The sequence below is a fragment of the Rousettus aegyptiacus genome, unplaced genomic scaffold (assembly GCF_014176215.1).
Source record: "Rousettus aegyptiacus isolate mRouAeg1 unplaced genomic scaffold, mRouAeg1.p scaffold_m13_p_4, whole genome shotgun sequence".
NCBI lineage: Eukaryota > Metazoa > Chordata > Mammalia > Chiroptera > Pteropodidae > Rousettus > Rousettus aegyptiacus.
This window is the reverse complement of record NW_023416307.1, coordinates 135733848-135878026: the sequence shown is the minus strand read 5'-3', so window position 1 is coordinate 135878026 and position 144179 is coordinate 135733848. Positions and strand designations below refer to the sequence as shown.

General features: G+C 37.4%; 2 protein-coding genes across 3 annotated transcripts; one reads left to right on the top strand and one right to left on the bottom strand.

Moving 5' to 3' along the window:
* The first annotated feature begins 30637 nt into the window (after positions 1–30637).
* On the top strand, positions 30638–43128 carry SGO1 (shugoshin 1). 2 transcript variants are annotated; one of them, XM_016120112.2, is made up of 9 exons: positions 30638–30942; positions 31270–31504; positions 32411–32559; positions 32642–32838; positions 36471–36547; positions 38171–38229; positions 39203–40018; positions 41923–42112; positions 42224–43128. In XM_016120112.2, exons 3-9 carry the CDS (start codon positions 32418–32420, stop codon positions 42339–42341), a joined length of 1599 nt encoding a protein of 532 aa, XP_015975598.1. In that variant the 5' UTR covers positions 30638–30942; positions 31270–31504; positions 32411–32417; the 3' UTR covers positions 42342–43128. The 2 variants fall into 2 exon arrangements, with proteins under 2 accessions (XP_015975598.1, XP_015975597.1); XM_016120111.2 differs by lacking the exon at positions 31270–31504 and having other exon boundaries at positions 30639–30942.
* Positions 43129–56446: 13318 nt separating this feature from the next.
* KAT2B (lysine acetyltransferase 2B) lies at positions 56447–143542 on the bottom strand. The gene is made up of 18 exons (XM_016120107.2): positions 142680–143542; positions 116412–116538; positions 103154–103299; positions 99333–99425; positions 97783–97964; positions 91059–91250; positions 86395–86501; positions 82267–82392; positions 79798–79934; positions 77281–77489; positions 76126–76252; positions 70671–70781; positions 68151–68294; positions 64098–64212; positions 62504–62540; positions 62203–62266; positions 62021–62105; positions 56447–58510 (listed from the first exon to the last, which is right to left on the bottom strand). Exons 1-18 carry the CDS (start codon positions 142980–142982, stop codon positions 58317–58319), a joined length of 2499 nt encoding a protein of 832 aa, XP_015975593.2. The 5' UTR covers positions 142983–143542; the 3' UTR covers positions 56447–58316.
* Positions 143543–144179: the final 637 nt, after the last annotated feature.

Here is a 144179-nt window from a genome sequence, read left to right as displayed (position 1 = left end):
AGTTATAGAAACTTCTGATCTTTGTCCCAAAGACTACTTTTTCAAATCCCAGGTAGAAAGTATTTAGATATACCAACCATGCACTGTGAACTTATAACCACACTACTGAGAAGTAGTCTTTGTTTTTTTATTTATGTTCCCATAAAGACTCAAGTTTATAAAATTTTCTAGGAGTCCAAGAATTGTTCACATTATTTTAAGTGCAAAGTGCCACTGCTAATTAAGCTTAATCCACACGTTATTTTTCAAAAGCATCTCTATTCTTATGCAAATTTTTTATTGAATTTTTACATTTTTGCCATTGGACAAAAATAAAATATTGGTGGAATTGTTAACCTCAAGGTTAACAATTTCAACCCTCAGGATTTATAATTACTCCAATTTCATTTTAGTGTGTCACACCAGGTTTCAAATTTATTCCATATATCTCTTAGTACACTCTAAGTGTATGTCAAACTTTTCTTTACAATCACTCTGCAAATAAATAGAACTGGTTTCAGTAATTCTTCAAATCCTTTTTAAAATTATTTAAAATACCAGGGAACTATCGAGCTTTCTTTTCTTTCCTAAATAATGCATATGCCTTTGGTGTTGTTTTCCAATAGTTTGTCAGTTCTTTACCTTCCTCCTAGGTACTGCTCATTGAGTGCTTATTGAGGGAATTAATCAAAATCAAATTCCTCCCATTGTACTTCTTAGAATGGATCTGGACTGGCAAAGTTGCACAATTTGTAACAGTAATGGCAACCTCCACTTACTGAGCACTTGCCAGCTGCCTGGTGCTGCTATAAACATGTAGACTATTTTCTATAAACGTGCAACGACCCCATGGTGTAAATAATATTATTTTTACCAGTTGTGGCTAAGGAAATTAAAGTTTGGAAAAGCAAAGTATTTTCCCAATGGTATATCGCTCATATAAAGCAGAACTGGGATTCAAGCCCAGGGCTGTCAGGCCAAACCTGTAAATGCCATGCTTATTCACTGCCATGCTAATTAAGTTGGGTCTTGTGTTTGATTTATATTTGGTCACAGAGGAGGTGAGAAAAAAAAAACTTTATTCCAAGCTCACATGTTACAAAATTAATATTAAATCAATCAGTAAACTGCAGGTAGATATTATCGATTTAAAAAGAGATAATTGCCTTTTATAAACAATTTACCCCTTAATACTGGAAATAACTAAAAAATATCTTACTAACAGCTGGCCAGTACCTTCTGCTTTTATCCTGTTATTTTATTCTTCATTTAATTCCATTGCCTGCTGATTCATTTTCAACTTTGTGCTTCACTGCGACCTCTATATTCTTTTCTTTTTGCAATCTTAAGTCAACATCAGGCATTCATAGTAGAGTAATGCAGAATTTCATCACAAAGGAGATAGATTTTCATGTTTTATGACTATATGTCTGGCTTTCTCTATGTACACACATCCATATTAGCTATATATAAAATTCCGTTCATGAAACAAAAAAATTTAGTTTATCCAGAACCATATCCTCTACAATTTAAAGATTTTTAGATACCATTTTATATGAGTATCTTAATTGTTTTGAATGGCTTTTCAAAGCAAGATATTACAGCACTGGGTAATTTTTTTTTCTCTTTTTTGCCGAGGGACACCTGGAGCTAGAGGCAGAATTAGCACTGAAGCTATGCTATTAAGTCGCAATTTCCTCATCTGTTCTTTAATCCACCCAATAGCATAGAGACCTAAAGATTTAAATAAACAGGGGAACTAGATATTCATCAATGGAATAAATTTCTAATCTTTCCTCTTTGAATATGGCACATTATCACTAATGTATTGTACTTAGTAGTATAAAGCCATATAGAGCTAAAATATAGCTGCATTAATTTTAGAAAATACCTGGAAGAAAAATACATAGTAGATTATTATGCTAGAACAATATGTGTGGGTGTGAATAGTTTTTATTCAAATACATTTCAGCATTTGGTCTACAGTGTTTAAAAGGAGTATAATAAATAAAGATTGAGAGATTATTTTTCAAATTCTTCATAGAGATGTCATAAATGTAGTAGGCGTTGACATAATTGCATAATTGGCTTGTTAAGTTTTCTTTTAATTAGTTGCTAATATTTAACTATCAAAGAGTTTACATAAAAACCCAGATTTCCAGAATCTTTCCAATCATAAGTTCCCCTTATAATGGGCACCACACCCCACATGGCTAAGTACCTGTTATCCGACCAGACAGAACATGTTCCTCCAGTTCATGGTCTCCCCTCACCTGCTCCACTGATTTATGTCACCTGAATGATTTACATCAAAGTTAAAATTTTGGGCTTGGAAAAAACTTAATGGGCTCTAAAAGTTATTATAGACATTTGACTCTCAACACAGTGAAATATGGTGAGTCAAATGGACTCATTACAAAATCTCAATAAAATCCGTTATTCCCAGACTACTAAATGGATCTTAAAACCTCATAATCCATGAAAGTCCTAGAAGAACAAGATTTGCCCAACCCAAGATATTTTTTCCCCTTCAAAAGTATCAAAACAAGATAAATTAAGAAATCATAGAGAACTTAGTTATTTGGCATGTCAATAAATATTACCTGTTTTTCCAATAAGCCCTGAAAATCTTTGACTAAACTTATTAACCTACAAAAAAATTTTTTAATTAATGTCACCACATATTTGACCCCTTTTACCTCATCTACCTACCTCCCTCCTTCCCCTTCCTCCCCTCTCCTCCCCACTCTCTGGTATAGCTTACAAAATTAAGTCATTTTAATACCTAAGGAAACTGTAAAATGTATCTATTCTTAACAGAGTTCCCTGGACCAAGGGTGACTGAAGAAATAAATAGACTGCAACACCGTGTACAAGAAATAGAAGAAAACTCTATATCTAATCCCAAACTAGATTATGTCTAGAGTTTCTCCACAAAAAAAAAAAAAAAAAAAAAATGAGAGGAACAATATAAACTTTTAAAAAAGAAAAATATTCTCATTTATTTTTTTACCATTTGTAAAATAAATATTAATAAGAAATAACCTTCTGGAGTCTTCCCTAGATACAATCTTGTCTTAAACCTTCACATAATGTAAAACTGCCAAGAGCAAATAGAATTTGACCTAATTGTAAAAATGGCCCTTTATCATGTTGGCACTGATTAAGGGTTTAGTTTACATTTAGAGACTGCCCTACCTTTAAATGGCATTTCCATTAATCCATCCTAGTTGCTGACAGAAAAGCCCAGTCATAATGCATGTCAGGCATTTTTATCTCATGCAAGAGCTTGCTCTCATGTGCAATTATAATCTAATTAAAGTCATTAATGTTTACTCCTCTGGGAACTATAGTTATTCATAGATATCAGAATCTTTTCTATTTTCCCATCTACTCTACAATTTATATTTTGTTTCTCACTTCTGAGACTCTTCAGGAGTTATTTTCCTGTCACCCTAAAATGGAAACGTACCCTGTGGCAATGTTTTCAATATAGCTATTTGCAGTTAAATTGAATAAAAAATGAATAATGTGTTTATTAAGAATATCAGGAGCAGAGATGCAACTTTTCTCATTATGTTATATTACTGTTTCTGCTGAGCTACAAGATATTAATAATTTTATAACATAAATAGTAGATTAAGCTTTGAAAATTCATAACATCTATTTGAACGTACCTGGACTAGAAATTCTCCCACATAGTGACAATATCCTTTAAATCAAAGTAAAATATAAATGGTACAAATTTTTTAAATCTGATTTTCCTGGGAAATGTTTTCATTTTTTAAAACTAGAAAGCATTTTTATATTGATATTATAATATTGCTATGAACATATTCTCCAATATACCTAGAGGGTCCTTAAACAAACAGTGTACATATTAGAAAAGTAAGACAAAACAAAGAAGTTGTTTTATACTGTTTACTTAGCATTCCACATGCTATATACTCTATTTTAAAAAGACAAATAAGCTTAAACATTAGGGGAAATAATGGCTTATACCTTTTTCAGGGTTTACTATGCTAGGCACTAGCTTAAATGCTTTCTATTACCTTGTTAAATCTTTATGTCTTATTCATATTATCCACTTTTAACAGAAGGAGAATTGAGGTGCAAAAAGTCAACCCACTAATAAACTATAAAGCCAGGATACGAACCCACACAGTTTGACTCTAGTGCTGGGCTTCCATTGTCTTTTCCTGTGCTATACTCTCTTCAACTTAGGGCTTCTCCCTTTTCATTTAAACTCTCTAAGCCTCAGTTTCTTCATCTATAAAGTATTATCTACTTCATAGAACTATTTTGAAAATTAACAAGAAATGTATTTAAAGCACCTAGTTAAGTGCCTGGCTCAGAGTAAACAATTGATATATGTTAACTATTACTATGGCTTTAATGTTCAACAAAGGAAGGGCATGCATAGGGTGCTCTATTAAAGAGTCAAGAGATTTTTCTACATCGTCAAACCAAATACAATTTCATATTTGATACCAAACTGTATTGTTGGGGAAAAAAAACTGTGCTGGTTTTGTTTTGGGTTTTTTTTGTTGCTGTTGTTTTTTGGAACATTAAAAGAAGTCTATCAATAATGGGGCTATGCTCCGTGAAATAACCAGTAATTTGACTGCTGAAGTTGTAAATCTTTCTGACATATTAAGAATGTAAATTAAATAATAAGAAAGTACCTTATGCTTTTAAACATATGGAATATAGAATGAATGATAATGAATTAGAAAAATACGTAAGAATTAAAGTCCTAATGCCTTTATTTCTTTAAGCACTCTTTACTAAAGCCAAGAAACAACTCTTAGGAAATAACATCTTAGAGTAACATCCACTATGCGTATGTCCTCCTTGTTCATACAAGAAATATTTTTTTAATATTTTTATCCAAACTTATCATCCCTTCATTTGTATTGTTAGTGTTCGTGATTTCCAAATTTTTACTTACCCTAAAGATAACGCAATTTTAACCAAGTGAGGTACCTTATGATAGAATGTTTTTTTAAAAAGGTGAAGTTTTTTGTGGAGCTAATGAAGTTTACATTTCAGCGTTCTTCATTTGCATGGGGCCCTTCCAGAGCTCTGGGATGTTCAGCTGGAAATATTACTGGCATTCTTGACATACAAATGAGTTCCAAAATATTTCTACTGCACAGTGTAGTAAATTATCCAGCATTATTTTACTAAGCTGATAGACAGAAAGTGGCAGACAGAAGTCATATAATGATAAAATCAAGCAGATTACTGCATACAATATATAAATGTTTAATCACTATATTGTACAGCTGAAACTAAAATAATATTGTATGTGAAAAAATTATACAGATGTGTTGGCAGTTAATTTATAAAAATATTATCTGGATCTTGTGATATTTTAGCATTTTTATTCAGCTTTTCTCAATTTTTAATTTGTTACTTTTTTCCTATTTTAAATAAATGTGGATTTTTGACTTAAATTTGCATTTTTAATATTGTGTCCCTTTACATAAAAAAGACCTAAACTGCATAGGACTTCAAAGTCAAGTCCCACAAAACCTGGTTCTACCCTGATAATAAAGTGTCACAGAAGGCTAATTATCCTATTTCCACACTTCTCCCGGATAGAGTAACCTACACGGTCAAATGAAATTTTTCTCACTACCAGAAAAAAGTATTTTAGGAAAAAAGAAAAAACAGGTATGAGAGTATCAGAATCAAGCTAATTTAAAAGAACTCTTTAAAAACTCTTAATTATTCTTTCTCAGATATCATTGTAATGGCCATACCTACATTAATTTTATCATTCCATTTGTATAGTCAAGGTATACAATGATTTCATCTTAGCTAAGACCTCTTAAGTATGAAAGATATTAATCTTATTTTAGAACCAATCCTTTTAGTATATATTACTACTACCTAAAAGAAAAAGTTAACAAAATGTAACCTTGATAAAGGGATAAAACTCTACCTACCCACACATAAATATAAATATAAAAGTCTGTCTTTGATTTTCCAATTTTAGGAAGAGAAAAATAAGAAAGGCTCTGATCCAGAATTTTCCGAAGGAGTTCAATTCATTCCTGGGAAGGCTTTTCCAACGGCCACCTTCAAATTTCATCTTTAAGATTTTAGTCAATATTTGTAGCAGCCCTAACACCTCCAGCCTGCCCAGAAAACTCCAAAGGCTGATATCCATCATAAGAACTTGAGTAACATCTTTTGGGCATTTCATTCTAACCATCATAAGCTACCTAAAAGGCAGCCTTGATTTTACAGTAATTGACACAACAAGTGAGATGACTGTAGGTTTTTAGGTACCATATAAAATATGCTAAGATGTCATTGAATCAGTTTTACTGACTCCTGGGGGGGAAGAGGTGACAGTGTTAAATTTAGCTTGATAAAAAGACTATAATTTATAGATTGCAATAAGCAAAAGATCTTATGTTCAATAAGTTCGTCATTTACTTAAACTCTGACACAATAATAAAGAAAACCATAAAACAGGCTATGTGTCCTAAGATTTGGCAACTGGGGTTATTAGTCTTCAATTTTGCCATTAAACCATTTCTCCAAAGAAATCCTTTGAAAGAGTATATTGGAATTGTACAGTATTCTAGCTCCACCAAGTGACAGTTTTACACTGTTGCTATGTTGCTACTACTCATCTGCTAACCTCTGAGAGGGAAACTAACAAAATAATGCATTCTACATACAACCAGCTAGTGTAGCTGGTCAAATTTGAGGGAATTTCTCTCCATTCATTCATGGCTAAAAAAAAAAAAAAAAAATCTTTGCATTTTAAATTCTAAAATTCTGTCTTCTACTATACCTTCCTAAAAAGCATCAATTTGAAATAGAAAATCATGTAATAATAGGATATTTTGAAATTCATTATTTCACATTTCATTCTGCGTTTATGATTACTTTTGTTGAGGAAAAAGTAGATGCAAATTTCTTATTCTCCCCAGATATCTGTGTTTCAGAAATTAAGTTCATATAACTCAGAGAAGTCATGTTGCTCTTTAAAAAATCTACCTAGCACATAAGAAACCATCTGGAGATTTTTAAAATATAATTTTGAAGAACAAGAGTTTCTCTAGCTCAAAATTCCCATTTATAAAATACAGAATAATGAGAGAAGCCTTTTTGTCAAGCTATATTATATTTCTAACTATAACACACACTCATTATTCAAAATAAATAATTAACTCATGACACAGAAATATATTTTTTGAAGATAACAAAAAATTAGAAACCCTTCATAATTCCTCTACCCAAAAGTAACTAATATTTATATTTTGTTGGACTTTATCAGACTATTTGCTATATATATTCACATATGTATCTAGAGGATACAAAAATAATTTCACTGCAAGTTATTTTCTAGTTTTCTTTTTTCTTAATGGTGATTACAAGATATAACAGTATTTTATATAGATGGATAGTGTTCCAAAATATAAATATATTATCCTTCATATATCCGATGGTCTACTGTTAAAAATTTTTGTTGCTGTCAATTTTTCTCTATAACAAACAACTATAAATATAAAATTCTACATTGTGTAGTTATATTAGTATCTAATATAATAATCTTTAAAGTAAAAAGCATTATTAGAAAAAAATAAAACTTCGTGATTAAAAAAGCCATTTAACCAAAATGATATACAGATTTTAAACTTGTACACATCTAAAGCATAACTTTAAACTTAACAGCAAGCATTGACAGAAGGAAAGTATGTTGGCATTATATAAAAATTTATATAAGGTATTTTAGATTATATGTAAATGTATTATATAAGGAATTTTTACACATTTCTGGTTATTGCTATATTAAATTCTTAAATATATTAAAAAAGGTAATAGAGAAAATTCGAACAATGTAATCAGCATGTTTAAAAAGCATAAAGAATATTGAACCCAGCAATGAAAAAATACCTACCCTTTTTTAAATTTTAATTAGTTTCAACTATACAGTACATTGGTTAGACATCTATCTAGTTCATAAAACGATTCCTCCAATTGCTCCCTTCCTCCCCTGACCCTCCACCTAGCCAACATATTAATGCTAACTGCATTCCCTATGCCATGCTCCCCATCCCTGTATCTATCCGTCAGCTACTAATTTGTACTTCTTTAACCTTTCACCCCATTCTCCTAGTCCACCAAACCTCCCTCCCCTCTGGCTATCACCAAATTGTCCACTATATTTGTGAGTCTGTTTTTAATTAGTTTGTTTTTATTCCTTAGATTCCACATATAAGCGAAATCATATAGTGTTTATCTTTCTCTGTCTGACTTAAAATACCTTCTAGGTCCATCAAAGCAATATCTTGTTCCATCTCCTTCCTTTTCATATGTAGGGGTCTTGTTTTCTTCTCCTTTCAGCCACTCTATCTTTTGGTTGAAGCACTTAATTCTTTTCCATGTGAGGTACTTATTGATAGGAATGTAGCTGTTACCATTCTTTATTCCTGTTTTCGATACATGTTTTTTCTTCTTAAAGATAGTCCCTCCAACATTTCCTGTAATACTGGCTTGGTGGCGATAAACTCCTTTAACTTATTTTTGTCTGGAAAGCTCTTTATCTGTCCTTCAACTCTAAATGATAGCTTTGCTGGATAAATTATTCTTGGTTATAGATCCTGGGTCTTCATCCTGTTGAATATTTTTTGCCAAGCCCTCTTGTCTTGCATAGTTTCTTTTGAGAAAGCAGCTGCCAGTCTTATGGGTGTTTCTTAATAGTAACTATTGTTTTTCTCTTGCTGCTTTTTAATATTCTTTCTTTGTATTTAACTTTTGGCATTTTACTTATTATGTGTCTTGGTGTGAGCCTCTTTGGATCCCTGGTTTTGGGAATTCTCTGAGCTTCCTGGGGCTTTATGTCCATTTCCTTCACCAAATTAGGGAAGTTTTCCATCATTACTTCTTCAAAGAACTGTTTAACATCTTGATTTTCTTCAATTAGTCCAATCGGATGGATATTTGGACCCTTAATAGTGTCCCATAGTCTCCTTATTTTTAAAAAGTCTTGGCATCTTATCTCTTACTGTTCTGATTGTGTGTCCTTGGTTTTCCCATTTTCTAGATAGGGCATTTGATTCTTTTCTCTATTCACTTTGTTTATTCCTCTGTTTATTCCATTTAATGTACTTCTTATCTCAGATACTGTGTTCTTCATTTTGGATTGGTTCCCTTTTATAATTTCCATTTCTATTTTTATGTTTTTTATCTCTTTGTTGAAGTTCTCAACACTTCCCAAAAGTTCATTGAGCATCTTTATAACCAGTGTTTTGAACTCTGTATCTGTTAGATTACTTGACTCCATAATTTCTGGATCTCTGTTCTGTTCTCGCATATGGCTTCTGCTTCTTTGTCTTCCCATTTTGGCTGTTTTTCCATGTTTGTATCTATGTACTAAGCAAAACTCCTAAGTCTCCTGGTCTTATTAGTGTGGATTTGTGAAGTAAGAGTCTGGTAGTACAGTCCTAAGAGAGGTTCAGCTGCAGGCCAAATTTAGCCCAAGGCTCTACCCCTCTGGGGCCACCTGTTAAGATTCAGCAAGCAATCCACAGATCCTGTACTTATAGTTGCTTCAAAGGGCCACACCAGAAACCAAAACCAGCTGCCTCCTCCAGTGTGAGTCTCAGCAAGAAGCACCTCACTTGCTGAGGATAAACCTGGATGTGGCCTGGGTGGGGCCATGAGTTAGGGGAAGCAGGGTTTCAGGGAATGCTCTAGGCAGAGCGACCTTGGTTATCCAGTTTGATGACATCAAGGCTATGGTGGCGTTGTGTCAGGTGCACTGGTAGAGGGGAGGGCTCAACAGGGAACAATGGATATTGCTGGCACTTGTGTACAGAGCAAGTCTCGCTTTGGCCCTCACTCCAACAATATCTCCCTGTAAGTCCCTGGTGCCCCCTGCACATGGCCCAATTGGCACTGGTGCTCAGAGCAAGCAGGTCTGTCACTGAAAATTCACTTGCAGACACGACCCCTTTAAGAGGCATCTGCCGCTGCCGCTGCCGCTGCCACAGCCTCTGTCTCACTCAGCCACTCGGGACCGGACAGCCTGGTCCTACCTTCTGCCATTGCAGAGTGATTTCTTGGATTTCTTCCTCATTGTATGGCTTGTTCATCTAGATCCCAGGCGATTTTTCCTTGCTGCTGCTCCTTGTTTCCGTCACAACTTTGATTTGGTTGCTAGAGGGATGAACACAGCCTCTCTCATAAACACCATTTTTTTTTCTCTCAATACCTACCCTTTTTGAGAACAAAAAGAAGTATATGAAAACTGACAATTTACTACTCACAAAGCAAAATTCAAAAATTTTTTAATAATCATTTTCATATGGACAATAATGTCACTTAAAAATAATATAACAAAGATAATTTTTAATGTGTTTGGAAGTTAAGAAATGTTCTAAATAATTCAGACTAAAAGAAAGCACCAAAATAAAAATTAGAGAATACATAAATTGAATTTTAAGGAAAATAATACCTATTAAAATTTTATTATTTAGTATGTTAGAAAAGGAGAAAAGCAGAAAAGCTTAAAATTTATTCATTAAGCTTAAGATGTTTGAAAAATAACAAAATAATAAATATAAAAAAGAGAAATAAAATAAGAATAGAAACTAATTTAATGAAGATAAAAAATCAGAGGAGGACCAATGAACTGAAAGTTGGCTCTTAGAAAATCCTTATAAAATGGAAAAATATCTAGCAAGATTGATCAAGAATAAAAGAAAGAATCTGTAACAAAAAATATTAAAAATAAAAAAGTGAACATTGTTACAGATACACTAGTACTAGTACAGAGACTACTATGAATAACTTTATCCAATAAATGTAAACACTTAGATGAACTGCACGAATTCCATATATAATATACATACTGCACGTACATATATACACACCCACAAAATCACACACATATATAACTTTACCCAGTTGAATCAAGAAGAAATTTTTAAAAACTAATGTAATCTAATTAATTATAGAAGTGGAATCAACGATCCACAATATTTCCACACATACAAAAAAAGCAAGCCCATACTTTTTAATAGGTGAGTTTTAACCAAAAATCTAAGTATTTATTGGTTCAATCTTTCATAAATTCTTACAGAGACTAAAAAAGTAGGATGTACTCTCCACTGATTTTATGAGGCTAGTACAACTGGAACAGTGCCTGGAACAAATCCTTGCCTTCATGAAGTCTGTATTCAATGAACAAATAAAAAGAGATATATAGTACAGCAGATGGTGTTACATGCTATGGAGAAAAATTAAGCAAGGAAGAGCATTGCGGGATGCCCAAAAGTGGTAGAAGTTTGATACTTTACGAAAGATTATCAGGAAAGGCCTCACTGAGAAGGTGACATCTGAGAAGGCCTAAAGGAGGTGAGCAATCATGCGCTAGAGATATATGGAGGTACTAGAATTCCGGCAGAAGGCACAGCCAGTGCAACGGCTCTGGGCAAGAGGATGCCTGTGTTATTTGAAGAGCTCTGTATCTAGAGCAGAGTGAAGAAGAGACATTTACAGGATATTGGTGGTAGAGCATACATCAGAGAGTAAGAAATGAGATCAGATTGCATAGTTTTGTAAGGCCTTTGGCTTTTATTGCCAGGGTGATGGGATGCCACTGAAAAAGTTTAAGCAAAAAAGAAAAAAAAAAAGTGATGAGATGTGACCATGTTTTAACAAGACCACTTTGATAACTCTATCAGAATAGACTGCAGGATGGGGGAGTGAATGTGGGATGACAAGTTAAGATGCTACTGTAATAATTCAGGCAAGAAATGATAGTGGCTTGAATCAGGATGGGAGCAGTGAGGCAATAAAAAGTCAATGAATTCTGAATATATTTTGAACATAGAGACAACATTCTTTGCTGATAGACTGGGTATGGGGTCTCAGAGAAAGAGGAGACGAGTAATTCCAAAACTTTCGCCTGTACAACTGAGAAAATTCAGTACTCTTTATTTAATTATTTAAATTTAAAAAACAAAAACCTTTCACCAAACCACAAAAATTAAATGTCATTGCATTAAAAAAGAAAACTTTAGGACAATCATAGATGGGGAGTGAATAGAAAGCAAACTTCTTCACCCGAGAATTGCATACATTCAACCTCCTAAAAAATGTAGGAGCTATCAAGACACTTAACACTAGAAGACTGAAATCTGCATGCACTAGAAAGCCAGGTAGGACCACATTTTCTGAACTCTCCATTATGGCTGCCCCACATCAATCCTCCAGTCCTCCACTGAGAAATGAGTTACCTTCCGAATGTTTTTAAGTCCATTTTTTGGAACTCAGATTACATTATTCTCATAGAAACAATGTTGAAGACAGTGTAGAACAGCTCACAAACATCTATTTACCCCATACCATCCATGAATTATATTGTTACTAATAGGCCCACAGAACCTAACCATCATTGACAGTATTGTTTCTCAAGGAAAACTGATGCCAACTTCTACCCCAAAAACATAGTACTTGTTTCTCCTTAATGTAGGCTCTAGGAATGAGAAGCTAAATTTTCTCCTACCTGCTACCCAAAGCTACAGAAGTGAGATTCCAGAGGATCTATACGCACCAAGAGGAAAATATGCATTTAAGAAATAAAAAAGCATCCATAGTCCTAGACCTCCTCTACCCAACCAAATCCCAGCTAGATAGTCTCACATATAACCAGAGATAGCAAGAATCCTGAGCATACTCAGAACCCACAGAGACCTGAACTTTCGATCCATTCTTAGCATGCCTTATGAAGAGGACTTAATGCCATCCAGGCCTACAAATGAGTCCTCTGGTCAAGGTTCCTGTCTAAGATAAGTTTTTGAGTTCCATATTCAATCAAGAGCTGTCTGAACAGTAGCACATAAATATTATCAATAGGAGGTTAGGAGATAATAAGATACTCCTTTCCTTGAAGCAGAAAAAAACAAGAACACATTATTGGGCCAGAGAGGCCCACTGGCCTGTCATTCACAACACATCATTATGTGTAAACAAACTTCCTATAGATGCTCTACAACACCCTTGGGAGACAAATGGGTGACAGGCACAGTTCTTCCCATTTTTCATGAAGAGAAAATGAAGCCCAGAAAGTATAAGTGGCAGATTTCCAAAAAGCTTTTCAAAAAATAAGAAGTGAACCTTCCAAAGTCAGCCACTTCTCCCTCTAGGTAAAAAGACCTGCATCAAGTACAAGTATTTCCTGTTAAGACTTGCTGAAAGTCTTTTGAGATTTATTGATAAAGCATTGCTCAAGTCTCATGGGGAGAAAAGCAGCAATTTATAACTGTGATATTGTGCAAATGTTTCAACCTACTGCATAGCTAATTATGCTTCCTAGGGTTTTTCTTAGATTTTTCTTGACTATTTGAATTAGTGATGAACTACCTGACATATTTCCTCTGATTGTAGATGAAATTAAATCTTATTTCTACTGGGTTTCCCCCTCAACATCTTTTCTAATTATCTGTACTATTCAAAAAGAATATATCTATTCTTATTTCTCACAAACGTGTTGTATACATTTTATGTATATACGTCATATTTGTCAAATTCCATCTTGCAACTGTAGAAAAGATAATCTTGTAGTCTACTTTAAGTTCAAATTATTTTTATGAATTACATTTTATTATGTATTATGTAAATTCATCTTTCCATCACAAACAACTGAGAAATCTCTTTGGGGTGAAAGATGTGATGGATTTTGAAATAGTTTTTTTTAATGACAAATATACAATATAGAAAAGATAAAAAGAAAAATGGACAGGCTAGTAACAATAGATGCTTCTTATTCTTCAGTTATGTAAGCCTTAAGAAATTCTTTTTACACAGTCATCGGGCATCTCAATTGAAGTTCTTTAAGGCATTCAGCATACCAGCCTTCTCAGAACATTTCCTCACTGTAATGAAAAGAGTAATGTAGACTTTAAAAGGTTCATTTTTTAAAAAATTCATTTCTGAAAATAGAAGATGTCAGCCTTCTCTAAGTTCATTTGCAGTCAAATGTAAGGCCCTTCCCATTCACTGTTTCCCATGGTAATTAGCAAGAAAGTAAATTAAAACAACAAAAACGCAAAAAATAACTGGACATTTTCCCTGTTTGAGTTATAGTTCCTAATGTCTTTGCTATTGTTTGGAATTTGTGAACTATTCTGGTAAATAGATGAAAAAGCTATAGGTGGTCGCACAATCACAATAGTCAGCTGGCAGAACAATGGGTAAGGGAGAAGGAGCCAGACCAAGGAACAAAGAAAGGGACTAGAAGCAAAATAGACTTCTTTCTTTCCCTTAATCACAAGAGTCTTTGCTTCTTTCTTCTCCATGACACACAATTCCCTCCCAAACCTGTAAATGATATCTAAGAATAAAAAGGGCATTTTAGTCTGGAGTCATCTTGCCATCAACCAGAGGGCCAGTCACCCATAGAAACGGGGCCAGAGACTAGAAGGAACAGAAGCTGCTGTTTTTGTTCTCCCATAGAGGGAAGTACAGCTGCTGTCACAGACATCTCCAAGGCAAGTAACAGTCATTGCAGTAAAAATGGAAAGATTCCAAACAGAGCTGCAGAGAGATGCTACTACATACTAATGACTGGGGATTAAAAAAAAATAAAAATAAGTCACATCTTCTGTCTACAAGGATATTATTTTAATATATAATTCAGATTTTTATTTCCCACCACCATTTTCTACCACCATTTTTTTCACATAATAGAATAATATAATTGACTCCTGAACAACACAGAGGTTAGGGGTACGAAATCACCCCACACAGTTGAAAATCCACATATAACTTTTGGCTCTCCAAAAACTTAACTAGTTATACCCTACTGTTGACCAGAAGCCTTATTGATAACATAAACAGTCAATTAACATGTGCTATATATTATATGTATTATATACTATAGTCTCACAGTAAAGTTAGAGAAAAAAGTTATTAAGAAAATCATAAGAGAAAATACATTTACAGTATTTAATGAAAACATCCACATACAAGTGGACCCGTGCAGTTCAAACCCATGTTGTTGAAGGATCAACTATCTATATACACACATATATATATATATACACACACACATATATGTAATAATGAAAATATGTATATTCTATTATATGAAATATATTTTCATAAATATATTTACATAATAAAATATATATTGATTAATTCAACAAATACATATGAATAAACAAAATGAATGGGGTATAATCAGCTTTTGCCTAGTCTTGCTTCAAATCTTTACAGATGTCTGAGCTTAATAATGCTTACAGAAACTGTCTGAAATGATGAAAACTTTGAGGGATATAGTCATGTCAAAGAATAGTTATTTATGTAACGAGATGGACACAGTATATTGCTAAGTTAAAAACAAAACAGCATGTCACAGTATGTTACTATTTGTTACAATTATATATTCATGCATTCCTTCGACAAATATTTACTGACCATCTACTATATGGCAATCACTGTTATACTCATAAAGATCCTTCGCCCCTGAAGATCTTACATTATAGAAGTTAGGGAAAGGGGAGGACAAGGGAGGCAAGCCCGGCAATAAACAACAGATGTTATAAGCACATTCTATGGTATGATAGAAAACCCTAAATTCTGCTAACAGGCTGAGGGGGACTGGAAGTGGTGGTTTTAAGGAAACAATGAGGTGGGTTTTAGTTTTTAATGGATCGTTAAACTAGGCTATTTTGAGAATGTGAGATTTGAGTAAAGACAATAAGGTCATGGGTATTTAGGGAATGGTCTCACTTGGAAAAGAGACAGAAAAAAACACCTGGATGTAGAGCGTGCCTGGTGTGTGCATAAGTAACAACAATTAAGGGGAATGTGGCTCAAGTAGAAGAAAAGCAAGTCAGAGAAGTATCGAAAAGGACAGATGATCTGAGTCCTTAGAAAACATTGTGTAGTATTATTTTCTCCATATAAATACTAGAAGAGGAGAAGCCAAAAAGACTGATTTTTTTGAGTGACAGGATTACAAATAATTTATATTTTTGTGCTCTTCCTTTTTTTACAGTTTTATTGAGATATAATTGATATACATCACGGTGTAGGTTTAAGGTGTACAGCATAATGGTTTGACATATATTATGAAGTGATTACCACAATAAGTTTAGTTAGCAACTATCACCTCATATACATATATAATAATTCAAAGAAAAAGAAAAAAAAATTTCTGTGTAATGAGAAATCTTAGGATTTACTCTCTTAACAACTTTCCTAAATATCACACAGGACTGTAACTAGAGATGTCATGCTATATATTACATCATTAGTACTTATTTATCTTATAATTGGAAGTTTGTACCTTTTGACTACCTTCCTCCAATTATGCTTTTCTGTGTACTGGTTTCACAATTATGAAAAAAAGTTATCTTAGTAAACAATTTTAATATAGTTTTAGAGTAAACTCGAGCTTTCCTAACCCATAGTTTTCTGCCACTGCAATGAGGAAGTTTACACCTAAAGAATTCAGACTTCCCCTCTGGCTATGAGCACACACCTTGCAAGCCACAGTCACCCTCCCCACAGTGAAGATAAAAGAGAATTAAAAACCTCTTGAAGCCCCAAAATCAGAGCTCACACACATCAGGGCCTGCTGCTTGTTATAGCCAGTCTCCCCAGTGATTTGATCTGACAGATCCAGGGCCCTGCCATCTAGACCTGGAAGTCCCTCCTGACCAAGCTCTGACCAAGCCATTCAATTCAACAGTAAACACCGACTGAGCACCTACTACCAGAGATACACTCTCTGCCACTGACTGTTAGTTCAAAATTTAGGAGACTATTGGTTAAACCAATAATTACACTAAGCTGTAATTAGAGACATAATAAAGGTAAATAGAGGATGTCCCCAGAAGAATAGCCTGAGTATGCAGAAGGAAGGATAAGGATGTTTTCCAGGAGGGGGATGCTTGAGGTCAATCTTAAAAGATAAATAGGAATGAGTCAGCAGGATAGGTAGGCAGATGGCTTCTGCAAAGGCAAAAAAGCAAGAGATAGACATGGTGTTTCTCAGAAATTAATGTGAACAGAAATCACTGGAAGAGCTTGTTAAAATGTAGGTTCCAATTCAGAAGGACAGGGTGGGGCCTGAGATTCTGCATTTCTAGCAAGCTGCTGCTGGTGGAAAGACCACAAGTGCTGGAGAGAGAACCACACTTTCAGCAGTTCCTTTCCAAACTCTGCTGCATAGTGGAACACCTGGAGACTCTTAAAATAAAAGTACTGAGGCCTGGATCCAAGCCAAACATACTAATATAACAAGTATGAGATGCAACCTGACCATCAGGATTTTTAAAATCTCCCCACATTGTTCTAATATGCAACAACATTTGAAGATCACTAGCATTCAAAAGGCCAAAAGAGAGCCCAATAACTGTGGGTAGAGGAAACGTAATTGGAGAGGTCAGCAGATGACAATTATAAAGAACCCCTCCCTCCCAAATTTCCAACTAAGAAGTCTAGACATATGTATATAGATATAGAGATTACATAGATAGATAGGAAGTATAGATGATAGATGATAGGTTAGATAGATAGATAGATAGATAGATAGATAGATAGATAGATAGATAATCAATCCAGCTGCCTGTTAAGATCCATTTCTTTAATCACTAATAGACATCTCAAAACTACTATGTAAAAATCCAAACTCCTGATTTCTATTCCCACTCCCTCCACACACAAAAGCTCTGTTCTTCCTATAGTCTTTCCCATCTCAGTAAGTCTCAGCTCCATACTCCCTAACATTTTAGGAGTCATCCTTGAATCTCACACCCCACATCCAAATTGGCAACAAATCCTGTTGGTCTTACCTTCAAACTAGATCCAGAATTGTCTGGAATTTCTTCAAAATAATATGGTACGGAGAAAACTGAATCAGTTGTAGATGAAAGAAAACGGGTTCTAAGTTAATTTTTTTAAGTTGGAGGGATTAATGTCTTTATATATTCAAAGATTTCCACCATGAAAAGTGTGCATATATATTTTCACCACCTTCATCACCACCTTGATGGTGTAAGCAACCACCAGCTCTTACATGGATTACTATAAATGCTCTTTAATTGCCTCCAAAGCTCTCTCTAATGGGCTTTTTAGTCTTGTCCCATTTCCATCTATTCTCAACAAAGCAGCTGAGGTTTCTAGTTAGGTGAATTAATATTACTCCTCTCTTCAAAACTCTCCAACTGCTTGTCTCACAAGAAAAACCAAAGACTTCACCATGGCCCAAAATCTGTACCACCTCTGACCACATTTCATCTTGCCTCTTTGATCCTATTTCCTACTTATTTTTTCCTTGTAAACACATCAGCCTTCTTATTTTTTCTTCATAACATGAAGCACATCCCCTCCTTACTGCCTTTGTCAAGGTTGTTCCTTCTACTTGCAAATCCCTGTCCTCATCTCCTTCTGGTCCTCACTCCAATGCCATATCCTTTGTGAGATGTCCATGAGTTCTCTACTTTCAATTTAAAGTCCTACCTCCAGCACTTCCTTCCTTGCTTTATTTTTCATATATACTTATTATGAGCTGACATAATATTTGTTTTACATATTAATTCACTTATTTTCTGTCTTCACTGTATCGCCTTCTATCCTGCCCTACCACAGCCAACTAGACTGTAAGCTCTATGAAAATGATTGGTTTTGTTTGTTTTGTTCACTCCCTGAATTCCAAGCCCCTTGGTAGATTGTAGTTGCTCTATATTTATTTGCTGATTGGATGATTCAATAAATCGACTAACATTAGTCCTGGCCATGTTGGATAACAGACTTCTACTCCACATAAAGAAGTTGGTATAGTGTGTCACAATATCAATAAATGGTAGTTGTTTACATATATTTCCCCATAGCAGGAGTTCACCAGCCTTTCCTTGAGAGGTCATATAATCTGTTAAAAGGAGCCATAGACTATATAAAAATGCAAGGGTATGGTTGTATTCTGATAAAACTTTATTTACAGATTTAGCCCACAGGCTGTAGGCTGTAGGGTGCCAGCCCACACCTTGCAATAGAGCTTCCCAGTTTTGTTACTGAGATTTGTGCAAAAGAATTGCCTATCTCATGCCAAGGAATGAAACCAAGAGCAGTAGAAATAACCAGATATCTCAAAATAGATGAAATAATGTCAAAAAAATAAAAGGCTAAAATGAGCAATTCACTCAAGATTCAGTAAGGCATTCTGCAATAGTTTGATAGCACTTTGGATTTCTTTGGAAATAATGGGGCATCTGATAGTTGATAAAGTTTTGATAAAACATAGTAAATTATTTTCCTCTTGAAATACCTAGAATCATTTCTATTTCCCACACCTTGACTAACATAATGCACATTTGTCTAACTTGCCTAGAATAATTTCCAAATTTTCTATTTATAATATTCTATTGATCTTTCATTAAATTAAATAGATAGATAGACAGATAGGATAATATGCTCTTTCAACATAAGGTTACTTCCTAAGAGCTTCTTAATTGTTACAATAATTCTTCATAATATAATTATTTTAAATTAATTTAATTATCTTGTTTAGAATCTTTTCAGGATAGTGAGCGAATTTAGATTATCTATTCCACAGAATATGCTTTATCCATTTTATTTTAAACCAGGACTATTTGCCCATCTCCAGTTTTCTCATTTCCCTCCAAAATAACCAACACTAGCTCAGTGATCTAAATTGAAGTTTCTTTCAATATTATGAAAATTTATCCTTTATCCATATGGAAGCAGATTCATTTCAAATATCACAGTATGCCATATGTAGGATTATCTCTGGCAAAATGGTCCACTCATTGCAACACAGACTGAGAGGGGAAGGAGCCATAAATGTATGATTTGTACACTAAAACAGAGTGAGGGATGGGGAAATAACTCAAAACAGGCTTTCATGTCAAAGAAGCTGCCAGATGGGAAAAATGCAATGTCCAAAGACAAAATGGAAGTAACTGCATCACAGCTTCCAATTAGATCTATCTTCCAGTATATTAATTCTGTCTTCAGCTGTGTCAAATCTACTGTTCAATCTGTCCACCGAGTTTTTAATGTCAGTGACTATATTTTTCATTTTTAAAAATTCTATTTGGTTGTATGAACTTCTTTTTACCAGTCTTCTTGGTCTTCTTTGTGGTGTCTACTAGTTTCACGTGGTTTGATTCCAGTTATATCTTTAACTATTTTAGGCATACTTATTTTATCTTTACTATTCAGGAGTTCTATCTGAAATTCTTAATATTATATTACTGCTGCTTATATATGCTGACCCTCAATGATGGTATATTGTTTTATGTGTTTTATAATGTTGTTTTGTGAACTCTTCAGGATTCTTCAGGACTCTACTGCTGGGAATCTTGTAGTACTTTGATTAAGAGTGTTCCTCCTGAGAAGATTTACTGTTATTTTGCCTAATGCCCAAAGTTTTCACAAGCTCAGACCTCTTTTATGTTAATTTATTGGCTTGGAGTTTCCTGAACCATACAGATAGAAATGTTTGAATCCCACCTCTGGGCGAGAATAGGAATACACTTATGAATTTCCCAGAAAGACTTTTTCTATCTAAAATCTAAACGAAGACATACAAGTGTCCTTCAGACACCATTCTATACCAGTGAGTAGGTAGTTTTTCTACTGTGAAATTTCAAAGGCCCCAGCTTTCTATGGGAGTCTCAAATGCAGTCATTAAACTCATGGAATCCCAGGGCATTATCTCCTGTTCTTGTGTAGGCACTAAGATCTAAACCTCTATGTGACTGAGACAAGGATTTCACGGCCCTCTCCTGATCCCCTTCTTCAGGCTGTCAAAGCACCATCTAGTGTGGTTTGACTCTGGTTTTCAGTTTGTTCTTTATTTTCAGCTGACTGGGAATTTCCTTAAATGCTTTCTAGCTCAGCTACACATTTTAAAATGATACTTTTTATATTTTATCTAGCATGCATTAGTGTTTTATGGCAGGAAGATTTCTGGGTAATCTAGTTTGCCATACTGCCAGAATTAGAAGTAGCCAATGGTAGCATGATGCCATAAATATTAGTAAGCTTTGTTAAAAGTAAGCATCTCAAACCTGAAGAAAAACCATTACGATTTTTCAGAGATTGATAAAGTAATGCAACACTAAATATAGAATTTGCAAAGTGTTATAAAATGTGGTAATAAATATTTAGAAGCTTATTTTGAGGTTTCTCATTTTAAAGCAAAGGTAAAAAGCATAGCCACATCCATTGGGGAAACACTTGTTCTTTCTGTCACAGTTTAAATGGCTGAAATAATATCCAAAAAAAGCATATGATGAAATCTAAAATGTGAATCTTTGTCAGGAAATATTGTTGGATGATGTATGGAAACCATTATAGAAGAGTGAAGAAACAATGCTGGAACAAATTACATAGTGTCGAAGGTTTGCTATATATTTGGAAGAAGCACTAATGTTTCTAACACATTTCAGCTTATGGTATTCTCCAGATTCTGTTTCCAATAATAAAATAAATAAAGAACTATTTTTTGTGAGCCACTAAAAAAAGGACCAAATAATATTTTCCCTCATTAATAAATAACTTCTTTTAGAAAAATTATATGTGGAAAATTGCAGACAACTATTTGAACTGGAAATTTAAAATTCCCAAGCAAGGTACAGATAAAGCCCCTCACATGAAATGCCTTCCCTCTGTCATTTACATGCAAAGATGGTAAAGCCATGAGAGAGCACAGTGCTACAGAATATCATGAGTGAGGTTAGCTTTATAAAAACAAGACATTTAAAAATGTAGGGTACTCCTTGCACTCATTTGCAGAGAGTAACTTTCTTAGATCAGGTTCCCAGGAAAGCAGATTCAGAGAGCTGATAGAAATTTTATTGGAGAGTGCCCTCAGGATCAACTATCTGGGAAGTGAAGGAGGTAGAATTAGGCAGAGGAAAAAACTGAACTGTGACACAGTTACCACAATGTCCTCAATCAATTCCATGGAGAGTTCTGGAGTTAGGATGGCCCTTCAATGTTGTCTCACCTTGTAGCAAGTTGGCCAGGCCTCCTTTATGTCCAGCACTGACCAGTTATTGAATGAGAGCTGCCCTGGGTGGTGGAGGGGTGGGGAGACCTTGAGCGAGGCATCTTTCTTCTGCTGAGTTCAATACCTAGAGAATGACCTATATGCCACCAACACAGTGTAAAGGACCATGAGCAGTGACCAAAGCATCCACTGAAACAATCACACAGAGCATTAGAGGTGAGACTGTGGCAAAGTCCTTAAATGAGTTAACGGACTTAAATAATCCAAATCAGCTGACCTTTGCTATAGTGACAATTAGCAAATATGAGAATATGACACACCACAAAAAAATTAATCTAATAATAAATGAGAAAATAACTATTTCTTGAAAGATGTTTATGCTATAGAGAGAGCTTTTTGAAAACAAAAGTTTTCATAAAGGAACAGGACAAGCAAATAGAGATTCATGGACATGGACAATGGACTAATCATTAGCAGAAGAGAGGGGAGAGGTAGACGGGGGGAAAAATTTTAATTATTTCTTCAATTAAATAAATAAAAGAATAACAAAAAAACATTAGATTTACTAATGTAAAACTAATTTTTTATCGGTTAGCATTTAATATTTGAAAATTAATTAATCATAAGCAATTTCATTAATACATTTTATATCTGTTCATGACTGTTCAAAAGGTTTAAATTATTTTATTTAAGATAATGTTCATATTTTCTCATGAGATAAAATAGAAATGATTTTCTATACGTCACTCAAAATCTTGTTTTAATCATTTTTCACATTCCTGGTTCTCTCTCCCCCCCACCCCCACCCCATTAAAATCAAAATGGAGTCACCTCTTAGAGAATTCAATATCTGAAATATTATGTAGGAGGAAGTGATAATAGTTTTAGCTGCGAAAAAAAAAATTTGTTCTTCCTCAGAATTTCTCCTCTACCCCATCCTCATTCTGATCCCCAAAGAATGGTAAAATGATACAGCAAAGTTACTGTTTAGCAGCCAGTGTCATGTAATAATCCCCTCTAGCTTCCTTTGTCCAGCTCTTCTGACCTTTCCTGACTGGCTGATTCACAAAAGGAAGAGCCTTCTCCTAAAAATTTAGAGCAGTAGGGGATTGTGCACTGACTTAAGAAAAGCCTGAGAGGAATGAATACACAATCATTTTAATTATGCAAACAGACCATAAAATGCATGTAAACAAAGATTATGTTCTCACTTGAGTATTTATATTTCACCAGTATGTAATACAAGTTACAGTGAGGGCTTATGTAAATCTGAAATAAGCCTCTCAAATAACATTACAGCACATCTCCTTACAGCAACAGCTCTCAAACACTGAGAGCCAATTAATGTAGGCACCTCTAAAGAGCATGTCCCCCAAAAGTCTGTCACAAAATTACTATATACACGATATTGCTGAGTACTATGTTCTACAGAGGGAATTAGCTGAAAAGAGAAGCTATGTACAAGAAGTCACTCTTCAGCAGTTTGCCCACGTGCAGGAAATGAACCATAAGCATCGTCTATGAATATTCATCCATGGATATACAAATCAAAGTTCCTTTGGGAATTCTCTCACAGATGTAGACAAACTAAGAATCTTGAACACACCTAAAAAAGCTACTTTTGCTGCAAATAGAAAAACTTTATAACTCCAAACAAGCCCCATGATTTAGCTGATTCGTTACGATTGTTATACTTTTTATATCAATTTGCATACTGTTTTTTCCATACATAAAATGGTAACAACAAAGCCAAAGATTTTTATCAATAATTATGTTTCCCCTCTTTAAGGACTTAGTGATATAAAAAGACAAAGAAGTGGGTTACAATGTTAACAAAGAACCTGGCCAGATGTTGTGATCTTAAAGTTATCAAGACATCACACAGGAAAATATACGATCATTTCTTCTGTCCTCCTCTATGAAGATGGAAGGCAATTGGCCAATATCCTCTTCATAACAACACTTTAAACCTAAAACCTTGCCTTCTCTTCTCTAGAAAAAGCAGTCTCTATTCCCAGGGGTCTATTATACCTACCTCAAACTGGTCTGCATCTCTCCCTCTGTGGCCACCACCTTAGTGTATATCCCTATCATGTCTTACCTGGAGCACTCTGGTAGCTTCCTAAATGATCTCCCCCATTTATTCTGCCAGCGCTCTCCACCTCCTTCCACACTGCTGCCAGAGTGATCTTTGACTTCATTTTACTAATGTGCACTGGCCTCCCCAATTATTTCAAAGCAAAATCCATTAATATCATCCAGAAGGCCTTGCCTTACTGGTCTTTGTCCACAACACAACCACATTCTGCAACACTGATTCTTCTCTGCACACTAAAATATCTTTTAGTTCTGGGAGACCCATGCTCCTTCAATCTCAGGGCCTTAGCACATGCTCTTCCTTCCTAAAATACTCTTTTTATCCCCATCTTTACTCAATGAACTTCTATTCATCTTCCGAATCTCATTATAAACACCCTGACAACCATCCCTAGATTAGATCGTGTTCTTCTGGTAGATATGTTCTTAGGATCCTGTAGTTCATCTAGCATACATTACGACTGCAATTAACAAACTAGACATGAGTTGATTTATTTCTAGAAAAGTAGAGACAGACCCTGTCTTATTCATCACCATCTCCTTAGAGCGCAGTGTCTTCATGGGTAGGCATTCAATAAATATTTGTTAAATAAATGATGAAATACATTTAATAATTTATGGGCTGGGTCCTCTTTAATTTCTACACATTATTTTAAAAACTAGAAAAAAAAACATGGAAAAGCAGCCTAACATCCTAAATACAAGAGTGAGGTTACATCCAGAACCTCATAAATTCTATTTACATCAGCAAAAATACTGTCCTTTCATGGTATTGGATGATTGGTAAACTGATTTATACCACAAGCTCATCCCACCAATTATTTAAGATAATACAGTAGCTTTTACTTTTACTGACTATAATTCAAGTTATTGTGCCCAAGGTGTGAGTTCTGGTAAAGCCATTACGTGGTCTCTCATTAGTCTCTCTGTTAGGATTCTTCACTTTCTTTTAACTACATTAATAATTATCATTATTTATACTCTTCATATTTATATTATGTCCTATTCACATGTAATTAATTAATAACTAGTAAGAAGTATTATCACCATTTTATAGATGATAAATTGGGGCCACATAGCTAGATGAAGGTAGGATTCAAATCCAGGTCTATTTCATTAAAAATAAGCCTCTAAGAACCAGATGTCTCCCTCAGTAATGATGGGAGATCCCAATTCCCTCCTGTCTGGTTGCCCTCCTTCCTGAGGCCTTCCTATAACTCAGCAGGTAAGTGACGGTCTAATGGAATATATGCAGATTCCCTTGCTTTGACAATTGTCCCTGTTAGACTGCCAATGGACAGCTATCTGGAAGTGCTTGCTGTCATGTTCTGATCACTAGGCTTGACCCCCTTGTCCTGACAGCTACCTCAGCTGGTTCTGTGATTGTTGTAACCTTTGCACATTGTGCCTGAAATTGTCTGGCTCTCCTAGCCCACACCAGCCATTGCAGCAATTTAGGTCTTACCTTGCTAGACACTACCCTAGGTCTAGCTTTTCACCTTCACACAGACCTCAACACTGCCTAAGGTTCCAGCAGGCCCCATACCAAATATACTTCACTTCCAAAGAGAGGTGTGTGTGTGTATGTGAGAGAGAGAGCGAGGAGAGGTGAGGGAGGAGGGTAGAAGCTGATTGAAATTTTTGTTGAAAAGAGAAAACACGCAAATGATATGGTATATAAACAAGTGACAATATAGCCCACATTCAAACTGCAGAATTCAGAGAAGACATGTTATGGGCAGTCAGAGAAGGAATAAATACTGGTAAGAGGGATTCTCGAGGAAGCTTAAGAAAGAAAGTGTGACTTCAGTCAGATAAGGAGCTAGATTATAAAGGGGCTGAAATACCATAAGTACGTGTTCCTTAAACTTAAATTATTTGTGGAAGCTTACCACATCTATAAACTATCTGTAGTGCTTTTAAAATTGTTTTTAAATTGATTCACCTATTCTACTGAAATAAATTTATTTCAAAAGGAAACTATACTGTTACTTTTAAATCACTATAAATGCTAGTTGTAGTTTTCAAATACACATTAGACTCAAAATGTGACAAATAAAATTATAAAAGTATGCATTCAAGTTCATTTAAAACCATCTCATATACGAACAGCAGTATGCTGGACACACTTTGGGAAACACCAACCCAAATATTCGTAGTTAGTCAACAAATGCATGACTCTCTTAGGCAATAGTGTCATACCTTTCCCTTTCTCCTCCTCCCCAGCAACATTTCCTCCATCTCCCTCCTCTTGCATCCTTCTTAAAAGAGATTTATGTATTCACTTTCTCCAATTTCTCTCCTCCCTTCTTCTCTTAACCCATTCCAGTCAGGCTTTCACAACTACCATTCTGTTACCTGACATCTAAAAACACCACTGCTTCTCAGTTTTCCCTGCATTACTGGGCACTCTTGAGCTTTCTCCTCTGATTTCTCCTTTCTCCTCCAGCTCTTAATTTTGGTGAGTTCTTGGGTTCGGTCTTGTAATCTTTTTTTTTTTTCTATGTCCATACTCGCTACTTTGGTAATCTCATTCAGCAATATGACCTTAAATACATTTAAAACACTCTATGTACTAATGATTACCAAATATTTATTTCCAGCTCAGATGTCTCCCCTGAGCCCCATGTGTGTATACTGTCTATCAGACATCTCTACTTGGATATATGGAAAATCTCTCACTTTTAACATGTTCAAATCCTAACTCCCAATCTTTGCTCCCAAACCTGTTCTACCCACAAGTCTTTCTAACTCAGTTGATGGCAACTCCACCCAAAAACCTATCATTTCCTACTGAAATCTCTGCTCCCAGCCATTATTATCATGTGAGCCATCATCATCTCTGTCCTCAAAACTGCAATTAGCTTCTAACCTGATTCATTCTATTATATAATTTCAACTTTTCAGATCTACTTTCTTAGCAACTTTTAAATATACATGACAGTATTATTAACTATAGTCACCATGCTGTACACCCCTAGGACTTTTTATTTTATAACTGGAAATGTGTACCTTTTGACCACCTTAACCCATTTTGCCCACCCCACACCCATATAACCCCTTCCACCTCTACCCCCACTTCTGACAACGACCAATTTGCATTCTGTATATACAAGTTTGTGTTTATTCTGTCATTTTTTTAAGATTACACATATAAGTAAGGTCGTGCAGTATTTTTCTTTCTCTGCCCCCAAGATGTACCCTTTTTGTCATAAATAGCAGGATTTCCTTCTTTTTTATGGCCCCTGTCCTCATAGACCTTACACATTTTAGAAATGACAGACATTAAACAAGTAATTACAATATAATGAAATGTGGCATGAAAAATGAAACCTTTTTTTTTGCTATAGCTGGTTTAGGATTTAGACTCTTCTTAAACTATAAGCTTAAGAAAATATGTCTCAAAATTTACATAGGTCCCAGTACAAGGCCTTCCACTCACATTAGCCATTCCTGTGAAAGGGAAGTTTAAAATGTTCATTATAGCTGAGCACATTATTATTCCAACAACACAGAGGTTCTATTACTGAGATAGAAGAGAAGAAGGAATATCAGATAGGCAATGGCAATCTCTGTCTTAGTGTTTAAAAATACATTTGTTCTGTGAATGAATAAAATCATCATTAAAGTCACTCCATCACTTTGATTTCCTCAATTAATAACATTCATTTCCTAACTCTCACTTGACAATACTCATTTCCTTATTATCTTAGGTCATTAGTTTTCCTAGTGTCTCAATTTGTTTTGAGTGTGTTTCTACTATAGATTTTTTTAAGTACAGTAGTTCCCCTTATCTGAGGGGATACATTCCAAGATCCCCAATGGTACCTGAAACCACGAACTATACCAAACCCATATTTACTATTTTTTTCCTATACATACTTACCTTCAAGAGGCGGTATTGCAGATGAGCTTCCATCTAAGTAGAACTCTATATGGTATGAGTAATCAGGTATTTAATAAGAGGCATTTCCATGGAAACAAAAGAAAAATGAAGGTTAATGAGTGGAGCAAATTAAAAACTTAGTTTCTGAGCCTAAAAGAGTCATCAGTTGAGATATTTTCTAGATTTAAGCTCGAAGCATCTTTAGATGGCAGAATGAGGGTGACACTTTCAATCTGATGCATTTTCCTGGTTTGCAATTTGAATGTCTGATGATGTCGTAATTTTCTGGTCAACTCTCTGAGTGGCCTACACAGTGGCAGGCATGAAGATGATACATATATTATCTGTTATGGTGAAGTTTATACCAAGTTGTCTCTCTTTAGCTAGTCAGGGTGTAGGGAAAAGACAGTTTAGTTTTTAGTGATTCCAAGTCAGAAGGGTAAGAGAAAACTGGAAATGTTAGTTTGGAGAGTTGTAACAGATATTAGAAACTAAAATTCATGATCCAGTCATTTGCAAGTAGATAGCAAAACCTCAAAGACAATAAACAGGACTAGAATCTGATAATGGGTACACAATAGTTTTCTATTGAAATACAATTTTTCTCTCTATAGTCACCCCATTTTTATCAAATATATTCATAGTAACACTAATTTGTTTGTATAATAAGTGTAATCTCATTAAATTTGGCCTTGTTACTTAAATAAATATGGCAAGCATAGTGATATTATGCACATTTTTAGATTCAATACTTCAGTTAAAGTTCTGCTAATATCCAAAGCACTTTATTGGCTCAATAAAGTCAACTTTAGAGTCTTAAAATTGGTAATAAAGAATCTCAGATTAGATTTTTAATAGTCTCTTTAGGCTAAGCATGAAAGTTCAATGAGATTCAAAGTGAGTACACATTTCAAAGACAAAATTGTTAAAAATTTCAAGAGGCTGCAGAACATTAAAGCAACTGAGACGCCCTTCTAAACAGAGGGCCCCAAGTACAAAGTAAGCATGTCATGCAAGCCATTTACTGAGCATCCTGAACACTGTATGGTAATGAGGTGGAATGAGATATGGATGGACCTATATATTACATATATTTCATACATTCATATACATGCTGTTGTCTCATCAGACTTTACTTACAAGTCGTGAGCTCAAAGACAATTAAGCATTTCAAGATGGCAAGAACAGAGCAAAAACCTCTCTGCTCCTTCCTGCTCCTTGATGCTTCTGCACATATAGCTACATCACCCAGTAGTAATAAACTGAGGACTAATGGACATAATCTGGTGGATGACACTTGCAGAACAAATGTGGGCTAGAGAAGGATGTTTAATATCTTCCACAGAAATCAGGAAGGCTTGAGGTGGGGCTTAGACTAGAGTGAAGATGTAAATGTTAGTTATCTTTAAAAGAACAACAACTTTATAATAAATTGAAAACCTAAATTCGAAGCACTTGTTTAGGTTTCATTTATCTATTGTTTTATTGTCCCAGTGAATATTTACTGACTTACTTCAAATTGCTAAACAGATGAAGATTTAACTATGATTAACTACCCTATGCAACTTGAATAAACAGGCAATAAATGACAAGTCGGTGCCACAAGGAGTAGTACCAAGGGAAATCTGCATGGCAATAAGTACAAAGGAGGGTACTTAAGGGGGCTTTGGGGAAAGATAAGGCTTCTGGAATTCACCTCCAGGATGACACCTGCAGCATGGATGAGATGAGTAAGTGGAGCCCAGGGGGAGAAAAGACGCTTCTTGACAAAAGAACAGCATAGGCAAAAGCAGCGAGAATTATACGGAAATGAAAAATAAGAAATATTCAGAACAGGTGGAACCCTGGGGTTCCATCCGGCTCTTTAAAAATCAAACACCTTAAGGAGTTCTTAAATTTAAGAATTTCATAATAACACTATGAAGAACATAAGGGAGTAGAGTCCGTCATCAAAGTAGATAATTGTGCATCGCATACGGATTAGGTAGTTGGCTGGATTACGGGATAGAAAATAGTGAGCTGAATATAAGAAACACTTAGAAAGTAGAACTGACAGGATTGAGTGACAGACTGGACGTGGAAAGACTGCGAGAGAATAATCAATTAGAAAGATTCCCCAGACTTCTGGGACGGTAACCCCCATTTCCTGAGGGTTAAAGAGCCCAAGGTAATCAAGCAGAGAAAGTCCCTGAAGCTGAATATTTCAGGCATCTGCAACTTCCTCAATAATACACTAATCCAAAATTTGCTCCCTGTTTTGGTTTTAATATCACTAAAATTTGCCTCCGTGCAGCAGGTTGGCTACTTGAGTGGGTAACCAACCTAGGAGATTCTTTTCACAAGAGGGAATCCTCGAGCACAATCTAGAAGATGGGAAACTGTAAAACGAAAGAAGCAGGAAGCTTTTCGGCGCCTTAAAATACCCACCCCTGCAAGGGTTGGGAGGTGCTCCACCTCTAAAAGCCGACTACTCAGAGAAGGATAGGGCCAGCAGGTCAAGCGAACTAGAATACAGGCTCCGCCCCACCGCGACGGGGACTACGAATGCCCGGATGTGGATTCTCCGCGAGAGTGAGTCACGTGACGACGCCCAGCGGGGCGGAACTCTGCCTACGCCAGTAGTTGCGGCGTCATCTCACGTGACCGCCTCTCAGTCAGCCAATGTGTGAGCACGGCGGCGAATTTTGAATGTGGTCGTCTTAGTCGGAGGGTGACGAGATGGTGCCTTAGCCCTGGAGGGCTCGGATCACGGAGCACACACAGCTGACAGTTTCGCGCAGACTTGGAATGTGAGGAGGAGGGCGACAGCTGCGGCAGAACTGGTAGCCAAAGTATTGTTGTGGACGTACCTGTGGGAGGCGGGTCTCCTGGCCCTCTTCCGGCAAGGCATCGCCGCCCCCCACTCCCGCCCCCTGGCTTTCCTGGGGCCTCTCGGCGGAAGAGGAGGCCGCCGAATTTTCAGGTATGGATCAGGAGCGTCGTTATCCCAGTTCCTTTTCCCTCAGGGGGTCTCTGTCGTTCAAAGTTCGGTGGTCAAATGCTCAGGCTGCGGCGTGGGACTGACTGGGTGTCTTTACCTGCGCTTTGTGGTGACCCAGTTTCTTCTGTCAAATAAGTGGGGACCCACACCTCCTCTCCTGCCTTACAGAATTGTGTAAATTAAGTGATGTGTAAATAAAGCATTTACAGTAGTTAAAAACCAGGCTTATCCTAAGGGCACACAAACTGGCAGCAATATTTTGTGCCGCGCTATACTGTTGACGCCCTCCCCTTTTGCATCATACTTTAGCGACCCTGAAGAGGCCCGCACCGACCAATCACCCCCACCTGGCTGCCTCAGCGGCAGGAGTACCAAAGAATTATGACAGAGATAAAATATTCTAAGTACTTTTGAATCCATACCCCTTACCGAAATGCTATACAAGTCGAGACCGCCCGCACTGTGACCTGTTTTCATTCCTTCTCTCCACCACACCCCCCCGTTATCACCATCGGACTAAACAGGAAACAAAACTTCCGATACGGTAAATTTCTTTTGTGATTTTAAGTTGATTAAATGTAATAACAGTTTTTAAGGAAAAGCTTTGCTTTTGAAATACCGTAACTAAACTAACTGGATTAGTTCATCTATATGGCTCTCAAACATCTCCAGTTCAAACTTCAAAAACACCGCTGTGGTATGCTGTTTTATACAACTCAGTATTAGTGCTTTCAAAATAGCTATGCTTGCTCTACTGGAAACATCCCAGTATATATTGTATCTATATTGGCAGAAAGCTAATAATTAAGTGGGATCTAGAATATCTATATTTAGGACCCCAGACACTGCATGCAGGAAAATAAGGGCTGGAGAAATCCTCAAGAAAATGTAAGGCTCAGGAAAATATTTGACTAAAACGAAATGAAGCTAACCTTTGTAGTGAAAATTGTCTATGTAGATTGTCATAGGAAACAATTATTTTTTTGCAATTTTAAGGTCTACAAAGTGCAATCTAGGGTAAGAGATGTTCATGAAAAGTAGTTTGACATGCTTAGTAGCAGAACGCTGAAGCATATTTGCAGCATCGAAAGATTTAAGTAGACTTATATATTGATATACTCAATAGCATATTATACTTGTCCATGTATGTTTTGCTACTTTTAACTGTATATAAAACAGTCATTACTTAATGTCTGGTTTGCTGTATTCATGATGTACTGGTAGTAAGCAGACCCGAGTTTTAGTATGAGAAAGTTGACACATTCCTGTGCCCCAGTTCCTGCTGGTTCTAGCTCTATCATTATTATAAAGCTATGTACTTTGAGCGAGTTCTTCATTTACTAAGTTCTATTTAACATTCTTTATGAACAGCCTGTATTTTCAAACTTGTTTTATATTTGATAATATTATATTTTAGAAAATGTAAATATTCTTTATTTTAAATTTCTAGGTAGAAGATGGCCAAAGAAAGGATCCTCAAAAAGTCCTTTCAGGATAGCCTTGAAGACATAAAGAAACGAATGAAAGAGAAAAGGAATAAAAATTTGGCAGAGATTGGCAAACGAAAGTCTTTAATAGCTGCACCATGCCAAATAATCAGTAAGATTTTCATGTTATCCTTTTGCATCACTTTTTAAGTTTAGATTTAATAACTAATAAGACATTTTTTATCCTCTTTTAGCCAGTACTTCTACACTGCTAAAAAACTACCAAGACAACAACAAAATGTTAGTTTTAGCTTTGGAAAATGAAAAATCCAAAGTGAGAGAAGCCCATGACATCATCCTACAGCTGAGAAAGGAATGTTACTACCTGACATGTCAGTTATATGCACTGAAAGAAAAACTTACTTCACAGCAAACAGAAGAACTTGCTCAGGTATTTTAACTACAAAGGCTAAATTTCTAAGAAAAAAATGTTAAAGCTATAACTTAGTAGAGCAGTTGTAAATCTATGAATTAAATCAATTATATTCTTTAAATTAATTACTGGTAATTGTGTTATAAGTGAATTGATCAAAACATCTTTTTTCAGTGCTCCAGCACAGCTATTGTATGTGGCCAGTTAAGAACACTTCAAGCATAAAGGTGATTGAGGCTTACGTTTGTATAACTTGCTTCCGAAAGCATATAGCAAGACAAGGTATAGAAGAAATATTTAGCCTTTTGCACTGCCAGTCCCTTTAAATGTTCAGCTAAGTCAGTCAAAAATAGAGCAACTAAGTTAAAAGTCTAAAAGTGGTAGTTGCAGCAGACTAGTCCAAATCAGTACTATGATTCTTAGCTCTTCTATGTAGTTCTGCTATATCCAGTGAGGTTTGATGAGAACTACTTTAATTTGTGGGTGGAATGTATTTAAGTGCTTTTTGGAGAATCATTTTTACCTACTAGGTAGCTAAATAAAGAAGACTTGACGTTAAGAAATATCCTGAACATTTTACTGTCCATATTTTAATCTGATTGTGTCCAATGTTGTATAGAAGGGCCAGCCAAAATATAACAGACATGGAGAAAGCTTGATTTAGGATATTCTTTATGTCTCTTTGCACCTTAATCCCAAGAAGAGTAAAAATGAGCCAGTTTCTTCTTTCCTCTTCCCAGAAACCACTGCCAGGGAAACTCACGGGCAGAAAAAGAGAAAAGCAGTACTGAGTGTCAGGTGTTAACAGAAGAGTTTGCTTTCTTCCCAGGTGGCCATTGGTTTGCTTTGCCAGTGAAGACAGTCCTGTTGGCAGGAAACCAGAGAAGAAAGCCAGACCATAGTGATTAGGTTAGGGATATAGACTTGAGAAAGGAATTAAAGTCACCTCTTTGTTGACAGGAGGAATCAGTGAAAGAGTTCTTGCTTCCCTGCAACTAAGGTGATTCCATATTTTTTCTGTGCATGGTATACAGAATGCGTGTGTATATATACACATGTACATAAATATATGCAATATATACATATACAGTGTCATAGAGAAATGTCTCTATAAAGATTAGATATGATTTCTTTACCTTCATATGAGGGTTAGATAATTTATTTTTTTTTTCCATTCAAAATATAATCTTTCCTAATATTTTTCTTCTCGTTTGGTCAACTAGTAAGGGAAAGTATTCCTCCAAATACATTTGAATCTTCCTCTTCCCTTTCCAAAGCTTTTGCCGAAATCTCACATAGAATAATATAAAATAGTACCCACCAAGATAATCACAAAAACATTGGGTGGTAATTCTGTTATTGCAGGCCTTTTGACATTTATCAATGATTTTTCAGTTTTTATTAAAACATACTGTTAATTGCTTGGTGAATGTCTTCTTAGCATTTAAAATATCAAAGTTTGTTTTCTGCCACATACTTGTTGCATATGTCACTCTACACTCATGCTTCCTTGTTTATCAAGTCAATTTTACAGTGATGGAGAAGCTTAAGATGCTTTAATAAGAATGTTTTTCTTGCCTACCAAGTTATCTTAGAAAGATTAATCAAAAATTAATTTCTAATAGCCTTTTGTTCCCTAAACTTTATAATGGATCTTTTTAATAATTTGTTTTTAAATTATATCACACTCCAATTAAACAGTCTCCTTTATTTACCTTCGGCAATAATACTAGTTTTAGAACATTAGCTATGTTGAGAATAAATTTAAAACTTTTAACAAGATTAAATTTCTGGTTGTTTTGTTTCTGGCAAATAGTTTTAACCTATTCATTATTATATTACCATATTATATATGCATCAAATTTCAAAAAAAACTGAATTAGAATGACTTCTTAGGAATTGGACTGGAACTCTCGTCTTCCTAATACAAGTCTACAAATCTCCTTATATCTATACTTGTGTTCTTTATCTTCCCTCTTGTTGCAGTGGCAGAAGTGTCCCTGCCCCTATCAAAGGCCAGGCCCTTCCCTTGTGTATCAGTTCCCTTCTCATCTACCTTAGGACTTTGCTCCTGAAAGTTGTGCTCTCTTCCAAAATGTATCTCCCTCTCTGCTGAATCATTTTAGCTATCATACAAATGTGCTTTAGAATCTCTCACCTTAAGAAGGAAAGAAAATAAAACCTCTCCTCATCTCATATCTCTTTATGCTTATTTCTCTGCTTTTTTTCACAGCAGAACTTTACCAAAGAGAACAAAGCACTTACTATCTTCACTTCTTCAGCTTCCATTCACTTTTGAACTCACTGGACTTTACCCATACCTTTCTATTGTCACTGTGTGTCAAAGTCACAAAAAAACTCCATGTTGCTAAATCCAGTGTCACTTCTCTTCTTGATCCTGAAGTCATAACAACACAGGTTATTTGCTGGAAATACTCTGATCTCTTACTATTATATTCTAGTTTTCATTCTACCTTTCTGACTGTTCCATGTCAATCTCTTTTCCTGACTTCCTCACTTTTAAATATCAGTGGTCCTAGGCCCATCTTATCTTATCCATTCTCATAGCCTTAAATACTGTCTATTTGCTGATAACTTCCAAATTTATAGCGCAAGACCTACACACACACACACACACACACACACACACACACACACCCCTACCACTCGATATAGCCACTTAAATATTTATAAAGTTTCTCAAACATATTTTGTACAAAGCTCAATTCTTTATTTTCCCCTTCCCAAATATATCATATACTTCTATCTTCCTCTGTAAGTCTTAGTCATCTCAATAAAACAGCTTACCCATTTGCTGAAGTCAAAACCATAAAAAGCTACCCTCTCCCTCATTGTTCCCACCTCCACCCCTGTTCAATCTGAATATACTTGGTTATCTCAAGACTTCTCACTCACCTTCATAGCCATAGGATTCCAGTCCTATGCAATATCATGCCTTTTTAAATTTACTGCGATAACTTCGTAACTCTTCTGCCCTTGACCCCTTTCAATCCATGTTTCCACACAGTATCCAGACTGATCGTTTTAAAACTTAGATCATTTTATTTCCCTGCTTAATATTTAAGTGACTTCCCATCACACTTAGACTAAAATTCAAACTCATGGCTCTTAAGACCCTGTATTATCTGGCCTCTGCACACACATCTTCTACTATTCTTCTGTTCCTGCACTGGTCTTCTTAGTGACTATGTTCTAACCACAATGGCCTTTCTTTTCTTTTCACAACAAGGTTTTTCCTACATCACGACTATTGTATATGCTATTTCCATGGCTTTATCTTCTCCCTGCTCTTTTGGTGGCTGGGTTCTTTGCATTCTTCAGATTTCAGATGAAAGCCACCCTATCAAAGAGTCCTCTGTCACTTCACTCTGAGTTATTTCTTTCATAGCACTTAACATTATATGAAATTACATATATATATATATATATATATATTTTTTTTTTTTTTAATTTGGATCTCCCTGCACTAGAATGTAAGCTTTAAGAGGATAGGACTTAACCTCTTTTAGAACAGTGCCTGGCACCATGGTAGCCTGTCAATAAATAGTTATTAAATAAATGAATGCTTTGTTATGAATATTTCAATTTTACCAGTGTCTTTTTGTTTGTTTGTTTTAATACATTAACAGAACTATGAAGTATGTCCCTCTGGAATGGACTCCAATAGTGACAAGAACTCTGGGGATTTATTTGTGAAGGATTTACCGTTAGTATCAAATTCATTATTATAATTATTAATACCAAGAAAGTATTAATTCTGTGATCCATTCATGAAAGGAAATTTGCATCCTATTGACTCTAGTATTTGGAGTCTGATGTTCTCTCTACTGAGAATGCATTTAAGGAAATTTAATATGTTGAAATTCTGTTATAGATAGACAAGCCAAAGCTTTCTTATATTTAGTTCCTTTTTTGATATCTAAGAATAAGAAGCCTTTCTAGAATTTTTAAATTATTCCTTTCAGTTATATTTTTCTTGTATCAGGATTTTATTCTAAGGATTGGTTATTCAAATGATGGCATTTTGCTAATACTGTAAATAATCTGGTTTAGAAAAGAAATATAATAACATATTTAACACCACTGTCACCCTGTCTTGCTAAACTAATATATTTCTAAATACAATCATATTTCATATACCATCTTGCCATTTTCTTGGATTAAGTATACTTTATTTGTTTGCTATTAAATTATTGAGCTATAATTACATACAGTAAAATGCACAGATGTTAATTATAGAGTTCAGTGAGTTTTACTAATGTATATACCTATGAAACCAAAACCTCAAGATACAGAGTATTGCCATCACACTAGCCTGGAGTTTTTTAATATTAACATTATTGACGTTTTGAGCTAGATCATTCTTTGTTGTAGAGAGTTGTCCTAAGCATTGTGGGATATTTAGCAGCATCCTTGAACTCTACCCACTAAATACCGGTAGCACTCCTTTATCCCCAGTTATGAGAAACAAAAAGGTCTCCAGACATTGCCAAATGTTTCCCGCGGGCATATAATTGTCCTCAAGTAGGATCTATTGCCTTATGCTTTTCCCTGATATTCTTTTCAAGTCTATATCCCCCTCCTTGCAGAAATAATCACAAATATGATTTCTTTTCCCATGTTAATTTTAATTTTGAATAGTTTTAAAATCATTGAACTTTAAGATCATAAAAAATATGTAATGGGCAAAAAGTAAAATATGCTAATTGAGTTTTTATAAGATTTCTAAAATTGTTATTAGTTGGTTACCTGAACCTATATTTAAATTTTGGTGTCTAGAGGTAAAAATATTCTACAGAAAATAAAGAATAAAATTATAATTAAAATGAAACAGCCAGTAAATAGTAAATACTTTTTCCATAAACCAAAGGCAGACAAGATTTTTGAAGAAAATAAACAGTATTAACTTCAGAGGAGTCAGTAGTTAAGCACCATAAAACTATGTAGTGCCGAAAGAAATCACAACTGAGCAGGCTCCAAAAGAGTAGAGTAATCAAACTGCATTTTTAAATATATTTTATAAGTCAGTTCTGATTGGCTGTTTCTCCAGTTACATGAAATTATGAGTTATGGCATGTTTTAAGGGAAGAACAGTCTAAGTTGATGTTAGTTATTCCAGTAGGAGTTGGGTGTTAGTCATAACAAATCAGCCTCCATGTAATCAGTATAAATATTTTTTTGGTTTCCTTTGATATAGAACCAGATATACTGAGTTAGGATGGAATTATGAAACAATGCTGAAAAAAAGTTAATATCAAGAAAGTCTTAAATTTATTTTTATTGCATAATTGTTTAAATAAAATTCTGTTTTTCAATGGTATTTTCCAAGGCAAATTCCTCTGCAGGAAGGTCACTTTCCAGGACAAGGAGAATCATTCCAAACAGAAGGTAATTTAAGTGAAAATTTGAAAAATATGACTAAGGGTCAGATGAGATCTTTGAGAACAAGGAACATAATTAAATTTCTCCAATTTTTCTTTTTAACTTAAATCTGCTCACCTAGTATTCTTCTCACAGTAAATATGTTTATTTTACACAGAATAGTAAGAGTTTTAAAATAAATCCTTTTATTTTTCCAAATCTATAATCAGAAACTTTGGCTATAACTATGCCTGTAATTTACTGAGCCCAACTAAGTGTCAAGCTCTATGTCAGGCATTGTACATATATTACCTCACTTAACCATCACAACAACCTTGGAATATAGGTACAATCAGGCCCATTTATACTCAAAGAAGTAAAGTATCTCACAAGAAATAGCCCAGATGGTAAGAGTTCGGGTTTAAACTCAAAGTCAACCTCCAAAGCCATGCCCTTCTTTCTACTTTTAAATGATGTATTAATACTAGTCCTCTCTACTTGAACTAAGCTTTGAAGAAAGGATAGCATTTGAATAAGCAAAACCAAATATTCTCACTTTTCTTAAAAATACTTAATATTTCTTACCGAAAAGGCTTTCCAATTATCCTAATTTTACTTGTTTTTCAAAGAACAGTTCAGCTCCTATTTTTTTGGTGTATTTGTCCTACTTTAGAATATGAGAGTCTTTTCCTCTGAATCCTATACACATAGATACATATAGATTACTACTAGTTATTCTTTAAACCAAGGGCACATAAAACCCCAAGTTAGAATATTTTAGAAAGTTATATAAGCTTTCACAGGTCAGATTTAAGTCAAGTCGTAAATTGATCATTGCCAATAGATAGTAATATTAAGTTCCCCAGATTTTTATTATAGTAAATGTGGGGAAGCAGAATTATTTTATTTATTCCATTTTTAACTTTGCATTTTAAGATTCTTGAAATTAAAATTTCCATAAAGTAAAACTATTTTTCTCATTTATTTTTTAAATTCTTAGAGCAAACATCTACTGTTCCTCAAGACAGACTTGGGTTTGATTTGAATTCAGGTGAAGATAAGTCTGCTGATAATGTCTTACCTAGAACTGTATCTCTTCGTCGCAATTTAAAGAAACGGTATAACAATCTATGCCAATTCAATACTTTGGATAATTTTGAAATCAGTCATGTGTCAGAGCAGTCTTTTGAATTGGAAACCATTGGAGTTGTAGACCCAGTAGTAAATATGCATCTATCTGAAAATGCAGAACAAAACTTTTGTCAGTGGAACAAGTATCAGATTAACTTATCACCAAAACTGATTCACCCAGGAATATCTACTAAAACAAAAGAAGACATTTTAGACTATAAATCTGAACAAACTAAACATAAGCACAGAGATGCACAAGGAAGAAAAAGAGAACAAAAAAGAAAAACTAACAGAAGGGGAAAATCAAAATCTGTATCTAAGTATAAATGGAGCAAAAGTAAAAATACAAAAACCATTTCGGAAAAAAAGTTGGATGATTTTGTCACTTCCAGTGATGCTTACAATTTTAATTCAGAAGAGCGTGTTCACCTCACTCCTTTTCGACAAAAAATTAGCAATGGTTCTAAAATAGAAGAAAACAGCAATGAATCCGAAGCAAGCATCTGTGAATCAAGTGGCTCAGGAGATGATTCTGATGACCTCTATTTGCCTACTTGCAAGTTCAGTCAGGATCTCATCAGCAAATCAGATAGGAGCCCAGTTACCAGGCCTCGATCTAAAAGAGCACTAAAATGTAGAGATGAAAAAGAGATGGAGAGTTCTCAGCCAACAAAAACTCCTACCAGTAAGTGATCTGCTTGTTTGCCTAAACTTTTAATGTTTATGATAAATGATCACTCCTAATGCTTATATACTACACTTACCATCTGTTTCTCCAGGGGAAATTAGAGACTTACCATCTGTTTCTTTGAGGGAGGTAACAGTCTGATTAAATAGTGGGGTGCTGAGGGTGTAAATCACAGTTGTGTTGCTCTGACCTGCTTTAAGCTAATTTAAATTCTCTTTAAGAACAAATACTACTTGTTATAAGGAATGCATTTCTACTTTCAGTAAATGAAGGTAAGGCAAGGAAAAAACTCATTTGTGGAATTAGGCTGAATTAAAATATCTTTTAGACATGTACCTGAAACATCCTCTTGAAAATGAAATCAAACTTGAATCCAGTGACCTGTCATTTTAATGCTTTGGTTTCTATTCAGTTTGACAGGAACCATGATTTTAAATAATTTTCTAGTTAGTGAAGTTGGCCTAATAAGACTAAAAAACTTCTCAATTGACAGACTTAGTATTTCTTTTTTAAGACGTTTGTAAGACATCTAAAAACTGTGGCTTTGTTAGATCAAAAGTCAGCATGGTTCAAAAGTTGATGATACATCCTGCACCTGCCCACAAAGATGCTCACCTGGGAATTTTAGTTCGTACAGTAAAACCATATACAGTCAGGTTGTAACATTCTCAGAATGTTGCTATGTTATTCCATCCTAAGAAGAACAATATGAAATGTGTCATCATGCTTGTTTTGTTTATAAAGAAACTAAAGCCTAAAAGAGTAAATGACTTTCGAATAACAGGTGGTGGAAGCACACAAGGATCTTGTTTTAAAATACGCTATAAGGTTGCTAGAGTAAATCAAACAAGATTGGCAAAATGTTGCTAATTATTGAAGGTAGGTAACTGGATTCATTATACTGTTGTTTCCATCTTTGTATATATTTGAAAATTTCCATAAGTTTTTAAAATAAAAAAGTACATTCTGAAATAGTGTTACTCAGCTGTGGTCCCTGGACCATCAGCATCAGCATTACTTGGAAATGTCATAAAATTGTAGAATATCAGACTATACCCCACACCCCTGAATCAGAATCTCTTTAAAAAGTTCCCCTGGGGATTTGTATACACATTAAAGTTTGAGAAGCATTGTTCCAGAATATGGCAACTGATGTTATAGCTTAACCATATATTCCAAACTTAAAGTTGGAATGATTAGTATAGTACAATATATTTATGTGAGGGCAAAAAAAAAATTTGAAACCCATATAACCCAGGAGAATATGGCTGTTAAATATAAAATTATCTTACACTTGCAGTTAAGTTTCTTAGGGAAAGATTTGCTTTTTAGAGCTATTTGAAGAGACTGTCTTGCAGTGTCCTTACTGTGTGTGTACTGGGTACCCATCTCCCAATATCGGTGTAGCTCCGAAGTAGAATAATTTGGATGCTAGTAGGAAAAACATTGGGTAACTTTTTAACCTACTAGCTTTACCAGAGGAAACCCGTTTTCTCCTGGTTTATAGAGAGGCTATTTTTAGACTTATCGTTTATTAGACTGTAGGAAGCTACTTGATGATAAACTTTGATGTTAAAAGAAAGGCTTTGAAGATTCTAGAGAGTAACATGTGACTAAAATGAAATTCCATAATTTAATTGATTATACCTAAGTTATCCTAGAATTTTGATTTTTTTTAATTTTTAAGAATTTTAAGTTTTAGTAATGTTGTGTCAACTTTATATCTATAATAAATATTCCAGCGTGATCGTGAAAAATGAACCGATTTAAAAAATCTATTAAAAAATGCTAGATTTTGTATATATTTAGGATACGTAATTGCATACAATTTTATTTCCTGTGGGGGTTTTCTTTTCTTTTTTTTTCTTTTGAACTGTATTCACTGAAAGTTGTTTTTATAGGTGCACTACCTGAAATTCACCGGTCACCTCATTTTAGCCTGAAGGATATCACCAATGTCCCCTTGGATCCTGAAGTGAAAATCAGAAAACTTTCTCTTTCTCCAAAAAAGAATAAAGAAATCCCGGTAGTGTCTCTGCCTAAGCGTAGGTGCACAACCAGTGTGAACTATAAGGAACCCACACTGGCTTCGTAAGTATTTATTTTATAGGAACTCACTTTTCACTGGTATATTTTACAATAATTTTATACTAAAGACTAAGTTAATACTGGAATGTTAAAGAGCTTTGTTTACCTTTATAGGAAACTGAGAAGAGGGGACCCTTTTACAGATTTGTGTTTCTTGAATTCGCCTGTTTTCAAGCAGAAAAAGGATTCCAGGCGCAGTTCTAAAAAAAAAAGTATGAAGCAAATACAATGAAGCATTTGTTGGATGCTGTTTAAATTCATCACCCCTTATACTGCTCGGACAGAATCTATTAGATAGTATACAAGTGTGTTGAACTACTGCCATAGAATATTCTCTTGACAGGACTCTAGATTGTGGACATTTTTTCAAAACTACTTCAAATGTGATTTTTTTCCTTAAACCTTTATTAGATTTTTTTAAATATAAATAATTGCACTTAAGCACTATTATAGTTAAAGTCCTCATACTGCCTGAAACACTTAATTTTAGTCGAAATGTATCTTATACCAAAATATTGAGAATTAATGATTATTCAAATTAACGTGTTTTAATTGTAAGCTTCTGGGTTTGAAACTCCTAAATTTTGAATAAAATAAGTTCTTGACATTCACCCACAGTAGAGTATACCCTATTGATGGTGGATCCCCTATACCATTATCGTATTTAATTTTTCAGATAAAATGTGTATGAGATCATGATTAGAGAACTAATGGTTACTTAGGCTGAGGGACTTATTAAGTAACTAACTCTGAACCCCAAGTGCTAAGTGTATATTTTTTCAATTGATACTTCAGCAGAATCACAAATTATGTCATGGATTTTCAAGATAGTTCTTTAGTCAAAAACTTCCAGTGTTAAATATGTGAATGCCAAGAGTTTTTTGTATTTTTGATCAAACAATGAGATGAAATTAGTTCATTTCTAAAAATTCAAAGCCAATGCTTGTATATACCTCTTTAAACTTTAAAGCACTGTAGGTTATCCAGTTTTAAGGAAAAATAAAGTTTGTATAAAGATAGTGCTTGTGTTTTCTTCTCTTCTTTAAATATCAAAGAAAATATATCTGGCCATCTTACCTTCTAGCCTGCACTGTTCTCATCCTTAGACATTTCTTACACTACACCTTAGTTTTCTCTGTAGTCATTGCCATAATACTCTTAGCTCCCCTACCATACTCTCAACCTAACACTTTTCTCTCAGTTTTTCATAGTGAAATATCCAGGTCCATGATCAACAAGTTCTGTTTTACTAGGGGACTCTTCCAATCCTGACATCAAATTTTCTTGACTACATGTCTGTATCTTTCTGCATTCTGTATTAGTTACACCCAAAATCCTTTACATCGGCCAAATTTTTTTGTTCCTGATGGAATCACTTATTGTGTCTTATCTCCCACCACAGTCTCATTTTTTCCAACCACTCTCTCTCTCTCTATATATATATATATATATATAAATACACACATACATACATATAAAATATAAAATATATGTACATATATTTTATATTTTATATGTGCTTGTGTGTGTGTGCGTATATGTATTATATATATATATATATATACACGCACGCGTACACACACACACACACACACATAAACTAGAATGGCTACTTTTACATAAAATTAAACACAATTTAAAATTTAATTTCTCAGTCATAGTAGCCACATTTCAAATGCTCGATAGCCACAAATGGCTAGCAGTTACTATATTGGGATCAATGCAAATACAGAATATTTCTATTACCACAGAAAGTTCTATTGGACAGCACTGTTCTAGCCCAGCATTGGGCAAACTACAGCCTATGGGCCAAATACAGCCCTCTGCTTCTGTATTGTCTACAAGCTACAAATGGGTTTTTTTGTTCTTAAGTAGTTAAATACTTGCTATCAATTTTGATGATATAGAACAGTAAATTTGAACCCCCCTATTTAGCACTTACATTACACCTGATTTTACCTCTTTGGCCTGCAAAGCCTATAATACTTACACTCCAGCTCTTTACCAAAAAAGTTTGCCAACTCCTGCTCTAGATCGTTTACTGCCATTACTTTTACTTTATAAATCTTTTCTTCTGACATTTTCTGGTCTAGTTTTGTTCCTTACCTTCCTTTCATCTTTAAAATCATTACTCTAAATTTGGTATTTTTGTACTTTTTGTATTTTGTATTCTTGCTGTAGCATTTATTAGATTATTAAGAACTGTTTTGTATTTTCACATTTTACATGTACATCTTTTTGCAACTGACTTGACAGCATTGTTTTTGAGATTTATCTATGTTGGTAGATGTAGATTATTTTCATTGTTGTACAGTATTTAGTGATATAAATAAATCAGACTTCTTTCTTTGAGAGATAATTCGCTTTCACTTTTTCATTATTAAAAAACCAGTACTACAGTGGATATTCTACATCCTTGTACACATGGGAACAAGTTTCATGAAGTCGATACCTAGAAGTAGAGTGGTTTTCTAAAGTACCAGTTCTCCTGATGCAAGGAATATATCACTCTCCTAACTAATTTCTTTCAGTGTTCCCCACACACTATCACTTGGTGTTATTGAACACTAAAATTAGCCAAGCCAATGAGTGTAAAATGGTTTCTCTTTCAATTACTTATACGATTTTATCTTATCGAGTTAATTACTTGTGAGAATTAGTGTTTATTTGGTCATTTTCATTTCTTCTATGAATTGCTTACATCTTTTGCCCATTTTCCTTTCAGAATGTCTTTCTATTAATAACATGGGTTCTTTACATATTCTAGATACTATTCCTTATCTTTACATGGGTTATAACTCCTCAGTTTCTACTTTGTTTTGTTTTTTTATTTGTTTTTATACCTTGTTTATAATGTTGATGTTCAGGAGTTTTAAATATTTAGTATCCTCTATCTTCTTCTCCCTTAAGGTTGTTGTCTAAAATTTGTAGTTTTGCTTTTCATTTAGGTCTTTAAACCATATGGCATTTTGAGGAGTAGGGACCTAATTTTATTATTTTTTTCTGTGAAAATAGACAGTTGTCCCTGCACTATCCATTGACTTTCATCACTGGTGAATATTGCTCTTTGTCACACTGAGCTTCTTTCCATTGATTTTTTTGTCTAACTTTGGGCTGGGTACTGTATAGTGACGTGTGTGTGTGTGTGTGTGTGTGTGTGTGTGTGTGTGTATGCGTGTGTGGTGGTGGTAATGGTAGTGATAAAATATAATTAAAATTGATCATTTCGATCGTTTTTTTAAGAATACAGTTTGGTGGCATTAAGTACATTCACATTGTTGTGCAATCATCACCATTATCTACCTCCAGAACTTTTTCATAATCCCATACTGAAACTCTGTACCCATTAAACAATAACTCCCCATTCACCACATCCCACCATCCCTTAGTAACCACTCTTCTATTTTCTGGCTATGAATGTTACTATTCTAGGTATCTCATATAAATGGAATCATATATTATTTGTACTTTTGTGTGTCTGGCTTATTTTACTTAGTATGTCTTAAAGGTTCATCCATTTTATTCCTTTTCTAAAGCTGAATAATATTCCATTCTATATACCATATTTTGTTCATGCATCTAACAATGGATATTTGGGTTGTTTCCACCTTTTGGCTATCGGGAATAATGCCTCAATGAACATACATGTACATATATCTGTGTGAGTCCCTGCTTTCAATTCTTTTGGGTATATACCCAGAAGAGGAATTGCTGGATCCTATGGTAATTCTATGTTTAATATTTTAATGAACTATACTACTACCTTGCAGAGCAGCTGTACCATTTTACATTCCCACCAACAGTGTACAAGGATTTCATTCTGTCCATGTGCTTGCTAACACTCATTTTCTGTTTTTAAGATAATAGCTATCCTAATGGGTGTGAAGTGGTATCTTGTTGTAGTATTGACTTGCACTTCCCTGATTAGTGATTTCGACATCCTTTCATGTGCTTATTGGCTATTGTATACCTTTTTTTGAGAAATGTCTATTCAACTTCTTGGCCTATTTTTAACTTGAGTTGTTCTTGTTGAGTCTTATGAGTTTCTTGTATATTCTGGACATTTATTCCTTATCAGATATGTGACTTGTAAATGTTTCCCCCATTATGTGGTTTGCCTTTTTATTCTGTTGGAGTGTCCTTTGACACACAAGTTGTTTTTTTAACTTTTACTAGGTCCAATTTATTTTTCCTTTTGTTAATTGTGCCTTTGTCACGTCCAAGAGATCATTGCCAAATCCAACATCATGAAACTTTTCCCCTATTTTCTAGTAAGTCGCAATTTTTTTAAATACAAAGATGAAATTGGTGTGCTGATGTTTTGTTTAGTATTTTTTATACTTATGATCATAAGTAAAATTTGCCTAAATTCTTTCCCAAATATATATTTTTGGTGACAAGGATATCCTAGCCTCAAAAACTAGCTGAGAATATCTTCTCTTTTTGCTCTATTGGACAAATTGTACCTATAGAAAGTTTGGTAGAACTTGCCATTAAAACCATTTATCATCCTGTGCTTTCATGGGGAAATATTTGTCTTAGTTTTTTAATAATTATGAGTCTAATGGGTTCTCTAATTCTTGATTCTGTTTATTTAAATTACTTTTTTCTAAGGAATTGTATATTTCCTCTGTTTAATGACATCTTATAATATTTAATTTTTTTTTCAAATCTATACTACCTAGTTATGTTACTATTTTTATTGCCTATTTGACACAGGACAGGGCAAATTTCCCAAGTGACGAGGAGACCAAGCCCTTTACCAAGAGAAGAAGAGGGTCCTTTGGCGGATAGTAAAGAAAGAATTCAACACATATGCCAAAGTTAGAGTCAAAAAGAAAGTTTATTAGAAGAGGGGTAACGCTCCACAGAGTGTGGTCTCCTCTCAGAGGCAGAGAGGGACAGTGCAAGAGACAGAGAGAAAACGGACAAGGAAGGGAACCTGAGTGTTCAAGGAATTCAGTTTATATGTCATTCTTTACTTCTCATTTCCATTAATACAGATATACAGTGAGGATGGGAAAGGGTATGTAGCGGGAAAAGGCAAGACTATGTAGAGTGAAAGGCCCGCTGGTAGTCCCAGCCTTTAATCCATAGGTTCCCCAGAGTTTTAGCATAGGGAATGACTCTTGGTTTCTGGTTCCCTTTCACAAAAGTGAAGAATGAGCTGTTTAGCAATCCCAGGAGAAGTTTTCCTTTGTTCTGAGGGTGTCCTCCCAGCATGGCTGCAGGGCTGATCAGCACATTGCAGTCTCTGAATGTGGCTTGATTAACATTTTTAATTCTCTTGCCTCCTCCCTGTATTATATTTGTACCTGCTTTCTTTGGGGTTTGATCCATTTTGCTAATTTTTGTTACTCTTTTCAAAGGACTAGCTTTTGTTTGGCCTCAGTTTTTTTTCTACATTTTCCACTTTATTTTTTCTACTATTGTTATTTCTATTATTTCCATTCTTTGGGTTTATGCTGTCATTTTTCTCACTCCTAAACTAGTTCCTTGATATCTAGCTTCTCTACTAATGTTTTTGAAGACACTAGCTCTTCAATATTTTGTCTATTTGTTTCCTTAAGTTTAATTTCAAGTATATTCTTACATTGTGATTTTCTTTACTTTTATTATAAATTACTTTTTCATACCAAATTGGAGCTTTCTGTTATCCTGTTATCGATTTCTACTTCTTTATGTACTACATCAAAAAATGTGATTTGTATGATGTTGATTCTTTGGTATTGTTAAATCTTTTATGGCCTCATAAGTAGTCAAATTTTGCAAATATTTAAGTGTGCAATTGAGAAAAATGAATTCTCTAATTGTTGAATGCAATGTTTTAAACATTTTCAAATATTTATATCTTTACCAATTTTGTCTGATTCTCTTATTTACTAAAAGTATAATTGTATCTTTCACAGTATTTTTAGATTTGTCAATTTTATTTTCCTAGTGAATTGTTTCTTTTATCACTATTGTAGTCACATTGTTTTTCCCTTAGTAATGCTTTTTGTCTTAAAGTCCAATATAGTTAAGGCAACTAACTTATATGTAGTTAATATTTACCTGCATGTGATTAACAGTAGCCTGGCATATCATTTTTCTTTTTCATTTCTTTAAGCTTCCCTATGTTGTTAATGTTTTGGATGTATCTCTTTAAATAACATATTAGTAGTTTTTTTTAGTCTGAATTGAATTTGTCATTTTTTATCCAGAAAATTTAATTCATTTATTTTAATAATTGCCCTAATTTATTTTTATAAAATATTTTGTGCTACTTTGCTTTTTTTTTTATTGTCTACCACTAGATTAATGGCGTTATCTTCACTTGTATACTTGACTTTTCCGAAGTCCAAGTTTCTGAAGTAGATCTTTTACAAGTTATTTTGATGAGTCAAATTCTCAGTTTTTCTTCCAGAAATGAATTTAATTTTGCCCTAATTTGCTCGTATTTTTTAATTTATCCTAAGCATTTTATATTCTTGACTTAATATGAATGCATTTTTAGAATTCACTTTCCCTCTTTTGCTACTAGTTTATACAAATGCAGTTGATTTTTATATGTAGATCTTGCTAAATTCACTCACTAGTTCAAGTACTTTTGTAGATTCCTTAGAATATTTTTATGTGCATGACCTTATAATCTACAAATACAGTTCACTTTTGTCTTGTATATCTTTTCTTGCCTTATTGTGTTGTGACTAGAACCCCCACTATAATGTTGAGTAGAAGCAATTTGAGTAGACATCTTTGCCTTAGTCTCATCCTTGGAAGCATTTGGTCTACGAGCATTACTATGATATTGGCTATAGGTTTTTATTGATAATCTTTATCATACTGAAGTTTCCTTTGATTCTTTGTTTGCTGGAAGTTATCTCTTCCTCTAAATTATAAATGGGTGCTGAATTTTGTCAAATGCTTTATATGCATCTATTGAGATGAACATGTTTTTTCTCCTTTATTCTATCCATATAGTTAACTACATTAATAGATTTCCAGTGTGAAACCAACCTTGAGTCAATGAGATAAATCTCAAGAAAAAAAAAATGGCATAGATGATAGGGGCTCTGTTCATCCTTCTGGCGAGCAAATCAAAGTTGTGACAGAAACAAGGAGCAAACAGCAAGGAAAATCACCTGGGATCGAGATCCATAAGCCATACAGTAGGGAGAGAACTAAGAATTCACCTTTCAATGGCAGAAGGTAGGACAGGGCAAGGACATGAGGCTGCCCGGTCCCAAGGTCAAAGACCATAGCAGTGGCAGCCAGCAGGTAGCTGCAGATACCTTTAAAGGGGCCTTGTCTGTGAGTGGTCTTTTACAGTGACGGACCTCCTCACTTTGAGTACCAGTTTGGCTACGTAGAGGGACACGGAGTTGTCAGAGTGAGGGCCACGGTGAGGCTTTCTCCCCGGCAGAAGTGCTGGTGGTATCCATTGTTCCTCTGTTGAGCCCTCCCCACTCCCAGTGCATGGACTCAATGCCACCATAGTGGAGAGCCACCAGAGGGGAGGAGTCATCAAACTGGATAACAAAGGTCACTCTGCCATGAAACTCCACTTCCCCCAACTCACAGTCCCACCCAAGCCACATCAGGTGTGTTCTCACTTAGTCAGGTGCCCCTTCTCAAGCAGCAACTAGATCACACTGGTGGCAGGTGGCCTCAGTTTCTGGTGTGGCTTTTTGAGGCAACTATAGGCACAGCATCTGTGGATTACTTGCTAAATCTTAACAGGTGGCCCTGGAGTGGCACAGGCTGGGGCTAAATTTGGCCTGCAACTGAACCCCTCTCAGGGCTGTGCCACTGGACACCTACTACACAAAGCCACAGTAATAAGACCGGGAGACTTAGGAACTTTGCTTAGTACATAGAAATGACACAGAAAGGCAGCCAAAATGGGAAGACAGAGAAGCAGAAACAATTTGAGAGAACAGAATGGAGATCCAGGAATAATGAAGTCATCTATGCCTCTAGTTCTCTTGGAAAAAAAGTTTTTCATTATGAATTTAGTTTCCTTAATTGATATAGGGATGTTTAGTTTTTATATTTCTTCTTTAGTCCATTTTGCTAATTTGTCACACAAAGTATTTGTTCATCTAAGTTATCAAATGAATTGGCGTATTTATAATATTCCCTATCCTTTTAATATCTTCCATGTAAGAGCTCTAGTTATGTCCTCTCTCATTTCTGATATTGGTAATTTGTACTCTTTTTTCATTATCAATCTAGCTAGTAGTTTGTCAGTTTTTTAAGTAACTGATTATTTCACTGACATTTCTTCTTTGTTCATTCTTTTCCTATTGCATTGATTTGTATTCATAGGCTTCCTTCTACTTTGGGTTTAATTTGCTTTTTCTACCTTCCTAAAGTGGGCTGAAATAAGACCTCTCTTATTTTAATGAGTTAACGCTCTAATTTTCCCCTTAGGCACTGTATTAGCTGCATCCTACAAATGTTGTGTTTTCACTTTTATTTAGTTCAAGATATTTTCTAATTTCACTTGTTACTTTTTGTCTTTTTTCCCTCTATGCTTCATTTTGGATAGCTTCTATCGCCATATCTCTTAAACTTATATTTTCTTCTTCTTTGTCAAACCTTCTCTTGATTCCATCCAGTGAATTTTTCACCTCTGGAAACTGTTTGGTTTTTTTATATAAATCTTCTATTTTCCTCCTCATTATACTGGTTTTCTTTATATCTTTGAGCATACTTATGTTTATAAAAACTTTTAATATTCTTGTCTGCTAATTCCATTATCTTTCATATATGGATCAGTGTTTATTGGTCAACTTTTCTTTTAGTTATGTATCTCTTTTCCTGTTTTGTATATCTTGTAATTTTTTATTGTTTACCGTACATTGAGAATTTAACATTTTTAAAGCTATATTTTGTTGTATTTTAGAATTTTGAAGTTTGTTTTGTTAGACAATTATTACTTGGAGATCAGCTTGATTCTTTTTAGGCTTTGTTTTAGGTTTTTAGGGGGAAGGTCTAGAGTATCTTTTATTCTGGGGCTCCTTTAGCCCAGTACTAAGATATGATGCATCTAAAATATCCACTGAATGTCCCATTGTATTTAACCATTAGTATTTAACAAGATCTGTCTTTTCTGGCCTCTGGGTGCATATATAATTCCCAGCCCTGTGTAAACTCAGAGTTGTTTGGCTTCCCATTCCCTGTTATTATTCTTTAACCCTCAGCTGTTCTTTCCCGAGCTTCATGAAGTTTCACCCTACCAATATGCAGACTGGTATTCAACTAAGACTCAGGGACCCCTAAGCAGAATTCTGGAGCTCTTTGTCTGTATAGCTCCTTCTCCAATATGCCCTACTAGCAAATTCTAGCTTCAAAACTTAAATCTCTGTCTTCTTAACTCAGTGATAGTACTGGGCTCTGTTTGAATTAATCCCTCCTTTTGCACAATTTCTCAAACTGCCTTAGGAAGAAATATGGGATGAAATATAGGGCTTGATCTTTTTTTCGCCCTTTCTGGGATCATAGCTCTGTAACACCTATTATCTAATTTCTGAAAACAGCAATATACTAAGTCCAATTTTCTCACTTATAGTGGGAGAGCAAGTCCCATAAGTTATCATGCCTCCATCAGCAGAAGTGGAAGTAATTTATTCTGCTTAGGATTCACTGATTATAAATATTCATACCTTTTGTTGCTTGTAAAACAATTCTTAGTTGAATATTGTCCTTTACCATTCTCTCCTTATACAACTTCTAGTAAGTATTGGACTTTGACTTAATATTCAGCACCAACTGTGCCAGGCACTGTTCTAGGCATTTGGAATACCTCAGTGAGCAAAATATGCTGCACTAATAGAATTCACATTGTTTATAGCCTGTCCTCTGTCTCCTAACTCCTTTTTCCTATTTCTTTATCTATGTCGTTTCAATTCTATATTCCAGTTCACTCATTCTAACCTTGGCTGTATCACAGCCTATTTAACCTGTCACTTAATATTTTGCTCTATTTTTTTCTTAGACTCTATTTTTGACAATTATACGCACTTATTTTCAGAGTACTGTTATTTTCTCACATTAGGTGTCTAAATCTGATATTCGTTGTGTCTGCTGAATTTTGAGTATGATTGCTGTTTTCTAATTTTTTATGAGCTCATCTTTCATGATAGACAAAATTTGTTATTGAATTTACAGATTCTTTTATAATTCACATAAAACATCAACTTCTTATCTTGAAGTCAGTGTTCTTGTGTCGTTTAACTCAGCTTTTTACAGCATATCTTTTTTTAGATCTTCTCTAATTTAGTATTTTTATTATGGTAGCATTGGTTAACAAAAGCCAGTGTTTCAGGTGTACAATTCAACAGTAAGGCATATATATATATTGCACTGCGTTCATCACGCATAGATTTCTTTCTGTCACCACATATTTGACCCCTTTTACCCCACCTACCACCTCCCCTCTCCCTCCTTCCCCTCTGGTAACCACTATTGTCCATGTCCATGAGTCTCTGTCTGGTTTGTCACTTTTAGGTTTATATCCCAAATTTAAGTGAGATCATGTGGTTTTTAACTTTTCCTATCTGGCTTATTTCGCTTAGCATGATTATCCCGAGGTCCATCCATGTTATCGCAAATGGCAATATTTATCTCTTCTCATGGCTGAGTAGTATTCCATTGTATGTACATACCACAGTTTCTTTAGCCAAGCATCTATCGTAGGACACTTCAGTTGCTTCCATATCCTGGCCACTGTGAATAGTGCTGCTATGAACATCGGTGTGCAAATATCTTTTTGGATATGGGTTTTCAAGTCTTTGGGGTAAAATACCCAGCAGAGGGATTGCTGGATCATATGGTAGATCAATTCTTAAGTGTTTTGAGGAACCTCCATACTGTTTTCCACAGTACCAATTTGCAGTCCCACCAGCAGTGTATGAGGGTTCCTTTTTCTCCACATCCTCTCCAACATTTGTTATTACTTACCCTGTTGGTAACAGCTCTTCTAACAGGTGTGAGATAGTATCTCACTGGAGACACAAAATTGATCATGCTTACTAGCCATTTCTTCTCTTAAAACCCAGTATTTTCAATATGGCAGTTATGACACTATATCATCTCATACCATTCCTCTTTGCTCTCTACCACTCCTATCCTGCTAGATTCTGTTTCTTGATTCTTTACTTCAGGGATTTCTCAGCCTGTGTTGTTTCTGCCTGCCTTCCTCCAAATTGTGCCTTGGTCAATGCCCATTCATCTTATCACACAACTAAAAGTCATTTACTTTGGGAAGCTTTCCCTCAGCTCCCACTTACTAGATTGTACCTTCCTTTTTAAGTCTCATAAGCACTATAGCAATGGAAACTCCAGAATTTCCCTATAGACAGGACCCTATGTTAGTGATTATTTTGAGATTGAGAAAGAGAACAAGGGAGTGGCTAGGAAACTTCTTAAAGCTCCACGTGCTTGACAAGTCACTTTTTAACTTGTATGTTGATGTAGCCACTCTTGGTGCAACCTCTGTAAGCTCTACCTTCCATTGTAGCATTCTTGACAGTTTTAATTACTTGTTCAATGTCTGACCTCTGAAAATGTATGCAAATCCGATCCTTTTTTACCTACACATACTCTACGTTTTAGTAGCATTTGTGGACCTATTATTAAAACCCAAGCTCCTTAGCAAAGTGTTTAATGAACGTCTCCAACCTGATCCCCAAAACACATCATCAACCCTCACCCAACCTCGTGTTAATCTCTCACCTCTGAATTCATAAATGATACCTTGTCACATGGTTTATTTTACAGTTTGTTTCCAGTAATAGATTTAAGTCTTAAAAGCTGGCAACCTATCTTCGTAAAATATTTTAAAATACATAGGAGGAATGTTGAGTTGTACATAAAGCTACGGCTGTGTGTGTTTGGGTGTGCTGAGGAGAAGCAGTGCTAGCACACTTAAAACAGTCTGGGAAAAAGGTTTGAATTAGAGTTTGATCACAGACTTATTATGAAGCAAGTAAGTACTCTATTCGAGTCTAAAACAGTTGACATCGACCTAATCTAAGGACTTTCTTACAGCCTATTCTATTGTTGGACAGCCTATTGCACAAAAAGGCAGATTCTGTTCCTGGATATTTTAAAGCGTAAATTAGATGTCCATCTATTAACTTTAGCAAATGGAAGGTTAACAAAGAACAGAGACCAGTGAGTTTTAGGAGGGGTCCAGGAACCAAGTGAACCTATATGCACAAAGGGCACATATGTGAACATGTGCATTATTTTGAGAAAGTCCTTAGCTTCCAGCAAGTTCTCCAAGCAATTTCTTTTAAAGAACTTTAAACCTAAAACTACAACCTTCAGTTTGCTCAGAAAAAAATTACACACACACACACACACACACACACACACACACACACACACGTGTTGTTTCTCATCTTTTTTAAACTAACTGCCAATGTTATGTTGGACTTCCTGATAACAAGAGGGAGCAAGAAAGTTGACTTTTTTCCTTGCTTTTTTCTAATTATACTTTTAAATAAACCCAGCTTTGCCATTGTTAGCTTCCTTATTCCACAAAAAAAAGATGTTCCCATAAAGAACCCAAGTCAGAAATATACATAAAATACAGTAGAAGACATTTCATGATGCAGGAGTGTTCTCACCTCCTGAGCATCTTCTCTTTACTCTCTCCAAGTATACCTGGAAACCTTCTTCCACTTGTTTTTTCCCCCCTCTTGAAGTTCATTTTTCATCTCTTTACCTAACTGTGACATTACTAATGCACTTTTTCTTTCTTTCCATTTTAATAGTACTGACACACCTAAAGGAGAAGGTAAATAGCACTACACCACTAAGAGCCTTAAGACTCAAGTACAGGCAATGATTTCAGTCCCTGCCCCAACCACCACCCTCTACATGCACTCACCCTTTTTTCTGCCAGAAAAAAAAAAAAATGTTTGAAAAGTTGAGAAATCTAAACATTATGTTTCAAGATGGAAAATAAAAAGCCAATTTAATTACTACCTCTTGCAGTCATTATAACCTTAATATTCCAAAGTAGCTGCCTTCCTTTCTTTAAAGTTTTTACTTTGCTAAGAGGAGAATGCTAGTTAAGGGCCAGAATAGAACAGCTCAGAATATGGAAAAGGCCAAGGGCTACCACCAGTAACCCTTCCTTGTGCAGCTCTTGGACTCTCTTCTCTCTTAAATAAACACTGAGGGTTGGTCTGAAGAATAACAGCTTAAAGGGGATGACATTAACCTGTCCACAGTGCTTCAGTCTGACCCTATTTCTCTACTTCTTAGGTTCCAAAAGTATAAATTTTACTTTTGGGTAATACGAAAACCTCGAAGTCTTCTCACTATTTTCTTCTAATGAATACAACCAGTTTTTAAATATGTGTTGAATAAAAAAAAAAAAAATGATAGAGATTACGGATATATAGAGGAGGGGAAAAAGAGAAACTCGCCTCCATTCTGGATGTTTACTTTCCTTTAGGACATCTATCACAGCTGGCTTCCCTCTGACCCTCATTCTTGCCTTCCCTGAAAGGGACTTACCTAATTGGTGAGCTGGGGTAAGAAACTAGACTGGGTTGTTCTGTTCCTCCTTCACCTGTGCCTCTTCAGAGTTGGCCTGCCTTCAGTGCATGGCCAAGAGAAATAATAATAATGCACTCAGCTGAAGGTAAAGGCCCTGACCCGGGAGGGAGAAGTTGGCGATGGTGCAGTGATGCTGGTGACTGGTGGCCAATCACATTTTAGGGTTCACTATTAGAAAGCACACCTTCTACAGATATATAAGCCACATTTTCCAACATCTATATTATTATTAATAAAGGTGTTTTGACCATCATACATGCCTTATTGATTTCTCAGTTGGTTCAAAATTCAAGAATTAAGAGGGGTTCTCTTTGGTGGGTTCTCTCACACCCCAATAGAATATAGTATTCTTTCCTACAGTCAGCATTTTGAGGAACACTAAAAGCTCCTATGAGAGATACCTAAATATCAGCTGTATCTTCATCTGTCTGCTCGTTCATCTATTTCACAGATGCAAAGTAGGAAAACTGGAAAAAAAAAACCTTTTAATTCCTAAACCAGTAACACTTTTTTAGCTGGATTTTTTTTTTTTTCCTTTAATGAGTGACAGTGGGCAAGATGCAATGGACAGCTCAAGAGATGCAGATATAGTAAGTGTCTCTTCTTGAAAATCTCTCACTGCTGGGCTGAAGATTTTTATGAAACATCTTGCAATTTTAAACATCTTCAACAAAATGCTTAAGAACTACGAGGTGAGGATAAAATCAATGTTCATCAACCAGATCATACACCTTCCCTTAAAATCAATCTGCTAAAAAAAGAAAACACACTACCAAATTGAGAGCTTTTTAAAATATAATTTAAAACTATTTTGTACCAGTACAATATATTAATTTTACAAATGTAAAATTTCGGCTGTTAAAGCGTTTGCAAAACCACACATCCTACTTCGGCTTTATTGCACAATATCTATAAGAAAATATTAATTTTTAAATTAGAAAACATAAAAATGCTTTCAATATAGAAGAGACAATCTGATTTTAAAGACAATACTCTATAAGAATGTCTACCCAGAAAATAACAAACTTTCACAGGATACCAAGTTGGACAGATGCTTCGGCAGATTTAGTACAAAGCACTGTTCAAAACCAGTCCAAGATACATAATCCAAACTGTATCATCATTCTTCATTAGAAATCTAGATGCCACTCGAGGTGGTTTCGTATACTTAAAAAAGTTGAGGCATTTTTCAGCGTGAGCATTCTGAATATCTCTTACATATTAAAAACAATATTTCCAACTTCATGGCCATTTGCAGATTTTTTTCCTTCATGCAGATTATCTCTGGCAACTGTTTTTAATGACAAATGATCATCTTAATTCATTTATGCCGATAGAAAACATCAAGTTAAATATACTTTTAAAAGCTAGTCCTTTACAAAAAAAATCAGTTTATAAATTTGTATCATAAAAATTAGTGTCAAGACCATCAAGATGGCCTTCATTTATTTCATATTAGCTGGTTCTCCCAGAGTCGGGATGGCAGACGTCCCACTTTTCTATGTAGTGTTAATCAGGAAATAAATCCAAGCACTAAGCTGGAATCCTAAGACAAGTTAATAAGGTTGTATGATGATTTTCAGTGGGATACTACCCTGGGTCTAAAAACCAATGTAGGTGTTAAAATACTGATAGCAAATCTTGGTGGTAATTTAATTCACCTTAGACAATGAATATACATAATCTGGAGATGCAAAAGGAAAAATGTCCATATATACATTATCGGTGGGGTGATTTGTATCACAGAAAAGGAAAAAAAAAATCCTTATTTATTAGAAAAAGGATCCATGATGTCTGATACATATATAGAATATACTTCTTTTAAAGCATATTGATTTAATTTCAAGTGTTTTCAAATTTATGCCTTTGTGGCCAAGGAAATTACCTTTTGGAACTTATGGCCTGCATAAGCAAAGTCAAATATAGTATTACACGTTTGTGTAGAGAAAATAATTATTAAAATAGTGGTTATGCACTCACAAGTTTGTTGTAGGTAGACAGAGTTATCAAAAACCCAGATGCTTATAAAAAAAAAAAGTTTGCATTATTTAGAATTTCTTCCTTAGGAATCAAAGCAGTTGCTTTTCTGGAACTGCATTTTTCAGAACTGCTCAAAGCACCTCATCTAGATGAGTGTTTCTAAAAAATATATATAAAAAGTCTACAATGAGACTTCAAACATCACCTGTTTCACCTTTTACAGGCTTTTTATCATGTATCCCTTCCTTAAAGTCCTTCAGAAAAAAATAAAAATAAACTCTCACATTCCATTAGAAAAAAATGGAAACATTCACGGTCTGAAATTTTCTGGATTTCCTCCAAATCTTGGTACTATGTGCAATTTCCTCACATACAGGTTTTGAGGAAACCCCTGATCATCTATTATTGAGGATTCAGCTAATAGACATGCCATAGAAAATTTACATTAATAGTAGTAAATAGATTAAAATCTATCTCATAAAATAAAAAATGTTCTATGACTTCAATTTAAATACATATTTGAAAAGCTAAGAGGTTTTCTGTTTGTGTTTCAAAAGTGCTAATTATTACATTTACAAGTATCTTTAACACATTATGTCCAATTCTTTGTAAAACTAAACCACCTTGCTTGAGGCACACTGCTTGATGAAGGGGGGAGTGGGGGGGGTCACTTGTCAATTAATCCAGCTTCCTTAATTTTACTGAAGAAGAATTTCTCCAGGATATTGGCACATTTGTAGTATTCACTCTCAGGGGGGTTGTACTCTTTGCAATTGGTAAAGACTCGCTGTAAGTCTGCCATGAATAACTTCTTAGACACGTAGTACCTATTCTTGAGGCGTTCACTCATGGTTTTCAGATCTGCACAGGAAAAAAAAAAAATATTAGCAATCTTTGACTCTTTTTACACACTAGATGACAAAAGTGAGACTGGAGAAGAAATCTATGTTATCTGTTCAATTACATTTTTTACCACCTCGAGGCCTTGGTATTAAGAAATTCATATGATGAAGGAAAACATGATTCTTAAATCTTATGTTCTTTCTTTTGTGAGGATTTCTTACATAACATCGCAGCATTTTAACATTGAGAGGACCAGTATTAGTCACATGGCCCAATCCCCTATTCAGCACAAGAAGCTAAGTGGATTAGCAGCGATAAGTATGATGAACTAAGTACTGTTAGCTATTCATTCAGGATTAACAGAGAAGAGGCTCTATCTACATGGAGCAGAACATGTGGAACATTTCTGAAAATAATCAAACCAAGTTTGTTTCACTAAAGTTACAGCTATTTTGGTGTTGCAGAGAAACTGATCATAAATACATCTAAAACTACACTAAGTGACCTTGCAGGTAAAATGGTTCAAAGAATTTAGTTTTATGCTCTATTAATGACATAAGAATGACATACTTAAGTTAATAATCTATTTCCTGAAGCAAATATGCCTTGCAAGACTATCGTAAAAAGAATATTTTTCCCAATACATCTAGTTGCTTTCAACTGTATTTTTACCAATGAAGACAGTGCTTCATCTACATTTGTAACACAATGGAGCTCCTTTAATCCTCAGGCTCAGGACTGATTTAAAGAATTCCATTCAAATTAGAAGATGCTAACATCTACTTATTAACTTTAACTTTCAGGTCCCTAGTTGTCTCTAAGTCTGATTCTGTAATTAATTATATTAACTGTACATAGAAAACTAAATCAAAATCATTTAAGAAATACTTCTGAATATCAATAATGCAAACTCCCACTACATTATCAAATTTTCCAGAGGGAAATAAATTTATAACTAAATACACTGGAATTATCATTTAATAAGAAAGTAAATTTATGTGCAACATCCCAAAATGGGGAGAACTTCATTTGTATCAAAATCCTAATCTACCACAAACCACCAAAGAAAAAATGGTAAAATATCTCCTTTTGCCTCCTTCCTTTGACTAAAAGTCCATCTCAGTTATAGGTATACCATTACATCTGTGAGTTCACCTTTCAATTTTCTTTCTTCTCTAACTGAAATAGTTTGAAAGTTGTTAAGATACACAAAAGGCTCAGCAAGTACCCCCACTAAATGTCTTGCTCAAGTGTGGCTGAACAGATGAAGATGTCCTCTCATTTTATGAACAAAGAGCAATGACATTGTGCCTCTATAAGTTTAATTAGAAGTTTACGTTCCTTCTACCTAAACTCTTACCACTTACGATATATCATGTTTATAATGTTTTGGAACAAAGAGACGTTATGCCCAAAAAAGAAAAATGAGGGGGTACAAAAATCAAACGACACAAAGAAGTTTACCCAAAAGCTTTTCAAACTATTTTTTGGAAGGAATAGGGTAAGAAGCAATGAAGAGAGCCTAAAATGTAGCAGAAACAAAACAAGAATCATAGAAGTGTTTGGACCTTTCTGATTAATTACAATCAATTCTGCATATTTCTTTTCGAGATTTCCTTTCTAAAATGATAGATAACATCTTGTTTCCTCTAGCCTCCTTTGAGTCTTTGTTGACCAAATGGCAAAGGTTAAAAAAGATGTAAACATCAGTGATACCAAATATGAAGACACCGTTAGATCACTCTATTTTCACCTCTTCCCAACTTGGGAATTCGGGAGCACCTAGCAATCCATGTGTAGGTAAGAAGACATGCATGGGCCAGACTACTCAGACAATATTACCTAAATGACACAGGTTAGATTATCATTCGTATGAAAGAAAAGAGTTTTTTAGGACACAAGGTAAAGAGAAGAAATGTTTTTGGAAAAAGCCAAGAAAGTAATGAGGAAAAGTAAAGTTACTGGTTTGTTAGTCCTGTCCTTAAAAACATGACCATGTTAGGGGCAAGATGGTCATTTCAATATTTCTCCCAGTACACAAAGGCATTCCAACAAAATTATTATTGCTCCACAAAAGAGCACCATTTACTGTTTTAATTAACTGTGTCCAGCACATACCTCAGCCCACCACTGGCCTTACTCAGTGTGGTCAATTTTCCCCTCGTGGGCATTTGGTTATACACACGAGTGGTATCCAGCTGGAGAGGCTCACGCCCTTCTCAGACTAGACCAAGCATAAAACGTCCAGAAGGCAGGCTGTGACAAGATCTGCTAGACTTCCCACTGCAGGTCTTCAGAATGCACACAGACAGGAGCAGAACGACAATCGCTCTCCCCAAACATACACAACTTTCCATGAGGGTTTCACAAAAGCAGCCGAGATGGTCCAGGAGATGAGGATGCAAAGGTCAGTTAGTTTGGAATGGACCTCAGGGTTTTAACATATTTTTTACAACATGGAAAATATTGATTCCCAAATTATCTTTCCATTCAGAACTCTGGACTCTGTCAACCCTCATTTTGGTTTTCATGTACTGAAATATGCAGAAGCAAGGCAGAGAAAAAAGGGAAAGAAAAGCATGTGGATGTACAACCGCTTTAAGGAATATAGACGACTGAAATCATTACCACAACTGTATAAAATATTCATGTGAAAACGAATACCACAGGAAATATCTACAAATAACTCCATTATCAGGGAGCGAATGGATCCTCCTCATCCTTTCTTTTACATTTTAATCCTTTTTTAGCACCAGGAATACATGACAAGTAGAAAAGAGACAGAAAACACAGGCTCTCTTCAAGAAAATGGCCACACAATCCACTGAAAAGGAAACATTTTAGCTAGTCTGTCATCTGTAAATTAGTTTAATTTGGACATTCTCAATTGATTCAATTAATCATTCATTTTAGCACAGTGTAGGCACAGCAGCAAACTCCACAAGTCTACATTTCTAAAGGCATTTTTTTCTTTGTTGGTTTGGTTTTGGATGTGGGACAAAGCTTAAAATAGGAATATAAGCAGCGACACTAATAGTATCCAAGGGCATGAAAAATCAAGAACTGCATTAACTACGATTTCTCCTTCTGAAAGTACAGCAGTCAAGCAACTTCATCTAACTTATTTTCTATTACCGTCAAAAATGATCAGATAAGAAATAAATCAAGAGGATAACCTGACATTTTTCCATTTGCAACCCAACAGGTAGAATATAAGCAAGGTTATGTCCAAACAGCCAGCTTTCATATCTAGCGCTATCTGCAATCTCTGCCTGGGCTTCCTGCAGCTAATGTTGCTGGTGTGTGGGTTCCCAAAGACAAGTTGCAGACTCTCTCTCACGAATATAGCCACCCACTTTTCCTTTGTGATCCTGCTCTGACATCAGTGTCCTCCATGGGTACATGGAATCCCACCACTCATCATACACACCGTATCCTACTACAGAAGAGTATAAACCGACCTCAGCAATCATTTGTCCCCCACACCACCATCCAAAATCTAAACTTAGAAAATATTAATGGCATTACCCATGGGGAACCTTATAACTTCATAATATCCTGGAGCTTCTGTTCTCTTCACAGGTTCCATGAAGGGCCAAGCGCTTTGATGGCTCTTGGGTAAAGAAAAAAAGTAAGGTATCAAATATGGAAATTCCACGTGGTAAATCATTTCAAAATACTGCATCAGGTGAATGAAAAAAAATACCCACCTTCACCTGCTGGAGGATGCTCTTGAGGGTGCTGTAAAGCTGATCAGGGTCTTTGGGCTCTTTACTTGAAGGGAAAAGAGTGAACAACAAGGGGTGACAATTAATTTCTTACCCTTCTGTGAGTTGCTTCTTATTCAACTCAGTTTTATAAAAACTAAAACTAGAATTATCCTAGAATTTTTTAATGAAAATTGAAACCCAACGACTGTTATACTGGTGACTACTGCCCATTTTTTTTTTTCAAGTTGCTGGGAGGGGGATAAATTACTTCCATTAGCATCTTCTCACCCATCATACTTACCTTTTCTCTTTTCCACTCGGTTTCCAGCCTGTCTCTCCTATATGTCAATGAAATTAAACACTAAATGAGAACTGCTTTTGGTCAAGAGAATAACAGTTAATACTTATCAAAAATGCAATAAATTACAGCCATGCCTTGATAAGTCTATTTCTGGGAAGAAACTGAAATTAACTGTAGTCAGTCACCTCCTCATACAAGTAACACTACAAAACATTTCCAAGACCGACAACAGTGCTCTACATGTTAGTGTTTTTTAAAGGAACTCCAACTTTTCAAAGGGAAGCACAAAAAATAAATATGTCCAGTATGGTGGGCACATGTTTTTTTTTAAACTCAAAGCAACATTTTTTTTTTTTTTTTTTTTTTTTGCCAATCACCACTGGAAAGAATTAAGCTGTTATTCTTGGTTAGAACAAACTCTGTCCTGGTCTCTATTTTATTTGGCAAAGACCCTGCTTCTAATGCAAGATAGTTTAGTACAGCAAAAAGAAAACATAGCCTGGAGTCCAACAGAGCTGGATTGATTTCTGGCTCTCTCCTGAAAAGCTAACTTACCCTAGATAAGTTACTGAACCTTTTGTTTCTCAGTTCATCAATCTATAGAACAGAACTCTAAAAGTTAGATGATGATATCTCACTGAAGAATGCCTGGCCCAAACTGGCATCCAGTGATATGGTGGGTATTATGCCATTAACAGGGATAATATGGGAAAGTAAAAGGTCTGGGTCTGGCAGTGAAAAGGAAGCAAGATCTGTTACAGAAGTAGATTTGATTATGAAGAAACATATGTGAAACATATAATGAAGAAACAATGTCTTTTTTTCCTGGAGGATTTTAGTTTGTTTGATTTTGTTTTGCTTTTTAAGTCTTCAATATACCAGAAGATCCTGGACCTGAACCAAATGAAAAGTGGCAATATTCAATAGCTTCTGATCTACACAATGCTGTCTAGTATGTTTTAACTCAATACAACTCGCTGCTAACATGTTTATAGATAAGAGCCCTTGGGAAAACTACTGTGAAATGGGGGAACTTGAAACAAATTATGTGATTTCCAATCATATGTTTTAGAAGTCTGGGAAAACTAATTTAGCCACACACAGATTTATGCAGGTTGAAACCATGATGGCAATGAGACATGGTGTGACGGCAAGATGTTTGGAGACCTGAATTGGGCTGCTTCTATTTCTGACAGTTACTGGCCAAGTAAGTTAAAGGACTGTCCAGGAAGGTTAAAGGACTTAACCATTCTGACACTCAATTTCCGTTTGTAAAAGTAGATTTCCCCTACTTTCAAGGCCACATGTGGGTAGTACCTAGCATTGTGCTATAAATAGTAGGCTCTCATAAAATGATGGCTAATAACAGCTACAAAGGGGGGTCATCTAAGCTCTCTTTCATTTGTTTGCTTTGGGAAGTAGGAAAAAGACATAAAAGAAAAGCATTTTCTGCCTTCTTAAAAGACTAGAAATACCATGAATGGAGATGGGCTAGGCAATGAGCTTTTCAAAGTACTGTACTCTGATAATTATTTCGAACACGTCTGACAGCACTACCAAAAGATTTTTGATTTAAAAGAAGATCTATACATACTAATTCCAGGAATGCTTTCTATTGGAATCTGTCGAACTCCATCTTTAAAACACGAAAGTCCAGGGTAGACTTTTCGAATCTGAGCTTGTTTTCTTTCTATCAGCTTTTTAATGATCTGTAAAACACAGGAAAAACATGTGTTCAGTGACAGAAGTCTGTGGCTACAGCTTACGTCAATGTAAGGAGTTGTTTTCCTAACAAAATAAAACCTTTTGGAAACAAGAAGGGAGAAAAGGGTGAATTCTATTAAACAAGTAAGACATGAAAACATTCTATTACACCATGCCCGTTTAGTGTGACTCACACAACCTTCTTTGATCACCTGGCTGATATTGACAGAAAACACTGCTCCAAGGGCCCATTGTCCTCTTTAGCATAAGAGCCAAGGATTTTGCCCTGCTTCTTTGAGGAGCCTCTGCCAGAGCTACAGTAAAGCAGCTGAGCACCTGCTACCCAGACAAGCATCAGAACCTCTTCACATCCCATGACTAGGAACTGTGTTCCCTTCTGAGTGAAGGAGCAGAAAAGTCGAGAGGATGACCTTGCAGTTCAAACTTTTCAAGGCTTTGGCCTCTACTACCTATGCTGTTTGCACCCAAAAAGCAGCTCTAAGAATTGTTCGTCAAGGCACCACAACCATGATGTGTGGGAATTTTGAGGGGTGTTTGTTTTGTAAAATAATTCCTAATGTACTGAGGTAATTATTTCCAAAACAGTGCAGTTTTCCCTTTAAAAAAGAAAAAAAGACTAAAAAAAAAAATCACCATCCAGAAATTAACCATATCATGACTGAATTTGGAGGGGGGGGGGGAACAGTAGCAGTTGTTCATTGAATTCACAAAAGAAAACAAAAAAATTCTAGTTCCTAACTGCTTGACCTCAAACTTAGCACTGGTAAATGATGCACCATGAATTCATTATCCTACCAATTAAATGAAAAATTTCATAAAATGAATGGGACTAGTCAAAGTACATTCCTATAAACCTAGTTTATAGGTTTATAATGCAAACCACTCATGTAATATAAAATTTTCCAGTAGCCACATTTTTTTAAAAAATAAAAATAAATGAAATTGATTTTAACATTATTTTTATTTAATCTAATATATTCAAAATATTTTCATTACAGCATATAATCGAAAGAAAAAGTTGAGATATAGTTTTTTTTTTTTTATTCATACTAAGTCTTCAAAATCAAAGTGTTTCTCCAATTCAGATTAACCACAGATCAAGTCTTCAGTAGCCACATGTGGCTAGTGGCTGTCCCTCTGGAAAGGACAATCAAGATGAATGCTCTCCCTTCACTTATTTGTAAGTACCAACTGCCTAATGGCAATCTTTTAAATAAATGCCTTTAGAAAATATAATTTCAAATATAATTTGAAACATTTTTTTCCCTTTACCAAAGGACTTTGCAATGTGATGACTTATCAAGTGGCTTCTATACCCCTCACAATAGCACCCTGAAGGTGGGTGGGCTCCTGGTGAGTGACTGCTAACTGCAGTGGGAGGCGTCCTAACCTCCCTGTGCCTCCAAGGACCACTTTGGAAAAAGAAGACATTTCTCTTCCAAGTTCTTCACCTTCTTAGAAAATGCCTTCACTTTCCACCATGTTGTCATCTTTCCCTCCTCAAATCCATCTCTCTTTCCATTGCTGTCAGTTTTAGTTTTTCCAAACAAAAAATTTGGGAAGGCTCTCCCATCTTTAGTATGTTACCAAGTCTTAACACTTCTTTTAAAAAATCTCATTGCTTTGCCTCGCCCTGACTTTGGCTCCTCCAAACCGAGTCCCTTGTAGATTAAGATTTAAGAATTATCCCTCCCTCCCATCCCGCATACATATGCACACGCCTGCACACACACATACACTCAATTCCACCTGCTCATAGTCTATTCACACTTTCTGAAACAGTGGCTTTCATTACCCACCCACCTATGGTCCTAGTTATTCACATGCCCATGAATCTACTTGAACTCTGAGTCTTTGCTCATGCTGATCCCCTTACCAGGCTTCCCATTTCAAAACACATCTCACACAAAGCCATCTCAGATGACACTGGGCCCCTGTGGATCCTGCCTGTCCCTTGGAATCAACACTCGCAAAGTTCTCCACTCAGCTCCCCGCTCTTTGTGCCACCTGTGCCACTGCACTAGGTTTCTCTCTCCATCTCCACTAACCATGACTACAAGTTATTCTGCTCTTTATGCTTTTAGGGGCTAGGAAAATCCTCCATATATTTAGAGCTTGTTTGCTACCACCACTCATCTCTACCCTCCTCAAGGGAGTTTTCAGAGTTGGAATAAATGATATTTGTAAAAATTATTTGACTTCTTTGGAAGAAGATACCATATGGATCCAAATATTTTATTACGGTAACGTCATATCTCTTTTAAAAGATCTAAATTACAGCTCCAAGCCTGTATCATCCATTAAATGTGTTAGAGAAGGCTGGAGGTAAAGAGGAAGGTGAGCAGAGAGGGGAAAGAGATCCAAGAGAAGAGAAGAAAGAGGAAGGGGGAAGGAGATGTGCCTTCTAAAAAGTTGACTGTTTTTGTCAACTCTGTGCTGATGGCTTTACACTTTATGGAGGAAGAGCCAACAGATCAGGACCATGTCGATTTGCAGAGCCTGCCAGGGGTATTCTGCCCTCAGCTTATATTGTGGAGATGAATTGGTGCTGCTGAGGGGAGGAATGAGGAAAGAGCAGCTGACAGCACAGTGATGGCTTTAGTTGGCCAGCAGCCTCTAATGCTGAACAAAGAGCTGCTGAATTCAGACCTGCTCATTAAGCCCCAAAGAGAACAATGAAGAAAGCTAGCTCTTCAGAGAGAGATGGAGAGAGGAGCCTGCTGCGCTTTTATTAACTCTCCAAGTACCCTATTTGGAATTCTCTCTTAGACTGACATTTTGACCAAGAAAACAATAAAGGTTGTTTTTATTTTCTAACTTAAAACAAACAAAAAAATGCCTTTTTCCCACTTCCCTCTGAACCATAAGGACAAATCTGAGCCACTTTAAGTAAAAGGGAAATAATTACAGAGACCTACTATGCACCAGACACTGTGTAAGTTGTGTCTGTTATACCAGTGATGTCTGATAAATAACTGAGAACTGAGATTAAGGGGCATTAGTAGAAACCAGAAAACAAAGATATGATTAAGACAGAACTTCGAGAAGTTACTTCTAAAAACAAAAGTGCACTAGAGTGAATAACAGAAGTACAAAGTAGATGTGGGATGCCACAGCTGCAAACTCCCAGTTTTTGAACTGCAACGAACCAGGGAGGCAAGGATGTGATCGTGGGCTTAACACAAAGTTCATTCATTTGTTAAACAGCCTCTGTGCACTCCCCAATTATGTTCTTTTTATGGGTTTTTTTCCTGTCTTAGAGAAATGTAAAATTGCTATGTAGTCAAATCTATCAACCGTTCCTTTTACTGCTTCTCTTTTAGTTCATATGCATAAAAGACTTCACTCCGATATTAGATAACCAATCGGTTAATACCTTGAAGTGTAAGCCTTCAGAACTTGCAATGTAAAAGGAGAGAATAATACACACTAAGATAAATGTCTATTTAGTATGACGAATAATCGAAATTCCAATGAGTGGATCAAACTAGTGCTAGAGAAGCTCCAAGGAGGAACTAGAACAGAGGCAGAAGTGGTTCAATTTGTGTATATGTTGGGATAAGGAGATGGGTAATGGATGCAAGACACCAAAAATAGGTTAAAGTATTACTAATGGCCTTTGAGGAATAGTTTAGAGAGGAAAGTAAACAGGTAAGTTTGGGAAAGATGCTGGAGGCCAGATGAGCCATTAGATTTTCCAAGGTTTGTATTTAATACCAGTTTAACAACTGTTGACGCTCTTACGAACAGTGACCGATGGGAAGATACAGATCAAGGGTACCGTCAAAGAGGAATCTACACAAACGATAGCAAACTGAGATTATGACATCCAGTAGACCCATACACCAAGCCCAGTGATATGCAGCTCACCCCAACTACGACTGGCCTGTACAGAAGGAACATAAGTCAGTCACATGCTCACCTCCTTCTGTTTCTTAATGATGACAGAAAATTCTGTGTATGGGATCCGTGGGTTTAGCTCACATCCCATTAAAGTGGCTCCTTCATAATCCTTGATGTATCCAACATATTTGGTTCTAGGTATTTTAATTTCTTTGGAGAAACCCTGCAAAGCAAATAAATTCATCCGTATGAGTTTTATATATCCAGTGTCTATTGTGTGATAGCTATGTGCTAGATACTGTGGTAGGCATTAAGATATGCTTCTTTCAAGTTCTCCTATTATTATGGGAAAGATTAGCATGAAACTCTTCTACAAACTTCAAAAACATCAAAAATCAAACTGTACAAATAGGAAGACAGCATAAAAAATAATCCTAGTGAAACAAACATTAAAAATTTTTCAAAGAAAAATGGCTATTAAGTAAAAATAAGGTTCAATTTTGCATTAAATTGCACAATTTTTCCCAAAGTGGGAAAGGGGGCTCCCAGGATTCTCAACAAATCAATAACTAAAGTCTGAAAGAAAAGCTTGTCAAAAATACAGCAATTAGAACCCTAATGTTGAGAAAATGAAACCCCGACTTTATAGGCAAAAAAACTTCCAGACCATCACAATGTGTGGTTGTTTCATTGACATTAATGCTTTGCGATATATTCATTTACATACTTTAAGCTGTAAAAACACAGTGCTACAGGGCGTATATTCATATATTTATAATATAAACATAATTTTCCCTATAGTGCCTATTTCAGTTTTTTTGCAGAAAATTACTACGGCTTCAGAACTATTGCCAGCAGTTTCCTGCCACCTCTTTCAGCAAAAACTTACTTTCTAAGCAATTATTGCCATCACCTTCAAAGAGGCCCACAGATAAGTCATTTAAGACCCATGGCTGAGATTTCATGCTTGGCAATGTGGTCACGGACTAGGAAAGCTGGCTCTCAAGCCCTCAGTGAAAACAATACCACTGTCAGGAGAGTTTGATTATAAAAGCCACAAACATCCCAGAGAATGAGAAAAAATAAATAAGAGATTAATTATCTGACATAGGAAGAGGGAAAGCTTTCTAGTCACATAAGGACATATTTAAAAAAAAAAAAGTTAATAGTTATGTAATAAAATCTCAAAAATTCTATATATTAAAGAAAAGCCATAAGCAATGTTGAAACAAATGACAAATGGGGGTTGGGGGGAGGAGAGAAGAATCATAAAATAAAAGGTTAATATCCTTATATACAAAGAGTTCTCATAAATTAATGCAAAAATACTATTTTAATAGAAAAAGAGGCAAAATACAATGAATCAGAAATTCAAAAAAAAAAAGAAAAGTACAAAGCGTCAGTGAAGGAAGAAAAACAAGTCAAACCTCACAATGATTAAATAAATGCAAACATATACAATCTGCTATCTAGTAAAAGGGTAAAAATGTATTTTTCAATTATCAACTACTTTCCTGAGCCCCCTTATATAGTGCTGAGACAACAGAAGCTGTTACAGTATTTGGGAATGCAAAACCAAACCTTAAACATGCCTGGGAGCGACTCTACTCTTAGACATTTATTCTAAGCAAACTACCATAGATGAGGGTAACACATATGCAAGCACATGCGCAAGCACAAACGCACACTCATACATGTACGCTTACATACGAGAAACACCTAAATGTCCCTCAAAATGTGTCATTGGTTTAATAAATTATTTTATATTTATATGACAAGATTTCAGGGGACCATCAAAAATCATATGAAAAAATAATGAGAATATATTAAGTAAAAAAAGCAAGTAATTATTAGCCAATTTTTATATTTATATATACACATACATGCACAAACACACACATACACACTGAAAAAATATTAGATGAGTATATATCAAAATATTAACAGTAAATTTCTCTGGGTAGTAGAATTTCAAGCCATTTTTCCTTTTATTCTTTGCGCTTTACTACGTTTTCCAAAATTTTTACAATAACTCTATATTACTTTTATAGTCAGATTAGGGGGAAAATGTTTAGTAATTATAAAGCACTATTTAAAAAATATGCAGCCAAAGAATAATCCTTAAAATGCTGAGCTGAAAACTTCAGATAAGAAAGGACTGAGATAGCAGCCAAGCTCCCAGCCTGCTGTGCACTCTAGAACCAGGAGCTCTTCCTAGTCAGCACTTCCTCTCTGCTGTTGTAAAGGCCTTCTACAGACTGAATAGATTTCTCTCATACATGAACTCTACTCACCCAGCACTGGGAACTTCTCCTTAGCCTGAGGATACCATAATTTAGAATGTCAAGAGGCAATATTATACTTCACATATAGATGACATTCATTCATTCACTCAACAAATATTTATTTACTACTTATTATGTGCTAGTAAGACCCTCTAATCCAATCTGAAGCTTACTTACAGCTTAAGACTTATAAAATAAACCTCTTTCCTTCTTATAAGTACAAAATACTGAGGGAGAAAAACTTATTTGGATGAAGGCTACCTGAGTATGTATTTTAAAAATGACAGAACGGTGCTGCACAATGAAAAACCTACCTGTTTCTTGAAATATCCAATTGCATATTCATCTGCATATGTGAGGAAGTTCAAGATGTTATGTTTTATATGATATTCTTTCAAATGATTCATCAGGTGTGTTCCATAGCCCTAAGTGGATGTTAGCATACAGACAACTATATTAGGTTCTGAACGAAATATAAGTCTCACAAATTCACTGGGAAATACTGGCAAATTAAAATCTTTGTACTTTGATATATTTTACCAATACATTACTGATACCTGTTCTAGCATTTCTAAACTTTGAAAATGAGCTACAAAACCAAAAACTTCAAATTCCTTGAACTGAGATATAATTATTACTTAGAAACACAAATTTCTGATTCTTTGAAAATAACACATGAAGACTATAAACTGCTAGTTCAATACTAAAGATTACTTGCTGAATATTAATAAAAAAGTGTTTGGAGTAGGTAAATATGGATTACGAATATCTGCTTAACTTTAAAGTATTTAAGAACTTGAGATGAAAGGAGCAATGCAAATGAAAAGTGCTAATCTTTACTAGAATGTTAACTAATCTAAGTGTTTCCTATATATTGAAAATCACCACTCCTTTAACTGTATCATCTCATATATAGGATTTTCAGCTTGGTCTTATCAAACCTTTCTAAGCAAGGTCTAAGAGGCCTAAAATCTGACTGAACTTCTGATAAGGACTGAGACCACTGTATAAAGTAAGTAAAGATAGTGAACGATGTTGAATAAATAAATGATTAAAAGATAAAAAACAAAATATAATTACCAGGGTTTTCAGTAATGTATAAAGCTTAGAAAAATCTGTAAGTTTAAAGTGACTGTTTTAGAATCTCATAAAAAGAGATGAAAGCGAATCCAAGTAGCCAGACACAAAAATCTTCACATAAATATTATAAACTTTGGTGACACACTTTTCTAAAGAAGTCACACATGCGTACAGGTACGATCTCATGAAACTGTAGTACCTCAAGGGGAGACAGAGATCTTGGGAAGTCATCTGGTCTAACTCTCTATCCCATGTGAGGCTACAGTTCTCCTTGCTCTAGAAATTATTTTCCTATAATTACAGGGGAGAAGGAAGAGGATATAGAAGGTAAAGAAGGTGTTTAAGCTAGGCCTTAAGAGAGTTTGTCAAATGGAAAACAAGCTAAGTAGATGGATTGGAAAAATAAACCTATACAAAAGTATTATTAAAAGATATTAGAAAGTAGGTTTATAACCTAGGCATAACAAAAAGGCCACCCAAAGAAAATAAAAAATGCAAAAGCAAAAAGGAAAGGACTCACTGTTAAGCAGACTAGTTCATATTTTAAAACGTTTGAAAGCTATCATAAGCAATTTAAGATACTCCAAATAAAAGACAAAGGACAAATAGGAAGGGTACAATTGTAACATATGTTATAAAGATTTAATGTCGAGAATATAGTCTATGGCAATGTTACCCTGAACAAGTCCGACCCTGTCTGATCTCGGAAGCTAAGCAGGGTCGGGCCTGAATGGGAGACCACCTAGGAAGACCAGGTGCCATAGGTGTAAAAAATAAAAAAATAAAAAATAAGGGATTGTAAGCTGACAAGGTCCTTGCAACTGTGAAGTCAACCAAGCGTTGCTGTTTGCCTAAAAAAAAATTAAATAAATAAAATAATAAAATAAAATAAAGAATATAAATATATTCTCTAGCATCAATACCAAAAATAGGAGACAGACTAAAAGAAAAATTGTCAAAGGAAAAGAATGAGCAATAAATATTACCAATAAATATAAAAATGATATGTGACCTCAATAGTAGTCAGAGCACTGATCAGGAGATGTAATATTTCTCTCAACAGCATGCAAATACCTTTAAGGTTGATGGTACCCAGTGTCAGCAAGGATAGGGGAACATGGCACTCTCTAACACCATTGTTGAAATGTAAACTGGTAAATTAACTGAAAAGAGCAATCTGGAAATAATTTTTTAAATTTAGAGTGGCCATATTCATTCATGCACCAATTCTACTTCTCAGTGTCTACCAAAACATTTCCAAACAGAGCACTGTTTGCGATAGAAAAAAATATAAATGTTGTCAATAGGAAAATGCTTACATAAATTATGGTACATTCACATTATAAAATACTATCTAAAAAGAATAATATAGCTCTATGTTAGTACTGTTTAATAAAAATCTCTAATGATGGAAATATTCTTTATGCTATCCAATACGGCAGCCATTATTAAGATGTGTAAGTTCCAAGTGGCTAGTGAGTACTTGAGTGACCAAGAAACAGAATTTTAACTTCAATTTTAATTGATCTAAATATAAACTTAAATAACTACATTTATGCACTAAAGTTGAAATATCTCATAAGACATAATGGAAAATATTTTTTTAAGTACATACAGTTTGAATTCTATTTATATAAACAAGAAAAACAAAACTCATAGTCGCCTCTTATATACTGGTACATTTCCAGTATATAAGTCAGAGAGGCAGCTGGGAGGGTGTACACACACACCAAGCTGACAATATGAATGAATGGCAGGGGGAAGGAAGAATGGGATTTTTGTTTTATATGAAAATGTATTTGTGTATCATCGATGTTATTTAAAATTATTTTTCAAGAAAGATGAAAAAAACTGGAGAAAAGAGAAGGGTTGGCCAGTTGGAGGAAACTACATGTGCACAGGAATAGAAAAGTCTAGAAATCGCTGAATGTGTCTTCTGATGAAACTCGCTTTAACATAGGTGTGGGAGATGGAAGAGAGCTAGGCTCGTGTTATATACACCATCTTGTAAGAAATTAATAGAACTATAAATATTTTTCCCTTCACCACAATCCAATGATTTACTCAAGTAATAATGGTTCTTTTGCAAATGGCTTCTCGAAAACCATGTAAGATATTTTTCATAAGTAGCCACTAATTTGTTACCTCCCCAAACAAAGTTTCCATATTCCAAGCTGCTCATGAGTAGAGGCTGCTTCTTTTAATTTGAATCCTTTCTACATCTAGTATTGCGAATGGCAATAGTGGTAGCTTAAATATTTCTTTAGTTAAAGAGGCATTGCCAATATTAAGCTATTAGAAGCAAATGTTTAGATTTTTACCCTAGAACTATTTCCATTGTTTGTATGTCTTTATTTTTAATGGCTGCCAAAAGGATTCTTTCCCAAATCCATCTAGTAATGTTGGTGTTTGTTTAAATATTTATTATGGTAAACAGATATTAGGTATATAACTTTAAAATTGTATATATCATCAAACCCAAATAATTCTTACTGGAGAAGACATTCTAAAACCAGGTGAGGAACTTCAAGTAAATTCTCAAGTGTTTTCTTATATGTACTTTGTATGTAAATTCGCATACAAATCTTAAAGCATTCATGGAAATCTGGTTGTTAAGTGTGATACTCCAAAATGAGTGGGTACAAATTTTAAAGTATCACTTAGCTGAAAACTTTAATATATTAAATAAAAATTTAAAAACTCCACTTATGAACTTGCAGTTTTCACATATAGGTGCTACCAGCACTGGCTTCCACCAGACTCATCCATTCCATTCACTTTTGAAAGAATAATCTTCATTTTCTAAAACTATCGTTTAAAGTCACTTACAAAAAGTGATTTTTTTTTCTTAGTTCTTCCTATTGAGTTTGTAACGTATGGCTATCTTCCTTCAAGTCTTTAGAAAATTACAAGTTTTGAGAAAAAAAAAATTAAGTGCCCTCCTGAAAAGTAATAAAACAAAGCATCCAATTCATATTAAATACCTTTAATTTCCCTCTGGTATCCCTAAATGTGTCCAAGTTAACCTTAATCAACCTTTCTGAACAAGTTGTTTGGTGTAGCTTTCTTTGAAAACAAAAATTATTCAATCTTTTCCTGAAATTATAAACCAAAGACATATTTTCCAGATCTTCTCCTTATAAAAAGCCAAACAAAATTTTTCCTTTTAAAAAGGTTCCTAAACTCTGGACATTTGCAGTTGTTTCTCACTTTGGCAAGAGAGAAATGAAAACAAACAAACAAACAAACAAAAGATAAACACAACAATGGCACCATCCAAAAACACAGTGTCAGAATTCCTTGAAAAAGAGCCAGAGATCAATTGCAAGCAAATCTGGGCCCTCACCTTCCTGGTCAGAATGACAAATGTAAGACTGATGAATTTTGTTTGCCTTTTGATGCTTAAACTTAGTACTAGGAGTCAAAGACACATAGCCCCATTTGTGCTTGGTGAGGACAAATAATCTCAGTGGCTATGATTGGCACTCATTTATGTTTCATTAACATAAAGCTGTTAATGAAAGCAAAAGTACCCAGAGCAGTAGCTGTAGCCCTCAAGCAGAAAATGATTCCTTCCAGTGACTTATTTTTTATTTTCATAAATGGTACTGCTTCTTTGCAGCTTCAGGAGGCAACAATGTCCTTAGCCTTTCACTGTTCAATGCAAGAGCCACTGTCCACACGTGCCCAGTGAGCACTTACAATGTAGCTAGTCCCAATTAATACTGGCTTTTTTTTTTAATGTAGCTGCTAGAAAATGTAAAATCACATATATGGCTCATATTTGCATGGCTCATTATATTTCAATAGACAACGTTGGCTCAGACCTTCCAATGATTTTTCTCAGCAGCCATCTAATCCTTGAGCTGCTTATCTTTCCACCACCAACTATTTTTGCATGATACTCTTTAGGGCTCCCAAAATGCCAAATAAATTATATTCTACAGACATATTTCCTGCTTCCATTTTCCTAAGGGCAGCTGAGTAGAACACAACATAATCTAGATCAGAGCTCTTTCTGCCAATTGGGAACCTAGTTTATTCCAGTCAAACTGCAATACCCACTGTGATATCAATGAAACGGCCATGGTTTCTGGGGAGGAAGGGACCTATACCAAGAATAACTGAGAAGGTAAATTAGCCACATGAACCGTCCTCTAAAAAACACTACATTCCAAACCCTGCATGAATACTTCTGAAACTTAGTTATAAATTTCAAATTTTTCACAACTTCCCTTATAGAATTTCTTTAGTCCCTGCCTTCCCTTTCTCAAAGATAAATTACCTATATCATCTTCCTAATCCACATCGAACCATATCCTTTCTGGTGTTTGTGTTACCGGATATGTGTGTGTGTATTCGCACACACACAGGCATGTGCACATGTAAGTTAGCAATGAGCACTATAATTTGTTTTCAAATATCCCTTCACTTGCCTTAGAATATATCTGAGTTGCATTTGGGGCTATGCTGTATCTCTGTACTATGCCCCAGGGACCAACAAAGTTTTGGTAGAACCTGACTTGTTGGTATGTAGAACCATTTACTCTACACACACACACGAGCGAGCGCACACTCACACAAAGTTCTGAACTCCACTTCAAGCCTTCTCTGGACATGATAAGTCCTTCAACTTTAGTGAAAAGCACCACATTCTGCTTTTCTTCTAAGACCCTCAGTTCCCCTTACCTTGACTTGCTCATTTGAAGTTACAGCACAGAAAACAATCTCTGTGAATCCTTGTGATGGGAACATACGGAAACAGATACCACCAATAACACGGCCGTCTTTAATTAAAGCAAGGGTTTTGTGTTTCCTGAAAGAATAAGATTATATCAAAGTTTCATCTGTCTTGGTTATATAAATATACTTTTTGGGGTGTTTGTTATTAACCAACCAGGAAGGAGGGGGCGGTGTTTTTCTTGAGTGTCTAAAGGAAACCTTTATCTAGCCACTAATCTCACTAGACCATTCTTCAATGCATACTTTTTAGAGCAAGCTTGCCTGCACAAGTCTTCATCAGAGCGTCCACAAGAATGAAATACTAGCCACCGAAGAGGGTTTGAGGTTTACAAATAAAGAACAAAGTACATGTTCCAGACTACTGGAACAGGGGTTCGCCCAATGCTAAAAGACCCAGGTTAGTGGATGGAGTAGTCAGAGAAAGAGCACAAAGTCATGGACAAATGTGGTCTATGTCTCTGAAGATTAGTCTTACTCAGAAACATTACAGAAATATTATGGGAAAAAAAACCACAAAATCCACATGTACAATTTGCGAAAACCTACGTTACAGAATCCTGCCAGACCTTCTGTCTAAAATGTCACTCTGAATTGTCATATGCATGGATCATAGTCCACATAGGCTGTTGGGCCATATAGATTAAAATACACCCAATTAGAGTAGGTATTTTTTTTTTTTTGGAAGGGGTTGAATTTTCAAAATTAACTTGTCTGATATTCCAAAAATTTTCCCAGGGCTTACAGACCTGGTCAACAATGGTACTAGTTAAGAAACTAAAATCAAGAACGTTTTGACTATGAAAAAAGTGGGACATCTTGTTAGTGATTATATTCTTTCACTGCTATAGTGAATGAAGCACAGGATAGCCACCAGCAACTTAAAATATGGAGCTTCGTTATTAACAAAAATTTATATAAACTGTTGACAAAATAATCATAATGCTTTTAGACACAGCAATTATCTCGATGTAACTCTGTATCCACAGTGGGACCAGAGGCAGCAGGATTCAGTGGTGACTATGGCTGACTTTCACTTTCTGAGCAGTTCCTCTTTCATTTAAAAAGGAAATAAAAAAGAAGGAAGCGCAATGCACCACTTACGGGTCAAAGACAAGCCGTGTGATGTACTCCTTTGGCATTCGGGGCAGCTGATGGGAGAATACATTCTGTAGTCCAACGAGCCACATCAGGATCTTCTTGTTGGGTTTCTGATTCAGGGAATTGCCAACCACGTGAAATTCAATCACACCCCTACGCTCTTCCAACCTTGCCGCCTCATCCCTGGCTGAATGTGCTGACAGAAAATTGGTCTGGGATGCAGGAGACATGAAAAAATTACACAGAGCTCTTCTCTGAAGACAGTGGGGATAGGACATCAACACTTCTGTTCTTTGTTCTAATAAGATACACATTTATAGATTTTGGGGGTCCCAAATAACATACACGAGTTATGCAAATAAAACAGAGAAGGTAGGTAAAAAATTCTGAGAGATTAAAGTACTAGACATGTACATGGATATATGGTGCAGATTAAGGGTCACCAAACTTTTCTGTAAAGGGTCAGATGGTAAATATTTTAGACTTCACATGTCATAAGGTCTCTGTGGCAACGAGTCAATAGTGTTATAGTCTGAAAGCAGCCATAGACAATACAGAAATGAATGGTAGTAGTAGTGTCCAATATAAATTTATTTCAAAGGGGGAGGACAGACTGGATTTGGCCTGTGGGCTACAGCTTGCCAACCCCTGGTTTAGAAGAATCCAATCTGAATGAACCCTCAGAATGACAGATCTCAAATTCTCATTACAGGATCAACAGCGGCAACCATGTTTATATTCTTAGCACCTCTTTGGGGAATACAGTTTTTCTTCCAGAAGAGTATCCACTGACCCACTCTCAACCATAGCTGGCAGCACAATCTTGTGCCAGCACTATATGCTTCCCATCTTATTTAATCCACCCAATGATGTACAGGTAAATATTCAACAAATAGGTCATCAGGGAAGAAAAGACTTAATTGATAGCACTTGCTCATTTTACTGGTCTATAGCCGGCTACCCAGGTGACCAGCTGCCACTATGGTCAAATTCAAGCTAGCAACATATCGAACAACCAGCTCACAAAATTCTTGAAAATTTAACAATTGCCTTGTGTGCACCAGTACAAGCAAACTCCAATATACTACTAAATCCACTTAGGAAATTTTGATATGTGTGACTGCATCTACATTTTACAGCTGAAAAAAAAAAACTGAGCTCAGCTATCTGTGAAGTTATTCTCTGAAAGACAAATGTGCAAAAGGTACTCCATGCTGTCTTCAACCCTAGGACTGGGCATCTAGAAGGAAATGGAAAGGACAATTTTATAATGAGATTTTTCTCTTACAACATTCCAGTTCTCTCCATTATTCTCAATGCCATAAAATAAATATCTAAGGAAATATGACAAATTAAAAACTAATAGTTTAGCAGAGCCACACTAAAAAAAATTTAAATGATGTTTTACGAAATAATCTCCAAGGCATTTCTTGATTTCCTAGACACTGTCAGAAACGTCTTAAACTGCCCTGCCACTGGATGCAATGCATAAGATGACAGCAGTACTTCTACTAAAAACACTTTACTTGAATCTAATCTTGAGTAAACAGACAAATCCAAATAGAGAGACATTCTGCAAAACTAGTGATCAAGGCTCTTAAGCAATGGCACTGCTATAAAAGACCAAAAGAAGGGCTGGGGGACTGTTCCAGATTGAAGGAGACTAAAGAGATGCTAAGGGATAAAAACTGAATGCAATGCACTATCCCTGACTGATCCTTCAGTGACAGCAACAAATATTATCAAGGACATAATTTGGAAATATGGGGAATTTGGATTTGGGTGTACATCAGGCCAGGGGTCAACAAACTGTTCTATAAAGGGCCAGATAACAAATGTTTTTAGGCTTTGCGGGTCAGACATCCTGTCTCAATTTTTCAAATCTGCTCTTGTAGGACAAGGCAGACATAGACAATATATTTCAATAAAATGTTATTTACAAAAAAAAAAAAACCCCAGTGGACCAGATTTGGCCTGCAAGCTATACTTTGCCGATCCATGTTAGAAAACATTGTAACCCAGCTAAATTTAATGATGGTGATAACTACATTGTGGTCATGTAAAGAAATAGTCTTAGCAGGTACAGGCAAAAATAGGGGTGAAGTGTTATCACATCTGTATTTAACTCTGAAATGATTCAAAATGGTTCAAGGAGAAAGAGGGAGAGAGACAGAGGAAAAGTGAAATGTAGCATAATGTCAATAATTGGTGAATTTAAATAAAGAGTCTACGGACTTTTTATCATGGAATTTTTCAACATTTATGAGAGTTTAAATTTTTTAAGATAAATTGTTGAAGGAGGAAGAATGCCAGCAACTGTGTGAAGTTATTAGTATGTTTCCGTGATGTGATATTCATCAAGAGAAATCACCTCTCCACTAGCTTTTCCTGTCCTTCCTATCCCGGGCCAGGGTAAATACATGCTAATTCTCAGCGATACCATCCCCATTTCTGACAGCTGGAGTGGGTAGGAGAGCAGAAGAGGTCTACCAGCTGGCTGCCCAGGTTTACCCTGCTAACCTCTGGTCCCAGCATTGCCGCAGGGTCTGTGATGGTAGACATGACCTCATCAATCAATTCCATTGGAATATCCCCCATAACTCGGGGTTTCTTGGCCTCCTCCAATACATGAGTGTCATTCATTTTCCTCTTTTCTCCTGTAATGATAAAAAAAAAAAGGGCAAACCATAGCTTATTTTAAACACAAAGCAGCTAACACATGTCAACTAATCCAACCAATTTTCTAACGACACTAATGGATATGAAAGTCAACTGTCCATTTACCGAGGGAAGGGGTGGCAGTGGAAGGTGGGAAAGAGAAGGGAGAGGAGGTCACAGTAACTGCCAACCACAGACACATTCTGAATATTTACTATTTTCTAAGATAATTTTTGAACTTGATAAATGAGTCATTAAGGCATGCATTTCTTCATTTGCAAATGCAAGGGGTGATTCTAGTTATCATTGGTTATTAATCTCTAATTTAGTCCCTCTGTGTTTAGAAAATATAGTGCGTGTAATACCAAAATGTCAAATTTGTTGAAACTTGCTTTATGACCTAAAACATGACCGATTATTTGTAAATGTATAGCATCTTCTTGAAAAGAATGTATGTTTTCCGAAATTTAGGAGTAACACTCTCTATTCATCCATTAAATTAAGCCTGTTAATCATGTTTTCAGGGCTTCTATATTGTTACTGATAATTTCATCTGCTTAATCTATGAATCACTCAAAAATATTTCTTCAAGTTTTCAACCACTGGTTGATTTATTTCTTCTTGTAGTTCTCTATCAAATGTCTCTTTCATGTTTGTATCTACATATACATACACATACATACACATATACATGTACGTATGTATATGATGAGCATGTCTATACATATATGAAATATACTAGTGGACTGTTTTACTTTGCTGATGAATTTAAGTTTTTCATTATAAAATGACTCTCTCACACAATGCTTTTTTGCCTAAAAATGATGCCTCAGAAAATGAGAGTTACCATTCTCAACATGTCACATGCTGGAAAGGGCCAGGGAAAGCAAAGGAGAACTTTCTCCCACTTTCCTAATTAGATTACATTTGTGGCTTTTTGTTTTTTCCACTATCTAGTTTGGTTTTCCTTTTTTTTCTTTCTGTCATAACATGTATTTATTTTTACAATTACAAACTTTAAAAATTTTTAGATGTTACAATCTATTTATTCTTTGCATGTGAATCCCACTAAGCATGTTTCCATATAGCAATCTCACTATTGTTAGTTAGACAAGAGAAGAGCAATGTACAGTATCTTGTCCATATGAGATGCTTCCAGAAATATTATGCATTACTTACTAAATGGATTTTGATGAGTTCTTGTTTTTATAACTGTCTTTTAGTTGTTATTGGAGGTGACTGAGAATATTTTCAGCCATTTGACCAACAAGCCTTTAAATTCCACGATTCCTTAAGAATAAGGCTGTGAACTATTTATTCTGTAACTGAAGTTTATACCTAATAAGCCTCAAACTTGACAGATTGCTGAGAGTGTTATGATAAGAAAACATCTGAGGGAACGTTTGACATCTTGCTTCCCAGCATGTCATGAGGTTGGTTCAAATAACTCTTTAAAAAAGAAAAGCATCTGAGGTTACAACCATGCTAAATATTTGCTACTTCATATAAAAATCCTCTTCTCTCCCTCTTTTGTACACTTGCTTAATGTCAAACTTTGTCATATCTAAAATATGTTTGATGTCAAGCCTATAGGCAGAAACGCAACCTTCAAAAACATTCTATAACTGTGAAATGCCTTTAGGACTGAGATGATTTTGTCCATGTGGCAGATTACATTAATAGGCAAATTCTCTATCCTCCTGGCATCCACACTCTACCATGTGACTTTGCAGTTCTTCCTGCAAAAGGAGTAGAATATATTTCTCCACCTTGACTCTGAGTTTGACCATGTGATATGCTTTAGAAACAAAATAAGGTAGGAGGATGGTATATCAGTTCTGAGCCTACACTTCAAGAAACTGTACTTCTGCTTGCTCTCTGGTGCTTCTGCCATCGTCATAAAGACATATTCTAAAGAAAAGGAAAAGAGCCAATGATCCCAGGAGGAGGATGAGAAATATGTGGAACAGAGATGCTCCAGCTTAAGTGTTCTGACAAAGTCCAGGACAAAGACCCAGTCAACAGGCAGAACTCAAGAGCAAGCCCAGTCAAGACTGAACGAGGCATCTGAGATTAGTTACCCACCAATCAGACAATACAGAGTGAGTGAGCTATGACTATAAATGATTATGGTTTTGTTTTAAGACTCTGAATTCGGGGTTGGTTTATTACACAGCAATAACTAACCACTATAGTGATTTCCAGCGATTTCCAGCCATTAAAATTCTGGACATGCGCAATCAGTAGTTGGTCTAAGTCAACCTTTGCCGCTCCTCAGATTATAACTTTTAGGGCAAATCACACCCTCTGTTATGCCCCCTAAGAGCTTACCTGGGTTTGCCTCAAGCCCAGAAGAGCCTTTGCAGGAAGGACTGGTGCTTCCTCCATTCGGCTGCTCAAGGGAAGATGAGTTTGAATTGTATGAAATCGTCCCAACCACAGGGGGTGGACTGATGACTGCCCCAATAAAAAAAAAAAAAAAAAAAAAAGGTATTAGATGACTCATTTCTTAGGTAATAAGGAACCAAGTGCATGTGAGACTATTCCATTCCTGCCCAATACCACGAAGTCATCTTTAAAATAAAAGAAACAAGCATTAAAATAAAGACAGTAATGGATTTAACCCACTGAATATCTAAGGCCATATTAATAAAAATCATAAACAAACAAACAAATAAATAAATAGGGAGAAGGTAAAGCTTTTCTTTACGGGAGAATGCCAACAAATAAATACAGAAGGAAGAATGGAAGTTAGAAAAAATTTTTGGCAGCCAGCATACAATAATTGATTCAGGGAAGAATCATCTGTGCAGGCTAAATCTTGTGAGTATAATTTTAATGAAGACAGGATAGTCTCATAGTATCTCCCCACAAAAGTACTTTTTTATTATAAAAGGAAAAATAAAAGTGGTAACATTGCAGTGGAGAAACTTTGTAAACACCACCTTAACCAAGTGATCGAACTTAATACCAGCAATAATGACAGAGGTCGGTATCATGTGCCTCCTGATGCAATGCAAAAATTGCTACAGATCACACAATTAAGAGGCAAAGAAGGAAAATAGCCTAGAGGTTAAATAATAATATTGTATCAAGGTTAAAATTCCTTACTTAATAACTATATTGTTAAATGAGAGAATGTCTTTATTCTTAGGAGATACCCACTGAAATTGGTCAAGGGGCATGATGTTTGCAACACTCAAATAGTTCAGAAAAATAGACAGATTAGATAGATAGATAGATAGATAGATGATAGATAGACAGACAGGCAGGCAGACAGATGATAGATAGACAGACAGATAGATAGACAGACAGACAGATAGATACAAAGAGAGGGAAGGAGAAGAGAGAGGAAAGAGAGGGAGGAGGGAGTTAAAGTAAGTATGGCAAAATGTTAACAACCAGTGAATCTGGATAAAGGATATGCAGTATGTAGGATTTCTTTGTCCTATTCGTATAGCTTTTCTGTTAAGTCTGTATTTCCAAACAAAAATCTCTCCCCTCCTCCAAAGCCATTAGAGGCAATAGGATGTTGCTTTGCTAATGTGCTGCTGACCTGTAGCTGATAAAATGAGAATTGATGAGGGATACAGACATTGTCAGTGACACTGGTCACATATAAATCATAGTATGGCAGTGTAGACAGATGCCCAGAAAGAATGTTTCAATGCAGTCACAGTTCAGTTCACAGAGGACATTCCCAGCAGCCAAGAAAGTGATGGAATAAGAAAATGAAACAACAAAGACACGCCAATCCACAGTACTCCTCCTGAACAGTAATCGGTAGGTAAAGAATCTAAATATGCCAAAGTGGTTGGCTACACAGCTTTCTTTCCAGCATACAGGCCTTCTGAATTTCACTGGAGTGATTCAACACAAAGAGGAAGCTCAGTGATTCCAAAGACATCTGAGTATCTTGCAAAACTTCAGAGCCATCATTATGAATGTCATTTATCACAGTTGCATAGATGCGCAGACATGCCAATTAAGTCGATGATTACACTCTTCTTTCCCGCCGGAGAAGACATTGCAATTACAGTAGAACAAGAGAAGACAGCCTGCTCCAGACAGCTTCAGGTAATACTGAAGAATACACTCAGCTTAACTGGGTTACAACCTTAGCCACAAAAACAAACGTGAAATTCCCGGAGGGTCAGAGAAAACCTCTGCCTTCTCCATCCTGTGCTATGGCAGATAATGTGCTGGAAGTGGAACAGACTAGGAAGCATTTGGGGAAGGAGCAAGTCAGCGCGAGTTTCACACAGAGAGAAATCTTCTCCAGAAGACCCTCCAGAAAAGAACTAAGTTGACCCTGCTGAATAGCTTTGGTGTCCCCTGCCTGAAGGAGAAAATTGTGTTCTTCACTTGTTCCTTCCATAACCATTTTCCTGCACATCTGCAATGCTCAGCAAAGCAGTGCAACATAGTGGTTAGAGCTCTGGCTCATAATGCAGTATAGTAGTGAGGAATTAGACAGACGAGGGTATAAATCCAGTTCCATCACTGAACGAGATCTGATCTTAGGCAACTTGTTCCTCCTCTCTGAGCTTCTACTTCTCATCCATAAGGGGAAATAATAGCAACTTCCCAGGATTTGTGCTAAGGCCTAAAGATATGAAGCAAACTTCATGGACAAGCACTTAATGGAAGTATCAGTTACTACTGTGGCAAAACTGGGTCTCTGACCATCCAGAAGTCATGAGATGATGTACACACACACACAAAAATGGGGCTAGGATGGCAGAAGGTCAAGTGTTGTATGACACCATAGTTCTCAAATATTTGCTGCACATCAGAATCACCTGGGAAACTTTTAAGAGTCTCGACGTCTAGGATATGCCCTAGACAGTTTTATTTTAAATCACTGTGGGTGATGCCATTGCGCAGCCAAGTTTGAGAACCAAGAATAGGATAAATTCATGGTTCTGTGAAAGTCTGGAAGAAAAGAGTTCCAGCCCTTGCTAGAAGGCACGGGATGAATTAGGAAAGAGCTTGTAGGAGAAATGCCATTTCAGAGCCAGCTGAGATAAAGACAAAGGTACAGTAAACAGCATAGGGACAGAGAGGGCAATACAGACGATGTGCCCAGTCACCACCGAGAACACCTCCAGTAAACTCGGGCCTGGAGGGAGCATGTGATACGCACAGATAGGCCCCAAAGCTCTACAGGTTTGGAACCAGACAAACATAAAATTACATTCTATGACCTAAGTAAAAAAAAAAAAAGTTTCTGACATATTTTTGGTAACAAGAATTCAAACAAAAAGAGTTTGATCCAAACCAAAATACCGCAGAGAATAAGTACTTTGCTTTGCAGGAATTTAATTATATTTACATCTAAACTTGGGCTCTAGATTAAAAAAAAAAAGAAAAAAAATTTTAAATCACTTTCTCAAATGCATTATGCTGAGGAAAAGAAGCCAGACTCAAAAATGTATGTACTACATGATTCCATTCGTATGACATTCTAGAAAAGGCAAAAAACTACAGAAAAACAAACAAAAAAACACATTAGTGGTTGCCAGGGCTGGGAGTAGGGCAACGCACGGACTACACAGGGGTACAACAGAATTTTCTAGGGTGATGCAAGTGTTCTACATTTTGATGACAGTGGTGGTCACACAACTATAAGTGTTTGTCAAAATTCACAGAACCATGTACTAAAAAGGATGACTTTTATTGTATGTAAAACACTTATTTTTGGAAAAATAAAAGCAAGAATAAAATTACCTTCACCGGAGGCGACACTCAAAAGTCCCCACATTACACATCGAGTTAGACCTATTAAAAACTCTGACATCAAAATTCTGCATTTTGTCTTTCTCCACGGCCACATATAAATTACCACCTTGGCACCTCCTGCCAAACTTCTCCACATTCAGATTCTATCTCTGGGATTAGTGTGACTCAGAAGTTACATGCCCTCTGTCCTCACAAAATGGTAGGTGATGCCACTGGCTGACTCAAAACAATCGCAAAGGTGTCCTGGCTCCACTGCGAAGTTCTTCATCTCCTGAGATTCAAGGTTGCTCTCTTCCACTCACCATCCTATCATTATCCATGACACGAACTCGATGCATAGAACAGATGTCATGGATTCAGAAACCAGACTGAGACTTGATTCCTAGGCCATTCTGGCCATTGACTGAGACTATCAGCATCTTTTAAAAAAAGAGCCAGCATTTGACTATAGAGCTGAGCTGCCTGGTATTTTACAACTCCCAAAAAACTGTAATGTGCAAGCTAAGCAAACCCAATAGTAGAAGTAATAGTTGTTTTGCCTGTTTGATTTGCACCTGCTCTCCTCATTAATAGAGATGCAGATGCAAAATTTGCCAGTGTTTACTTTTTTGCTGGCTCCAGTCTTCAATTTCTTGATGAAAAACACAAATAAATGCAGAGTGAGCTGTGAGTAACACTTCCTAGTTGTTCTCTGATTTATGTAAAAAAAACTTTTACCTGTTTGGATTCCTAGCTGGCTGGTTCTGGAAGACGCTGAGAGAAAATCCTGATCCCAGATGGGTGAGTTTTGACTGTAAACTTCTTCTTCTAACATGGACAGAAACCTAGACAGGAGAGTAAAAACAATAGAACAATAGCAAGATCAAACACTAATGTACTACCAGAGAGACAAAGGCCCTAACCATCTATGGCAATCACCTGAACATCAGCATCTCACCTTCAACTCATAAATATGCTGGCAGATGATGTAGTTATGCAGCCCTGGTATACTCTAATATAAAAATGCATTTCTACAAATTTATTTTCTTTTGACTCTGCATAGATTGACACCACATAGTCTACAAAAGAGCATTATACCAGAGGAAATGCATTCCACCAAGTCTTCTTCTTTGAGTCTCTCAGAGCAAGATTTCAGCCCTCCAGGTAGCTGTCATTATCACTGGCATTACTATAAAAAACTCTGCCAACATTTATTGAGTTTATGTACCTGCACTGTTCTAAGAACTTACTGAATCCTTACATCAACTCAATGACTTACATATTTTATTTTTATTTATCACACACATATGATAGACATTGTTCTAAGTGGCTGATGTATTTTAACTCGCTTGATCTTCATAACTTTACAGATGGAAAAACTTAAGCACAGAGAAGTTAAATAACTATCTTCCGCTCACCATAGCTAATAAACTCAGAGCCAAAATTGAGCCAGTAATTAATTACTAAATTATACTTCCTGTCATGCTATAAACTAAATGGATCTCAAGTTCTCAGAACCCATAGAAATTACCTGGAGACTTTGTCTAAAATACAGCTACCCAAATCTCACATAGGCTTATCAAAGCAGAGTCTTTGAAAATGAACCTGGGGAAGTAAATGTTGGTAGGTACCTTAGACAGTTCTTACATACATCAAAACTAAAGAACTATAGTTAATATACCAACACAAATCTGCACTTCTGGTACTGGAATATCTTCCTGCAAGCCTCTTTTAAGGCACATTAATTCTAGTGGAGGATCACAAAATAATGGCTAAGATCTTGAGCTCCACAATCTATCTGCAAAGCTCACTACTTATAATTTGTATGATCTTGAAACAAGTTCTTAACTTTCTTCTTCCTCAGCTTCTTCTTTCACGAAATGGAAATATCAACAGTAATTCCTACACAGAACGGTAATGAGGGATAAGCTAATATGCATGCCTGACCCCTAGTAAATGTTCCACTCATTTACTCACTAAATACTGATTGAACACTTACCATGAACCAGGTACTGTGTTAGGTCCTAGAAGGACAGACCGAACAAAACAACCACCTGGACCTCATGAAGTTTATACTGTAATGATGTAATGAAGGTTAACTATTATAAGTTCACTATCCCTTCTCTAAAATGGTAAAATTTCAAAAAAATTCAAAAATTTCAAAACTCTTAAAAAAGATTTTCCATAACACTTTTTGCAACAAAATCTGACTTTAACATACCTAAGACTGTATTTTATGGTCTTTATAACTATAAATAGATTTGATTTGGGGACTCGCCCCACCACTGGAGCTCTTATATTACCTTTATAAAATTTTTTAAACTTTAAATTGTGAAACATATCTGATACCAGGGTTTTGGATAACTAATTAAGAACCTGTATCACCATCATCGCCATTATCTTTGCCATCATCATCATCATCATCATCGTCATCATCAGCATCACTATTACTAAAAAAAGTACCACTATTCCTCCTATTCCTCTATCAATGCCTGTAAGATTTTAGACAGTTTCAGGGGAGGGAGAGGTTGCTTTCTTGTAAGCAAAAGAGGCAGGAAAAGGTCCTGAGGGTCTTCTGACTTGCTGCTCATGGAAGATTTAAGAACAAGGTACCATCTGGGTGAGTACTTCACACTTGACAATGTAATTCATGGCTTATAGAACTTAAGTCACTTCTTGCTAAGCCACCATTAATGCATGTTTTAAAATACTTTAGTATGTTTCTTACCAAACACAGAAAGATGCACAGCAATAAGAGGTAAAATCCTTACTAAAATTACATCCTTATCTTGCTGATAAGAGAGGTTCTTGATGTATTTTCCCCTTTTCCTGAGCAGACCCTGCCTTTCCTATACACAGCCCTCAAGATTTCCCCAACTGCCCTTTATCATGGAAGTACATTTTCTTTCCTTTTCCAGGCTCCTTCTTTATCAGTAATTATATAATCAGAAGACTCTTCACAAAGCTCTGCTGAGACTCACCAAAGAAAAACACCATTAATAATGTAGGCAAATAATTATGTGTATGTAATATAACGTGTGTGTGTGTGTGTGTGTGTACACGTATAGTTATTTCATTATAATAAAGAACAGTCTCCTATAATGACATGTGAAAGTGCTTGTTTTATATGCGCAGGATACAAAATTATACGTAGAATAAAAGAATACATGGAGAAAAAAATAGAAAGCATTAAAGGTAGTGAAGAGTGGTAGGGCTATGGCTGGTGTTCTGCTTCTTAACCAAATTTCCATCAACATGCACATTTATCACTTTTACCATTTGTATCACATTTAACCTCATTGACAACAACTCTGTAAGAAGGTAAATGAGGGAAAGGCACAAGTAAAAGCCAAGTGGAAGAAAGGGCAACATATGAAGAGGAGGCAGATGAGGACGGAAGCCCCGAAAATGCCTCAGAACAACGGCGACCTCACTGGGTGCTGTGAAGGAGCCTACTGCAACCCTCTCTCTCTTTGCCAAGGCTCAACTAACACCTCGGGCTTCCGCATGTGTGATTCGGCTGCCAAACCTGTAGGTATAAATCCTCAGCAGCCTCAAACGTTGCCCTAGGCCATGAAAAGGGATTTAAAAGAAGAAGTGGGTGGTAGTTTTACCCTACCATTAGTAACAGAGAAGAAAAGAAAGCAGCATTGATTTTTTAGCTCAACAGAATAAGCATGCCAGAATTCTGAGTTGAAGGAACAAAATACACTATAATTAGCAAATATCTGCAAGAAGAGAAATATATTTGCTTTGGGGTGGTTGGGGGGGGGTACTGTTACTATGCAAGGTAATTAAAATTTCTCTTTAAGCACCATCAAAGGTGGGGGTGGGGAGGGCCTCTCTGTCCCTTGGCTTAGAGACAGACTGACAACTATAATCTGAAAACATAAAATGCTGCTTATGTAGCAAATGTAATAGAGAAAGAGGTCTTAGACCAGTTAAAAAGAGTTTAGACCAGTTAAGAAGCAGCCATATAAGCATACCCAAAGTTCATAACCCATTTAGGGGAAAATCCAAATTGCAGTTTAACTGTTTTTTGAATCTTCCTTTCTGGAGTAAGCCAAAATATTTGTCATGCCTCGGTCTCGGTTGTTGGATTACTCAAGAAAATATTGAAAATCGGGACAGTAAGAACTGATGTGCGAATATTGGACATTGAGTGAAAGCTCATGAGAATTACCCATGGCCTCCTCTACCTAAGGCTTAGGATTTGTGTTAAACTGTGGAGGAATTTTCAGTAAGTTTCTATCCAAAAACCATTTCTGTTGTTGTTTTAGACCTTATTTTTAAAATTAAAACTACCATTCCCGAGATGCAAATTGGGTATTCCAGTAATACTAACTGTATAACAAAAACCTAGTTTCTCAACTAAAAGAGGGTTTTGTTCATCTCTGGTCAAAGAATATATAACACCTCCTCTCTTAACCTCTATTCTCTACGTCAGCAGTTCTCAGTGGCATGGGGAAGGAAGGCTCTCTCACACACAGAAAGCCTTTCTAAATTATAACGTCTACCTCCCTACCAAGCACTGCTCCAGGCAGACTGACACAAATGAACTGTCTCATTCATGTCTTGCTGTCACTGCTGTCACTGCTCCATGTCTTGCATGTCATTGCTCCAAGTCATCAGCTCACACTCGGCCCTCTCACCAGCAGCCACTCAGCTTAAATATGTGGTTCTTAGATTTAAAAACCATTTCCAAGGCCCATGGTGCAACACTGCAACTTCCTATTCCTTTGACACATGGTCTTCATCTGTAAAATATTTAAATGATTATTTATATGTTGAAGTTCTGACAGGTGCAAGAAGCAAAGTGACCAAGAATATGTATATTCTATAAGAAACTGAGCACAGAGGGATAAAGATCATTCTAAAGGAGGCCTCTCTCTTCCTGTCCAGCCTTGCCCTTGGAGTCTAGTTTACAGTGAGCAGGCAGGCCTACTGCTGCTGAGGCAGGAGTGATTCACCATTCACAGAAAAGGATGGAGTTCTGGGATGGAAAAACACAGCCATTCGAATTCTCTTGCACTTCTGAGTAGATGGAAACGGTTTCTGCACACTCCGCCCCATCCCCCCTTTAGCTTCCTGGCAGCTGACTACACAAAACAAAGCACCGCCCTATTCTACAAGACTCAGACAAAGACACCCAGGTGGGATGAGGCGGGGCCGAACGAGCTGTGATAACGGTCAACATGAATTCAAGCTATTGATAGACGGACTGTCCGATACCCAAGGGGACTCCAAAAGGAAGCTGAGCAGAGGGTCCTTGCTCTCTCCTCCTTCATCCTGAGATGTTTTTCCTTATCATTCCTGATCTTGTTACTGATGCAGGCTTTGGCATGTGCGTATTCATCTCGAGCCCCCGCATGAAACGAAGACCCACAAGAGCACTCCCTTACTTTGGGAAATGAGTGAGGATTAGAGTTCGTTTCTCAAGTGGCAGTTTGTCTTTTTCCTGTCTCGCTTGTTCCAGGAGTTGTCGTCTCATTACGGTGAAGACTGAGCGAAGCAGTGTTCTCCCGAACACCTGGGTGGTTTCATACCGAGGCAGACTGTCACAGAACTGTGGCACGTTGCAGTAACACAGCCACCTGCGATGAGAGGAAACAAGCACCGTCAGTACCTCTTAAACCCCCAGAGCATCTGAAATATCCAATTATGGTTACTCTCATACCATTAACCACAGCAGAAGAAACTAGGGCTGCAATGACAAACAGTACTATCACCAATGGCTAGTGAAACTTGGGAGCTAGATCAGCTCGCTCTTATACAACCACTTGGGTCCAATTCTATGAAAATTGTTCCACTTTGTAGGACTGTGCAGTGTCCTGCAGTCAGACAACCCTGGGATCAAATCCCTGCTTGGCTGCTTAAATGGCTGCATGACTTTGGGAATGTAAGAGTGTTCTTAAGTCTCCATTCCCTTACCCAGAAAATGAGAAGAGCAATAATAACTTACTTCGCTGGGTTGTTACAAGCGTTATATGAGATACTGTATGGAAAGTGCTTAGTGCAATTAGGTTTTCTGGCACATCAACTGGTAGTTTAAAGAAATTAAAGGGGAAATGAGGGCAATACCCTTTTGTGAAAGAATCAGAATTTAACCATCTAGTACTAGACTTATTGAGGGGATCATTTTGTAAATTATATAAATGTCTAACCATTATGCTGTACACCCAAAACTAATATAAAATACTGAATGTCAGCTGTAAGTTAAAAAATTAAAATAAACAAAAATTAACTTAAAAAAAAAGAATTGCACCATCTAATACTCTGAGTAAAATTTAACGTTTCTTTAAAATGCCTACATGGCACTCAACATACCCCTGAAGCTTTGGTGGGAAGATAAAGATCTTCAAGACTGTTCAAAACTCAGTCAAAACGCAGGAAGTAATAAGCTCCCACCATCTGTCACTTAGGTACATTTTTCAATGACTCAGACTCAAAGTCAAATATGCACTCCGGCGGTGCGCGAGGCTGGAGGAATGCCCAGACCCAGAGGGAAACCAGGGGCTTCCTTAAGGTCTGACCACAGTTCTGGGGTACATTAGCTATGTAGGGCACAGCTCATTCGGCCCAGAGAAGCTATTCAAAATCGACTCTCTTTCTTTTTGGTCTCGCAGAGCTAGAAGATCTCAAATTTCCAGGACCCCGCAACAGGAATTGACAGGGAGAGTCACCGAGCGTGGCACCAGACCAGGGAAGGGTCAGAAGCTTCGCTGTACAGATCCTTATTCCTTGGCAGGAGATGCAAACATAGTCTCCCAGTCAGGTCTGTTTTCTAAAAATTAAAACCTCTCCTCCCTATGTGTCTTCCTGATCTCCTTTTAAGCAGAGAGAAGGTTTCTAATGTGCTCAAACAGCCACAGGAAGCTCCCCCAGGACTTTTCAACCCCTTAATAAAGAGTGGAATAATATTATTTTACTCATGCTTATTGGCTTTTTTTCCCCTCTTCTGTATTATTTCATATTTCCCATGTGTGTGGTGGTGGTGGTGGGGTTCCATCTTTGGGAAAGAAAACTTTCATTAGTGTTAGTCCACTTGCCTTGATAGAAAATTAACCATAAAACTCTGTTATTATTTCTATTCTCTCAACTTTTCTGTTTTAATAATTTACACTCAAATACTGTTTTATGATTACATTATCAAAATGGGCATCTTATATGATGTGTTCTATCTTGTCAAGTCAGAAACAGCAATTTTGGTAGCAGAAAAAGCTAGGAAGTGCATTTATTTTGTAATTCATGGGACACTTCATATAGAAATTCATCACCTTCAAGGCTAATCTTTGCTAGATGTTAGTCTATGGCCACTTAAAGAAGTTAAAAACATACATGAAACTCAAAGGAAGCCAGCTCCCCAAAAAACTACAAATGTAAGAGTTATAGTTCCAAACCTAATAATCAAAAGTTCTGTTTCATGGGACTTAGGTTACCACAACGCTATTGTAAGACTTAATATTAAAATGCGTCCAACCTTCTTCAACGAAAGACTTAAAGTTTTAATGATTCAGACCCATACTGTCCAAAAAAGTTATCTATGATGATAGAAATGTTCTATACCTTTGTTAATACAGTAGCCACCAGCCACATGTAACCACTGAGCACGAAATGTGGCTAGTACAACCAACAAGCTTAATTTTTTAATGTTATTTAATTTCGATCAATTTAAAATTTAATCTTAAATGGACACAGTGTGAAATATTTTTCCATTAAACACAACTTTATTGTTTTGTTAGGACTCCAGTTAGCTTCAACCATGTAAAATTTAGGTAATGAAATATATGTGCAGTAAGTATAAAATATACACTAGATTTGAAAGACAGTGCAAAAAAAAGGAAGTATAAATAGTATAAATACATTAATAATTTTTCATATTGATTACATGGTGAGATGATTATATTTATATATTGGGTAAAATACATTATTAAAATTAATGTCTTATTTCCTTTTTAAAACATAGCTACCAGAAAATTTTAAGTTACATATGTGGTTCACATTATATATCTATTAGGCAGAGGTGACTGAGTCTAAAGAAAATTTCCATCTGTGGAGAGGTCACAGATGTCTTAGACTCTACTTAAGACTGATGTTATTTCTGCTATAGCAATGGTAGTTATGATTATCATAAAATCATAAAATGTTATCCAAAAGATGCTTACTAGGTCATTTACTCTTCCCAGGATAGAAGCATCAATTGTTATTATCTAGTAAAATTTTTCAAATAGTAAGTTTCCATTCATTTCCTCAAGAATTTTTTATAGACCTCAGTTTATTTTTTAAAGTTTTTTTTTTATTTCCAAGATTAATCTTATTTTTTTAAATCTGTAAAGTGCACAGTTTGATAACACTGACTGAGTCAAAGTGTAGTGTCTTAGTGCTGTGTAGTGTCACTGTATATAGTGAGATGGAAAGAAGAAAATGAGAATTTGTGTCCTTGTCTCTGCAAACACATTCCTCCAAAGACTTAACTGTAGAAAAAGATTTCACCTAAATGACTGGTTTCAGGTCTTCTAAAAAGAAGTGAAAGACTAGTTCATTCATTTTTGAATGCCTAATAGTGATGGCATATGCATGCAATTTACTGATTGTTCAAATAACTCTCTTAGATATTTTACAGCATCATGATGATTTGCAACCACCTTGCTTTCTTTAAAACATGAGTAGAATTGGGGTTTGAAGGCAGAAGACAATACCATCCTGCTTACTTGCTGGACTGAAAGTCTAAAAAATTTCAGGAATTAAGTGACCTCTCCTAGTTCCCCTGAACGAAAGGCTAGTTATTTATTACTAGAGTCCAAACTCGAAACTACGTCTCCTATCCCCTAGTCTACTGTTCTTTCCCTGCTTCCTGATAAATACTGTCCTAGACTTACAAGCTTAATTATAAATACTCAGTAAGCAATGTGATAGGCTATACTTCACAGAACAATGGTTACCTAAAACTGTTTCACCAAAATCAACTTAGTTACATCTAACCTGTTCTATATTTTTACAAAACCTCTCCCCAGTAGAGGGTAACATTAACTTCCAAGTGTTCTGCACAATTCAGAATCTAAGACTAATTATTTGACACTTTCCTTTAGCAGATTCTGTTGGTCAGATGTACTTTAAGAAGTCATATTCCTCTGACACTTTATTTTCAGGTTATTCTTCATAGGATTATATCAGTGCATCACCATGAAATCCAAGGAACTTCAAAATATTTCTTTCTCCAGTTTTTTTTTCTAAAACTAAGTGATTTCTGGGGGATATATAGAATGTATATTTAATATATACTTATATTATATTATTAATATTAAGTATATGTTAACGTTAATGTCAAATATTTTAAATTTATAAAATATTTATATTTTCCTTATTCAGAACAGAGTATAAGTAATTTAAGCAGTTCTACTGTTCAATCGGTGTTTAATTTTTACTGGATAAATCTTCAAAGGTTAGCTCTATAATGAACACAATCATTTTCTGAGTCCAGTCTTTCCACAGAGAATCTTATTTCACCCCATTTTCATGCTGTGTGTTCCAGAAGTTTTTGCCCCCTTTGTTCTAACAGCTACAACTGCTGTAAATTATATGCTTAACCGGCATTACAGGGCCTGAGGCTCACTTACACATCAAGATAACGTCTAGTGGTGCCTGCAGCCTGTAATATTACCCATTTTTGAGAAGATTCATATCAGTGAGACACCATGTTGCAGTGGTGTGTGGTTTTTTAAACTCCCAAGTGGTCATGACAGTGAGGTTTTACTCTGAAAAGATTATTGTTGCTCATAATTTTCAAAAGTCGTTTTTACTTCCCTTTCTTTGTCATGGCGTTATGGTAGAGAAGTGGGGGAGATGTTGTTAACTTCATTTCCTTACGTCTTATTAACAGAGGTTCCTGGTCTACATTCCACCTAGAAATCAGCAGGTTTCAGAACACATCAGAGCATATTCATCTCAGTCTCTTAGTGGGTTTCCCTTCACCACTGGCGGACTCCACTCCTCGAACTTCACTGTCGGCTCAGGATGCTGGGCTGAAAAGGACTCTGCTGCTGTCTTTCTACTCCTTGTTATCTCAGTTTCTAAAGTGATAGTCAAAGTATTACACTCTCAGTCAATTGTGCGCGCTCTAGTTTATGAGTCCCACACTGGCAGTGACTGAGTTTTAGAGAATGACATGTGTGGGAGGAAAACAATGACTAGCATCTTCCCAGCACCTGTTCTGTGTAGCCAAACATTACGCACAAACCACCTCTTGGAACACTCAAAACACGCATGAGACTTAGACAGAGAAAGAAACTGAAGGGCAAGGAGGTAAAGTAACTAGTCTACACAGAACAGAACTAGAAAGGGATGAAGCCATGATTCAAACCCATGGCTCATTCTAAAGCCTGATTTCTACTTTTACCACTCCTTAAGTATTTATAAGTTCCACCCATTTCTTTGTAAATCTCAAGTGCTATATAGTATTTTTATTCTGCTTTCTAAAATACAGTAATATCTCCCATGCTACTTCCCATTTAATTCTCCTTCTTGATGAAATCATTTTTCCTCTGTTAAGAGTGGCAAATATTTTCAGTGGTCTGGGTTTGACAAACATTCAGCTTTGTCAATCGTTCACAGATGAGGTTAAAAGATATTTATTTTTGAGAGATTTATTATCTTAACTACTATAACAACGGTTACAATATAGAAGATATTGTTAGTGTAAAACTCCCAATTTGTAGAAATGAAGATATAATTTAAAATATTGATTTTGAAGAAACTTGTAATTCCTCTAATGTCAATCATTAAGAGAAAATACTTTATAACTCAAATTATATACACTGTAAAGGGGGGAAGGAGAGGGAAAGGAAGTATACCTCATGAAATCAGGTCAGAGATCTGAGAGGAAAGCTTATTTTAAACTATACCCATTCCTACATGTCATCTGTTGTTACAGAAAATAACCTGGGAACAAGTGGTCTTTACAGGCTATAAAAAATTGCCAACTTTAAATCATAAATAAATATATATATATATATATATATATATATATATATATATGCTCCATAATACCTCCTGGAGCAAGCTTGCCCACGAAATATATGGGGAAAACTATAAGTATGATGAATAGAATTAAATCGCTTTCTTACTTAAATGAAAATAAATGTAGGTCATTATATTTCATATGGCCAATGTTCAAAATTTTTAGTCAATTTACTTACTCTGCAGTTCATAAGCAATAAAAATAAATTCCCACTTTAGAAAAAAATACATGTGCAATCCAAGAATATTTGCAGTCTGATGTCCACGAAGAGGGAAATGGTTAGGTAAATTAAGGTATATCATCAACTCAATGGACTGAATGTAACCAGTAAAATGTTTGATATGACAAGTGGGAGGACAAAAAGAATGCAAATTCTGTATTTTCTTTCATTCTAACTAATGTAAAATATTTACTTAAAGGGGAAAAGACTAGAAGACAATATGTATAATAATATTAGTTTTATCATGATGTTGGGAGAATAATGATGTTTCCTTCTTTAAAAAAATTCTTTAACATTATTATATTAGTGGTCATTGCTTTTTTTTAGTGAGTGAAATCTTTACATAATAATTGCGAGGTCACATTATTGTTATCTGGATCAGTGATGTTCAATAGAAATACAACATAAGCCACATATGTAATTTAAAATGTTCTAATAGTCGCACTAAAAAAGTAAAAAGAAACAGGTGAAATTAACATTTAGTCCACTATATCCAAAATATTATCATTTCGACATGTAATTATTCAATAGGAAGAACCATAAATGAAGTATTTTACATTCTTGCTTTTGTACAATCTTCGAAATCTCAACTAATACTGGCCATATTTCAAGTGCTGAGCAACCAGCCACATGTGGCTAGCAACTATCCTATTGGATAGTACAGGTCAAGATAATTTGGATCCCTTACTCTGTTCCCTCAAAAAACATAATGATGTTAATGAAAAGTAGGAGTCTGGAGAGTTAAATTATAGAGACCTTTTCTCTGAATTGATGGAGGCACTGTGATAACTGGGCAACCCTCTGCTTATAGAGACAAGTAGCACAATGTTATGTCTGCAACATGCATTCTACAAAGCCAAAGGAGAAAAAAAACTATTCATTTGGTTACCTTGTGTAGTTCTCTTTGTATCCAGAAATATCATCATTGGGAGATCGCAGTCTTCGTTGAGATGGTGCCTCCAAATGCCAATAGTTGATGCGGTTTAGGAACATTTTTGCCAATTCAACTATTGTTTGCCTTTCTTTGGATGGAAGGTGACTAAATTTGTACTGTACAAAGTTATTCACACCCTTAAAAGGAGGGAAGGCAATTTATTCATGTAGCTCTGCAATCATATTAATTCTGAACACCCACACAGTCAGCACAACTGGTGGTTTATTAGCAAAAGAACAGACATTTCTCTAGTCACAAAGATCTCTTCCTTTTCCCTATTAGAAAACAGAAATGCCCAGAGGGCACTGTGCCTTAGATCACAGTGGATGAAAAGTGACAAAACAGAGAGGCTGTGAGTTGAGATTCTATGCCTGCTGCAATCCTGGAGCATTGAAGAGAAAATCAAAATCACAGCCTGAAAAGCTCAAAACCTCTTAAACAATAAAATATGACTATTTTCCAGAATAATTCTGGTTGTACAATCAACAGAGTAGCTAACATACAATCAGGCTCTCGGATAAACATCATGTTTTTACATTAGCAAATTTTTAATCAAAAAGCTACTGGCATGCCTTCCACTGAACTCAAACTCCACTAGAACTTAAACACCACTAGAATTTAAACTCTTTACTAACATTCTTGCAGTTTCAGCAAGCTTATCCCCTCCAAAAAAAAAATCTCTTATTCAAAATTATGAGCTCTTCAAAGAATCTGTGAATTAATTTTTCTGCAGAACACGCCCACTTAATCTAAGTTCAAACACAAGAACAATGAATTCTTATTGAATAGGGTTTGAAGAAAAAATAAAATTTCTGAATATTGATAAAAATACATTTATTTGTAAGGACTCTGGTATCATGTCTTCTGTAATCAATCTCATCAAGAAATTCAGTCAAGAATATCTAAGATTTATTCAGCCAAACAGTGAAAGGCTAAAAAGTGATGCTGATGAGAGATACTGACAACAACTAATAGAAAAAGTCCAAACATGTCAACAGAGTCCCTAAGTAAATCGGCTTCTTTCCAGGAATCATAATTAGCAGGAAGTCAATTTTCAGGTACTAAATCTCATTCCTTATTTGCGTTTTTTGCTGGACTTACGATGTTTTTCAATTGCTAGTGAATTCCCTCACCTCACTAGGCTTTATCGGACAGTGCCAAAGAAAAGGACAAAGACTTAATTTTAAAACATCAATGTAAAGAAAAAGCACATTTCATGTGTTCTTACAAACTTCATGTTCTATTTAATTTTTTCCTTTCTCAAATATACAGTGAATTCTGAGTATACGGCAACCCTAAAAGACAAGAGCTACATCATTTATTAAATTAAGTATTCACTTCTGAGCCAAAGGGTCCAAGGCTTGGTGAACATCTCTAAGCCAGGCATGGAGGATGGAAGAAAGATGGGTATGGAGATGTCAAAGGAGGATTAGAAGGTTTGCTCAGCCTTAAAGCAATAAAAAAAAAGCGGGGGTGGGGGGAGAGCTTCTCTTTTTTCTTTTTACCTGTTCGATACTAGGTTTTTCAAATGGGGGTTTCTTCTCCAAAGAGCCTTCAACCACAGGTTTTCCTCTTTGTAAAATAGACTTTCTCAAGAGCTGCAAAGAAATCATTTAAAAAACAATCAATCGATCAATCAATCGATCTCTCTCTCTCTCTCTCTCTCTCACACACACACACACACACACACACACACACACACACAGAGCCTTTGAAGGGAAGTCACCACATTCTATTTATCTCAACTACATGTAAATAAATCCTTTAATCAATAAAACAGATGACTACAAGTTTTCCCTCATGCCCATGGCCAAAGCTATGAGAAACTAGACACCTTTCACATTCTGGGCAGCCTAGAGCACCCAGAGGTAGCCACTGGACACCTTATCCTACTCACTTTTCCCTCTCTCCGCTCCCTTTCTGGCTTTCCACTGACACAGAGGCCTGGTATACATCGTGCATACTTCGCACATGCCCATCTAGACCAGCACAGGTGTGCTGATGGTCTGAAGGGTCTTCTTTAGGCCCCTGAAAAGCCAAGGTCCATTCTGTACAAATGAGGTGGGGGAGGGGAGGGCTGTCTGTAGCAGCTGCGTGTCATATGCATAACCGAGGGCCCAGGCTCTTTGGGAAGGATTTTTGCAGGACTCTCAATTGGCAACTTTCACTGTTGCGGTCTTTTTTCATTTCCTCTCCATCCACAGAATGCAGGCCAAGTGTTCTGGCATCTCAATACCCACAAAACAAAACACTGCTCTTAATCCCTGCCACTGGAATTTAAAGCCCTCAGAGTAAATATCAAAGCAAAAAGGGAACACAGAGCCACTAATCAAGACCTAATTTGAAAATAAATTTAATATTGAAATTCTTTACCTTTAACCTTTGCTTGAATCTTTACATGTGGGCCGGTTATGATATACAATCTTGCATTTATTTAAGTCACTTATTTCCCTTCTTTCTCCACTTACTGCCTTTTCAGTAGAACAAAACATGGCAACCATTTTCCCAGGAGTTAAAGAAAATAGGTGATCCCCCAACCAAGGCTGACAATAACCATGTGTCCCCATAGGGTGTGGCTTACAAGGGCCTCGATTCCCTGTAGAGGTGCCATGTAAATTATTAGCATAGAGCATTTGTTGCTGCTATCAATATATTATGCCTATCATTACAAAAACAAATAAGTCAACTGTATGTGAATCAAAGGATATATAAAAATTGATAATAAAACTGGAATATAAATAATTCTGATGGCCTACTTTTTTTGCTCAGTTAAAATAAAACCATTTGGGAACTTGGACCATTGGGAGTTTCAATTTGGAGATAAACTGATAGATTAGGGAGATGTTGAATTTCTGTTTTTTTAATCTCTACAAACATGGAGCTTGGATAAGTAGGCGTATAAAAAAATTTAATAGCAGCAAGCATTTGCATCCTTACTTCCGCTAGGCTCTCTTTGTACTTCTTTATATGTATTGTCTCATTTAATACTCATAACAACCTTTTAAGGTAAGCACTATTATTGTCTGTATTTTATAGATAAGAAAACTAGGGAGAACGACTAGCCCAAAGTCACATTTAGTAAGTGATGAAGCCAGATTTAAACTCAGATAGCTGGGCTCCAGAGCCACATTTATGAGCACTAGAATATAACTGAAGTTTAGAAAGCAAATTTTCATTGAGTTTATTTTCAAGATCTAAGACTGAAAATTTTTTAAATGCTACTAAAACGCATAATGCATTTTAACTAAATTATTGAGACATATCAGACACAGGAACTGTCTTTTAAAAGCTAAGCGATAGACGACTTAGAACTTATTTGCCCAAACAACAATTTTTGCAGGGCTGAGGGAGTAGGATGCTTACTATTTTGGATTTTGTTCTCTGAGCAAATATATTTGCATTGTTAAAGGTAAGGAAGGGAAGAAAGAGAGAGAGAAAACGTACTTCAAAGCAGAGCAGTGCTTTCTGGCTTATTTGGTTGGTGATAAACAGAATCAAGAGGAGGCTGACAGGATGGAAACCTTGACACCACCTTCACTTCCAGCAGGGCAGCAGGGGACTGCCAGGGAGCTGAGTTCCAAGACAAATAATAGCTGCAGTCATGCAGATGTTGTTTTTCTTCTACTAAGGTCTTTTTCCAAAGAAGCTCTAAACAGTGTGAACCTGCCAGGGTTCAATCTGGATGACTCGGGCCTCACAGCCATGTCAACAAACTGTCACCTGGAGTAGCCTAGTGCCTGCTAATGGCTGTGGGGAATTCGGTTGTTCATTTTCTCCCTCTCTCCCTCCCTTTCTCTCCTCTCTCTCTCTCTCTCTCTCCTTCTTCTTCTTCTTCTTTCTCTCCCTCCATTAACCTTTTAGAGTTAATATTACCACATGACCCCAAAATTTTAAAATATAAGTCTCCCTCCCACTCCTATCATATTCTATTTACTCCAAAAGCCCCAATAGTACTTTTTTTTTTCAGTTGATAAAAAGGCAGAAGGGGAAATGATGTATCAAGTAAATCCAGATTTAAAAAAAAAAAGCTACAGAAATTGGGCACAAAATTTGCACGGAGATTGCCAGCAGCCAAAGTAAAGGAGGGAACTCAATGGAAAATTTATCTAACCTTGTCATATAAAATGAAGCAGAGCACTCATTAGAAGAGACAAACTTTTCCTAGCTGTCAGCTCTGAGTGGAGTGTTTTATTTTTTTGTTTTTAGAAATCCTTATAAGGGTTGCAAACTACAATGTAATCAACAGTGCCCTGAACAGTGAGATTTTTTTAAATTATTCTTTCTGTCAGCCTCATTTATGAATCTATTTTTGGAAACCTGAAGTTTTCTACGGGTCCCTACCACCAGTCTCCCTCTCACATCTGTCGGTCCTCCTGCAATCAGAAGCTCGGGGAAACGGAAGGAGCTGAGGTAGAGCCACAAAGAAGCTGCCAGGGGGAGTGGTAGCAATAATCAATGGGTGACTGGTGTCGACAAGACACAGAGAACAGTGGGAAGGTGCCCAAACAAATTTGGAAGCTCTTGAGGCCTCCCCTGGCAGTGAAAGAGTTCAGGCCCTCATGCCACATCTCCAACGACATCTCTTCACACCCTCCCCCTGCTGGCTGGGCTCCACCACGCTGGCCTCCTTGCTGTTCCCACATCACATCAAGCTCACTTGGTACTCGGTGCTCAGTGCACGTCCTAGATGCTTATTCTTTCCGCCGCCTGGAAGGCTCTTCCCCGGCCCTTTTCAGAGATGGCTCCTATCCTGCCCCCCACCCCCACTCAAGTGTCTGTTCAACTGTCATCTCCTCAGAGAGGCCTTTCCTAACTGCCCTTCCTCCCTATCGCGTCCCCCACCCACTACCATCCCTGCCACTCTGATTCCACTTACCTTTTACTTTGTTTCTCTTCCCAGCACTTATTACCACCAATAAATATATCATTCACTTGTTGGTATCTGTGTCTTCTAATGAAATGTAAGCTCCACAAATGTTTTGCCCACTGATCTATCCCTCATGCCGACATGAGTGCCATGCACAGAGCAAATGTATAATAAATATTTTCAAATAGATGAATGGATGGGTAGATGGAAAGAAATCTTTAAGTATAAGCAAATAAAGATATTTGACTTTGCATACAAGTATGAAGGCACTCAGAGAGAATGATGTGGTCAATGTAGGGTGCGCCATCTTAGAGAACCCCTCGTGAAGAAACACATGCGTCAGCAAACTTGGAGGGCAAAATGTATGATGGGCTGAGCACCTTCCTACCCCACAACCTGGCATACAGAAACGCAGCACATCTGAACAATGAATGAAAGAAGAAAATATTAAAATCCTACCTTGAATAGGTAAAAATAAACTTGTTTGGTATCTGCATCCTCTTCCTTGTGGACACATGTAAAGAGATATTCCACATCCAACACTATTCCCAGGAGTCTGTTCATTTCTTCCTCTGACACATTCTCCAAGTGGGAAACATGAGCAGCTTAAGACAAAAACCAAAGGAACGTATGTGAGAAGTTAATTGCAAAACAAACATTCTCGATTTCAAAATGGAAGATTCTCTCCCATGAATTTTCCAGAACACCAATCCATTAGATTGCGCTGTAAATAGAGGAAATTTATGAACCCCTATAAGATCTAAGTGCTCTCACAAAACCAACTTATAATGTTGCCTTATTGATACTTCCCATCCAACACCAAAAATGGACCAGTGGCTCATGTATTCTAATATTAGTGTATAATTTAAGATCCAGAATTTGTTGGCACCAAGTCTGATCATCACAGTGTTAAATTCTTATACGTTTCCTTATAAGAAAATTCTCCACCATTTAAAGAGGGTTCTGTGATCTTAGAGGTGGATCCAGGATTTGTGAGTCTGTGGTTCAGAGGGTATAACCAAGCTCCCTAAAAGTTTAGTTCTAGTTCCTGTGAATAACTCAGTTTGCCAAGAATACCATACTAGTGTAAAGAATGAATGAAAGCCTTTCCCTCAGCCTTTCTGAGACACAATGAAACCTCACTGTGTCTCTACAGTAAAGTTTCCACTGGAGCTTGAGATTCAATATCCTCCATAGTTACGTACCCAAACCCACTTTTCCTACTTTTGTTGTTGTCTTACTTTAGTTAAGTAACCTATCCACTGGCCTTCTCCCTGGACTCTCTTCTACCCATATCCAGGCCATTTTTCAAGGTTATTTTATCTCATCCTCAAACGATCCCAAGAAATAGGAATTAGTAATCCCATTTTATGGCTGAGAAAACTGAGGCTCAGAAAGATTGAATGCTGTGTCATCCAATGTCACTCAGCCAATGAGGGAGATCCAGAGTGTAAAAGTGAAGACTGTTTGACCCAAATTCCAAAGTGACCACGAACATTTTTTTTTTTTCATGATTAGCTGATTCACTTCGAGTTCTTTCTCACTTGAAAAGGGCTCTCTAGATAAGTCATCCAGTAATCACCCACTAACTAGCCCATGAGCTCCTCTAGGCCAGGATCATGTCTCTTACTTCTATACTCCCAGCACCTATCACTACACTTGCCACATAACAGGCACCAGCACTTCAGGCACGATGCTCCTAGGTGTTAGCTCGTGGCGTGCTGGCCTAAAAATGCTTGGGCAGAAGTGCTTGAGATGACCTTTAAAGAAAGACTAAAAGGTATAGAAGAGTGATAAGCTATTCCTTGCCCTTTTAAAGGGAAATGGAACTAAACATTATTGAGGTATCAACACAGGTCAGTCTACTCCAGAAACTACTGTGCTCCTGTCATTAAAACACAAAGCTCAATTAGGAACCTGGGATGGAGAATGCGGCTGGTACCCTAACGCATGTTTCTGGTACCCTAACGCATGTTTCCTTCCCTCTCACTTCAGAGCATTCCGCCTGGCTTCCAACCACCAGCAGCTGCATTTCTCCATGTAAGGCCTTTTCCTGTCATTATAATCTCCTCTGCCATCCACTTGCCCCTAAAGAGCAGCCTTCAATCGAGACTAAAGAAGTTACAGTATAAATATCCCTCCCGCATCCCTTGGGTGCACGTTCTACACTGGCTTCCACATTTTCCCCCACAGAATGAAGCACTGGTTGCCCACAGTGAGAGCTGGCTTAGTAACTCACTCCTCATTAGCCACATTTTCCTCCTCGTCTCACTCTTCCACTCCCTCCCTTCATCTCAAATAAACTACGTGCACTGAAATCTTTGGCTCGCAGTCTGCTTCCAAGGGAGCTCGAACTAAGATATCTGATCAAAAGCAATGTCAGAGACTTAAGAGGATTAAAAACCAAGAGCGTGGGCCTTCCAAAAATCCAGGAGGAAGCCAGATTAATGGGAGTTAAAATCAGAGGAGCAGAGGCCACCCAAATTAGGTTTCTCTCTAATGCAGAGAATTTATGGAAAGGCAGTTATGGGCCACTGTGATGAGTGTGCATGTGCACACACTCGACAGAGCATTTTTTAAAAGTTAGGAGGAAGAAAATTTGGTGCTCAGTATTACAGAATAAATCTTATGATACATTTACACTTGAAAATACTATTATTACATTATCAAATAGAAAAGAAGTGACTAAACTTTTCTAAGAGTATAAATAAGTTATATCATAGAAAAATGACAAATATATATGTTTCTGTGAATACAAAACTTAATATACAAGTCTATTATTTTATACTTGCCTATACAATATGTGGTTTTATCACTTTCTAAAAGATGTCCAAAATTAATGATGTTTGCCAGGTCATTTTTTTTTTTTTTTCTGAAGACTGTGTAAAATTTTCTGTGAGGTCAGTTTGAAGCCTTTGGGAGACAGGCTTCATTCTGGAGACAATTAGGTCAAGATTTTTATGTCAGTTAATTACAGAAGTAATTTTTAAGACTATTTTTACCTTGTAACGTTTTCATCTCTTTCCTGTGATAAATTATGAAAGCAATCAGACTACAACATAACATAAATTCCTTCAGATTCTCCATAATATGAAACACAGTGTGTTTAACTCATCAAAGAACATGCCATGATTTATTGTCGAAACCAGCGGCTCGCTTTTTTTTTTTAAATCCACAAAGTACTTTTTACCCAAATAAATTCTTAATCAGAATTAGAAAGAGTTGCTTTGAAACAGAGGTGGAAGCTCCTGCTTTCAGAAGGATGGGGAGAGAGGGAGGACTTTGCCTTCCCTCCACCGTTGGAAAACCACTGTTTGGAATCACCTTCTCCTGCACTGAAGAAAGAGTAAACTAGATAAAAACTAAAATGCTTAGGAAGTGAGGCTTGAGGAGGTTCACTTCCCTCTGACTCTGCCCATGAGGAAACCTGCACTCTCTCCTCAAAGCCGTGTGTAACCCAAAGCACTAGAGAATAAAATAAGGAGCTGGAGTTGGGGGTGTGGAGGAGGGGGAGTGTAAATGAAGCAGCAGGTGCCCCAGAAGGGAGGAGGGCGAGGCTCTCCCGGACAAATGCGGGTAACTGCAGCAGAGGAGGGTGTCTCCTCCTCTGAGAATGAAGGCAGGCAGGCCTGGGGTCCAAGGGGGTATACTGAGGCAGGAGACGATGCTCTATGGGAAGGGTTAAGCCTCCTAGAATGACTGATAGGGTGAGGGAAGATCAGATGAAAATAGAACCATTTGCTAGAGAAGGAAAAAAAGAAACTCTAGACAAGTTACTATGAAAAGTTTTTAAAATCTCCCCTGGGATAAGAAAGCCGGACAAGGACTGTGTGACTACACTATCCATACGCAGTCTCCTGGCTGCCATGTTCTTCACTCTCCCGCTATGCGCCCCTTATGATCAAGACTCCTTTTCAGTCTCTGAGCATCTAACACTCAGCATTTCCCTCTCACCAAATCCTAACCTCTCCTCGAGCTCATACGTGTCCCACACTCCATCTCATAGCCTTCCCAGCCAAACACCATGGGTGTATCTCCATCATGGCAAACTTGACTCTAGGATTAAAATCCTCACGGCCCTCCTCAAAACAGTGACTCCCTCTTGCCAGCGCTGTTTCTGCCAAGAAGCCGCCCCCATTCATTCCTTCATTACCCTTTACCTTCCACATATTACCAGTCATCAGATTCAGCTGAGCTTCCTCACGTTCTCAGTCATCACTTTTCCCCATTCTTACCTTTGTGGTCATTGGGATCTCAAGCCTACGGTACCAAAATAACCCCCAGGCTGCAATCTGTGCTGCCATGGTCGTCTTCTTAAAACACCACTTCCTTCCAACAACCCCATCTCTACCAAATCTGAACACTGCTCCTGACCCTTTGGGGCTGCTGACCAGGACATACTTACAAAGCACTCACTCAGGAGCCTGCAACCAACTCCAACTCATGCCAACACCCAGGTATAGTTCACTCTAACTACAAAGTTAAACTATTTACTGTACTGATAATCAACTCATATTTAACGCAAAAGGGGTCACTCGTTATTGAAAGAAAACTTTCTCTTAAGCTTTCCTAAAAAAGCCTTTTTGATGCAGATTCTCTTTAATTATTTGAAAAACATGTTTTCTTAAAGAGATATGTCTCTATTATGTATAAGAGTAGGGGTATAGAACTGGCCACCTCAAAATGTGCCACCTTGATAAGTTAATTATTTGGGGCTGAAGGCAATCAAGGCTCACAAGTAACTTTTACCTTTTCCCTTAAACAATTTAAATTGGTGGCCTTGCCGGAAATAACTTTTTTTTTTTTTAACCTATCTACATGGCAGGGCAAACCACTAATTTCTGAACATCTACTCTTTTTATTCTGCAATAGCCTTCCTCCACTCTAAAACTCAAGGCACCTTACCCTATCCTTAGCTCAGCAGGTCATATATATCTCTTTTTCACTTTCTGTCTTGGAATTTCTCAGATATGTAGGGTATCCAACTCCCTTACACGTGTTTGGTTCCCATGCGTACGTATATAATTAAATGTGGTTAATTTTTCTTGTTAACTCATCTCATGTCGATTTAATTATCATCCCAGCTGAAAGATCATAAGAAGGTGGAGGAAACTTTATTATTCCTCCACACAAGTCTGGAAGTATATTATTAAAATTTTTTTAAATGACATGAAATAAAAATCTGTAAATTACAATGCAAAAATCAATGCCAGTTACTCTGCCACAGAACTCACAACACTAAGTCATTGTTACTTAAAGCTTTGATATATGCTCCCTAATTACCACCCCCAATACAGTTTGCATCAATGTACACTATATCGGCAGTGTGAGAGAACACACCTTTCTCCATTCTTGTGAAGAGTGGAGAATCATTCTCAATAATTTACTCAATCTTTCCAGAAACAGACGGGGTCCTCCACTGTTTTGATTTGCATCCACTGGAATGCCGTTGGAGTTGTTTTTCACATTACTGGATATTTGTATTTGTTCTGTTGTGCACTGTCTATTCATGTCCTCTGCCTACTCTTTTAGGACATGGTCTTTTTCTTATTGCCTTGAAAAAGCTTTATGTCCGTCATATGCATTGCAAATACTCCCAGATTTTGTTGGGGTTTTTGTTTGATTGGTTGGGTTGGATTGGTTTGAATGTACAGAAATCTTAAAATTTTTAGAAAGTCAAATCTAAGGTTGGCATTTAAGGTCTTGCTTGCAATGGTCTTTCCTACAAAAACAAAAGAAAAATGTGTTTTCACCCAGCTCTTTAACAGGTTTTAAAATTTAAAACATCCCTCCATAAAAATGTCAAAGTCATAAAAGCCTAAAGAAAAAAGAAGGGAAGGGAGCTGAGGAACTGTTCTAGATTAAAGCAGACTCAAGAGACCTGCTGTGATATTGTGATTTATAAGAAGAAATATATATTTGGTCTGCATTCCCTTTCCTGGCACAGTGCTCCTAAAACCATTGGAATTTCATAAGGAGAGCAATAAAGGTGAAAGGAGTATGCTTTCTTATTCCTAAGTCCCTTTCAACCATACCTGAGCTTATGTTAATGAAGCAACTTTGAGAAAGCCCCTATGGATGGCCATGGGCAGCTGGTTGCCCAGAGAACCAAACAACTGATGAGAGATGGATGGATTCTCCTCCATCTCCAGGAGGAGAGAGGGTCTGGAGGTTGAGTTAATCACTAACAGCCAAGGACTTAATAAACTGTGCCTTCATAAGGCCTCCACAAAAACCCTAACGGAAGGGGTATGGAGAGCTCCTCAGTCGGTGAACACGTGGAGGTGCTAGGAGGGTGACACTCTTGGAGAGGCACAGAAGCTCCATGTTCCCTCCCCCATACTTTGCCCTATGCATCTCTTCTATGCGACTATTCCTGAGTAACCTCCGTTTATAACAAACTGGTCACCTAGTAATTAAACTGTTTTCTTGAGTTCTGTGAGCCACTCTAGAAAATTATCCAACTTGAGGAGGAGTCATGGGACCTTCCAATTTATAGTGGGTCAGTCAGAAGCCCAGGTAATAAGATGGACTTGTGACTGGCTTCTGAAGTCGGGACACACACACACACAAAAAAAGAGGACTGAGCCCTTAATCTGTGAGTTCTGTACTAACTATATGCAGTTAGTGCTAGAATTGAGTTAAATTGCAGGACATTCAGTTGGTATCCACTGGAGAGCTGAAGAATTGCTTGGGGTGGAAAAACCCACACAGTTGATGTCAGAATTGTTGACTATGCAGAGAGTAAACAGTGTTTTCCTTTCGCATGAAAACTAAATACATATGTGATTCCAGACTGGAATCAAGTGTTATGTAAGTATTACACATTAATGTTAAAATTTACTAAAGTTGTTAACTGGACTGAGTAAGGTTATGTAAAAGAATATCCATATTTTTAGGAAATATATACTTAAGTATCTAAAGGAAAAGGGCCATGATGTCTATGCGACTTATTCTCACATGATGCAAAAAAAAAAAAAAAAAAAAAGTGTATACCCACAAATACACACAGACTCATATATATATCACATTTCATATATGAGTCTGTATGTATGTTCATTTATATGAGAGCAAATGACAGAGCAAATAGGGCAAAATGTTACCAATATGTAAGACTGGATGCTCATGACTTTTCTGTAAGTTTGAAATAATTTCCAAATAAAAAAATTTTTTAAAGTCTTCCCTCTACCTAGAACTTGGTAATCAAATGTAGAGAACTATACTTTCATTTCAAATAGTCTTTTAAGAGCCTTATATGAAGCATTGATACAATTATCCAGAATGGCCAACCCTTGACTCATAGGAGAAGCTCACTCTTCCTGGTCGTGTAGGGAGGGCAGAGGCAAGCAGTGGGAAGATGTGTCGGTGGGCTAGGGAAGTCTTTGTATCTCTCCAGGAGAGTGTACCATGGCACCACTTAGTCCTGTGTCAGACTTGCAAATACCCAGGGTGCCACAGAGTAAACCACCAAAAGCCTGCTGCCAAGACTCATGGTGCAGCTGTTGCCTTGCTGGGAACAGGAAGTGCATTGTCACCATGTGCTGTGACCCTTTGGCTCCACATAAAACTGGCCTACACTTCTCTTGAGGACAGCCTGCCAGTCTTCACACGCCCTGCAGAAAGAACAGGCAGAAGGTGGGCAGGCAGCTAACACATCTCTGCTCCTTCTGACTGGAAAGCAAGCAAACACAGTGACAAGAGTAGAATTTGTAAGCTACTCAAATACATTTTTTTGTTCATGGGAATTTGAGGTCAAGGTGAAAAGAGGTAAAACAAATTCCCTCAATGAAACCTTCTGAATTGACTATGTGCAAAAGGCTTATAGTTTAAAAGTGGTTTCATCTTTTGTAATCTAAACCCTAGAATGGAAAAAAAGAGAAGTTTAAGATCAAGAGCCCTTTAGCTGAGTTCAGTCCAATAGAAATATAATACACACCATGTATGTCCATTTAAATAAAGGTAAAATAGGTAAAATAATTTTAATAATACTTCTTATTTAATATAAAATATACCAGATTATTCATTTCAACATGTAGGTAATCTCGAAAATTATTAACATTTTACATGCTTTTTCCATACTAAGTCTTCAAACCCCATTTGCATTTTACACTTGCAACATATTTCAACTCAAGCTAAGCCATGTTTCAAGTGCTTAACAGCCACATCTGGCTAGTGGCTACTGTGTTGGCCAGTGCAGGTACAGATGATAAACTTTGAAAGCTTCTAACAAATGCGACCAGCCACCTTGTTAGTATTCCTGAATTTAATGAATATTTATCAATGAAAATATAAACCTAATTATGCCCAAGAAACTAAATATATTAGGAACTAAGGGAAAGGTTAGTCCTTAATCTCAGTCTAGTACAGAAAAGCAGCAAGGGTTTAGGTAATTAATAGTTATCCAAGAAGAAACTGCAATCGACATCCAAGGCCTTTATTCTCTCTACCAAGTTCTAGAGTAGTCGAACCTTGGAGGTGGGGTTCGCCTGGCAGAAAATGAAGGAAAGGCATCACAGGTGGTGTGAGCATCTACATCTAAGGTAGAGGTGGAAGAAAGGGAGCACGGAGCAGCCTGGTGGCCAATATGCAACATAGGCGGTGGGGAGAAAGGCTAGACAGTAGAGGCCCAAACAATCCTACATGCTCAGCTGAAGATGGACTCCATTCTGAGAATAACGGGATGCTCAGGAGGGTTAAGGAGGAGAATGTGATCAGATAAGATCATTACTTCCTTGGGAAGTTGGGTACATAAGAATGGGGATAGGTACTCCAGGTGCTGCTGCAGATACAACCGAAGAATTGAGAATGAGCTTGAATTCAGGCAATACTAGAGGGAGGCACACAGAGAGGAAATCAATAAGACTTCATGACCAGAGGAAGGTAAGGAGAAGTAACTTATACTGAGAAGGAAAATTATTATTAACAGGTTTATCCCCTTTACTCCTGTGCCTACCAGACTCACAGCTCCTGACAACTTTGTAAGGAGGCATTAAAAAACGGAAAACACCCAGCCAAGAGAAATATGCTGACTCAGGTGGCTGTGTCAGCGAGCTGGCTGAGCACCAGGTCACTTGGCATCTGCACAGTACATGCATAAACGGGAACCAGAGGGTGATTAAGTGGCGGAGGCCTATGCAAATGTGACAAGGCCAAAGAAAATGTATTAAGTAAAACGATTTGCCTATAATCTAGAAGTCTGAAATATTCCATGAGAAAAATAATGGCAGTCCCTTCAAACTTCATACTACTCAAGAAATAAGTTCCAGTGTAACTGTTAATGCTAGCTCTTTACTTTTCTTAGAAAGTTTCTACTATAAATGAGCAGGTAAGCAGAGGTAACCAAAATAATAAAGAATTGCAAGTTTCACTATTGCAATGTTGTAATACGTATGTGTATATATATAATATATGATATATATAATATATATTAAATACATATCAGAAAAAAACTGATGGCATTGAAAAATAATCAAAAACCTTCCACATAAAACTGCAAAAAAAATGTCACTAGTCAAATTTAATAATTGGTATGTTCTGACACAGTTCATAACAATGGACCCCAAAATGACAACAAAAAATTCCAACTGTGTTTTGATCAAGAGAATGTGTTTCTTCCCTTCCTGGTCATAAAATGAGGTTGCTATTTAAACAGGCAGTCTCAAAATAAGGAGTTTTTATTAATACTAAAATAAGGAGAAACATTTGGACCAACTGAAGTGCTTTGTTAGGACTTCAGTTGAATTTTTGTAAATGAATTTAACTGCACCAATCCCAAATGTGAAATAATTTCAGAAAATAAACTAGAATGTTCTAGGCCAGCACTGTGCACTAAAAATATAATGTAAGCCATACATGTATGAGTTTAAAAAATTGGGTGAAATTAATTTTAATAAATTTTATTAATACAATATATCCAAAATAGTTCAGCATGTGATCAATATTAATGAAATACCTCAGTTTTTTTCATACTCAGTTTTCAAAATCTTGGATGTATTTTACATTTACAGCACAATCCAATTTAGAGTAGCTACATTTCAAGTTCTAATTGGCCACAAGTATCGAGGGGCTATAGTATTAGACAGTAGGTCTAGACTAACCATTTCATTCTGTGGATTAAGGCGGTGAACTGCAAAGGGGTTAAGAGACTTGTTAAGAGCCAGGCCTAGAATTCTTATTTCCTGATTCCCAGTTGAATGTTCTTTCCACCTGATCAGACTGTCATCAGTCCTGTTTTATACCCAGGAGACACAGAAGAGTATCAAATATGGCAGGCCACGGATGCCTCAGATGGAAGTAGCACTGCCAGGAGACCAGTTGTAACCAGAGCTCACCGTCAAAACACCACGTGCGGCTGAGCCAAAAGATGTCCAGCAGCATATCAACAGAACAGACATCATCTCAATCGATAAGCCTGAATGTTTTGTTCCAACAAGTCCAGCAACATTACACATTGACACATGTATATGATTACTGGTGACTAAATTAACCATGCTCAGAATAGTGGCTGTGAAAATAGAACGGCGCCCTCAAATTGCACTGTCCTTGAGAATTCAGGCTTGCACGGTGCTTGACAGAATTCCCTAGACTCCAACCTCTACTCTGTTGGTAATTTTTAAAAAGTAATCTACATGAATAAAAAAAAAAAAAAAGATATCTGGAACTTGCTTAAAATACCCTGGCAAAGAAAGGGAGGTGAGAAAATGGCAAATGTTAACGACAGTTAAAAGCCAATGATGGGTGGAGGTGGTTTGTTAAACTATTAGTTCTACTTTATATTTGTTTGAAACTTTCCATAATAAAAAGCTTTCTTAAAGAGGGGTTGTGGGGGAAGAAGCGGCATCTCAGAAAAAGGTTTTTTCTACAGCCTTAATACTATTCTTTCTTCCTTTATGTATGTTTGAAACTTTCCATCTGTTTGAAACTTTCCATAATAAAAAGTTTTCTTAAAAGGGAGGGAGGGAGGGAGGGAGGGAGGACGAATAATCTCAGAAAAAGGTTTCCAACAGCCTTGATACTAAGACACCATGGCATTGCAGAAATAATTCCAAGGGTACTTGAAAAGGTGCAGACATTTCAATTTTATGAAAGCAGATTGAAGAAGGATAGAGGGTGAAAAAAGGGAGAAGGGAGAAATATTTTTAAAACACCTATAAACTCCAAAACCCTGAGAAAATCACTGTCAGCAATCCAACATACATCCTCTCAATCTCCTGTTAATATATATTAAAATATGTCATATTTTCTAACCTAACGAGATTACACTCAAGATTCTGTTGAGTTGATATTCATGGATCTGGGAATGACCACCTTCACATAGTTCTGCGTGAAGATGGCACTGAAGGTCAGGCATGTAGCAGGTACCATGCCAATCAGATTCCCTCCTCTGGGGATTGAGATCCTGAATTGAAACTCACAAGGGCAGAGGCAGTTGGAACAGAACCACCCAGGGGCAATGTCCAGGACAGAAGGTCCACAAATTTCTGCAACTGAGATCCACAGATCAGACTAAAACCAAGTTCCCCTCTGTTTTCAGCTTCTGGGAGCTACCAGCACCCTTCTTATAAATACTGTTTTCTTATGTAAACTACACAGAATTCATCATATTTGTTGTTTGAAATGAAAGAACCCTGAGTATTATAACACTAACAACAAGAAAAGCTCATAATCATGCATTTATTTGCCAGCCACTGTTCTAAAATTTTACATGTGTTAATTTATTTCATCCTTACAACAATCCTATCAGGTAGAAACTGTCATTAACGCCACTTCTGAACGAAGAAAACAGAGGTCCAGACTGATTAAATAAAATGCTCCAACTCAAAGCTGCTGGTTGTAAAGCCAGGATTTGAACTTGGGCTGGCAGATCTGTAATTCCTAAATTATAAAACCTCTAATTAAGCTGCTTTATGACCTGCTTTTTTCATTAACTGTATGTTATAAATGTCTTTCCATGTTAGAAAATACATCTTTTTTAATGGCCATATTAAATTTTGTAACATAGATTCTCATCATTCAACCAATTATCTCCTACTCTGGGAAGTTTAAGTTGTTTTTAGTTTTTTTATATCATAAATAAGTCTATAATAACTGTCCTTTTAATAACCTTATATGTAGGGTTAAATTTTTGGCATGGATTTGCCAGGTCAACGGATGTGTACTTTTATCCCCCATTCTGATTTTGTATTGTCAAATAAGAGTACTCGCTTTCAAACCATGTTAAGAACTATAAAAGGGAACAAAGTTGGCTTTTCTTTGAAAAAGGCTGTTTCTGCCTTTGGGTATTCATGAATGTTTATATGCTCAGAATGGAGACAATCTGCTCAACTAAGAAGACTCTGTTTTTAAAGGTTAATTGATGTAGGATAATCAGATTTTCTTTATCAATACTAAATACAGTTCAAGTCCAGTGCTTAAGGAGTTCTTGAGCCCAGCTTTTTATTGTATCATATTTTCTAAGGCAATTCGAAAAGGGATCAACTGTGGAAAAGATTAAGTCATAAACAAAAGCATTTCTGTAACTTTTGAAAATCTTTCCTTTGCACTGGCTGCTTCAAAAATCAGAACCAAACATTATTTTACAAACTAGTTAAATCAACACAATCATGTAATTATTCGTATATTTATTTTTTTGTGTGAGATCAATGTTCTCTATTTCCTTTTTTCAAACATTACTCCAATACAGTAACTGCCTGAGAAGATCACACTATTTACTACTTTTTTGCTCTATAAGTCTTGAAATACTCTCCAGCTAAGTACAAAATAAAACCTCACACGCAGCCTAATACCATGGTGACCTTGAATGAAGGCTGATGCTGTACCATCTGATATCAGCTGGCAGCTTGAAAGACATGACAAAAAAAGAAGGCACCCACTTAGAAACGGTCAGATGGAAAAAGCCACTTTAGTGAGAATATTCTGCCCAGTACTATGCCCTCGCAATACTGGACAGTAACCAGGACATAAAGACATTCTTTGGGAGATTAGATAACTGAAGGCAAAAACGTAAGTATAATCTTCCGAGATCTTTTATGAACTGAAATGTTAATATCTAGGGAAAACCAATTACCCATTAACTTTTATCTACTAGAACAAAATTTTTAAAAAATATTTATCCTAAAACTAGTATCAGGACAAAAACTTATTAGCACAGTATAGTTGAATAACTCTGGCAAAGTCTATCTTGCCATAGTGACAATGATTACCTTACGGGAACAAATAAAGTTGAAAGGGAAAGCACAAGTAAATATTTATTGAACGCCAACTCCTACCAAATGCAGGAAACTAAAGAATATGAAGATAAAATGAAGCATGTCCAGAAAATTCAGGGAATCAGAAAATAATAACAACAAGAAGACAACAGTTGGTTGAGGTTTCGACCTTGTGGGTCAAAGACCCTCAGGCCCCCATCGGAATGAATCAGGACACATTACATATTATTCCAACTAACTCGGTTATCCTTGGTTCATCTTATATGGCAACTCCCGAGTGGAACCCAGCTCTTGGAGGCAGGGGGAAGAGTGACTGCAAACAGTGCAGGGTTTGTCCCTCACATGAAGCCCTTCCCAGCAAATTCATGAAACTAAACAGACTCTTCTGTCGTTGCCTCGTATAGAGGTAAAGGGTGTGCAAGTTCGGTTAGCCTATGTTACTCCTCGAAGTTCGAACATTCAGGCAACAAGGACACCATTAGAGTTCTCTTGAAGAGTTAGGAACTCACCTAGGGCGTGGCTACAACTCCGGCAGGACTCTGTCAGACTGACAATTATTTGCTGCAGATCGGCTCTGGGGGGAGTGGGAGAAGGGTTGGGGTTTTTCCAGCCATTACATTTACAAGATTCCTCAGCCTAAAAAAAGAATAAAGACAGAGACAAAATTATGTAACAGGAGGCAATGGACTGAATGTTTCACACAAGAACAATACACACTAGTTATATGACAGCTTCCCTCCCCACTCCTGACTTTATAATTTTCTATATATGCACAAGAAACAAAAACAAAAAAAGGTCAAGAGGCTGTCTGATTCAGCATTTTGTTTTTTGTTGTTATTTTGTTTGTTTTCTGCTGGCTGGAATCTGAGTACTGCAGCTCAGGCCTACACGCTTCGGTACCATAGCTCCAAGCAAATGTCCATGGAGTGGTCAGTTACAAGGGAGGCCATCTGGAGAGTGACAAGCCAGACTCCTGAGGTCCCTGGAACACAGCTGGGTCCCGGGCCACGGGTGAGCCTTGATGGTTCCAAGACTCCAGCTGCAACTCTTCCCCACGGACCAGAAGGGAAACCCGCAAAAATGAAGAAGTCAGCAATCTTAGGGATATGAAGAGGAACACGCCCAGCCGAAGCCACACGTGCAGGCTCCTCTTAGTCCTTTCTGGGCTCTCAACTTTAGAAATGACGAGGGCCTCATCATGTAGCCTGGATTTATACCTATGTCTCTCCCCCAGGTTTCCTGTAGCAAAACTCTATGACTGTAGCAGCATTTGATAGATAAAAATCTTCCTACTTCTTCTACGAATTCTTCATACTTCCTCACCTTCTTAGAGAACAATGAATATTATTTAGCCTTTTTGTGATGACTTTGGTTATGAAGCAGAGGTTAAGTATGGGAAGAGATTGATTATTTTCAATTACTCTACCAAGCTGCATTATTTCTGGGATCATAAGGATTGGAAGGCTAGAGTACTTGCACTGAATGACCAGCCACTTAAAATTCTTCTGCCCCTTCCTTGCTATCCTTTACCACTTAATTGCTCCCACCATTTATTTACTACTTTAAATATGCTGTGGCTGGCAAACAAGAAAATTGTTAGAATAACATGAAACGTAGTCTGATTTATTCTGGGTGGGAGCCTTTTATATACACTATCCAACATGGCCGCTACTAGATGCATATGACTACTGAGCACTTGAAATGTGGCTAGCTCAAAATAAAATGTACTGTAAATATAAAATAGATACCAGATTTAGAAGACTAGTGCAAAAATAAAATAGGATCTCATTAATAATTTTCACATTAATTACATGCTGAAATATTAGCATTTTAGATACATGGAGTTAAATAAAAGATATTAAAATTCACTTGACTGGTTTCTTTTTATTTTTTTTAACATGGCTACCGGAACATTTAATTACACATATGGTTTAGGTTATACTTCCACTGGATAGCACTGGTCTATAAAACAAATTGCACAGATTTTTGTGCATGGGCTTTGTGTTATAGCTTTGTTTCCTCATAGGTCTTTTCTCTGTGTTTGGGCTTCTCCACTCCCTGCCCCAACCCCAGCCTTACCCCCTGCCATGTACCAGATGGCTGAAGTTAGTGGAAGTCAGATTAGTAGGAAATTCCTGAATGGATGCTGCCTTGACCTCAGATTGAAAATTCTCCAAAACAGGGACAGTTTCCAAAGTGTGCGTATATATAAAAGAGTAAGAGAAAAAAGACTAAATCATTGGCAAGACAAGTAGGGTCAAGGTAGAAGAAAAAAAATTGCTTTTGAAGATAAGTCCTTTTCGGTGAGCCCTGTGAATCTGGCAAGCCCAGCCTGACTGCTTTTCACATTTCATTGCGATGAACATGGAGAAGGCAGGACCAAAAGAAGAAACCACAACAGCGCAATCCTTAATGAGTAGCTCAAGTGACCCTCTTCCATTTGGCCAGGCATCTGGTAGGACCTATCATCCCCACTGCTCGTTATTAAGCTGAACCGGGCCTTGAAATTCTCTGCAATGAGCCATCCACCTCCTCTTCAGAGATTGTAAACATCTCAGATGACATGTTCTTGAGGAAGACTCTCATGAGAACTTGCACCCAAGAAAGCATCCCTACGATCTTTGTAGGGATGGAGGAAACCAGCCACTATGTGGACCACTCCTCTCCTAATAATGAAGTAGCTATTTCAAGGGATTCCCAAAGCCTTTGCCTTTTCTGAGCAGTTGGTCTGATCCATCTACCCTTTCCAAAAAGGTTAGAGAAAGAAAAATGGACTTCCAGTTCAAGATCATTCTATTACACAGGAAAGCACAATAATTACTAACACAATCCAGAACTTAATTTATACAATCTCTTCAATATCCAGGTGGAAAGAAACACAAATACCTTAACCAAGGGCCACCAAGGGAACACAGATGCTCCTTCAATTATCATAAAGATGCCAAGTTGTCTAGACAAGGGTTTCACTACTTAGTAAGAACCAAGATTTACTTTAGGATTAAGGGTCAGGTAGGTAATGACTAAAGTTCAAAACTCCAAAGAATTACGTAGTTTAGAAGTCTGTCCTCATTTGCCTCAGTAACTGTTTTAGCTTTTAACAAACATGATGGATTTTGCATCTGGGCACATCAGCAACCACAGCCTAAGTTTCCTGTGGCAGGTTGTCTATGGGCAGGATACAAAACTGGCAGGAACTCTGCATGGACCAGAAAAAAAAAAAAAAAAAACAAAGCTAGCACTACAACTCCAGATTTTCAGAGACAGTGACCTAGTTAAGTATGAAGTTCCTTCATTACAGGGAAGCTTAAGAAGCCAACTTGCTCTGAATCTGTCCTAAAGCATTGCTGGCCTATTTACTCTGTTTCTATAGGAAAAGCCATCAACCTTGAGTAAACACCATTTTTTGGTTTAAAGGTATGTATCAACAGATAAGAAATTTCTCAGAACTGTGCCTGAGGTTAAGGCCCATAGGATCAAACCACTGCCTTCACAAACAAGACAGTGTTAAGAAGACAATGCTGATGGGGAATGCTCTCTCTGAATTTGGAGGGTGGGTGAGAAGAATGCATAGGGAGGAGAGAGAAGAGAATAAACAAAACATGAACCTCTCCTACTCTCTCATAATCTCTCATCTCATTTATCTACTTATTCATCATAACTGAGTACCTACCGCATGTCAACCGCAGGCCCAGATACCAAAGACACAGAAATCTCTGCAGAAATAAAAATCTACCCCAGTGGTTCTCAACCTTAGAGGTATATTAGAATTACTGGGGAGCTCCTTAAAGCTCAATACCCACATCTGACCCCACACTGGGATCAGGTCGCGGGCATCAGTATTTTAAGCTAGTGATTCCAACGCTTAGCCAAGGTTGAGCATCTCTGACCCAAAAAAAACAAAAAAAAAAAGGATGCTAGTAATAAATGCATCAAAAAAAATGTTGGATTCTATGGTAGTTCTATCCTTAGTTTTTTGAGAAATCTCCAAACTGTTTTCCATAGTTGCTGCACCAATTTATAATCCCACCTACAGTGTACAAGGGTTCCCTTTTCTACGCATCCTCTCCAACACTTGTTTTTCTTGTGTTTTTGACAACAGCTACTCTAACAGGTGTGAGGTGATATCCCACTGTGGCTTTGATTTGTAGTTCCCTAACAAGTAAAGCTGCTGAACATTTTTTCTCATGCCCGTTGGCCATTTTCCTTGAAAAAATGTCTATTTAGATCCACTGCCCATTTAGTCAGGTTGTCTGTTTTTTGTTGTTGTTAAGTTGTATGAGTTTTTTTAAACATATTTTGGACATTAGCCCTTATTGGAAATATCATTTGTAAATATATTTTCCCATTTGTTTGGTTACTTTTCATTCTGTTTCTACTTCTGGGAATTTATCCAAAGAATATGAAAACACTAATTGGAAAAGATATCTGCACCCCAATGTTCACTGCAGCATTATTTACAACAGCCAGGAAAGGGAAACAATGTAAGTGTCCATCACTGATGAATAAAGACAATGCAGTATAGATATACAATGGAATACTACTTGGCCATAAAAAATATGAAATATTGCCATTTGCAACAACATGGATGGACTGTGAAGGTATTATGTTAAGTGAACTAAGTAAAACAGAAAAGGACAAATATGATTTCACTCATACGTAGAATAAAAACCAACCAACCAAAAACAAAAACAAGTGTATGGATATGGACAACAGATTGGTGGTTACCAGAGAGAAAGGGGGTAGAGGGAGGACAAAATGGGTGAAAGGAGTCAAACGTACGGTGATGAATGGAAACTAGACTTTTGGTGGTGAGTGTACACAGACAGTGCACTCGGATATCAAATTATAATGTTGTACACCAAAAACTCATATAATGTTATAAGCCAATGTTACCTCAATAAAAACAAACAAACAAACAAACAAACATGTTAACAGGCGCTTGTCAGGGAGATACAAACAGACAAGGTGAATTTCGAGTGAGATGAGAGAAGGGGAAGAACAGTTCATTTCAGAAGGAAATTGTGCAGGCACTTCTGAACACATCTCTTACTACTCGCCTCATGTACAGGTAAACATGTAGGCACCCGCTTCCTCTAGAACATTTTTATGCAATATGAGACCGATGATGCTCATCTAAAGCGGTGTGACAGAGGAGAAAAGGGGATTAACGCAATCTGCATCAGAACTTTCTAGAATTTCTATGAAATTTGATTCTAAAACTATCACTGTAAATAAATATATTATAAAAACAAAGCTACCCTTGCCTTTTTTTTAGTTATGTTATTTATCTTAAAATAAAATTCAACCTAAGTTAAAAACAAAAGGTTGAGAACCACTGGTCTACAAAGATAAGACTCTGAGACTGAATCAAAGAGGCAGGCTTACCTATTCCTCCTGAAGCTCTGCTTAGCAAACAGATTTCTGGGAATTTTCCCAAACAACCTTATGGAAAGAGGCCAGATCTTCTTACAGAAAAGCCAAAGAACTAGAACATTCTTTCCTAATGCATTGCCTTCTTCCAACTTTGGAAGAGCAAAGAGGCCAGGGATAGAGAAAAAGGAGCTGAAGGATAAGGGAAATGTGAAGTTTGAGGCTATCCTTCACCACAGGAGACTGGCAAGAGACTCTGGTAAAGGGGTCCCTTCTGAGCACACCTGCAATGGTCATTCACTTTCCCCACTGTCCCTCAACACCCTGCCTCCAAGCAACCCATGTCAGCAATAGGAGCGGAATGGAGGCAAAGTCATGGTCAGCAAAATGTTTCAGCAAAGGTGGAAGTTGGTAGAAAGGAAGCAGGTGACGGTGTACAGTACCATGACACGGTCAAGAGTGTAGGCCTTGTAGTTATATAAAAACATGGTTTCAAATCTTTTTTAAGATTTACTAACTGTGTGAACCCTGGGCAAATCACTTAACCTCTCCAAGCTTCCCAATCTATAAAAGGGGTATAAAAATACCCAGCTCACAAGACTGCTGGGGCATTAAATAATTAATGTGAACAAGTGTTGCATAAATGGAAGTAGTGATAAAGATGACGGTGGTGCTCGTAATATGCTAGCAGTGCCCTGTTGTAAAGGGTGAGCGGGCAGTTACTACTTGAAGAGGCTACAACCACTGAAAGTAGCTTGAGGACACACCTGTCCCCAATCACTATGAAACAGGCCACAGCACTTATTAAACAAATAATTGGATGGCTTACAAATTAAAAGACACACTACCCACAAAATAAATGGGTTCCACTTCCACCATAGGTGATAGCAATGGGAAGTCACTCAAAAGGTTCACTGAGTGATCTTGGTGAAGATTTTTATAACAAAGCAGAAGTGAAGAGAAAGAAATGGCCAGGTTACACATACACAACCACTAGTGAGAACAAAATATATTCAAAAACCTATGGGATATGGTCAAGGCAACACTTAAAGGTAAATATATACCCTTAAATAGATTTCCTTAAAAAGGAAAACATAGATCCTTAAACAGAAAGATTAAAACTAAATGAACTAATTTTTCAACTCAATAATCTAGAAAAAAGAGTAATAAAATAAATTCGAGGCCAAGAGACAAAAGAAATTGATGTAAAAAATTAAGGAAATAGATAACAAACAAAATCATATACCCTTCCTCTATAATCAATGGCTGGTTTTTGAAAAGACCATTAAAATAAACAAACTCTTGGCAAATCTAATGGTGGTAAAAAAACCACGTGTGAAAAATAAAAAAAAGAGTGAGAAAGAAGTAAAAATTACAGATTACTTTATAACTATATATAAGTACTCTGTAGAACTTCATGCCAATAGATTAAACTAGATGTACAATTTCCTAGTGAATTCTTTAGAAAATATAAATTACCAAAAATTGATTTAATAAGTAATAAAGTTTTTTAACAACCCTACAAGAAAATGAAAAGGTAGTCGAAATTCTACTCTTTAAAAAGGCCTCAGGTCAAAATGGTTTTATAGGAAAGGTCTTGTTAACTCTCAAGAATTGGATCAGCACTGTCCAACAAAAACATAATGTGAACCACGCATAAAATTTTTACTTTTCTAGTAGCCAAATTTTAAAATGTAAAAGGAACGAGAGGTTCATTTTAATAATTTCTTTAACATAAAATGTCCAAAATATTGTTATTTCGACATAGACTTGGTATAAAAAACTATTAAGGCATTTTACATAGTTTTATATGCTAGTCCTTCAAAAAACTATTAAGGCATTTTACATAGTTTTATATGCTAGTCCTTCAAAATCCGTGGGATATATCACTAGCCACGTTTCAGATGCTCCATAGTCATCTGTGTCTAAGTGTCTACCATCCTAAAAGCAGGACAGATCAATCTTTTGTATTGTAAATTGTTCCAGAGCATTAGAAAATTATACACTCACATGTCAGTCTATGAATCCAATATAACCCTGACACAAAAGTACAATACAGACAGCAAAAATCATCCAAAAAAGTCACTAGTGCAATCTCACAAAAAGCAAAAACTGAAATAAAATATTTGTAAATCAGTAAAAGAATCTATTATTTATCTAGATTGGTACCACAGACTATTATGCGAGACTATCATCAAGAATAAAACTGTCTGTACTGACACGGAGACTCTCTAGGTCCTAGTTATGGCAGAAAAGTAAACTATAGAAGAATACATAGGATAGTCCAATTGCTTTTTAAAAGTATATGAATAAGCAATTTAAATATATATATGTATGGGGACATATGGAGGAACTAGATCTGTACTTATGGGGGGGCACAAGTAGGGTAGGAGGAGAGACAATCACATTATATTTTATATTCTCTGTGATATTCATATTCATGGGTTGCTTGCTCATTTTCTTTAACATTGATTCATCTGTGGGGAAAATTCCAACAAAATTCCAATGACAGTAACAAAGGCGCAGCATAAATCAGTTGGTGGGATGGATGGTGGAAATCACTGCCTTATCACAAACCACATTTAAGAATTCAAGGATCCAAAACTTTTCTCCCTGTGGAGCTACTGATAAAGCCCCCCTCTCCACCCCCCTCGCTGAGGTTCAAGCCAAAAAGTAACAAGTTTGCAATTCTTGGAAACACAATACAGACTTTTAAAGATATAAATCTTAACTTCATTATTGCAACAGACCTACAGCAATCAGCCCACAAAGAAATATATGCCACTTCTTGTCTTAACTTGACAGAATAATGCAGACTTCCCGGGGGCAAATGTGACCCAGTGGGTGGGTCACAAAGCTCATGACAGAGATATTTGTAATAATAAAGTCTTATATTTTCCCAACTCAATAAAAAAAATGTTACATCCCAAATATTAACCACGCTTAATTTAAGCCACTTGTGACTGAAGTGCTTGATGAATTCTATCAACAATAAACACTGATGCTTAAAAATGTAACCAAATAAAAAGACTTTTCCTTCAAAACTGGCTATCTGTGCTTCCTCCACTGAGTCTTGGGATCCCTGCATATTTTAAAAAGTAAATTTTTATTTCTGTTGTTCAAAACAAATGAGACTTTTCCCAAATAAAAAGAAAATTTCCTGAAAACTAAGAGGATGAAGGAAGAGGGAGAGGAATGGAGAGATGGAGCAAACACAGGGCAAATCAATGAGAGGTATAAAAGCTTTGTCAGCCACGCAGGATTCCAGCTGAGCTAGCCAATACGCGGCAGCCAAACATACGTGGATATCAAGTCCTTGAAAGGTGGCAGGTACAGGTTGAGATGTGTCGTAGAGTAAAATACACACTGGATTTCAAACAGTACAAAAAAAAAAAAACTAAAACATCTCATTAAAAATTATTTCACGGTGATTACATCATAATGATATTTTTGGAATGTTAGGTTAAATAAAACATTAAAATTAATGTAATTTAATTATTGGTTTTTCTTCTTTTTGTAATGTATAGTGGGTTAAATAGTGCCCCCCAAAGTTCATATCCACCTGGAATCTCAGAATGGGCCCTTATTTGGAAACAGATATGATTACTTAGGGTTCTTGAGATGAAATTATCCAGAATTTAGACTGGGTCCTAAAATCAATAACTGGTGTTTTTATAAGAGAAAGAAGAGGGAGATTTGGGCACCAAGTCACAGACATACCGGGAAGGCAGCCATGTGAAGACAGAGGCAAAGACAGGAGTGATATATTTACAAACCAAGGAACACCGAGGACTGCCAGGAGTCACCAGATGCTAGGAAGAGGCAAGGATGGATTCTTCCCAGAGCTTTTAGACGGGGCATGGCCCTGCTGACACCTTAATTTCAGTCCTCAGGCCTTCAAAACTGAGACTGAGAAAAACTTTTTGTTGCTTAATCCATCTTGTTTGTGATTATTTGTTATGCTTGCCCTAGGAAACTAATATATGCAGCTATTAGGAAATGTTAATTTACACATGTGGCTCACATTATATTTCTATTGGACTTTGCTGCACTAGAGTTTAAAAGGAATCTACCCCCAAAACCCAAGTCAGTCTTCACTATAGACCCTAACAGCTTAGGCACAGAACAGTCCCAATAGTTCCTGAGTGGTTCTAAGTGGTTAAAGGTATACCCCATTGAGATACCTGGAAGTCCCTCAACCTTTGCTCACTTGTTGCAGAATGCTTTTGGGGTAGGATATGAAAAGTATTTCCTACATATATACATGTATCACAGAACACTTCAAAATCTAAGTGCACAAAATTTTTAATATGTGTCGGACTTATTGCCTAATTTACTAAAGAGGTCATCCCAAGTCCTTTAGAAAGCATTCAAATATTATCCTTTAACTAACAGAAAGCATTTTCTGCCAAGTATTCCAAGCTGTTGCCACCATGCCCTTTGCCTTGGCCTTCATATCTCCCTTCCAGATGTTCAGGCCCTGCCACTGTTCTTCGAGATAAGAGGTCTCCTTCAAAACACCCTTCCCATGTCTCTCCTTAATTAGGCAAGACAGCTGCAGGCTAAGGGAACTCCCCAGGGGATTGTCCTTGCAGCTTTAACAAAATACCATCTGAAGAACAGCCTTTTAGGGAGTGTGCTGCCAAGCCAATTACTGCAGAAGCTAACAACCCGGGCACAAGGAGGGGAAGGTGCCCAGATGACTTCATCTCCCCCAAGAGCAAGTCTCTGCAAACGTGGCAGAACCATGAAAGAAAAGGCCACCACATTGCTACTGACCCGGTAGAATAAAAATGTTTATGCCTCAACAGGATCCAGGGTTAGAGGTAAAAAAAATGCAACAGACTTTGCCATAGGATGCAAAAGCCAGGATGGATTATGAGAAGGAAGCTAAACTGGATAAACAAGTGATCATGACCCAGATGACAGACAAAGGAGCAGGGCGCTCGCAGTTCACTCAATGTCGATGTGTAAGACGGGTGTGAAGACATTTGGGCAACATCCAAAGGAACAGGAGAAAGACAGCCAAGCTGTCTAGCAAGATTCTGTCATGCTTAAAATACTGGAAAGTCATATTTGTTGGAAAACTTAAATCAGAGACAGGGCATCCCGCAGTAAGAACACACTGATCGGAAATTTCTGGAGTAAAACTGTGAATCCAACATTTATTAAGCACTTAAAATGAGAAAGGCACTGTATACTTGTTCTCATCTCACCTTGTGTGAGGAAAGTATTATTTCCATTACTTGGAAGATCTAAGAGTCTAAAGATCTAAGAAGCTAAAAGACTCGCCTGAGCTTCAGCCTACACTGAAGAACTACAAGTAGGCAGATGATCAGTCCTGTGGCTGTGCGTGGACAGGTCTTCACACTTCTATTACTTCTCTACTCCAAGCTGGACAAAGGCAGAATGTTTAAAAGTCAAGGACCAAAACCATTGTGAGATACAACTTTACAGCCACAAAGAAAGCAGATAATAACAAATGTTGTCAAGGATATGGAAGAATGGGGACCCTCGTTCATTGCTAGAGGGGATGTAAGAGGATGCAGCCTCTTTAGAAGTTTGGCAGTGACTTAAAACGTTAAACACAGACCAGTGGAATAGGACAGAGCACCCCAAAATAAACCCTAACGTATATGATCAAATGATTTTTCACAAAGTTGCCAAGTCTATTGAATGGGGAGTGGGGAGTCTTTTCAACAAATGATGCTGAAAAACTTGTTCACAGGCAAAAGAATTAAGTTGCTGGACCCATGCCTTACACAAAATATAAAAAATAACTCCAAATAGATCAAAGCCCTAAACATAAAACCTAAAACTAGAAAACTCTTACAAGAAAACACAGGGGGAAAGCTTCGTGACATCAATTTGGTGATGATTTCTTGGAATATGACACCAAAATGACAGGCAGCAAAAGAAAAAAATAAACTGGACGAACAAAATTTAAAACTTCCACGTATCAAAGAATACAGTCAACAGAGTGAAAAAGCAACACAATACGGGAGAAAATATTTACAAATCAAATACCTGATAAGGAGTTAAGATCCAGAATATATAAATAATTCCTACAACTTAATAAAAAATAAACAACTCGGTGAAATAATAGGCAAAGGATGAACAGCTATTTCTTCAAAGACATACAAATGGCCAATAAGCACATGAAAAGATGTTCAACATCACTAATCATTAGAGAAATGCGAATCAAAATCACAATGAGCTACCACCTCACGCCAAGAAGGATGGCTATTATCAAAAGCAGAAAACAAGTGCTGGTGATGATGTAGAAAAACTGGAACCCTTGCGTACTGTTGGTGGGAATGCAAAATGGTGCGGCCACCATGGAAGACAATATGATGGTTCCTCAAAAATTTTAAAATAGAATTACCATATGATCCAGCAACTCCACTTCTGGATATATAACCAAAAAAAAAAAAAAAAAAAAACCTCAAAACAAAACAAACAAAAAACTGAAAGCAAAAACTTGAAGAGAGAGTTGTACACCCATGTTCACAGAAACATTATTTATAACAGACCAAAGGTGGAAGTGACCCAAGTGTCCATTCACAGCAACAGCTGAATAAATAAACAAAACACAGTATTTGCTGACACGTGCTACAACACAGATGAACCTTGAAGACATTATGCTAAGTGAAATAAGCCAGTCACAAAAGGACAAAAACTATATGAGTCTACTTATATGAAGTGCCTAGAGTAGTAAAATCATAGAGAAATAAAGTAGAATGGTGGTTACCAGGAGCGGAGAGGAGAGAGAAATGGGGAGTTACTGCTGAATGAATACAGAGCTTCAGTTTTGCCCCATAAAAAGAGTTCCGTGGGTAGGTGGCTGTGAGGTTACACAACAGTGTGAATTACGTAACGCCACCAAACTGCACGTCGTAAGATAGTAGATTTTGTAATAGTATTTTACCACAAAAAGAAAAAGTTTTTTTTAAATTAAACATAAATTAAGCACATTATTCAAGAAACCCACTCCTAGTATCTAAGCTAAGAGAAATGATAACATGTATCCACACAAAGATTGCAGATATCCACAGCAACATTATTCACATGGAAAGAACCCAAATGTCCATCAACTGCTGAATGCATAAACAAGTAAGACATATCTCTACACTGGAATATTACTTTGCAATTAAGAAGAATAATGTGCTAATATATGCTACAATGTGGATGAATCTCAAACACATTATGCTAAGTGTAAGAGACCAGTCATAAAAGACCACATATTGTACAGTTCCATTTATATCAATGTCCAGAAAATGCAAATTTATAGAACTGCAAAGTAGACTAACAGACTGGGGCGAGGGGAGTAAATAGGGTTGATCACAAATAGACATGAGGATCTTTTGGGAGCAATGAGAACCTTCTGAAAATGAATTATAATGATGATAGTACAACTCAGTCAATTTCCCAAAAACCATGGAACTGTACACTTAAAACCAGAGAATTTTATGGCACACAAGTTATACCTTAATAAAGCTGTTTTTTAAAAAGACAAGAACAGCAAATAATTATCACTTCAAATACGGGTCTTCTGCCAGGTGGCCCTTGTGGGGAAGGAGAAAACCAGCACAGGGGGGACACCAGCGGTCCTTTTTTCATCTAAAAGAGCAAAAAGAAGTTAGCGTCTTGGTGGCCACACCTCCGTTTTCAGAATTTGTTTCAGCAAAAGAGAAATAGCAAATGACAGGAATAAGTGAGTCATTAAGTAGGTTACGCTGTTTTTAAAATTCGTGGAGAGTTTGAAACAATTAAAACTTGCTAATAATAAGGCTTTGATGCCAGTGTTCTTTTTGGACTCCCTCACTCAAAACCTTTGACTTGCCGACATCCAACTTTCTGACGCATTCACAAATTCATTCGAGACTCACTGTGGATGTCTAAAGTGGATGTCTGTGCAGTGAATCTAGTTCCCCTCCTTGAACTGCAGTAGAAGATGTAAGACACAGCTCAGGTGGGTGAGGGAGGGGAGCCTAACAATTTCTGGAAACGATTAAAAGGGAGTGAGGATTGAGGCTGGGGACGGGAAAGACTGGCGCATTAAGAGGGTTTACATTTTCACTGGCTACCACTGTGAGCTGTCTGAATTTTCCTCTTAACAGTGTGTATTTATTACTTAGAAAAAAAAATCTTTTAATCCTATTTTAAAACCACAGCAACACCTGGAGTCCGCTATAGGCAGTTGTGATCTTAATAAATTTTTTCTTTGGAAGTGAACTGCTTTGGAAGCAGTTTACATAATACTCTTGTGATTTGAAGCAGATCTCAAACTTTCGTCTGCTCATGAATCACCCAGGAAATTTTGTGAAAATGCAGGTTTGGATTCAGTAGGTCGGGCGTGCGGCCTGAGGTTCTGCATTTCTAAAAAGTTCCCATGCGAGGACCATACTTTTGAGTAGCAAAGATGTGAAGAGGGGGAAAAAATGGTCTGAGGGTTGTGGGTGTCAACACTGCTCTCTTCTCCCAACATTAACTTCAGCTTTCAATATACAGCTTCAACTTAAGACGCTAAGTAATCCTTTCTGGGACATAACACCTTTTTCTTTCTCCGCTAGATGACAAGACTTCCAGGTCACACAGTTGTACATGGAAGGCCAGCAGACCCCATAAAGCTATGACTGGAAACTGGGATTTTAGAAATCTGAGGACTTTTGGCACAAGTATAAAGAAGAAAATGGGAGTAGGAGAGGGAAGGGTTTTACCTCGGATCAAATTTGCCTGGAATTGAAAGTGAAAACAGAACTAGAAGGAGAGAAAAGATAACTGGTGAGGTAATTCAGTAGAGGAAGAATCTCTGAACACCTTACTTTAGAGCGCCATTTGGTCTGGAAAGTCACAAGGAACCACAAAAACAAATACCGAAGAGAGTGGTCAAGGATACAGAAAGAGATTAGAATCGGAATGTCAGGAAGAAATGACCCAGGGCAAAACAACCCAGGTATAAACACCCAATTCCAGTGCTTGTCTTCTATGCTCTCCAAGATTGACATCAACAGAAAACCAACAGGACATGCCAGTCTGGAAGAAGTAAGTCCTTGTGCCTCTGCCGAAGCTGAATAAGGAACTGCCCTCTTTGTGCTAGATAATCGGGTCTGTCTGAATCAAAGGCCCAATACCTTTAGACATTATCTCAGAAGATGCTGGGATGACTCTTGTGCTACTAAATGTCCTAGGGGTGGGCCACATCCTTCTTTACATCTGAGTCATCTCTCTAGGAGCAAACCCAACCATGCACCACCGCTGAAATGGCCTCAAGAGGTCCTGAGTGACACCGGGGCCAAGAATCTTGTGTCCCAGAACCCTAACCCCAAGACAATTCTAGACTCTCTCTTAATATACACATCCAATCCTATGACTTTTTCAGTGAACTTGTAGAGCAGTCAGCTCAGTCTTCAACAACGTGGAAGGATTTGTCAAACTGTTTGGCTAGCACTGAGCGACCCAGACAACCAGCTGACAGAATTTTAACTCTTCAGCCTGTTGTTTTGGCACCAAGTCAACCCAGATGAGCAAAATAAACAGTACCATATATGTTGCTTCCCAGGACAGGTCAAGATCACATGGTATCAGTCATTATTTGGGTTGATGACTCGTAATCCACACAACCAGCACAACCTGCAAAACAGAACTTCCAGCCCACATTCCCAACTGCCTACGCCTGGCCTGTCTACACATTAAGGCTTGCCCTCAACTCCAACACCCACACTTCAACTATCCTGTTGTCTACATTGGCATTACCTTTTCCCCAGCTCCTGAGGCTCAATTTATCTGCATTCGATGCTCTCACCCTAGGCCATCTGACTCTTTCAAAAGTCTCTCATGAATTTATATATCTTCTCCTTTCTCAGTACCAAGGCCTCAGGTCAGGCTTAAAATTCATTTAGAGATAGACAGCTTCCTCTCCACTAGCAGTACATTCCAATCCTCCATCTAACTCCCACTGTCTAACACATCGTTCTCCTCTACGAAGCCATTTAATAATGTTGAGCATTCCTGTTTGATACTTTCCAAGGCAATTTTAGCCTATATCATCTAATTTTCCCATCTCCACAACCCCACAGGACAAGTAATTCAATGCTTACAGAAGAGAATGTGGCTTGCCTGAGTTCACCCAGCTGGCAAAGGATCAAAGAGCCAAAACCTAAAACTCCTCGCTGGCACACTAAATATTTTGTGTCTCCGTCTTCTTAAAGTGCAAAGACTCACTATTACCACGGTACTTCGGTTTAAAATTTTCTACCTGAATTTCAAGACTTTCTAGCAACTGATTTCTTCCTTACCCAGTATATCGTATTTCCCACTATTCCTGTTTACTCGTTCTCCAATGTGGCCGGTCTCTTCAGTAAGCTCCATCATTATGATTTAGCACTGCTCCTAACTGTAGTAGTGGCTACCATTTTCTAGGCATTTAGAATGTTCCACATACTATACCAAACTACCAAACGGATGGTCTCATTTTATCATCAAAACAGCACTGGACTGCCAGGAGACATGCCTAATTTAACACATGCCCAAAAGAACCTTGCTTCTCACCTATCCCAAACCTGCTTCTCCCACGGTCTGCCCCAAATTGGTAAACAGTACCACCGTCCTTTCAGTTGCTCGGGCCAACGACCTGTCTCTTTTTCACATGCCATCGCCACAACCACCCAACGACAAACTAAGTCCTGTTGCTGCTATAATCATAGCCCCAGACTGTCTACTTCTCACCCTCTCCACTGCTTCCACCTTTGGCCAAGCCACCACTATACACTTAACACCTACACTGCAATAACTCCGACTGGCTCTCTTTTTCAATGTTTACCCTTGTGCACTTTATTCTTCTCAGAGTAGCCAAAGGGGATGCTTTGAAATGCAAATCTAATCTGACTCTATTGGAAACAGCCCCAATGTCCACATTGGATAAACAAATATGGTACATCCATACAGTGGAATACTCCTCAGGAATAAAAATAATAATAATAATTAACTACTGATACATGCAACGACATGGATGAATCTAAAAAGCATTATGCTTAGTGGGAAAAAAAAGACTGCGTACCATGTGGTGTCGTTGAAATGAAATTCTAGAATTTTAAAAGTAACCTATGGTGACACAGATTAGCTCAGTGAATGCTTCTGGAGGACAGGGATTTGAATGGCAAGGAGCAGGAAGGAACTTTGTAGGACAATAAAAATGTTCTGTGTCTTGATGTGCATTTGTCAAAACTGATCAGAACTGAAGATCAGATTATTTCACTGTGTGAAAATTATACTTCAGCAATCTGGCCCTCGTTTACTTCTTCCGTCTCATCTCCTACACTCACCCCCCTAACCACCCCCATCTAGCCTGGCAGCCCTTGAACATGCTAAGCCAAAGCTGGCCCTGAGTCTTTGCATCTCCACCAGGCACCCTCCCCCTTGGCTCCTTGTTATCATTCAGGCCCCAGACCCTGTCCCTTCCACAGAGAGCACAAATCTGAAGGAACTCCCTAGATACTCTCACTTACTTCTCTGTTTACATTCTGTGTGGCACTTACCACTTTCTGTTATTTTGCTGTTTACTGTCTGCTTCTGCTACCAGAAAGCAAGCTCTGCAAGAGTAAGAAGGACCCATCTGTCACTGTATCCCTAGCATCTAAATCAACGCCTGGCACATTAGATAACAATTTGTTGAATGAATGGAAAAGTTAACAACATCACGATCTCCATTTTACAGCTATAAAATCTGAGTCTTGGAAAGGGGAAGTAATCTCCCTCATGGTCACACAGCAAGGAAACAGCAAGCACATCAGGATCAAACCCAGGCCATCTGTTGCCCAGGTCTGTGTCTAAACCACTCTGAGGTCTTGTTCCCTTCAGTCTGTTCCCCTGCTTTGTTTGTTTTTTTTTTTTTTTTTACTGTTCACTCCACCTGAGCCAGGCCTCTCTCTTACACTTCCACCTGCCCCCAGCTCCTGATGGCTTCTCTGTACATTGACTTCCTGCTCAATTATTCACTTTAATTATTCTTTCCCTCTGTATCTGTCTCACAGCAAGATGAGGGGGTCCTAGTAAATGTTGCTTGCTTTTGTCTCCCACCACATACCTAAGAACAAGCTGGGCACAGGTTGTTCTCCTGGACGTGTTCCCTTGGAGACGGGGTTAGTCAGGTAGCCCTGTGGGTATGTGCAAACCCTGGGTTATATGACTCACTTTACTATTTCAAAGTATGCTGACCTTGACTTCTGTGGCATCCTGCCATCCAGTTTCAACACCAGCTTGTTAGAGCTGATGCAAATTAGAGCTGCCACCATCGGGCACTATTTTATTCAGGTCTGGTCCCTGTACTTTTGGAATCTCCTGCATACCACAGAAGCCTCTACACAGGCCGAGAGCACGCAGTGAATGGGGACTGATTAGGATGATGTGGAATTAATAGAAGCATCCCATACATCTTCCCCTGAGGTCACTTAAGAGATTACTTAAAGCCTTCTCCTAATTCCTGGTATACTTGGAATTATATCATTCAAAGTGGATCATGAGAGATTCTATTCACACTTTTTTCCAAAATAAAGGCATTCATACCCTGATTTAAAAAAATAATAAGGCCTGTGTCTGGGTCTCTGGATGCAAAAAGAATAAATTTAAAAGAAAGTCTAATGTATACTGTAGCCTTTGGATTAAAGCAGGCAGTAAAGCAACAAAAAATATAAATAGCAGTTAGAAAACATGGCTTTATAGGTGATTGATTCTTTTCTAGTTCACTAACATAATGTTGACATTTAGAATATACTGTAGGACCTTTTTCTCACTTCACAGGTCTTAACTCACTGGTCTCACAATACTCATGATACCCTTTGTGAGAATTTAATTCTCATTTGAGGAAGAAGAATCGGTGGTGAGAGAAGTTCACGTCATTTGCTCAGAGGATTAAAAATGGGTGTGACTTCTCTGTTCCATCTTACGGCAGAAGTCCAGGCCACCAGACAAGTACTGCATGTTACTGGGTCCACTGTGAGTCCATGAGAACACACTCAGCTCCGAGTCAAGCAATGTTATTCCAGCCCCACCTCAGGGCTACCCTGCTGCTGACCACATGGCTTTGGGAAAGTTACTCAACCTCCTGGAGCCCGTGTCCTCGTCTTTAAGACACAGTTTTCTTTCCTACAATCTTACAAGTATGAAATTCACTGCGAATATGAAATGACCCATTTATTCAACAAATATGTACTGAGGACCCTACTATGTGAAAGGCATATAGGCCATGGACCTGGGACATGAAATGAAACAAAGTCCCTGCTTCATGGAGCTTCTACTGTGATAAAGAAAACACACGAAATTATTAAAAATATATATGTGACTTATGAGTATTGGTAAGTGCAACAAAGGAAAAACAAGATTATATAGCGTGATGGGCCACTGCTGTTTTTGACCGGAGGCGGAGGGTAGGAGGGGGGGTGGAGTGTCAGGAAGGCTTCTGAGAAGTTGGCCTTTGAGAGCAGACTGGAATGAGGTTTGACAACAAGCCACACCAATGCCTGGAGAAAAAACGCATGCAGTGCAGGGGGTACCAGCATGCACAATTAGATGCCAGAGATGAAAGCAATTCAATATTATACAGGATTCAATTCTGTTTCAATTATCACTAGGTGATGAACTGTCATAAAGAGCTTGGACAGGAGCTACCTGGGCAAGAATCTTCTAAAGGAGTCCATGAAAACAAATGTTAAGTGAATAAATAAATGGCAACAGGTAGAATACCCCTGTGTACACTTTGCACAAGTAAAAAAAAAAAAAAGATGAAAATCCCATTTTATATATCTGTATCAATTGCAGAAAGATCAACTTATAAGTGGATGGTCCATATGATTCCATCAAAGAATAAGCTTATCTTACATATTTAATACAAGTTTTCAAGGATAAATTGTTGCCAGTACCACTTAGGGGTCAATGTCCACTGTAGCTTTATGTACTGGGTTCTGGCCCGTCTTCTAGGAACCCTGCCACAGCCCCCAATATGTATAGTTCTACGTGGCTTGCGGGGCACAACGTATAACTCTAACCATCTTCCAGAACAAAGATGGCTGACAGCAGGATATCATGTATTTACCAGTGAGGACTCACCATTATAGATGCCAGGGAGAAGGAACTGTGCAGGCAGGACATTTCACCAGCTGTGTACCCACCTCCCCAACAGTCTGCCTTTCCTCCACTCCGATCCTTACCTACAACTGCTTGGCCAAGTCCACCTCCCTGATTTCTTGTCTACATTCCTGCTCTCATGGGTTGTACCTAGTATAGCTGAATTCAAATTTTTTCTTTCAAAAGCCTCGTTAAAATTTATTTTATAAAGTTGTCCACATCCACTGTCTTCCATCCTGAAAATGGTTGACAATTTTTAACTTGTTCTAGTTTTAAAAATGTGTCTTTACACACTACTGCTATATGCCACAACACAGACATAGCTTACAGACATCACGTTGAGTGACAGAAGGCAGATGCAGAAGAGTTCCTACACGTGTGATTCCATTTATGGTAAGTTTAAGAAAGGCAAGACTAATCTCTGGTAATAAAGTTAGAATAAGGGTTACTAGGGGTGAGGATGGGGTACGACGGAGCCCTCTGAGGTGCTAGAAATAATATGCAGCTTCTTCTGGGTGGGAGTTGCATGGATATATATATGTAAAAAAAAAACTAACTGGGCTATGTACAGTACTTATTATTTCAGCACTTTACTGCCTGATAACTCAATTAAGTTAAAAAGTAACTTTCCTCTGGATTGTGCTGAAGTACTGCTATGTGTGCAGTCTTGTGTAGAGCTGTTCCGAGACTTCTAAACATCCAGGACAGTCAATTCCTTACCTCTGTGGCACATCTGGCACCTTCTACAGCCTGAATAGGTAGCTCTTTCATCTTCCTTCCTTCCTACAGGAAATTCTACTGGGCCAGCCGGTTACCATTCTTGATTGTCAGCTTTAAAACAATTAAGGGCATGCATCTGTCTGCCCCGGGCCAGTAATAAAGAATGCTTATTTTGTTTGCTTTATGGCCTATACCTTTCAATGAACTAGAAAAGCCTTTGAACAAATGTCGCGATAGGGAGACAGTAAACATCAAATGAGAGCAGTAGAGTACCTGAAAGAAATGATATTCTCTCTGTGAACCATTTGGAGGAACAGACTCCCTCCACCCCATGAGAAAGTTTGAGGAAAGAATGCAAAATGGCGCAGTGGAAGGAGAATACAAGCGGACCAGCTCTTCCCGGAGCAACAACTGCAGCTTGAGGGAGATGCTTAACCTCTTCGGGTCTCATTTCCCCACTAATAAAATGATCTTCCTTACCTTCCTCTTACCCCATATTGAAGAATCAAATGTCATGAGTCAAAACGCACACTGCTGAGACCAATGGAAAAATTTTAAAAATAAAATAAAATAGAAACTGTGAAATGCCTATGTTCTAAGAACTTTCACATATGCTAAACTATTTTATTTTCACAATAAGTTGATGAGGTGTCACCTTGACTCCCACTTCACGAAAGAGGAAACCTGAAACACAAGGCAGTTAAGTAGGTGCCCAAGGGCACAGGGCATGGAGAGAGAGGAGGGTGGATGCTCCTGGATGCTCCAGGAGCACACCTACTATTCTGCCATAGGTGCCTTTGAGTTTGCATCAGATTAGGAGTAGGAAACCATTAAGAGTAGGAAACCACTGACTACTGTGCTTAAAGAGCGACCTTTCTCTCATGAAGAGACAAATGAACTAAATCAGAAGGCAAAGAGCCTTGGAAATTCGCGTTTTATTGGCACTGTATTGAGCATCCAGATCTTTCACCTGAGAAGCAGATGTTCTGATTGTTCCAAGGTAACTCACATGAAACTGTATACTTTACCCTGAAGACTTCCTATGACAGGTCCAAACCTGTGGATTTACCTGATAGGCACAGAATAAATCTTGTCAATGTGTACAGGTATCTAGGTTTACATCTTCTTAGCGGTAAAAATAAAAATAAATAAAAAAGAAGAAAAAGAAAAGAAAGAAAAAAAAACAATAAGAACGACAACAGAAAGCGCAGCAGCGCTACCTCACAAAATCCTATTTGCAAGTACATGCTCCTAAAACAAAATAGTCCTCAGCAGATTTTGTTCCATTTTGCCCTATAAACTACTTTCTCAGTTACATAAACTGCAAATTGCAATCTTAAGGCATTGCAGGCTTGAATTTCCATCTTCCCTGAAAGTTTATGAGGAAACAGAATTAAATTTGGTCCCCTTTCTCTCAGCCTTTTAGTATTATGCCTGCCAAATGAAATATTTTTCCTATGTGTGTTGGCTCCATGATACCGCTTTTTAGAGAAGTCATCACACATGAAATAATTGTAGGCCACAGGCTTAAGTAACTAAAGACTGATTTTTTTTTTTAACATTTTATTTACCCCCTCCATGTTTTGTGTTTGTGCTTAGATACTACTTATCTAAAATGTCTCCAGACAGATATTTTTAAATTTTGTTTCTGTATGCAAACCTACAATCAACTGATACAAAATATCACCTTAAAAAAATAGTGTCCATTGCAGGAGATGGAAGAGTTGGACTGTGGTGATGGATGCGCAACTGCATATATTTACTCAAAAATGACTGCATATTTCAGTTTTTGAGTTTTACTATCTATAAATTATATCACAATAAAGTTATTTAAAAATATGCCCAAAATTCACAAATATTTCACATTGTCAATGTTATTCAAATTAACAATAAAAGCATTAATTTTCCCTATGCTGCCAATGTATTTATGGTATTATGAGACAACACAATTTTCCTCTAAAGCAAGGTTTCTAAACTTTGGCACTATGGTCATTTGGGGCCAGATAATTCTTTGTTGTGGAAGGCAGTCCTGTGCATCATGGGATGTTTAGCAACATCCCTGGACTCTAATCACTAGTTGCCAGTAGCGCTCCCCTCCTCCCAATTACAAAGACCAAAAATGTTTCCAGACATTGCCAAATATCCCCTGAAGGGGAGGGCAAAATAGTTCCTGGGGAGAGTCACTGCTCTAGATGCTGACAGTTGAAAAAGAAATTTGCCCTCTGAAGGAGCGACTGAGAAATTTGCTCTCTGAAGGAGTGACTGACAAACACAAAGGCATCAGAGGATCTCCAACTATAAAGCTTGTTCTAGCACCATATTCACCAGCCCCTGGCCAACACAGGACATTTTTTGTCTCATCGTAGCACTGCTGCCTTCACTCTCTGCATATTCTACAGTCAGTGATACCTCTAGATTATAAACCACTATTTTTTAAATTAATTGTATAGCCCTGTGCCCATGTAACTCTCTAGGTATGGCACTCAGCCCAGAATTGAAGCAGCTAGGTTTTCCAAAAATGCTTTGTAGCCACTGATGCTGATAGACAATTTGAGTAAAGTGCAGGAAATTCAGTTTAGCCAGCATTAACCTAGCACTTTTAGGTTCCAGGAGCTTTGGAGGACCTTCTCTCTTTTAACTTCAAGGTCGAAGTTATGGTCCCCATTTTATAGATGAACTAATCAAGGCTCAGAGAAAAACTTAAGTGACTTGTGCCCAAGATCACACAAGAGACAGGAATGGAATTCGAGACTAAGTCCCATGTTCTTTTCTAGACTTCCAAGTTAAAAGTATACCTCATACTTTGAGCTACTGTAATGGCTCACTGGTGGGTCAGACACCCCTCTGGATGCCTCATACATATTAGCCCATTTTAAATCCTCACTAAGGGAGACATTACTATTTCTAATTTACAGACAGGGAAATAGAAGCTGAGGTAAAGTCCTTGTCCAAGGTCACACAGCTGGATTTGCAGTAAGTCTGAACTCTGAAGCACATTTTCTTGACCACTATGCCCTACTGCCTCCCCTCATGTATAAATGGCCTATTTCATTAAGAAAAGTCAGTCAATGACTATTTTTTTAGTAGATAAATTACACTTTAATTCAAGGAGCTTTGGATTTGTGCTACTTAGACCTTTACTCAGAGTTCCTTTTATAACACTAAAAACCCAGTCCTATGGACCACCTGTGAGATACCTAAAGGGCCCTGCGTGAAAAAGCCCTTCTACCCAATTGTCAAAAAGTGGTCAAGCTAAAATTTCACTACTGCTCTCCTAACAGCTAATCATTTCCTCAGTTTTCTCTTCTCTAGTTCATTCATTCAGTGAGTAACTACTTAGAATCTACTCAGAGAGACAGAAGACACATACTTATCAAAAAACCATACAATTAAAAACTGTGATAAAAGCACCAGGAAGGGAAAGTAAGTAGAGAGGGGTTCAGAAAACTTAAGGATATTAAAGGAAATGCAAGGAATCTGAGATTTGCAAGAAAAGTTGGGAGTTAATTTGAAAGTGAGGTGAGAAGAGCTTTCAGTCCCAATGAACAGTGTATGCAAAGGCCCTGAGGTAGAAGGGAACCATGCACGCAAGGCCCTGAGAAGGGGCGAGAGATAGCAATGGCCAGGCCATGCAGAGCCTTATAGTCTCCAATAAAGAGAAATGAAAGGGTCCTAAGTAGAGGTAAAACATGGTCAGATTCACATTTTTAATGGTCAACCTGGCTGTTTCAAACACCAGCCAACCTTTGCCAGAACTCAGTTCAAAAACTCTACCTTGGATCCTGCAAAACAAGTTTGTTTGTTTTTTTTTTTTTCTCTTCTCTCCAGGGTGTGGCACATCACCCTGGCTGTAAACTAGCTCCCTTCTTTTTCTGTTTCGCTTGTGAAGTTTAAAGGCCAGATCTTCAATCAAGTCTAGGACCTGCTTTTCTTTCAATAGCCCCCAGAAAAGTTCCTCTTTCCAGGCCCTTCCTAGGCATTCCCCTAATCTCTCTACTCACTCTGAGTAACAAAAGGTAGAGCAATCTGTCCTTTGGGGCTTTCTTATATGAAATGTAGAGACAAGCTAAGGAAGAACCATAGATTCTGCTCTCTCACACTCCTCACACCCAATCAAGCACGGGGGGGGGGGAGAAAGAGAAAGAAAAAAAGCAAATGTGAGATAATGTCATTCCCCAGGTGTTAAGATTACTGGATTCCCTAATGCCCCCCTGCCCATACACACACACCCCAACCTGGTGCCCCAGCCAATGAAGCCCTAGCTCCTGCTGGCACAGCTCCAAGCTTTCACAACTGCTTTCAGTTTCTCCACTACTGGAGGCTTCACCTCACCCCACCCTTAGCACCCACTGACACTTCCTCCAGGAAGCCTTTCCTACCCAACAGTGCTCTAGCCCATCAATTGCCTGCTCTGAGTTCCAACACCACTCTAAGAAAGCAGGTTTTTTAAAAAATTTCATTGTAATTGGTTCATTGCCCACATGCCCCAGCCATCGACACATGTGAGCGTGCGTGTGTACACACACACACACACACACACACAGTCAGTAGCTCCAGAAGGACAGAATCTGGATGTCACAGTGCCAGCATCTAGCACAATACCTGTCACTCAGTTATGACCCCTCTAGATGTTTACTGAATAAAACAGCAAATACAAATTGACACTTTCAGTCTCCCAGAAGCAGGAAGAAAGGCCTTTATTAAGAGGGTTTCCCTTCTTATAAATTTGCTTGTGAATGTGAACATGAAACATTCAAGTCACACACCTTAGAAAAGGCGCTACATCTCACTTATAAAAATTTGAAAGGATCAAAAATATCAATGCAAGGCACATATGCTCAGTTTTAGATAGGACCAAAACGTCAGGGAAGTTTCAGATATTAAGGCAACAGCAGGCAACAGAAAGAGGTGCTCATGATGGGAGCCCAATAAAAAGCCAGGAAAAAAAACACTGAGCAGACAGAGTTCCTACATGAGCCCACTCTGACTGCAAAACACCAAGTCCACACTAGCCTAATGCCATTTATAACTAACCCCTGGCCCTTCACCTTTCTTAGGCACACTCCACACTTTATCTTCTTGCACTCCTTCTTCAGAAATGCCAACCACGTGGCATTATTATTTCACAGATTCAGAATTCAAAAGGGACGAGTAATATATTATCCAGGTCTTAACTTAGGATCTTACTACTTGGATTGTCACTGAACCAGCATCACATCATGAGAATTCGTTTGAAATGCAAAAATCTCTGGCCCACTGATTTAGAATCGGCATTTTTAACCAGCTCCCTAAGTGATTCCTGTGCACATTAAAGTTTGAGAAACACTGGGCTAGATCCCACATTCATTCAACAAATATTTATTGAACCACCTGTAAGGCACACAGTAGGAGTTGAACACACAGAAGAGAATGTGAATGGTGTGGGGAAAACACTGCAACTGAGAGGCTCCCGTAAACACTAAAAAGAGCATCAAGGGGAGAGAGAGGTTCTAGGATTAATAATCTTTACACCAAAATTCAGAAGTGACCACTGCGGATCGGTTGTGGGAATCTGGGAACTTGACCCTGTTCGCAGCAGGCAGGAGGAATACAAGAGAGGTGTGTGAGGGTGTCTCCTACCCGCCTCCGCCACAGGCCGCGGGGAGCTGACAAGGCCAAGTCCCCGCCCCCCTCAGCTGTCACCCTGTCAAAACAAAGCCGCTGCTGACAGCGCTGGGCCAGGCGGCTCCGCGGCCTCGGGCAATCCTCCCACCGCGGGAGCACGGCGCCCACATCTGGATCTGCAGCTGAGGGGCTACGGGGTGCCGAGAGGTGGGAAGGAGAGGGGATGGCATGAAACATGTGTCCTCAAACTGAGCAGTAGCGCCCGCCGCACTGCGCTGTCACCTTGCCAAATCCTGTTTACACCCCGAGCAGCTGGGACAACGTTTTAACTAAACAAGTGATAATACAATAATAATGGGGATGACGCCGCGAACCGCAGCGCCTCCGCCCTCACCCGAGGGCACCCAAACCTCCAGGACCCTCGCCTCGGGCTGTGCCCACCTTTTGAGCCGGCGCGTTCCGCCCCTTCCATCTCCCAAAGTGCTGGGAGTCCGGCAGCCTATTCCACCCTCATTCCTTCCCCTAAGTCCTCCCATTGGACAACATGCGAAGGGGGGGGCGCTCGGACCCCCCAAAAGACGTTTCCTTGGCCCTGGGGCGCTTGCCACAGTGAGCACCGCTCTGCTCCCTGGAAAGCACCCCCTGGCGAGCTCCTACAGAGCAACAAAGCCCCAGGGCAGCCCAGGAGCGCGGACGCTCAGGCAACTCCTTCCAAGGTGGGGGAAGGAAAGGCTGTCGGTCTTGCTGAGCCCCCTTCTCCCGAACCCAACGGCGCTCTTGTCTCGTCGGAGAAGCAGTTAATTGGGCGCGGGCGACAGCAGCACTTCCGCGGTGCAGCGGCCCCAGGCGGGAGGCGGGAGGCGGGAGGCGGGAGGCGGGGGCGGGAGGCGGGAGGAGGGGGCGGGGGTCCCGCGAGCCGGGCCCGAGCCCCCCTCGGCGGTCCGCGAGCGGCGAGCTAGTACCTTGCAGGCGGAGTACACTCCGAGTTTCTCCAGTTTCTTGGCCCGCGGAGCGGAGCGCAGTTGCGCCTTCTTCACGGCGATCCGGGCCGAGCCGCCGCCTCCCGGTCCTTCGGCCGTGCCCGCCGCCGCCACTGCCGTCGCCGGTCCACAGGCGCCCGAGCCCCCGGCGGCGGCGACGCACGGGGAGCCCTGCGGCGGCGCGGGGGGCGGCGCGGGGGGCTGCGGGGGCAGCGCCCCGAGCCCGGCCCCTGCCCCGGCTCCCGCCCCGCCGCCGCCCGGCCCGGCCCCGCCAGCCTCGGACATGCCGCCCCGCAGCACCGCAGGAGGCGCCGAGTGTCAGGCGCCGCCGCCGCCGCCAGGGTCTCCCTCCCGGGCTCTGGTCTCAGGGAGAGCGAGACCCTCCCCCCACGCCCTCCCGCCCCCTTCTCCCACCCCCCTCCCCGCCCCCGCCCCCGCCCTCCCCCGCGCGCGCCGCTCGCCGGGCTCGCTCCGGCCGCGGCCCGCGCGCTGACGGTGGCGGCGGCGGCAGCTGCTGCCCCAGGAGGGAGGGGACTAGCGGCTCCGCTGCCGCCGCCGCCGCTGCACACACCCTCCCCCGGTTCTCCTCCCCGGGGCTCCGCTCTGCGCCCTGGCCGCGGACATGTTCCTCGGGGCTGCGGACTGAGGGTGCGTGCGGGCGGTGCCAACCTCTCGGTGAGGCCGGAGCTGCGAAGCCCCCCTCGGTCTCCTCCCCGCAGCCCGCGGGGTTCGCGCCCCCAACCCCCGCGCCTCTACACCTAGCGCTCACCCGCCAGGGGGCGAGGCCAAGCTCGGGTGGGGGTGACGGATGGGGGGCGGGGAGGTGAAGGGCTGGAGCCCAGGCACCTGCTGGCCGCCTCTGTCTCCGCAGCCCCCGCAGCCGACCCCTGCGCTCCCGAGACGGGGCGGGGGACGAGGGAGGGGACTCCCAGGCGTTTGTTCTTCCACTCCGTTCCACCCTCTCTCGGAACGGAGAACTTCCTCCACCCTAGCGGGAGCCAGAGGAAAAAAAATATTTTTGAAAAGTACCCGTCCATGCTAATCCCTTTCTTTGTTGCTAATTCGCCAAAATAAAGGCGTGATGTTTTCTCTTTTTAAATACTTATCTGTACATCTTTTTTCAAAAAAGAACGCTTTCTTTCTATAATAATTTCTGGATCCAGTCTGCCAGAGGAAGAACAAAACTTAATATTTCTGTAATTTTTGTTTGAAAGTGCTGGTTGTTTAAAAAAAAAAGTCTAAAAGCACTGTCAAAATGAAAACTGCGCAGTGGGAAAAGTTTGAATACAAAAAGTTTGTTAATAGGACTTTGCGTGGCGGGATTAAAATCTGGCTATGTTTCCCATAATATTCCGTAGGTTTCGAAATTGAAACAACAGCATGCATATTAATCAAAAAAAAAAAATTTAAGCTTCCGAAAAAAATATACATATATCTATTTGGGGCCTCAAACTTTAAAAAAAAAAATTGGCTTTTTCAACT

Excerpts from the sequence above, each read along its gene's own strand:
- SGO1 (XM_016120112.2), top strand. The coding sequence starts at position 32,418 with ATGGCCAAAGAAAGGATCCTCAAAAAGTCCTTTCAGGATAGCCTTGAA. Across the intron at positions 40,019-41,922 it reads GCCAACAAAAACTCCTACCA|GTGCACTACCTGAAATTCAC; the intron begins GTAAGTGATCTG and ends TTGTTTTTATAG. Across the intron at positions 42,113-42,223 it reads AAGGAACCCACACTGGCTTC|GAAACTGAGAAGAGGGGACC; the intron begins GTAAGTATTTAT and ends TTACCTTTATAG.
- KAT2B (XM_016120107.2), bottom strand. The coding sequence starts at position 142,982 with ATGTCCGAGGCTGGCGGGGCCGGGCCGGGCGGCGGCGGGGCGGGAGCC. Across the intron at positions 99,426-103,153 it reads TTTATTTTTACCTATTCAAG|CTCTTGAGAAAGTCTATTTT; the intron begins GTAGGATTTTAA and ends ATTTCTTTGCAG. Across the intron at positions 62,106-62,202 it reads GCATCCTCCAGCAGGTGAAG|AGCCATCAAAGCGCTTGGCC; the intron begins GTGGGTATTTTT and ends TCTTTACCCAAG.